At 44.1% G+C, this 144,179-nt stretch overlaps 1 long non-coding RNA gene across 1 annotated transcript; it reads right to left on the reverse strand.

The window, feature by feature from the left end:
- Positions 1–31,034: 31,034 nt before the first annotated feature.
- LOC115099521 lies at positions 31,035–97,517 on the reverse strand. Its single transcript, XR_003858816.1, has 3 exons — positions 97,329–97,517; positions 91,834–91,901; positions 31,035–31,683 (listed from the first exon to the last, which is right to left on the reverse strand). It is a non-coding gene; the product is annotated as an uncharacterized LOC115099521 (long non-coding RNA).
- Between the last annotated feature and the right edge of the window lie 46,662 nt (positions 97,518–144,179).

Here is a 144,179-nt window from a genome sequence, read left to right on the forward strand (position 1 = left end):
ATCAGAACAGCTCCGATGACATCTTTTTTCGTATTTTCTTATTCAACTGACATCATCTGCTAAGGTTGCACCAGAGTTAACTCCAGCGCCTTCATCACAACAGATGACAACGCAATTTATTAGTGCCTGCGTCTCCCACTCATGTTCTTGGACTCCTCGGAAGCAGAGTCCCACCACATTGACATCACCGCAGCAACGCCTCTGGACCACCAAAGCAGAGTCCCACCACATTGACATCACCGCAGCAACGCCTCTGGACCACCAAAGCAGAGTCCCACCACATTGACATCACCGCAGCAACGCCTCTGGACCACCAAAAGAGGGCCTGATGGAAAGGTCCATATTGTCATTTGCACTTCAGCTTCTGAATGCTGTCTATCTACTGCTAATTGCTGCTATAATTCTGCACAACATGCTTTATTAGTTTCTGCTTCTCCTGCTCCTGCTGCTGGACTCCTCGGGAGGCAGAGTCTGGTAACCTCATCCACCACACTGACATCACTGCAGCAACGCAACTGGGCCACCAAAAGAGGAGAGCTACCACTGAAGGGCAATGGCAAAGTGCATTTTCCCTTTGCTTGTCCCTTCCCTTGGCCCTTTGTTTGGACCTTTTATTGGTTGTCTGGATATGTTTTTATTCTTGTTTATTATGGCGCAGTTTGCCCAAAATATTTCTGTGGTCAGTGGAAATGGCCGCTATAGTTGCCGCGGTTCATTTAAATATTCAAAACCATCCTATGATCTGCAGTATTTCAAATTCCACTACATGTCTCGCTACTTAATTCCACTATATGTCTCGCTTCTTAATTTATCTTTGTTGATGACTAATATCAGTACTCTCCAGTTATATCAGTTTGAAATCTGTCCTGTCTTCCTAAGCCCATGTTTTTTTGCTCCCTGTTTAATGTAACTTTTATCTTCTACACAGTTGTTATATGGTTTCCCCTTGTTTCATTGTAAACTGGTACGATAAGACTTGATTTTGAACATCGGTATAGTAAAAGAACTTAAATAAATAAATAAATAAATAAAAGTTCTTTTTTGTTTAAATCAATCTAATGCTTCAACTACTTTTACTTTTGTCAATAGCCTGTACAAATATTTGTTGTAAGTCAGTTTGTAAGCATGGTAGTGTTCCATGGTTTACATCTGAGTTGTGCACGTATGTTATAAAATGTGATATCCGTGTGCACATGCGTGCCGGATTTTAACATCTGTGCACGCATGTGTGGGCAGCCCATGACTCGCGCGAGCAGTGGGGGAGAAATTTTAAAAGTATGTGTGGCGACATGATCGGGCCTTTGCTCAGTTCCTGCCCAGTTTACTCCAATTAATGAGGGGACTGGGAGGGAACTTTCCTAACTCTAACCCTATCCTTTCTCCCTCTTCCCCTCCCTCTTCCCCACCCTATAAGCCTACCATAGCTTTCCCCATGTTTTTTATTTTAATACTTAGCAGTATCTTCTGCGCGTTGGCCGGCTGCCTGTGTGTGCTTCTCTGGGACAGGGCCTAATGGCCACTGTCCTGGCTGGCCCCCTCCCCACCCAGACCCCACCTCCCAGCCCGCTGCTTTTGTTGGCCCGACACTTCTGCACATAACTGGGGTTATGCACATGGCTGGGCCCGTTCTAAAATGCACGCAATGGGTCTGATTTTAAAAAGCATTTACATGCGTAAATCTGGGTTTTACGCATGTAAATGCACTTTACTCGAGTAAGTGGGCTTTTGAAAATTGCTACAATATATACCATTGAATCGTCCATAGGATTTATTCGCATAAGTGCACTTTACGTGAGTAAATGGCTTTTGAAAATTGCTACAATAGTAGTTACATTTATGCACGTAACTCCTTTGAAAATTACCCCCTATGTGAGCAAAGCCCGACTGCGCGAGTAACCCCCGTTTTTTACGTGTGCGGGCCTTTTAAAATTGGGCCTTTAGTGTAGCTGGGTTTAAAAAAGAACTGGACAAATTCTTGGAAGAAATGTCCGTAAACCGTTATTAAGGTGGTCTTGGGAAAATCCACTACTTATCCCTGGAATTTATCAACCTTTTGAGATCCTGCCAGGTACTTGTGACCTGGATTGGCCAGTGGCCACTGTTGGAAACTGGTTAATGGGCTTGATGCACCTTTGATCTGACCCAGTATTGTAAATCTGATGATCATAAGTTCAAAAGAAAAATAAGCTTTGTTGAGAAGTGGATTGGTTAGAAAAAAGAATTTCTTTAGGGCATTTCCAACCCATATTCAATTTGAAGCCTTATCGCTAGTCCTAAACCCTGAAACATTTTAAAAGCTACGGTATCTTATTTAAAAGAGAAACCAGTAAGATAACTTTCAAAGTACTCTTTATCGTCTGAGAATGAGGGTCTATTTTGTGTGCCATTTACGAAAACTAGGAAAATAGTTCAGATGCAACAACAAACTTTTACATGTAAGATTCCCCAATTAGGGAATAATCTCCTGTGAGAGATCGAAAAAGTGAAAGGCCTGATGTCAGCATTGCGCTCTCCTAGAACTCTTTGCGCTCCTTTGACCTCCTCTTGTGGCGTGGAGTGGGTCTCACACTTCTTCCCTCTGCACTGACAAGAAACCCCCATGTACTAAGCTTAGTTGCCTACCCTTGGAAAGTCAGCAGGAGGTACCAATAGGGAAAGAAAGGAGCTTAAACAGTTTAGCGTGATCATATTATTCAGCTTACTCTCAGTATGTAACATGCTCATGCTGTTTAACCAATGCAGTTTCAGGTTTTACTAAACAAGAATAGTGTGAGCATGATATTTCTGACTTTCTTTTTTAGCCCTGAGCATGCTAAATCTTTTTGCATCAGGTGGCCTTTTAAGGAGACCATTAAATATTTTTGAAAGCCTACACTAAAATTGATTTTGCATGAGTTTTCTTTCATAGGACTCTATTATTGAATAATATCCTTAAGAACATAAGAAATTGCCATACTGGGTCAGACCAAGGGTCCATCAAGCCCAGCCTCCTGTCTCCAACAGTGGCCAAACCAGGCCACAAGAACCGGGCTTCAAGTGTGGAGCATTCATGTTACATAGTTTCATTTTTCTGACTCATGGCATGCTCTGAACTGAGCTTCAATGGCAGTAACCACAGCTGATGCAATTTGCCACAACATCTAAATGAAACATCTATGGGCCCATCATCTCCCCCACAACTGGATAGTCAGTTGTCTACATCAGATTACATATCTATATCAATTTGGGGAAATTTGCATTCCTTTGTCAAATTTGCCAACATAGGCCATTCGTGGGGAAAAAAAGGATATAACAACTATCATATATTCATTGATCATGAATCAGATTATTGTAATACAACCTAGCTAACCTAGTTAGCTAGGTTGTAGTCTCCGGAATCGCCAAATTTTGGAAAATACTGTGGATAAAATCCAAAGAGCTCATTTCACCTCGGTATTGCATAAACTGCCTTGGCTTCCACTGTTATCAGTAGAATCAGATTTAAGGTTAAAACTTGGTCTATAAGTGAGTAGTTTTATAACTGTGCATGGTGGGGTAAAATCTGTGTGTATCTTTTACCAACACACAAACTTAACTCCAGATTTTCAAAGATTTCATGCATATATGTTCATGTTCACTTGAAATCTTTCATGTAAATGCCTGGGTATGCACACAGAATACTCTGCATGAAGTTCTATTATTGCCCCAACTCTGTCTCCTGAAGAATCTCTTTACAGTCCACATAAAAGTAAGTTAGGAACATATTTTTATCCTCCCTGAGACTGTGGATTATTTTCCAATAGCCATTCAGGTATACAAAACAGGTTTTATGCTTGTAAATGGCTTTGAAATCAAGCCCTAAATGTCTATATTTGCTGAGGCTGAGATATTTGGCTGTGTGAGGGAGTGTACAGAAAACTCCCTCAGACTACCTTAAAGGACTGGGCACAGATGTCTTGTCCTGTCCTCCTTAAGATTGAGTCCTGCTGGGAACCCTGGTGATGGGAGGAGCTCTTCACCAAAATATAAGACCTCAAGGCCTAGAAGGATTAGATGGGCTCCGGGGAAGAGAGCAAGTCCCACAGTACGAGAAGACCTGTTCTGTTTCAGGTTGAGACTGACATTGTTAAAACCTGCTAACTTTATGTTGGGAACTTGCCTGATGACAAAGTGAGCTGCATCCAAGTGATTTTGTTTTACACTTTCTTTTATTAATTGTGAGATAAGTAAAGCCAAAGTGAGCTTCCTAAGTTGTTTTGTTTTGCTGTACGCTGTACTTTTGTGTGTTTTCACTGTAAATAAATTGCACTTAAGGAACATCCATAGTCCACCTCTGTTTTTCTTCTGGCTGTCCCCAAGACCAATCAAGTTACCACAGACTGATCACGTAACGCGATTTCAGCCAACCAGGATGCTAAGACCTTCACAGCAGGAGCTAAGAACATTAGAAGTTGACATACAGGGTCAGACGGAGGGTCTATCAAGTCCAGCATCCTGTTTCCAACAGTGACCAATCCAGGTTGCAAGTATCTGGCAAGTATCCAATCATTAAATAGTTCCTATGCTGCTAATGCCAATAATAGAAGTGGCTATTCTCTAGCCAGGTATTTTTAAAACCCCTACACGCGACGAAGCCTGGATGTACGCACATGACTTGGCGCAGTGTGCACCACGTGGATTTTAAAGCCTGTGCAGGTACGTGCATATCTCCCACTACACGCACAAATTATAAAAATAAAAAATGAGCAGGGTGGCGACAGGGTCTGGGCAGGGCATGGGTGGGCCAAGCCTGTAAAATGAAGTCAGCGCGTAAGTATCTATGCGCACAAGTGCGCACCGGGATCCCATACCGCGTAACTTTATTTCTGCTAAGGACGGCGGGTAAGTCATACAACAAAAAAATATAAACTAGTCAGTGGCGTTTTAAGGGTGGGGCTAATAGGGTAAAAGGAACACAAGTTAGCTAGGGGGATTAGGAAATCCTCTCCTTTACTGGGGTGAACTAGGAGCGAACTGGGAAAAAAGAGAGTTATTGATGGGCACGTGCAGCTACTAAAATTCCCCCCACTTATGCGCTCGAGGTGGAATTTGCATGCGTACGCGCGTGCCAATATAAAAACATGCGCACATGTGTGCGCGTATAGCTAATTTTATAAACGCACGCATGTTATAAAATTGCCGCATCCTTGTGCGCACCCTGGCAAACGCGCACACATGTGCGCCCACACACGGGCCTTAAGATTCACCTCTAAAATCCTAACATTCTGTTTGCTTTTCTGACTGCCGCAGCACACTGAGCCGATGATTTCAATATATTATCTACTTTTACCTGCTTGGCAAAAGAAATATAGCATGTGGGGTCACAGGACTTTCAAAGTGGGGCTGGGGATTTGATTACTTGACAATTAGAAAACATTTAGGCTTGGCTCTTTGAACAAACATTCACTTAACTTCATCAATGCAGGAGGTATGTTTGTTATATGGAGCGAAACTATGGATTGATCTGCAGGAATTAGACATTTTTTTTCATGGATTATGAGATTATTGAGTAAATTGAAGGTATGGGGTGTGGTATGAAATGGTAGTAGAGATCTTTTTTATTTTTATTTGGACTGATGTATAAGGTGTATATCCAGGTTTTAGACTGGGTTTGTGTGTTTTTAGGAATATAATATATTTGTTATTATTCAGGCGTATGGTAGGAAAGCAAGTTATCAAATATTAATAATAAATAGATAAAATGAAAAATTCTTCCTGGAAACTGGCCAGTGTCGCACAAGACAGTTTGAAAGTGTGGGATCCCTATCCTTCCTTCCTCATCTATGCTTAATCTTTAAAGAATGATCTTGGTCCAGAGGGCACTGCTAAATGTAGATAATTTATGAACTGTGTGCAGCAATTGCAACATGTTCTGGAAATTATTGAAATACCCCCCCCCCCCCCTCTTCCTTCCTCCCCCAATTACCAGAAAAGTGTCCATGAATAACAGAAAACACTAAAATCAAGTAAAATAGCTTTTAGCTCATATGAGCCTTGAACAGAGCTCAGACTCGTTTTATTACTGCATTTCCTTAATAATTTTATAAGCTAGCCATTAAAATGAAATTTTGTAGTACTTAAAAATATTACCTGAGTTGAACTCAGTTTTCTTATTAATATTCAGCACCACTGCTACAGAAGATATATATATATAGAGAGAGAGAGTCAAATAAAGAAGATATAAAAAGAAAGCAGAACTAGAACAAAAACATGTTGTTCCTTCACTGAATACTGCAAATCCACGAACATATTGTAATACCAATAACAAGACTCCTCTGTAGAAATCTCAATATCCAAGACTAAATTGTCACTTTTTTTCCATTGCCCTCTTCCCCTACATACTAAATCACTGCCAGGATTTAGGTTTTATAATATACCCTTTTACATGTCTGGTTGACCTAGCATCATGGTGCAATCTGTTGTAATGCACATCTTGATAAAATGTTCAATCATTGAAGATGGAGGAAGATCAATAATGGGAAGGACCTGAACAATAGGCCTTGACATTCAGGGTTATCATTTTTTTCAAATTAAAATCCAAGGACTTCAGTCATCCAAATTAAGGCCAGACTTTGGCAGGTATGTTATACACATTCTTTTTTTTTTTTTTTTTTAAAGGACTCTCGGTTCCTGAATATTTTGGGAATCTAAATAAACCTCTTTTATTCAGAATTTTAGACCAGCCCCCACTTGGATCTGTATAACAAGTTATCAGACTCAATACAACCAAGAGACTAATATTCAGAAAAATAGTGAATGGATAATAGGGATTTAAATGAATGTGCAAAATGCAATGAATAAGAGCAATTTGTTTTATTCAGGGGCCCTGAAATGAATTGAGGGCCCCACTGAATGAAACAAACATTATTTGTTGCATTAATTTATAAAGAATGGATCAGGCCTATGCCTAGGCCCAAGGCTGGAGCCTTACCTAGGGCATAGGAAGAGACCCAAAGCAGGGGCCACATCCTACATCTAGGACCAATGCAGGGACCTGATGCCTAGGTCTTAGCCTAGGCTGGAGCCCGGGCCCAGTCCCGATGAGGATCCCAAGCCCAACACTGGGGCTCAGTCCAAAGACTGGGTCTCAACTCTTAGACTGTTGCTGAGGCCTGTTCTGGAGGCTGGATCCCCATGCCTGAGCCTTTGCATTGCCATAAAATGCTATACATCAAAATGGTGCCGTCCGCTGGGGTAAATGCACTGGAATTATTTAACTCTGGTGCGACCCTAGTGGATGACGTCAGTTTATGAAGAAAGAAGAGGATGCTGTCATTGAAGTTGTGATGCCTGAGCTCTGGGCCCTGGCCTGAGCCTAGGCCGAGGCTCAAGTGTTCGGACCCATCCTGCAGGCCAGGCCCCGGTGATGTGTGTGTGGGTCTGGGCTGAGGCCAGCATCAGGGTGAAGCCGCAATATTGGGTTGTGCCCAGGCCCTGGTCTAGTCTGAAGCTCAGGTATCAAGACCTGGCCCCCAGGCCATGCCCTGGCATCGGACCTGTATCTGGATTGAGGTCTCAGCATTGGGTCTGGGCCCAGGATCCAGCTAAGGCTGAGGCTGAGGCATTGCCAGTGGATCCTCTCCAGTCTAGTTAAGTGAGGGCTGGGGGAATCCTGGCCCTGGCATTTTTCTGGGTGGGAGAGATCAATGGTTGGGACAGGATGCCTTGGGAGGCCCTATTTTATTTTTTTGGTTCTTTTTTTTTTTTAATGTTTGATTCATTTTTTTCACATGAATGAAAGTAATCGAACATTCCACAAACCAAAAATCTTAGGAATCGAAAAACAAGAAACACATTTTTTAGCCCTGCACACCCCTAAAGCATAACTCATCTGGCTGAAGTTAGCTGGATATAAATTGTCAGGGATAATTAGTGGGATCAAGTTACCTGAGTAACGTTTCCTGCAGAACTTTCAAATCTAACTGGCTATTTTTTAACAATGTGGATAGCTTTCAAATAAATGTGCATGATGGCATATATGCACATATATGGGCATGAACCGATGTATGCTAGTATTTTATAACCCACATGTATGATATATGTGCATTTTATATAATATGAGTATCTCTACCCTGTAACATCTGAGCAAATGTATGCTTATTCGTGAATTAATGCAATGCATTGAAATCTTGTTTATCAATGCATCAAATGCACATACTTTTCCTACCTATTTTTAAAATATACATATGCACATATAATTTACATGCAAAAATAAATGAGAACTTAAATATATTGGGATTTACATGCAAAAATCGTTGTATTATAAAACATGCATGCATCAAAGAACCAACCAGTTTTAGCAAATCACTTTGCCAAGTCCTTCTCTAGGTCATTGAGATCCTCCTGGTTCTTCAGCCTGAACTCCCCCAGTTTACCCACACCTTCCACCCATGCAATAGTGCACAAGAAACACGTTTATTATCGCTTATGCCAGAATATTAGCAGGTATAATATTATTCACGTAAATTAGCTAAACTATATGAGTGTTTTTTGAAATAACAACTAACACGCGTAAATGTTGGTCTTGCCCTGGAACATCCCTAAGCCGGGAGAGAAAAAGGGGTATTGGATTCAGATTACAACCATCACAGGCCCTGGCCTTTACTCTCTGGGGTACTGATATGCAGAATTAAGGGAAAAAGCACAGGATTGCTTCTATGGCCAAGTCCATAAACAAAGCACATCAAGCAGCACTATCTTGGAGTGGATTGGCATATCCCTTCTGTGGAATCTATGAGAAGTAGAGAGATAGTGGATGTCCTTCAAGGGGCTCTGCTCAAACAAATAGTAATGGAAACCACAAGAGAGGGTGTAATACTCCGATCTAGTGCTCTCTAATGGTGGTAATGTCTCTATTGTTTGAGTAGGGGCAAATTGGACCCAGAGAAGTCCCACAAAGACCCGAGTTTTCAATTTCAAAAATACAGACTTTTTCAAAATGGGGACATACCTAGAGGAAGAACTAGAAGACTGGGAGAAAATGGGTGAGGTGGAATAACAGTGCGCCAAGTTAAAAGTTGCTATTACAAAGGCAGCAAATCTACGTTAGAAAAGTAAACGAGTTAGAGGAAAATGAAACCAATCTGGTTCTTTAAAGAGATGGCTGAAAAAATAAAGGCAAAAAGAATAGCATTCAAGAAGTATGTAGGATCCCAAAAAAAGAAACACGGAAGAATTTCTGTTAAAACTGATGGAGACAATAAAGAAATAAGGAAAGCAAAAGGTCAAGTGGAAGAAAAGATGGCCAAAGAGGTAAAATGAGGAGACAAATATTTTTCAGATATATCAGTGAAAGGAGGGAGGTTAGAAATGGTATAGTGAAATTGAAAGGTGACAAGGAGCAATGTATTGAGAGTGACAAAGAAATGGCAGAAATATTAAACAAATATTTCAGTTCAGTATTCACTAAAGAAGACCCTGGAGAAGAACTGTTGCTGGTAAATAAGACCATTGATAAGGGCAGAGTAGACAAAATTCCATTTACAGAAGAGAATGTATGGGAATTACTAGGCAAATTGAAATTGGACAAGGCCATGAGACCGGATGAGTTATACCCCAGGATTCTGAGAGAGTTCAGAGATGTGCTGGTAGGTTCACAGATTCCTGTAAAAGGGAGTGGTGCTGTTGGATTGGAGAAGAGCTATGGTGGTCCCATATCACAAGAGTTGTAGCAGAGAGGAGGCCGGAAAATACAGACCTGTTAGCCTCACCTTGGTGGTGGGAAAATTAATGGAGAAATGGCTGAAGGAAAGGATAGTGAACTATCTACAATCTGGTGGGTTGCTGGACCTGAGGCAGCATGGATTCACCAGGGGAAGGTCCTGTCAGACAAATCTAATTGATTTTTTTGATTGGGTGACTAGAGAATTGGATCAAGGAAGAGGGCTCGATGAGATCTACTTGGATTTCAGCAAAGCTTTTGATACTTTACTGCATAGGAGGCTTGTGAATAAAATGAGAAGCTTGGGAGTGAGTGCCAAAGTGGTGGCGTGGATTACAAACTGGATGACTGATAGGAGACAGAGTGAAATGGTAAATGGAACCTACTCTGAAGAGAAATCCATGTTAAGTGGAGTGCCACAGGAGTTGGCTTTGGGACGAGTTCTGTTCAGTGCTGTTGGATTGGACGGAACTTCACAATTTGGGTAAACAAATAAGCGTGGGGGTAGCTTGCTTATTACGGCGGTTACTACCCTAAACCATTTAAGCCTGGTACATCACTTTGAATGCATATACAGCACTGCTCTTTGCTTCAGTGGTAGGGGGAAATGTGTAAAACAGGATTTACATTCAGACAACATCCAACAAGGCATTGATCTGTGCAGTCTGGGTAACCAAGCATCGGGGTAACTTACTTGATGCGGCGGTTACTACCCTTAACCATTAAGCCTTATGCTCACTTTTGATACAACTCCAACATTACTCTCTGCATCAATGACAGGGGATGGCAGGAAATTTGAATCAAACAGTTACCAACAAGGGCCCTGAACTTGGTGGTTGATGAAACAGATAAGTATGGGAAAATAATGAAACAGATAAGTATGGGAAAATAAGTGTGGGAGCTTGCTGGGCAGACTGGATGGGCCGATTGGTCTTTTTCTGCCGTCATTTCTATGTTTCTATGTTAATATCTTTGTGAGCCTCATTGCGGAAGGGTTAGAAGGTAAAATGTGTCTATTTGCGGATGATTCTAAGATCTGCAATAGAGTGGACATGCCTGAAGGAGTAGAGAAAATGAAAAGGGATTTAAGAAAGCTAGAAGAGTGGTCAAAGATTTGGCAGTTGGGATTCAATGCCAATAAGTGCAGAGTCAAGCATCTGGGGTGCAGTAATCCAAAAGAGCTGTATGTAATGGGGGGGGGGGGGGGGGGGCTGAAAAATTGATATGCATGGACCAAGAGGGTTATCTTGGGGTCTGAAGATTTGAAAATGGCGAAGCAATGTGACAAGGCAATAGCTAAAGCCAGAAGAATGCTGGGCCGCATAGAGAGAGGAATGACCAGTAAGAAAAAGGAGGTGATAATGCCCTTGTACAGGTTTTTGGTGAGACCTCACTTGGAGTACTGTGTTCCATTCTGGAGTCTATTTCTTGAAACAGACAAAGTCAGGATGTAAGTGGTCCAGAGAACAGCGACCAAAATGTTTTGGGGTCTGTAAGAGAAGACTTATGAGGAGAGGCTGAAGGATCTGATTATGTATACCCTTGAATAGAGGAGGTCCAGGGAAGATATGATACAGACCTTCAGATAACCAAAAGGTTTTAATGATGCACATTCAAAAAACCTTTTTTGTTGGAAAGAAATCAGTAGAGCTAGGGGGGTCACAAAATGAAACTCCAGGGAGGACAACTCAGTACCAACGTCAGGAAATATTTCTTCATGGAGAGGGTGGTGAATGCCTGGAATGCCTTTCTGGAGGAGATGGTGAAGACGAAAACAGAGAAAGAATTCAAAGGGGCATGGGATAAACACTGTAGATCCCTAAAGGCTAGAGGATGGAAATGAAGAAAAGAATGCATGGGGGTAACTTGCTGGTGTGGTGTTTACTACCCTTAACCAATAAGCCTTCCTTTTCTTGATGCAACACCATCATGGCTCTCTGTGTCAACAGCAGGGGGAAAAAGGGAACTGGATTTGAACAGCAACCAACGAGGGCCCTGACGTTTATGGTCTGGGGAAACAAATAAGTATGGGGGTAACTTGCTGATATGGTGGTTATTATCCTTAACCAATAAGCTTTCATAGTCTTGATGCAACTCCAATATTGTTCTCTGCTTAAATAGTAAGGCATTACGGGGAACTGGATTCAAAGGGCAACCAACAATGTTGACTTTTATGGTCTGGGAAATTGATAAGCATGGGTGAAACCTACATTGCAGAGAAGATACTACCATGAGTTTGCAGGCAGACTAGATAGACCATTTGGTCATTTTCTGCCAACATTTCTATGTTTCTATATCTGAATTTTCAAGAAGGCTCATCACCCAGTAAAAATGTTGCCAGCAGTAATTTGTTATGGTTATCATAAGGCTTGGGGATAACTGCATGGGGTGATGATTATTACTACCCTTAACACAAACATGGTTGTAACCTGCACAGAGCAGCAGTTATTTATTTTATTTATTTATTTTTAGTTTTTATAAACCGACGCTCCTGTATAATATACACATCGCACCGATGTACAATGAAACAAAACTGTCGCCTCGGGGGCTTACATTTAACAAATAACATTATAAAAATAACATGGTTATTAACATTTAAACCTTTAAACCTTTAACACAATTAAACAGATAAACAGAGAGGAGAATGACAGAAATTAAAGGAACATAAATGAACTTAGGGGAGAGAGTCTTCAGGAACTTATGGACGACATGGGGTCAGAAATGGTCAGAGGCTAATCTAATACGGTACTACCATAGGAAGCTTGGTAAGCAGACTGGAAGACCATTTAGTCATTTTCTGCTGTTATTACTATGTATGTTATTATGTAGGTCGCTTATATATGTGCATGTAAAAATGCAAATATATGTGTATTTTTTATTTTTATAAAATATAGAATACAGGAGTAGATGCTACTTACTTATGTATATGCTCATTTTTAAGCAAGTAAAGCTTTGAAAATTCACTCCATTACCTGTAACCAAATAACTTTAACTGACTACTGAACAAAAGGTTTGCAGACTTACAGGCCCAATCCCACACCTCCCCCCATACCATATAAATGCATAAAAGTAATGTTGGGCAGATGGGCATTGTGCCCTATCTCTTCCTCCCCCTATGCCCCTAAAGTTAGTAAGTTGTGGGCCTATTGGCCAGAGATGCCACCACAAAAAAACCCCTCTGTGATTTCTCAAAATAGATCAGCTTCTGACTCCTCTCCTCAAACTACCCTTTAACCTCTGTCCCCTGTCCTCTCCCCACTACCCCAATCTGTATCATTCTTGCCCCAAAATTCCAAGGACCGCATCAATTGCAGAACAATTATACTACTTCTAGCAGCTACCAGTTTTCCTGTCAGAATAACTCTGACAGCAAGATGAAGAACTTATGCTTCCAATGTTGCTGCCAAAGAAATGTTGGAATCCTCTGGGAGAGTAACAGTCATATTACAATCCTAGCAGCCCTAAGGGATATTGGGGGTGCTAGGTGGGGCAGGATGGTTTCAGTTGGGGTTGCAGGGGGAAGGTGAGAATGAGGAGCTGGCCTGGAGGCTATGTTTGGAGAAACTGCTGAGGAGGGAGAGGGGTTGACCTCTTAGGCCAATAGGCCTGCAACTTTATTATTATCTATTGAGGGACTTGAGGAGAGAAGATTGGATGGAATGGTCAGCATTACTTTCATGCATTTATTTCAGTGGGGAATGAGTGATCAGGCCTGTAGACCGATAATTTCATAAGAACATAAGAATTGCCATACTGGATCAGACCAAGGGTCCTTCAAGCCAGGTATCCTGTTTCCAACAGTGGCCAATCCAAGTCACAAGTACCTGGCAAGTACCCAAACATTAAATAAATCTCAAGCTACTATTGCTTATTAATTAGTAGCAGTTTATTGATTTTTCCTCTAGGAACTTATCAAACCTTTTTTAAACTCAGTTACACTAACTGCCATAACCATATCCTCTGGCAATGAATTCCAGAGCTTAACTATGCATTGAGTGAAAAATAATTTTCTTTGATTCATTTTAAATAAGCTACTTCATGGAGTGCCCCCTAGTCCGTCTAATATCTGAGAGAGTAAATAACCAATTTACATTAACTTTTTCAAGTCCTTTCGTGATTTTATAGACCTCTATCATATGCCCCCCTCAGTCATCATTTCTCCAAACTGAACACCCCTAACTTCCTTAGCCTACCTCATAGGGGAGCCATTCCATGCCCCGTATCATTTTTGTCACCCTTCTCTGCACTTTCTCCAGTGCATCTATATCTTTTTTGAGATGCGGCGACCAGAATTTCACACAGTATTTAAGGTGCGGTCTCACCATGGAGTGATACAGAGGCATTATGACATCCATTGTTTTATTTGTCATTCCCTTCTTAATAATTCCTAAGATTCTTTTTGCTTTTTTGATCACCACAGCACACTGAGCCAACAATTTCAAGGTATTATTCACTGTGATGCCTAGATCTCTTTCCTGGGTGGTAACTCCTAAGATAGAACCTAACATAGTTTAATTACAGTAAGGGTTATTTTTCCCCATATGCATCATTTTGCACTTGTCCATGTTAAATTTCATCTGGCATTTGTAAGCCCAATCTTCCAGTCTCGCAAGGTCCTCCTACAATTTATCCCAATCCACTTGAGATTTAACTACTCTGCATAATTTTGTGTCATCCACAAATTTGATCACCTCACTCATCGTACCCCTTTCCAGATCATTTATAAATTTATTAAAAAACACTGGTCCAAGTACAGATCCTGATGCACTCCTTTGTTTACCTTTTCCCACTGTGAAAACAGACCATTTAATCCTACTCTGTTTCCTGTCTTTTAACCAGTTTGCAATCCACAAAAGGACATCGTCTCCTATCCCATGACTTTTTCGTTTTCTTAGCAGCCTCTCATTCAGGACTTTGTTGAACGCCTTCTGAAAATCCAAATACACCTCATCTACCAGTTCACCTTTGTCCACATTTATTCACCCCTTCAAAAAAATGTAGAAGATTTGTAAGGCAAGATTTCCCATGGGTAAATCCATGCTGGCTGTTTCACATTAAACCATGTCTATCTAAATGGTTTGTGATTTTATTTTTTATAACAGTTTCCATGATTTTTCCTGGCACTTGTTTCATTTACATTGTTTTTGGTATTTAATTGGCCTTATAATTATGAATATAGCCTGTTCTGAGGCATGTTTGGACATAGCTGAATAACTTATTTGGTTAACTCTGAATATCAGAGTCAGCCGCATAAATTGTCCTGAATGCCCCTAGAATGCCTACAATTTATCTAGATACATTTTATCTGATTAATGACTTAGCCAGTTAAAATGTATCCAGTTAAAGGAGCCAGATATTTAAACCTTGCATGGGGAAAACCATACACATGTACATTTGTGATTTTGCAAAAATAATCGCACATACATGCAGACATTTGAGTAAATAGCCAATGTACATGCATATGTTTTCTATAAAAGATGAATGTGCCAGATAATCAATTATGAGCCTATATCTATGTGGCCATATATGCATGTATATGGAGCCACATGCAGTTCTTTGAAAGTTATGAATATACTCTTGTATTGACTGCTTATTTGCTTAAACAGTCGGAATAAAGCATTGCAAATAATACTCATCCTATTAACAACTAGTTCTCATCCTATTACGTATTTTTTATTTTTCATGCTTTTATGTTGTTTTTATATATTATGTATATTCTGATATGCCCTGCCCTGTATGTTGGAAGGGCGGGTAACAAATATTTTAAAATAAATAAAATAAAAATAAACTGCAATATATGAAATAATTGATATTGAGAAGTTAATTGCGACTTAAAACTCCAAAAGGCCATTTGTTTTTCAAATGTTTATATTTAGTATTTTGAACTGTTATACTTTTTTAAAACTGTACATGTACAGTATAATGTGAGTAAACAGCTGGTGAATAGAGACTTAGGTCAATGTAGGCTGCTCAGCTTAGCTAGGACTATTCACAGCTTGCACTTTTCTAAGGTCATCTGTATCACTGTTACACATTTCCTGTATTATGTGTGGCTCAAGTTCTAGAGTTCAACAAGCTATATATTCCTTTATTTTATTTTAAGTAAATAGGATATGAAGTAAACACTTTGCCCTCAAAATTGATCTTGATTCTAGAATCATTTTGCCTGTGTTTGAATGGAGTTTACAAACATTTTGTAATAATGCCATTCATAAAATAAGCTGATTTAATGAGCAGTAAATTTTACACTTCTGTTAATTCAGCCATCTTTCTGCATGTTGCTATGTACTTTACTGTGTAATTGATCTTGTGCAAATCTTGTGTTCTAGCCAACATTCCTTCTTCCAGGGGCAAAGGGTATTAATGAGAAGAAAAGTTGGACACTACGATCTTTTGTAAGGAAGTGAACATTTAGTCTTTGTGACTTGCTCTCATTTTAAAATTAAAAGAGCTCTCTTATTAGAACTGTTGTAATTTAGGGATCAGGATATCATCTACAGATTATCCAGTGTGTACCATGAGAAACCTTGAATTTCATAGATAAAGGGGTAAAAGAGCAAATCAGGAGTCATCAATTTTTAAAAGTTACATTAGCAAAGAACAGCTGTGCCTATGATAGCATACTTTTTCTTCAGGAAGTTAGCCATATGCTCCATTAGATACCCATGCCTTTCCTTGTTGCTGAATAATTTAGATTACAAGCTATATCTGACTATAAAGCCTACTAGCACAAGGAATAAAAATTGCATGGCAGACAATTAAAAAGCTACAAGACATCAGTGAAAACCACAGAAAACTGTTACTTCAGTACTGATCACAAATTTTAGGCTCAGGTATACTATATCAAAATCCTGTTCTGAACAATATTTTGCATTACATGTTCAGCTAGCGATACAAACTTTTTTTTAATGAAGCTGTCAAACATACTATAGAGTCTTACAGTATTAAGAACATAAGATTTGCCAAAAGTCCATTAAGCCCAGTATCCTGTTTCCAACAGTGGCCAATTCAGGTCACAAGTACCTGGCAGGATCCCATAAGGTTTATAGAGTTCATGCTGCTTATTCCAGGGATAAGCAGTGGATTTACCCCAGTCCATCTTAATAATGGTTTATGAACTTTTCTTCCAGTAACTTGTCTAAACTTTTTTAAACCCAGCTATACTAACAGGGGTAGATTTTATAATTTTGCGTGAGTGCGTACTTTTGTTCACCCACCAGGCGCGAACAAAAGTACGCTGGATTTTATAAGATATGCGTGTAGCCGCACGTATCTTATAAAATCTGGGGTCGGTGTGCGCAAGGGGGTGCACGTTTGTGCAACCTGCACAAATGTGCGGCCTCAGAGGGAACTTTCTTTCCACCCCCCGCACCTTCCCCTCCCTTCCCCTACCTAACCCACCCCCTGGCCCTATCTAAACCCCCCCTACCGTTTGTTGGCAGATTTACGCCTGCTGAAAGCAGACGTAAATCTGCGCGCTCCAACGGGCTGCTGGCGCGCCATCACCCGACCCGGGGGCTGGTCCAGAGGCCTTGACCACGCCCCTGGGCCAGCGCCACGCCCCTGGTCCCACCCCGAACCGCCCCCTGACCCCAAACACGCCCCCGGATACGCCCCCTCCCCGCCCCTTTTACGAAGCCCCGGGACTTACGCGCGTCCTGGGGCTGTGCGCGCGCCGGCGGCCTATGCAAAATAGGCGCGCCGGCGCATGAGGGCCCTGCGCGCGTAAATCCGGCCGGATTTAAGTGCGCAGGGCATTTAAAATCTGGCCCACAGCGTTTACCACATTCTCTAGCCACGAATTCCGGAGTTTAATTATGCATTCAGTAAAAAAAATATGTTTTCTTTTTGTCTTATATGTATCTTCATTCAATGTCCTCTAGTCTTTCTACTTTTTGAAAGTGTACCCAACCAATTCGCATTTCCCTGTTCAACTCCACTCATTATTTTGTAGACCTCTATTTATTCTTCCCTCAGCCATCTTCTCCAGAGTGAAGAGCCCTAACCTCTTTAGGCTTAAGGGAATTGTTCCATCCCCTTTATCATTTTGGTCATCCTTCTCTGTACCTTTTCTAATTCTGCTATATCTATTTTGAGATAGATAGAACTGCACAAAATATTCAAGGTGCAGTTGTACCATGGAGTGATACAGAAGCATTATGATATTCTCAGTTTTAGTCTTCATTTCATTCCTAATAATTCCTAGCATTCTCTTTGCTGTCTTGGCAAAGAGAATGCTACAATGTCAACATATCCACGATGACACCTAAATCCTTTTCCTAGGTGGTAACTCCCAAAGTGGAATCTTGCATTGTGTAGTTATAAATTGGGAAGCTTTTCCCTACATGCATCAGTTTGCACTTGTGCATATTAAATGTCATCTGCCATTTAGATGCCCAGTCTCCCAGTTGTACAAGGTCTTCCTGCAATTTCTTACAATCATCTTTTGATTTAAAAACTTTGAATAATTTTGTGTCATCAGCAAATTTGATCACCTCACTTGTTCCCATTGCTAGATCATTTATGAATGTGTTAAATAGCAGCAGTCCTAGTACAGATCCCTGGGGCACTCAACTATTCAGCTTTCGCCATTGAGAAAATTGGCAATTTAGCTCTACTCTCTGTTTTCTATCTTATAACCAGATCTCAGTCCACAAAAGAACATTGCCTCCTATCCCATGACATTTTAATTTCAAGAGTCTTTCAGGAGGTACTTTGTCAAATGCTTTCTGAAAATACAGACACACTATATCCACTGACTCATCTTTATCCATGTTTATTCACACCTTCAAAAAATGTAGCAAATTGGTGAGACAAGATATACTTGACATCTCAGATCTGGTGGGAGGAGGTGAAACAATGGGATACTGTGACACCAGGGTACAAATTATATTGCAATGGCTAAATCCATGTTGACTTAGCCCCATTAATTGCCTATCTACTGTATATGTTCAGTAATTTTGTTCTTTAGAATCATTTCAACCAGTTTTCCTGGAACTGACTTCAGGCTCACCAGTCTGTAGTTTCCCAGATCAACCCTGGAACCCTTTTTAAAATCGGAATTACATTGGCCACCCTCCATTTTTAGGTATCGCAGATGATTTTAATAATAGTTTCAGTTTGCTAACAGAAGGCCTGCAATTTCATTTTTCAGTTCTTTCAGCACTTTGCGATGTATACCATCTGGTCCAGGTGATTTTCTGTTCTTTAGTTTGTCATTTTTTCCTAGTACATATTCCAGGTTCACTGAGATTTGTTTCAGTTGTTCTGACTCATCATCTTTAAATTTCACTTCTAGAATGGGTGTCTGCCTTACATCTTCCTCAGTCAGGACCAAAGCAAATAATTAATTTTATCTCTTCACTATGGCTATGTCCTCCCTTAGATTCCTTTTTACTCTTTGAACATGTAATGATCCAACTGACTCCCTCACAGGCTTTTTGCTTCAAATATATCTGAAAAAGTTTTTATTTTGAAGTTTTGCTTCCACAGCAAACTTCTTTTCAAATTCTGTCCTTGCCTTCTTTATCAGTGCTTTGCATCTAACTTGCCAGTGCTTATGCTGCTTTCCTGTTTTCTTCATTTGGATCCTTTTTCCAATTTTTGAAAGATATTCTTTTGGCTAGAATAGTCTCTCTCCCCTCACCTTTTAATCATGCTGACAGACATTTGACCTTCTTTCCACCTTTTTAAATGTTTGGAATTCATCTAGTCTGGGCTTTCAAAATGGTATTTTTAAACAACGTCCATGCCTGATATAAACTCTTGACCCTTGCAGTTTCTCCATTCATTTTTTTTCTAACCATTTTTCTCATTTTCTCATAATCTTCCTTTGGAAAGTTAAATGCTATCGCAGTAGATTTCCTTTCTGTCCTCCCTCCAGTTATCAAGTTAAATTTGATCATGTTATGATCACTATTGCCAAATAGCCCTAACATCCTTATCTCTTACCAAATCATGTGTTCCACTAAGGATTAGGTCTAAAATAGCCCCCCTCCCCCTTGTTGCTTCTTGTACCAGCTGCTTCATGAATCTGTTATTTATTTCATTTAGAAACTTTACCTCCTTAGCATATCCTAATGTGACATTTGCCCAGTCAATACTCAGTGATTGAAATCACCCATTATTACTGCGTTGCTGTTTTTGTTAGCTTAGCATTTCATCATTTATCTTTTCATTCTGGTGAGGTAGATGGTAGTATATCCCCACTATTATTCTATTCCCCTTTTTACATGGAATTTCTATTCAAAAAAATTTAAAGTACATTTTCTTTCCTGTAGATCCTGTTTGGCGATATGCCTTGTTTAAGATATAGCGCCACCCTTCCACCAATTTAATCATTTCAATTTAATCATTATAATTTGTACTCTGGTGTCACAGTATCCCATTGTTTAACTTCCTTCCACCAGATCTCTGAGATGCCAATTATATCTGTCTCTTCACTCAGTGCTATGCATTCTAACTCTCCCATCTAATCTTTTAGATTTCTAGCATTTGTATACAGACATTTCAAAGTAGGGGTGGGAAGAAGTAAAAATTTTGTTTCATTTTTTGTTTCATTTTGGGGTAGGTTTCTCCATGAATTTCATTTTGTGAAACCTCAATGTTTCCATTGTACAAGTATTTTTTTGTCTTTATAAAAGAAAATCTATAAATAATTAAAAAAAAATCCAAAAATGGAAAAAAAAAAAAAAGAAATGGGGCCTCCTGAGGCCTCCTTACCCATCGTCCATTCTTCCCACTAAAAAAAAAAAAAAAATGCCGGGGCCAGGATCTCTGGGAGGGATCTGATGATTAGGCCTAGGCCAAGGCTGAAGCCTTGGCTTTGCATAGGCCTATGCCATGGTAAGCTGCCATGACTTCAGCCTAGGTCCTACGCAAGGCTCAGCCTAGACCAAGGCCTGTACTCAGGCCTGATGCTGGGGACTGGTACAGTGGTCAGGTCCTGATGTGGGGCCTTGGCCAAGACCAAGGCCCAGGCCTAGGCCTAGACCAACATCTGGGCTGGGGCCCGGTCAGGATATAGGGTCTCAACACCAAAGCCTTTGCCTAGACCCAGGCCCAATCCTGGGGCCCTGCCCAGAGACCAGGTCCCACACCTGGACTTCAGCCTGCCAAGGTCCAGGCCCAGAGGTCAAAGTTCAGGCCTCTTTTTGCTCTGTCTGCTGTTTACTTAAATGTACCTGGGATATTTTAGCATTTATTGTAACTTCTGTATTGGGATGCTTTAGCATTCCTATTTTGTTAGTATCCTTCAAAGATACATCATTCCAAACCATGCACTTCTAAGTGACTGTTGGCTCTCCCCCATTATATAGTTTATAAGCTGCTCTATCTCTTTTGTAAAGGTTAATACCAGCAGCCTTGTTCCACACTGGTTAAACTGAAGCCCATCCCACTGGAATAGGCTCCCCCTTCCTCATAATGTTCCCCTGTTCCTAACAAATCTAACTCCCCCCCCCCCCTCCCTGCACCATTGTCTCATTCATTCATTAAGACTCTGGGGCTCAGCCTGCCTCTAGGGTAGTGATTCCCAACCTTTTTTGTGTCATGGCATACCTGGCATTGAGCTCACTTTATCATGGTACACCATCACCTTTTCTATCCCGCATTTCTCTGGCATCATCATTCTATCTTTTCTTTCTTCTCCTCCAGCCCTGGTATCATCACCTTCCCTTCACTCTTCTCCTTGCATCATCATCTTTTCTCTTCCCCTTCTCCCCCCCCCCCCCCCCGATCTACTACCTCTCACATTATCACCATCTTTTCCCTCTCTCTTCCCTCTCCCTTCATGCCACTGCAACCCTCATCTTCTCTCCATACCCTTGGCATCACCTTCTTTTCCCTTCCCTCTCCCCCCATCATCACTTTCTCCTCCCGTTCCTCTCTCACATCTCCCATAACTCCCAGCATCATCACCTTCTCTTCCATTTTCACTCCCTTCTACCCCCAATACTCTCTTTCTGGCCACTTGCAGCTAACTTCAGGATCATACTCTCCCCCTCTCCTTAGGATTACATTTAACAACTCTCTGCTTACTTACCACTAAACTCAAGACAGCATGGTCTCCCCCTCATCTTAGGGTTATCCTTAACCAAGTTCTAATCACCCTAACCACCTGTTTTTCCCTTTTACCTCTGTCCACCCATAGTCCTTTATCTGAGTCCATATGGAACTCTGGGATCCAATTCTCCTCTGGCAGGACTCTTTGAACTTCACTTGGGTATTTCTGTGGTGGTTTCTCTTCGATTCACTCTATAACTTGTCCTCTTTTAGACTTCAGTTCTCCTACAATTGTTTCCACAGCACCTTCCGACTCCTCTGCACTGTCTTTCCCTCTGGCCATTTGCACCTGAACCCTCTACAGTATTTACCTCTGGGCTCCCAGTAGTGCCTTTATCTGACAACTCTGCAGGTCCTCTCTCTGGCCACTCTGCAACACCTCTCTCTGGCCACTCCACAGCACCTCTCTCTGCATCACTCACTGGCTTCTCCTTGCTGGCTTTCTCCAGCCAGTCTGTGGGGCTCCCAATAGGACCTTATGTACTGCCTTCTTCAGGGCAGTCTATGTAGCTTCCTTCAGGTGATTCTTTAAAACTCCATCCTGAGCTCATTTGCATAATAGTCACAGTCCCTTCATATTCAGTTTCCTGGCTTTCATTTTCTTTTTTTGCACACTGTTGTGTCTGCCTTTGTTAAGGCTTTTCTTCTGCCACCTGTTCCTGCTGTGTATTCTCTGGTTTCCCTCCATGTTTTCTTGTCACCATCCACAGGCTTTTATCTAGCTCCAGCACCATTGCTGCTTTTATCTTTCTCTGCAGCTTTGCCCCTATGAACAACAAAGCACCAGCCATATGATTCAAATGCCTGCTGGGTTTTCGTAGCTTCAGGATGTCCTGAGCCCTTCCTTGCCTTTAATTCTGGGAAACTGGCAGTCTTTTCTTCTTCCTTCCATTTTAACACATTTGTCTCTTCAGTTGGTTGCCATAACTCACTCTCCATGTGGGTCATCCCTGCCAGAATCTCCTGCATTTCATCCAGCAGCTGTAGGCATTTACTTCTCTGGTTGCCCTGGATTTCTGCGAGTGAGTTCTCTGACTCCACTACCTTGGATTGCTTTTCTAGCTGCCATACCTCCAGCTTCAGGTTCTCCCTATCCTCTAGGGATGTGAATCGTGTCCTCGATCGTCTTAACGATCGATTTCGGCTGGGAGGGGGAGGGAATCATATTGTTGCCGTTTGGGGGGTAAAATATCGTGAAAAATCGTTAAAAATCGTTAAAAATCGAAAAATCGAAAAATCGAAAAACCGGCACATTAAAACCCCCTAAAACCCACCCCCGACCCTTTAAATTAAATCCCCCACCCTCCCGAACCCCATCCCTCGCCGGAACATCGTTAAAAATCGAAAAATCGAAAAATCGAAAAACCGGCACACTAAACCCCCCTAAAACCCACCCCCGACCCTTTAAATTAAATCCCCCACCCTCCCGAACCCCCCCCCCCCAAATAACTTAAATAACCTGCGGGTCCAGCGGCGGTCCGGAACGGGCTCCTGCTCCTCAATCTTGTCGTCTTCAGCCGGTGCCATTTTCCAAAATGGCGCCGAAAAATGGCGGCGGCCATAGACGAAAAAGATTGGACGGCAGGAGGTCCTTCCGGACCCCCGCTGGACTTTTGGCAAGTCTCGTGGGGGTCAGGAGGCCCCCCACAAGCTGGCCAAAAGTTCCTGGAGGTCCAGCGGGGGTCAGGGAGCGATTTCCCGCCGCGAATCGTTTTCGTACGGAAAATGGCGCCGGCAGGAGATCGACTGCAGGAGGTCGTTCAGCGAGGCGCCGGAACCCTCGCTGAACGACCTCCTGCAGTCGATCTCCTGCCGGCGCCATTTTCCGTACGAAAACGATTCGCGGCGGGAAATCGCTCCCTGACCCCCGCTGGACCTCCAGGAACTTTTGGCCAGCTTGTGGGGGGCCTCCTGACCCCCACGAGACTTGCCAAAAGTCCAGCGGGGGTCCGGAAGGACCTCCTGCCGTCCAATCTTTTTCGTCTATGGCCGCCGCCATTTTTCGGCGCCATTTTGGAAAATGGCGCCGGCTGAAGACGACAAGATTCAGGAGCAGGAGCCCGTTCCGGACCGCTGCCGTTCCGGACCGCCGCTGGACCCGCAGGTTATTTAAGTTATTTGGGGGGGGGGTTCGGGAGGGTGGGGGATTTAATTTAAAGGGTCGGGGGTGGGTTTTAGGGGGTTTTAGTGTGCCGGCTCACGATTCTAACGATTTATAACGATAAATCGTTAGAATCTGTATTGTATTGTGTTCCATAACGGTTTAAGACGATATTAAAATTATCGGACGATAATTTTAATCGTCCTAAAACGATTCACATCCCTACTATCCTCCAGCTCTCGAGAGGGGGCAACTCCTACCACACAAAAGTACATGGCTGCCTCTTCTTCCAAGCATGCTGCCTTCTCTTCTGCTACCTGTCCTGCAGTGCACTCACTAGCTCCATTCCAAGTTTTTTGTAACCCTATGCAAGGGCTCTCTGACAGCAATTATTCCAAGCACTCTTTCTCTTCTGTCACCTATTCCTGCAGTGCACTCACTAACTCCCCTCCAAATTTTCATGCAACACTTTCTCTGGCAGCTGCACTCCTGGAGCTCTAGTGTAGAGTACCTCGCTTGTGGCTGTAGGGCCACATCCTGTACAAACACAGTCTTTCTGCGCAACTATTTCTCTCTTTTCTTTTTAAAATGTTATAAAAAGGAAAACAAATCCTGTTTCTCCAACCAATAACTTACTTCACTCTCCTGACTTTAGGCAAGTGGAGCTTGTTTCCTTACTTGCAAACATTTTACTTTTTATTTATTTATTTTATTTATTTAGAAACTTTTAATATACCGATGCTCAAGATAAATATCTTATCGTACCGGTTTACAGCATAACAGGGGATAACCAAAACGAGTAGGAGGAAGTTACAAAAAACAGGGTGTTGCAATTGGAGACAGGAGAGCAAGGAAGAATAGGCTAAACTTAGTGTTAATATAGAGAAAACAATAAGTAGATTATAAACTTAACTTGACAAGTAACCAAGTAGGAGATCAAACAGTTAGTTCTTTGGGGTGCGTAAATCTACACAGGATTGATGGTGGTGGTGTTAAGGGTTGGAAGGGAAATGACAGGGTCAGGGCGGGGGGAGGGGGTGGGAGAGGGAGAAAGAACATGCGGTGTGTGAGGGGGGGAGGGGCTGCGAATCTATCGGGGTGGCTTGCCTAATAATAGGTAGGAGCCGGAGGGTAGCCAGAGTTACTGAAGTTATAATGTAGCAGAGTAGAACTGACAGGGGATTATGAATTGGTTAGGGGAAAGCTAGTTTGAAAAGCCATGTTTTCAGTTTCTTTCTGAAGGTGAAAGGGCATTGTTCCTGTCGAAGCTCTGGTGGTAATGAGTTCCATTGGGAGGGACCGGCAGTGGACAGTGCACGTTTCCTAATGGAGGGGTGAAGTGAGGATTTTGTGGGGGGTTCGTGTAGAGATCCTTTATATGCCGCTCTGATCGGTTTTGCAGAGGAGTGAAGGTTGAGCGGAATTTTGAGTTGGAGTGTAGATTGAAGGTAGATGGTTTTGTGGATAATGGTCATGGTCTTAAACAGGATTCTATAGTTGATGGGAAGTTGATAGTTGATAGTTTTTCCTTCAGATTGCAAAACGCAGCTCTCTGTATTGAAGAAAAACTTTTAAACTGTTTGGCTTTGTGGTCCTCCCTGAGCCACATCTTTTATAGTCCTCAGTACTCTTTGTTTAGAGCTACAGGTCCTTTGCTCAATTCTCTGTGTTCCAACAGTAAAAATTTGCAACTGTTTTACTTCTGTGTGTTCCCTGATCCATACCCTTTTAGAGTCTACTGTGCTTTTGTGTACACAGCTAACAGACCTGCTTTGCCTCCAAACTGCTTCTTTGGTAGGCTACATGCACAACAAGCTTTCTTTTCTTCTCTATTTCTTAGAGGTGTGCAGGCAAAAAGTTTTCGTTGCGTACGCGATCCGTATTCGTGGGGGGTCAATTCCGTTTCATGCGGAAGTATGGAGAATTCAATAAGTTGTCGATCTGTAAATACGTTACTACTAAATTAGCTACAACCCCCCACCCTCCTGACCCCCCCCCCAAGACTCACCAGACTCACCAAAACTCCCTGGTGGTCCAGCGGTGGGGTCCGGGAACTCACTCACACCCTTGGTGCTAGTTTCATCATGGCGCCGATAGCCTTTGTCACAGGGGCTACCGGTGCCATTGGTCAGCCCCTGTCACATGGCCATTGGCACCATCTTGTGCTCCTACCATGTGACAGGGGCTGACCAATGGCACCGGTAGCCCCTGTGACATAGTATGGGCAAAGGCTATCAGCGCCATTTTGAGTCCTGGCCTGGCGTCGGATGGCAGGTCACTCCGGGACCCCCGTTGGACCCACAGGGACTGTAGGCCAGCTTGGGGGGGGCCTCCTGACCCCCACAAGACTTGCCAAAAGTCCAGCGGGGGTCCGGGAGCGACCTCCTTTCACGCCGGCCACCCGATCCCAATACTCAAAATGGCGCCGATCGCCATCATAGTGAGGGCAAAGGCGATCGGCGCCATTTTGAGACTCAAAATCGCCGTCCCGCCAATACTCAAAATGGCACCGATCGCCTTTGCCCTTACTATGACGGCGATCGGCGCTATAGCAATATTCTTTATTTATTTTTTTGTATTTATGAATTTTCACAATATAATACAAGAATATCTTGTTGAAATTAAAGAACATATGTACCATATATTTAAATTTATAACAAAATAATGAGGAAAATTATGTAATTAACCACTAAAGTAAGGTACAGAGAAATCCCCAACTGTACTATTTAACCGGATCTATATTCCCAAGAAGATTTTCTAATTGTTCGGATCCAAAAAGAAGTAAATCTTTCCCCCCATATTTGATTACACATCTACAGGGGTTCTTTAAAAGGAAGAACAGCCCCCCCCCCCCCCTCCCTTATCTATTACTTCCTTTTTTAAGGCTAGAAATCTTTTTCTACGTATCTGAGTATTTTTTTCTAGATCAGGGAAGATCCAGACTTTCTGTCCATGTTTTAGTTCTAATTCTAAAGAAAGATTTCATGATGTTATCTTTATCAATTATGAAAGCGAATTCAATTAGAAGAGTGCCTTTATTTTTTATCTCAGTTTCTTCTTGAGATTTCTGTAAGAAATCTGATATATTAATTGAGGTTTCTATGTATTGTTCCTTCTCAGACCCTACCTTTTCTCTATCTGAGGGTATTACTTCTTCTATCCCTTTTTTCTTTAACCCAAGATAAAAGGCTCTAACAATCACTGGATATCCTTGTTCATGTATATTAAGAATTTTGTGACATAGGATTTAAATTATTAATTTGGACCCATATAACTAGATATAGGAAAGTTAGTTATCTTTAAGTTTAATGCTCTAACTGTATTCTCCAAACTTTCTACCTTTCTTTGAAGTACCATTTCATTTTTTATCTGATGTTCTTGAATTTTTTTCTATACCCTTAACTCGATTATCTATGTCACTAATCTTTTTCTGCTGATCTTCAATCTTACCCACATTCTCCTTTAAGGAAGTATTTATTTGCCTTTACCATATAGTTCCTTTACCATATAGTTCCATATTGTTTCCAGGGTTATATTTCCAGGTTTAAGAGCAACAATTCTAACTGGATCTAATTTTTTAGAATCATCAATTTTAGTCTTAAAAATCTTGGGTGTACATGTTTCTCTGGAATCAATTTGGAATCTTCCTTCCATACTAGATTCAAATTCTGTAGATACTTGAGGATCTACTTCTATTTGCATTGTCCCCTTCACTTCTTCTTTCTGTTTTCTTCCTTGCCTTCAACAACCTCTTGGGTTAATCCTGGCTCTCCTGAAGGGACAATCCCTTTATAGCCAGGTGGAGATGGTGTATCCAGTGCCCGCAGACTTGAAGATATTTCAGTGACCAAGTGTAGGGGATTATGCTCTAAATCCTCCTCCACAGCGGTCTGTACTTTGGGGGTTATTAAGAGGGATTCCAACCAATCTTAGACAGATCGCTGTCCAGGGTCCACATTAGCAATATTAGAGATAGGCTTCAATTTTGCCTTTCTCTTGGTGTGAGGCATAATTTCAATGATATTTTATTCAGAACCTGGATACTTTCAATGACTCAGTCAGTTACTCTTGTACCACTATCAAAGCTATAGGGATTCTCTTTGAAGAAGAAGTTGGATCACCGACCTTAAATTTTCCTACCTGAAATGAAATTCATATCAGTTCATTTCCAGATGAATTCCAGGCAAAGCCTGACATAGCCGCTCACCGCTTAGGCACGCGCAGCTTTGGCAGCGCACCAGCGTCGACTGCATGCCGCAAACAGAGGTGATTTTATAGTCCTGCTTCCGGTTCTGGGTTCCTCCCCTCTCGTTATCCACTGTGACACCCCATCGAGGCCAGAGGAATCTCTCTCTTATCCCCGGTTTGGGCCACCAGCTCAGGCAATACAGGCAAAAGGAATTTCAGCATCCAAATTTCTTCTCAGGTAATAGCTGCAGAGGTGATTTTATAGTCCCACTTCTGGTTTCCGGTTCCGGGTTCTGCCCCTCTTGTTATCCGCTGTGACACCCCGTTGAGGCCAGAGGAAACTCTCTCTTACCCCTGGTTTGGGCCACCAGCGCAGGCAATACAGGCAAAAGGAATTTCAGTGTCCAAATTTCTTCTCCGCTATAGCAATATTCAAAGCAAACTTATGCACATAAGTTCACTTTGAAAATCAATTGAAATAAGGTTTTCAAATTTATCAATCTAAAATTACACTTTCTATTTGCGAGGTGTAACTTGTGCATGTTAATTTATATGCATCCATTTCAAGATTAAAAGATGGCACATATATCCTAACTCTTCCCCTGCCCCAGAACACTTTTTTTTGTGCAAATAAAAATATCCACAAAATCAGATTATGCATATACTTTTATGAGCACAATTGCAGACAATTTGAAGCCATTTATGCACATAAATGGTTTTGAAAATGACTTCCAAAACAAATAACTGCAATATTTGGGGAAAAGGGAGGGCTAGTTTAGTTTATTTTTATTTTTATTTTCATTTCTTTTTTTGCTATCAATTCCAAGTTTAGCACTGATGGAGGCGTGAAATTGGAATAATACTCCCATCTTGGGAAAGCTGATCCTCTACATGTGCGAGGCTTATTGATAGAGAAGAGTTATGAAACTTCCGTTGTGTATGCCTGTATCCAGCACTAACTGACCTAGGGATAAAATAGAAGATCTCATCCTATAGCGCTTTAGTTTCCTCATTCTAATTTAAATTATACACTTGGAACCCAGCCAATGTTGCTTTTAATCTTAAATACAAAAGGGGTAGCTTTAAAATAATAAACACTATGGGCCTGATTTTAAAAAGCATTTACTCGAGTAAAAACCAGGTTTACTGGGGTAAATTCACTTTACTTGAGTAAGTGGGTTTTTGAAAATTGCTACAATATATGCCATTGACTTGTCTATAGGATTTACTCACATAAGTGCACTTTACTTGAGTAAATGGTTTTTGAAAATTGCTACAATAGTAGCTACATTTACGCATGTAACTCCTTTTGAAAATTACCCCCTATGAATTGTGAATCTACTGTTTATATCTCACTAGTGTTTGATGATAAAAGGAAACTAGCCCAATAGAGCCTGCTTGTATGCATACTTTATTTTTGATTGATTTTGCCTGTCTTTGCAGCTTCTGGGTTTCTCAGCATTATATGTTATGTTTCTGAAGTATATGATGTATGAGGGAACAGTGCTGCAGAAATATCACAAGGCTTGACTCGCTCGAAGTGCATGCTGTACTGTTTGGCAGAGAATGGAAGTTGATCTAAAACCTAGGTACACTTCTCTCTCTTCCAAGCATGGGTCTTATTTAAAAAGAAATGCTTTGTCCAGTTCTACATCTATGGCAATGATCTTTTGAAATATCAATCCATTGTATTAAGAGAACTTGCAGCTTCTAAGTTTCATTGATCAAATAGATCTCTACCACTGAAGAATATTGCCAGGCTGACTGCAATATGTTCTATATTCAAGTGTTTTACTATAAGTAAAGAGAGGATAAATTCAATAGCATACTTAACTCACAGTGTGCCTAAAATACCATGTATCACCACCCCAAGAGTAGGCACATTTGTTTCAGTACATGCACATTTTAATATAGAGATTCATTTAGAATATATCCCTGTAACCCCCTCTTAGGTTTAAAGCCAGAATATAGGGGCCACACAGTCCCCAGAGCCAATCTCACTGTCCTGAACCTCTCACTTTTCTCTCCATTCACCACATGCTTAGCCATTGGGGTACTGGGGTTCCATTGGCAGGGAGGAGGACAAGCGCCTGGGGCCCTAGGTGCATGATATGAGGGAATCATTGCACAGTCTCTGATTCAATCAGTCCTTCTCCCAGTGGTACTCATTCCAATGGATCTTCAATGCAGAAAGAGCAGGCAAGAAGCTAGACATAGTGTTCAAATAATGGGCTGGATTTTTAAAGGTTACGTGAGTAACCGGTCATACACACACTGGGCCTATTTCCAAAAGGCCCGGCGACGCACATAAAGCCCCGGGACGCGTGCAATTCCCGGGGCTTGCAAAAAGGGGCAGTCCGGGGGCGGGGTGGGGCAGGGCCAGAGACTCCAGGTACAGCGGCAAATGGCCGCTGTGCTGGGGATCACCAGCCGACAGTCAGCCGGCACGCGCAATTTACTTCAGCCCCAGCGGGCGTCGGTTCTCGAGCCCGCTGACAGCCACAGGCTCAGAAACCGGACGCCGGCAAAATTGAGCGTCCAGTTTTCGGCCCGACAGCCGCGGGCCGAATTTAAATTTATTTTTTTTTTAACTTTTTTTACTCTTCGGGACCTCTGACTTAATATCGCCATGATATTAAGTCGGAGGGTGCACAGAAAAGCAGTTTTTACTGCTTTTCTGTGCACTTTCCCGGTGCCGGAAGAAATTAGCGCCTACCTTTGGGTCGGCGCTAATTTCTGAAAGTAAAATGTGTGGCTTGGCTGCACATTTTATTTTCTGTATCCCGCGCGCAAACCTAATAGGGCCATCAACATGCATTTGCATGTTGATGGCCCTATTAGGTGCCGTGGGTTGGACACGCGTTTTCCTCCCCTTACTGAATAAGGGGTAAGGGAAAACGCGCGTCCAAGAGCAGGCCGATACAGTACAGTGCGCTCCGTCGGAGCGCACTGTACTGTATCGGCCTGCCAGTTCTCCCATAACCATGAATCATTTCACATTGTTACTGGTAGAGATCTAACGGGTTCTCTACATAGGAAAATCACAAAATACTAAAATAAAAATATTTGGATACAAACTGAATGAAACTAGAAGTGTCAGTCTCTTTCTCTCCCCATCTGACTGAATCAATATCTCTTCGTAGTGACAGGAAAAATTGGAGATCTCTTCTCCAAAACTTGGGTATGAAGATGGTGGTAAAAAGATTTCCTCCCATTCAAGAATAAAGAAAAACATTTCCAAAACATTCCATATGTCTTGGCAGGCAACTACAGTCCCCACTTTAACTGAACACAGGACAAAGTAGAACCCTCTCCCAATCCCCTCAGGGGGGAAAAGCCCTCCTTAACTGTCAAAAACAAAACCAACTCTTTCAAAAAGCAAACAAAAAAAAAATCTCCTCTTCTTCTCTCACAACTGAACGGTTCCTCTTCCAAGTCTGTGAAGGTAACTGGCAGGCAGGGCAAAGTCCTTCCCTCTGGAACAGGCTGTGGGGCCTGAATTTGGGGAACCACCAACACAACTCCTCTTCATCCTTCAAAGTTCAAGAAAAAACCCCACACATTGCCCATGCTCAAGCCAGTTTATATAGGAAAATCCAGACCAATCTCAGCACGCAGAGTAGGGCAAACCTTTAGGGATGATCAAAAGTGCCTAAAAATAGAAAAAGGGAAAAGGAATGGTAAGGGAAAAAAGCACATCTTATACACCTATTTAGGCTATTTTAGAAAAGTCCGTGCATATATTTTATGTGCTAAAAAACAGTAACATCACAGTCTTTTACAGAAATTCTTAGTTGGTGTGCCTAGTAAAATATAATTATGAACTAAAAAAACAACCTTAACCTTACATTAATCCAAGTAAAGGGCACAAATGTTTGCATTGTATCATCAAGATTTCTCTTTTATTGAACCTTCATCAGGGTGTGTCTTATAGAAACATAAACACCTTAAGGTTCTGTCTGCCATCATATTTCACATTTCTTTGTTTTTATGCCAACAATATTTCTGTTTTATTGAATATTCCTTGTCTTGTATCACACCTTTTGGTAGCATAAGCATCCTTTACTTATATTGGATTTTTGTGGTGTGCTAGATTATTTTTAAACTCAGATAAAAGAACCCCATACCCATCATATATTGTGTAAAATTTTAAGTCAATACATTAAATTATGGGACTGATGTACTAGAGTGCGTTAACATCAGCCATTAATGTGCGCTAACACAGTGTTTATTGTGCATGTTAATGGCCAATGTTAAATTTTATTTAAAACATTTTAAATCACCTTTCAGGATTAATTAATTCACTCGTGTACAGTCAAAATAGAATACATCAATAATTACACAATAAGCAAAATCTCATTAATATTTATCATACAGTATAACCTACACTCAACTTATCATAAAAAAATTAATCAGTAGACACAATCTGTACGAAATGTTATACTACCTCTTCTCTTAAACAAAGAGATAATGGTTATATTCATATTCTCATTAAAAAAAAATTCAAATGGAATATCTTAATAAACACCCAGATGATATAATTAAACCCATTAAATCTTTTGTTTCTTTGTCTCCAATCTAAATTCGCTGGGAGACTATTATGAAGGGTAAGGGCAGCTGCAGAGAAGGTTCTGGCTCTCAAATGAATAAGTCAAAGTTGACAAACTGATGGCACTTTTAAAAGAGCATATTGGGATGATTGTAGTTTCCAGTTTGGCACATAGTTTAATGTTTTTGAGAAATATATGGGGCCCTTTCCCCTCATAATCTGAAATGTTATAGAAAAGACTTGAAACTTAATTCTAGCTGATACTGATAGCCAAAGCAAAACATGATGTGGTGTTACAGATGATTAACCTTTCATGTAAAAGTATACTTGTTAATATGGACGGTAATGCAAAATCTTAACTATTTCTCCTTGAGGTGTCGATACATTTTTTGTGTTAATGTGTGTGCATTATATTATGAGCATTATTTTTGACACTCATAGTTCCTCCTTTCTTCCAGCTCAGTCAGAATGAGCACTAGGATTTGGCACCATGAGCCTTCATTCACAACTACCATGGAAGTTTTCCCCCTATCTTAACAGACCCTCTCTCTCACTGTTTCTAGTCTGATCATTAAGCATTGAGCAATGATCCTGAGACCAGGAGCCATGCATGAAGGCTCCTTCAGATCCCTGTATCATGTGATATAAAGGGATGGACCCAAGAAGCAAAGAGGAAGGCGATCTATGATAGCCGTGGAGAAAACAACAGATGCCAGATGTTTTTGAACATATTTATTGTAGTGGAGATGTGTTTTTATCACCCTTAATGATGTCCATGACTTCCCCTTCAAGAATGGTGAAAGCTGTCTCATCAGCATCCCCAGACCCAGCCAGTCTAAGGTGTGGAAGACCCAGCCTGGGAATCAAACCAAGTACCCTCCACATGGCAGTATGCAGCACTGCCACTAAGCCATTGCGTCAGGCCTTTTTTATGCATTCTAACACATGCTATATTTTACTGATCCATAGAACCATGCAAACAATTATTTTGGCATTTATTGTGCTAAAAATATTTTGTATATGGTGAAATATTTCATTGATATGGTGGTGCTTAGCAATTTCCAAAGCAATTTCTGCAGGTAAAATCATTTTACTCAAGTAAATCGGTTGTGTGACTCAGTGTGCAGTCTTTGGCTGGCCAGAGAACAGACAGGCTGGGCTCTTGCTGTTTTCTCTTAAGCGTTTTATTAATTACAGAAAACCAAAATAGAAACAGCTCTGCTTAACTAAGCAGTTTTCAAAAGCAAAAATACAGCAATGTAAGTCATAGCTAGTCAGGCTTAGCCTTTCCTAGGCTTCCTTCTCTTCCCTGGGCCCTCCATGTTCTCCCTGGGCTTAGTTTTTTTTATCTCCCTCTAAGAAAAATGCCCTCAGAGAGGAACTCCCTTCCTGTCTGTCGCTTATGATGGACCAGGCTAAATGCCTGGTCCCAGGATTTTAAGGAGCGTCTGACATACAGTCCTTTACATGCCTTCCCCTGCAGCTTGACCTTGTCAGGTCAAGCATCTGCCACTCCCTGGATTAACTCCCAGGAAGATAAATCATTCTTCCTTTATTCTTTTTCTAACCTAAACTCGGACTGACCATTTTTCTTCGCTCAGAGGGTAGGTTTGGTATGGGGTCCTCTAGGCCAGAGTACGTTACCCTCCCCTGCCTCTATATGCATCTGACACAATTCAAGGGAACTACTTTCAGGTGGGACTTGCTTAAGATTTCTAACCTCTACCACCCTATTTGGAAAATCAGCTATGGATTCTTGGAATATCCCCAGTTCTCTCTGATACATGACAATGCATAAAGTTAAAACAGTAAAGTCTCTGGCAGTCTTTAGACACTGAGACTTCTCAGATTTTCTTCTTGGGTGCTGCCTTCATGGTCTGGATGTATTTGACTCTGTGCAGTATAATTTTGCAATGTCCTGTGGAGAGGCTTCCAGAGATGTTTCTATACAGTTTGGCTGACCTGGCCAGCTGTGAGCTGGCTCATAGAGTTTCAAACTGTGGATAATCTTATCCCAGAACAACAGGGTATGGAAGCTCAGGAAGTATACCCACTTCTACATAGGCTTGCCCCACCAAGGTAATCAGTAAGACTTGACTGGTTGGGTACTGATGCTGGTCACCATGTTTGCAGGTGAGTGTTCTTCCTGCAATTGATATACCCACTCTGTGCTAGGTCTATACAGATGAGTCTTTCCACATCCTGAATCTACCAGGGCTTGGGTAGGAACTTCATTCAGCTCAACTGAGATCATGAAGTCTGAAAGTCCTCTACATGGACCAGCCACCAAATTACAGCCTTGGAGCTTTGCAAGTGCCCATTCATGCTCCCATTCTTCATCTTCAAGCTAAGGATAGTCTTTGACACCGTGATCTTTTCCTCCACATTGGAAGCATGCCTATGGTGCTTGTTCCATATTTACTTCCACTTTTCCTACAAAGGGTTCTGCATTTTCTTCTTTACCATAAAGCCAACGCTCCTCCTTATGCCCCTAATCAACACAAAATGAGCAAAAGGGGAAACATTGATAATCTTGTTACTTATTAGTACAGGTTCCTCAGGTAATCTACCTCCCCTCTGATCTGCCAGTTATCCCCCTTTTAAAGGTTTTCTTTATTGGTAGGTACTTTAACCTTTAGTGCTAGCTGTGTCACCAGACTGACCTCCATCAGTTTGCTCCTCTCGTAGCAACAGTCTTTGGCCAAATGGCCTATCTTCTCACAGTTAAAAGAAGCTGGTAAGGCTGGGGTCTGTGACTGGAATATGGAACCAGAGCTGATCTGCTTAGTGTCATTGTTGAGGTCTTTCTCTGCACTGCCATGCGAGGGACCCTGTACGGGTTGCTTTTCTAGCTTCTGTATTAGTTCTGGCATCAAATGAGCCTGATGGAAAGCGTCCGTCACTTTTAATACTTTCTCTGGGGTATGACCTGAGTGTTGACCTAATTCTACATGATCCTGTCCAGACCATCTATGAGCTACTCCAGAAGAACCTGGTTGGCTACTTCATGGCTTGACTTAATCTCTGGCTGTAGCCACTTCCATCCGGCATCTTTTATTCAATGAAAAATGCTTCAAGGACCTTTCCCTGGCTGTAAGGTACCATGTCAGAACTGTTGCTGGTAGGCTTCTGAAGTGTAACATGCCCTTTCCAGGATGGTGGTTTTGACTTCTGAATAGTTGGCTTTTCTATCCTGATTGACAGCTTGAAAGACTGCTTGATTTTTCCCGTAAGCAGATTTGCCAGGTACGTGGATTGAGTGGCTTCTTTCAAAATGGAGAAATTACTTACCTGATAATTTTGTTTTCCTTAGTGAAGACAGAATCGAGTCGGTTCCTCATGGTGAACTGGTCCCTGCTGAAGCAGAGCCATGTGCAGCGGAAGATGAATGTGGCCTCCACCACAAATCCGATTACCATAGACACCTGGGCCAGTCTGGTGCCACCAGGAGTACTAGCCCCTGTGGCCTTCGATCTTGCAAATTATCCTGCCTAGCAAGGGCCACAGAGGAAAGGCATAAAGCAATCTATCTTCCAGCCAGACCTGTATGAGAGCGTCTATTCCCAGAGACCACAGATCTCTCCTGTGACTGTAGAAGTGAGGAATCTTCGCATTTCAAGATGTAACCAGCAGGTCTAGGAATGGAAGGTCCCAGTGATCCACAATTAGCTGAAACACCTCGACTGACAACACCGACTCTCCTGGGTCCAGACTCTCCCTGCAGAGAAAGTCCACTCTTACGTCTTCTTTTCCTGCAATGTGAGAGGCCAAGATCATCTGCAGATGACCTTCTGCCCATTCCATCAGTTGGTCTATTTCTTGCATCACTTGCTGGTTCTTAGTTCCTCCCTGGCTATTGATATAGGCCATCATTGATGCATTGTCTGACATCATGCGAACTGCTTGAATCCGCAGCCTGTGGCTTAACTGCAAGTATGCCAGCTATACCGCCCAGGCCTCCAGGCAATTGATGTTCCAGCAGGACTCTTCGGCATTCCAGCACCCCTGGGCCATTAACTCCAGACAGTGAGCTCCCCACCTGTGGAGACTTGTATCTATTGTGAGTACCAACCAGGCCAGAGAGGACAAGGGAACTCCCTTTCTCAGATGATCCTCCTGCAACCATCACTGGAGGCGGGAGCAGATATCCATTGGCAAGTGGAGCCGAACCGCATAATCCTAAGACTGTGGATTCCAATGAGATAGCAGAGAGCGCTGAAGAGGATGCATACGTGCCTTTGCCCATGGCACCACTTCTAGGGTAGCTGCCATCAAACCAAGTACCTGTAGTACTATCGGGCATATGGTGTTCATCAACTGATACACTTGAGACATCAACTTCAGGATCCAAACTTCTCGTAAGAAAACTCTGTCCTGTCCCGTGTCGAACCAGACCCCCAGATACTCTAATGTCTGGGATGTTTGAAGATAGTTCTTGGTCATGTTCACCACCCAACCAGACTTCTGAGACTTGGCTTGAATCAGCCAGTCGTCCAAGTACGGGTTCACCAGGATTCCTTCTTTTCACAAGGCCGCCACTACCACTACATAATCTTGGAAAATGTTCTGGGAGTGGTGGCGAGACCAAAAGGCAGTGCCCGAAACTGATAATGGCAACCCAACACTGCAAAGCGTAGAAAGCATTGGTGTTCCAGTTGGATGGGAATATGAAGGTAAGCCTCTGACAGATCCAAGGAGGTCAGAAATTCCCCTGATTTCATCACCATTATTACAGTGTGTAAGTTTGCATTTGAAAATGAGTCACTTTCAAGTGACGGTTGACCCTCTTGAGGTCCAAAATGGGAAGAAAGGAGCCCTCATTCTTGGACACAACAAAATATTGCCTCATACTTTCTTGAGACGTGGGTACTGGAACCATGGCCCTCAGTCTGAGGAGCCTTTGAAGCATGAACTCCCCTGCCTGCTTCTTCTGTGGGGATTGGCAAGGAGATACCATGAACACATCCCAAGGAATACTACAAAATTCCAGTGCATACCCTTCGCATATCACCTCCAGGAACCACTGGTCTGATGTGATCTTGACCCACCTCCAATAAAAGAGCGAGAGAGACATCCCCCTATTTCCTGTTCTGGAAGGTGGGTCAGCAAACCCTCATTGGGAAGCTCGGGAAGGTCCACCACCCAAGCTCGCTCCTCTCTTGGGCTGCTAGGGATGAAAAGACTGAGACCTTCTGAAAGGTTGAATCTACTGAAAGGTCTTCCCTCTGTAGGGATGAAAATGCTTGGAAAACACTTGGAAATGCCCAAAAGGGCACAGTAACTGTTTCTTATCCTCTGGCAACTGAGATACCGGAGACTTGCCCCACTTACTGGCCAGTTTCCTCAACTCACTTCCAAACAAGAGCGAGCCTTTAAAGGGCATATTGATAAGATGGCTTGGAAGCTGTGTCAGCTGACCAATTTTGCAACCAGAGTTGACGCCTGGCCAGTATCACCGAAGCCACTCCTCTGGCCAAGTCCGGACCAAATCACAGCCTGCATCTGCTAAAAAGGTGGCAGCAGGCTCCATAACTGCTTTAGAATTCCCTCCAGACTCATCAACCTCCTGAGAGAGAAGCAGACAAGATTTCACAACTAGGGCACAACAAGAGGCAATTTGTAATTTCATCGCCACTGCCTCAAAGGCTTGCTTAAGAATAGCCTGAATCCTTCTATCATGTACATCCTTCAAGGCTGCTCCTCTCTCTACGGGCATAGTCATCTGCTTAGACACGGTACATACCATAGCATCCACTTTGGCAAAACGCAAATGTAATCTCACAGCCAATCCAGGGGGTACAGGCCTTCCAGTGTTCAACCCCCCTTTAAAATTTGCCTCTGGGGCATCCCATTCCAGATCAATCAATTCCTGGATGGCATCCATCACTGGGAAAAAACTAAAGGCTTTTCGTAAGGAAACCAAAATGGGATTCTTCCTCGGCTCTGACATAGCATCCGAAACAGGAACACCCAGCTGTTTCAAAGTTTGGGAAATCAGGGCTGGCAGTTCAAATCTATGAAAGAACTGCAACATGGTTCAATATGGTTTCAGCCCTGGAGGAATTTCCCCATCTTGAAGGGAATTCGGATCAATCTCATCATCAGTGCCATCTGGATTCCTGTCGGGAACATCTGCAGGGAGCCAGGGCAAGCCCCAGCGCTTAAGCATAGGACTGGAAGAGGGAAATGTCACCGGCTGAGGGTCCAACTGGACAGAAATAGGGGAAGTAGAGGACTGCGCCTGAAGAAAGGCTTGTAAGCCTTGAAAAAATTCCACCCAAGAAAATGCAGCTGGGTCCAGACCAAGCCCAAAAGGAATTGGATCTGGTTCCTCAGAACTGCCCTTGCCAGTGGAGAAGCTAGTCAATGGAGAACCAAGATCTGGCATCCCCCCATTCAAGGCCAAGATCAACCCATCATCAGAATGGGAAGAGCCAGGCTTAGCAAAATACGAGGAAGACAACTCTCCCTGAGCATCTGAGCAATGCTGACACAGGTTGGGAGCCAGGTCAGGCTGAGAAACCCTAATATGACAAGCAACACAAATAGGAAGACGCATAGGCTTCTTGCTTACCAGAGCCATCACTGTGGTAAACATGCATCGGAATGGCTCGTGCCCAAAAATGAAATGTGCCCCAAAAATAAATGCCTAGAAGAAAGCGCAGCAAGGTGCACACACAACCTGTGTGCCAAGTTAAGTGTGTGATAGAGTTTGTGTGAGTAAAAAGTATGCCCAAAAACTGAGTGCACAATGCATGCACACACCAACTGCCTATAGAGAGCAGCAGAACACACACAAGAGTGCGCAAAAACGGCCGCTATGGCCTACCACATGGTGTGCAGGAAAAAAGTAATTGCAGGGGCCATTCAATCCACCAGGCTGCCCAGTTCTCCAACTCCAACTGGAGCGGGCATGAACGTTGGCACAGCACGTGGACAACAGAGACTGGAGGAAGTCCTGAAACTCCTCTTACTGTCTCTGATTCAGGTAAAACTTTCTTTTCTTTTTTTTAAACCTTACCTGAGCTCAGCGCTTACCAGCTGAGTACAGGGATGGTCTCTGGCTGTGGAGGCAGAGGGCATCTACCATCACCGCCACACTCAGCCTTCTGCATCCACTGTCTTTCAGCTGAATTGGCATCTAAGTCCACACCAGGAAACCCTGCTACCAGACCAAGGCACACCTCTGAGGGACCATGAAAATCACCTCAGGAATTCTTAACTGGGGGAAGGACCTTTAGGTATCACCGCAGAGAGAGGGGCTTTCTTTTCCTGAATTTAAAATTTTAAAATTCTCCTTTCAAAAAGCTCAAAGCAATCCCCATAGGGAGATGTACATCCACCATCTGCTGGAGATGGAGAATACTGGCAGGCTGGGGTCACTGCAGGGTTATGTATACTGTGATGTCAGCTTGCTCCGTCTTCATCTGCTGGCAGGGGAGCATAAACCCACTGGTCCTGAGTCCATCTGTCTACATGCTAGGAAATTCAAATTTTTTGCAAAAAAACATCTGGGTCTTTATCTCCCTTCATTTTATAGAACACCAAAGGCAATGGGGTTGTCCGTGTTATGGTGATTGCATGGCTTGGGCTAGCTGGGTAACCTATTCATATAAGAATAGAACCACTCTATGGTGCTGCCCTTCCACTATATTCTTTGCTGAATTATCATTCAATCAATTTCCGAATATATGCTGATGATATTCAGCTGTTCTTTCAAGTTAGAAACAATCTTTCAATGGTTCTGAGCCATGTTTCTGAAAGTCTTCCTCTTGTCAGCTCACAGTTGTGTACCAATCATCTGATGTTTAATTTAGCAAAGACTGATATGATGTGTTTCTTAAGACATGCTCAAACCTAAGATTTTTGTTTGATACCCCTCTCTCTTTTAAGACTCATCCTACAGATTCTTAGATCTGGGTATTACAAATTACATTTGCTTTACTATTTGAAATATATTCTTGAATATAATTATTTCTAAACTGTGGTCCAGGCCTTTGTGCTAACCACTATTGACTATTGCAATTTCTTGTATATAGGCCTCCCTTACATCCATTTTAGGACCCTGGAGTTTTCGCGAAACTCAGCAGCCTGGCATATTTTGGGTAAGTGGTGATGGGTGTATGTGACTCCATTATTACAGGAGCTACATTGCCTCCCCATAAGACAACTTATTAAATTAAAAGATTTGTTCTTTATTTTTAAGTCTTTGAAACAAGATGGACCTTTTTTTTTGGCAAGTCAGCTTTATTACTATAACACCTTTCATAATTTGCGGTCTTTGGGGAAGTGTTTATTTTAACTACACCTTCTGTAAAAGTTGCCCATCTATGCAAGACTTGATGTCTGGCCTTTTCTGTTATAGGCTTCACATTGCTGAATACTTTGTCTGATTTTCTGTGGGCTGCAGAGGATACTGTTTCCTTTACAAGCAGTTAAAGATCCTTTGGTTTCAGGAGACATTCATGTCTATCTCAGATGCTGGCTGCTGAGTGTTTGCATTTAGAATGGCTCAAAAAATTTTGATTTGTTTGTTATAATTGCCTTGTATTTTCTGTTCATTGTTATTATTGGGTATGTTTTATAATTTAATGTTTGAGCTTCAATTAGCTTAGCATGACTGGGTCACTATAGGAGGAAGATAAATACTTTTAAATAAATAAAGATTCAAAAAGTTCCTTACCTATGCATATGGTATCAGCTTTGGTACACTTGCTTGGTCTGTTACAATTTAGAAAAATTGAATACTTGGCAAATGTCTTATATAATTGATTCCCTAGTGTATGCAACTTAGCAAGCTATGTGAACTTCTCGATAGCTAAGGATGTTCACAAATTGCTGTCTTTATATCATGGATCTGTTTATGTACTCTAGGGAGTGAATTTTCAATAGATCTGTGTGTAAAAATAACATGAATTTAAATAACATATACTCATGAATATGCTATTTTATGAATGCCAAGAGTACATACATAATTTTGATTTCACACATACTTTTTACTTGGGAAAAAAGGGGTGGTCTAAGAGCATTGAAGAGTAGGCTTCAGAAGAACAGATGGTAATTGCTATTTTGAAAGAGATTTATGTGTATACATTACCAAACTTATTTGTACGATTTTGCACCTATTAATTGACTTGTAAAAGTGAATTTGGACTTGCCTGTTGTCTGCAGTTTTTTGCATGGGAAGTCTGGGTAAACTGGTGAGGGTTTGGGGTGAAGTTCTAGAGGGTTTAGGTGAACTGGAGAAAGACTGAGTGAACTGGTAGAGGTATTGGCAAACTGGTGATTCCAAACACGCACGCAGGTATTTTCAAAATGGTATATGTTCATTCTTTATAAAATATGTGCATACATGTTCAGTTTTGGAAGTTTATTCATACAGTGTCATGATTACTTCACATGCAAAATATATGCATGCATATTTATAAAATGGGTGGAAAATGTATGTGGTTTCTTGCATTGGAAATGGACATGTACTGAAACATATGATGGTAGCTTTGATACTGATGCGTGGGTGTACATGTACACACACATGCTAGCTTGCTCCAAAGGATGCAGCCATATTATAACATACACAGGTATTTATTTATTTATTTATTTATTTATTTATTTATTTACTTATTTATTTAAACAGCTTCCTTCTCTGTATAATTGTTACTACTGTATTTGTATAATTGTTACTACTGTTTTTGTACTTAATCGGTACTTAATTTGTATTTAATTTAAATAGTATTTTATATGTCGTTTTAATTTGTTTAAAGCCCTGGGTTTGTCCTAAAACCCAAAGAGAGTTACCACATTATTGTTCTATGGAGTCATTCTGTTTAAACTGTTTTATGTAAGCCTGGGCATTTTCTTAAGCCCTTTGGCATTTCTGTTTCATGTAAACCGGATTGATTTGTATCCCTACAAGAATTTCGGTATATAAAAATTCAAAATAAATAAATAAATAAATAAATAAATAGATTTGGCATATGGTAAAGTGCACTGGGTGTGGACTTGGCCTACAGAAAGTCAGGAATAAACTGCACTGCAATTCCAATATAGTAAGCCTTCCATATCATAACCGCAAGCACTCAACCTATGAAAAAGCCATACTGCAAATATTACATCAGGCTCTAAACACCAATACACCTCCTGTTAGGAAAACAGATTAAAGCCAGGCCTTTGTAAATCCCTACACAGAAACCTCATGCTTGCAGAATACCTAAAGCCTCGGTCACACAAGCAGAACACAAATAAACTTTCAGGAAATACAAAATATATCATAAAATATAAATTGAACCCTGCAGACAAAAACTAAACTGGAAATCACAAGAAGTCAGACTCTGTAAGCAATGCAAGCACAATCAAAAAATATAAAATATTAAGGGGTAGATTTTAAAAGGTTGTGCACGGGCTACCTGGTGCATGTACAAGTACATCCGATTTTATAACTTGCAGGCACACGCAAGTTATAAAATCCGGGGTCGGCACACGCAAAGGGTTGCACAATTGTGCACCTTGTGCGCGTCGAGCCATGCAGCCTTCCCCTGTTTCCTACCCCCCACCCCACCTTCCCTTCCCTTCCCCTACCTCCCCCGCCCCTTCCCCCTACCTTTTTCATCTTCTTTTTTTTGTTTTAAAACTTACTTCAGCCCGACTGCGGGTGCACGATCCCCAGCCCAGCGGCTGTGCGGAGGTCTCTGGCCAAGCCCCCGGACCGCTCCTTTTTTAAAGCCTCGGGACTTACACGCGTCCCGGGACTTTACGTGCACCGCCGGGCCTTTTTAAAATAGGCCCGGCGTGCGTAACCTTTTAAAAATCCGCCCCTAAACATACCAATAAAAAGAATGTCAAATCTGCTGATAAATTCAACCAATTAAAAACATGTATAAAAATGTTTAGAATATTACCAAGCACTATTAAAATATTTCAGAACAGCAGATACACCACATTCAATAATTAAAACTAACAATGGTAAAAAAAAAAAAAAAAATCTCCCACTCTCCATACCTGGGAACTTTAGATTTCCAATCCTCCTGAGATTGTCATAGATTGTAGGAGGGTGCACAAACTGTAATCTCTCTCATACACAACCCACCACCCTCTCATACACAACAAACACACACACACACAAGCAGACTGCATCATACACAACACGCACACACATGCACACTCACAAGCAGGCTGCCTCACACACAACACACACACACAAGTTGTACCTTTTCCCATTCTTCCTCCGCCATTGATCTGGGCTCTGGTGGCAGCTCGTGGCCTCCTTTCCTTTTCTTTGACTGCCACTGGCTTGGGTTCCGCTGGCAGTTTGCCGCCTCTTTTTTTTTCTCAGCCGTCACTCTCCCGGGTTCTGGCATCGACACTTGGGCTTTTCTTCACTTTCTTCAGCCACTGCCAGCTTGGGCTCCAATGGCAGCTCTCGGCCCCTTCTGCTATTTCTTCAGCTACCGCTGGATTGGGCTTTCTTCTAGCCGTGACAGGATGGGCTCTGCCACGACCTTGCAGGCCTCTCTTCCAGCTCTGCATGACTGTCTTCCGGCCATGGCAGGATGGCACTGCCATAGCCCAGCAAGTTTCTCTTCAGGCCGCAGTGCCAACAGCCCCTTGTCTTCGGCCAGAAGTGACCGGCCCACCAGGGGAAGCCCAATCCCCTGATAGTGCAATCCACCCCCCATTTTCAAATTCGAAGAGCAGGCATAATAAAGTCAGGCTGCCTCATTAGAGAACCGCCCCAGACATTCACGCAATTTCCACTTTCCCTGGTTGGTTCTCAGTTTGCTCAGGTAAAGGATAGGCCTTCCTAATCTCCCTAGTTAATTAGCATCCCTTTTACCCTGTTAGGCCCGATCCTTAAAATGCCACTGACTAACCCAGTTTTTTTTAGCTTTAGGACTTAAACACCATCCATAGCAGAAGTAAAGTTATGTGGTAGGGAGCCCAGTCTGTGCTTGTGCGCATACATATTTACTGGCTGGTTTCATTCATAAATCCTGGAACACCCATGCCATACCCAGACCATGCCCAAGCCCTGCCCCTTTTCCATCAAAAATATTTTGTACGCATACTGGAAAATGCATGTGTATGCGGCCGGCTCTTAAAATCCATGCAGCACAGGCCCAGCCTGACTTCTGCGCATATTTTCTGACTTTAGTGTGCACCAGACTTTCTTTAATTCATCCCATGTGCGTAATTTCAGTGCTGAAATATGTGGTATTTTATAAACTATGCAGCTCTTACCACACAGTTTATAAAATGTTAGCATTAATCTCCAAATATCCATTTACAGCTGCAAATGCTGTACCATGGATAAGTTTGAAAGTTGGGCTCCCTCCCTGAGTTCAGGTGAGATGGAAAATGGAGATTGGAAGGAACACATAAACCTGCATCAACATAGAAATAGAAACTCATGGCATCTAGTCTTACCAATTTTATTCTTGCTGCATTGCTTTAGACCCTAATTGAATTTTTATTTCCCTTTAACTCCTTCATAACTAATGGTCCTCTTTCCTTATTCCATGGCTTCTTTATCTCTGTTATTTCACCACCTTAACTGGGAGGCTATTCCATGCATCCACCACCATTTCCATGAAGAAATATTTTCTAATGTTGCACAGACTCTACCCCATGTGTTCCCCATATTATTACCTTTAGTTCAAGACCTTTTCTTATACTATGGGGCGGATTTTAAAACGGGGTTACACACGCCGAGCCTACTTTGTATAGGCCCGGTGATGTGTGCAAAGCCCCGGGATGCGCGAATGTCCCGGGGCTTTGTGAAAGGGGCGGAATGGGGCGTTGGTGGGGCGTGGGGGCGGGGTGGGGTGGGGGCGGGACCAAGGCCTCTAGCAGAGCGGCCATTTGCTGCTGTGCCGGGGGATCGCATGCCAGCCAGCTGGCCGGCGCGCGCAAGTTACACCTGCCAAAGGCTCCCATTTCGGAGCGGCCTTGGAGGGAACAGGGAAAGCCATCAGGGCTCCCCTAGGGCTCGGCGCACGCAAGGTGCACTAGTGTGTACCCCCTTGTGCGCGCCGATCCCGGATTTTATAACATGTACGCGGCTGCGCGTGCATGTTATAAAATCGGGCGTACGTTTGTGCGCGCCGGGTAGCGCGCACAAATGTAGGCAGCGCGCTTACGTTTTTAAATCTGCCCCTATATTCATACCTCATGCACAAAAAAATAAACAACAACAACATGAACTGGCTAAACAACGGAATACAACCTTACCCTACTCAAAGAACTCTCAGATCCACCAACACTGGCCTCCTAGCCGTACCCAATCTCAAATCTGCACACCTCAACGTCACCCGCAAACGAGCCATAACAATTGCGGGCCCCTCCTTATGGAACTCCCTCCCCACCTGTCTCAGAAATGAACCTTCATTGCAAGTCTTCAAAAAACACCTCAAAACATGGCTGTTCCTAAAAGCATTCCCACCTGACACGTAACCTACCCAAATTCAACTGCAACACACCACGCCCCCCTACACAAGCACCTCGCATCACCATCTTCCCTCCCTTGCACCACCTTCCCCCCTCCTATCCCCCCCATTCCCCCCTTCAACCCTCCCTGCCAACCTAACCTTAATATATCCTCATCAACAAGTCATTTATGTACATATGTTATATACTACATCAAATGTTCAACGTAATCCTGTTATTCCTGTTATAATTTGTATAATTTGTTATATTTATTACAATGTTACAATTTATTATTTTTATTACAATGTTATAATGTAAAATAGGGCTGTTACTACCCTATTCTTTGAGTTATCTGGAAACCGATGTGATATCTCGATCGAACGTCGGTATATAAAAGAAAGAAATAAATAAATAAATAAATACCTTAGTATTTTAATGTCTCTACCATATCCCATTTTCTCTCTTCCTTTTACTCTATATTTAGGGTCAATAATGAGGAAACGGGACTGGAGGTGAGGTTTCAGTATATGGAAGAGAGCTGGGGAAGTAGGTTCCAGAATTTGAGGTGAAAGAGTCAAGTAGCAATGGTACTGCCTGGGGAGGGGTAGGTATCCCTCTACTTACTCTGATCCTTCTCCATCTTTACCCCCTCTTTAACCTCCTTCTCTCTCATCCCCTCAATCTTATATGTCCTCTCTTTAATACACACACACACTCACACACACTCACACATACACACACACACTCTCCAATTGTTCCCCTCTCAATCCCTCCAGCTTCTCTCTTATCCAAGAATGAAAATATATTTAGAAAAGTTAGGCAGCAGTCAAATTTTAAGAAATCAAGGAACATTTTTCCCTTACTTGGTGTTTCTCTTTTTTGTTCTTCTTTGTTGTTGCTTTTATGCTTGTAATTTTTTTCATATTTTTCTTTATTTTTATTTTAAATTAAAATAGATAATTTAAATTTAAAACAAAAAGGACAGTCCCTACCAAAATTTATCTAATTTTCAGCCCACTTTCCAAAATTTACTTAAGATGGGATGCAACAATTTAGGTACAAATTGTCCTTTCTCCAAAAAGCTTAAAATCAGGATGCCTAACTTTCAAACCTATTCACATTACTGCATGTGCATACATAAATGGGTGTGTGGAGATTTATCCTAGTATATATCAAACTGAATAGTGGGAGCTGCACAATTTACAAAATACCACATTCTTATGCTACAAAGAACATGCATATGTTTTCAATACTTACTTACTTTTCCTACCTATTGTATTAATATACCCATGTATATTATAGGTGCATAAAAAATATAACATGTACACGTAAAAACAAGTGTTTTATAATGTACGTAGTATACCATTTAAAAATATTTTCTTGAACTCATACTTCAAATCATCAATTTGCCGATATCTCTGCCAATCCATCTCCACTTTATCTAGACCTTTTGTACGTCATCCTGAACCCCCACCAGTTCACCTAGGCCTCCCACTCAAAAATTGCAGGTGAGTCTGATTTGAATTGCATTAGTCAATTTGCAGGTGTAAAACTGTGTAAATAAGTTAGATAATGCATATACAGATATCTTTCATAAAATAGCAACTTCCATGTGTACCTCCTGACCACACCCTTGAATGCCTGCAGACTGCCCCTTTACCATAATAAGTAGGTTGTAGGAAGAAGGCAGGGAAGGGAAAACGAACTCAGGCTGAGCAGATTGGTTGCAGGAAGCAGGTGGTGGTGGAGTGGGATGGAGAGAGAGCTCATTCAGGTTGAACTGAATGGCTGCATGCAACCAAGAAGAGGACCTGGAAGGCAGCCAAGCACAATAGGCTGGTTACTTTGAAGATAATTGAGTTCTGCTGCTTCTGTGCTCTACTGCAGCATATCAGCTTGAGAGCCCTGGGGCCAGATATAACTCTTCCACTGGCTTGAGTGTGGCCCACAGGCCATATGTTGGAATGGATAACTGTGGTCTATATCTTTTCAGAAGTATGGCCTCAAGCAGTTGTAACATTGTGTGTGTTTGTGTATATGCCACAGGAAGGTTCTGTGCACAACTATGAATTTTCAAAGTGGATTTATGGGCATAAATCCGCTTTGAAAATTCTGGATAAAGTATGTGGGTAAAAAGTACCTGCAAAATTTAGCCTCTGTGAGCTGTTTGAAAATTACTCTCTGTGTGACCATTGTTTTCTCCATTGCTTTGGACTTGGTGAGCCTAATTTTCAAACTATCCCCAGTACAGCATTTGCGCGCATAAGGTGATGTGCACGGATTAACACTAGTATTTTTTAAACCGTGCGGCAAAAGCTGCACAGTTTATAAAATACCATGTATTTCTGCTCTGAAAGTATGTGCGCACGTTTCAGCATGCATGAATATTTCCAATGCAAGAAAACGCATACATTCTCTTCCTATTTTGTAAACATATGTGCCTATATTTTTTGCACATAATAATTTGTGACTGTGTGAATAAACATCCTGAATTAAACACAGAGGCAGGTATTTTATAAAGTATGCATGCATACCATTTTGAAAATCATATTTGCAGATACCTTCACCATTTCATCCAGTCTTTCTCCAGTTCATCTAAAGCCACTCCAGTTCACCCCCGCCAGTTCACCTACATATCACTTAAAAAAAACTATAAACAAGAAACAAGTCCGATTTCCCTTTTGCGTGTCAATTAGCAGGTGCAAAATTGTGGGGTAGATTTTATAAATTTACGCGCGCGCGTACTTTTGTTCGTGCACCAGGCGCGAACAAAAGTACGCTGGATTTTATAAGATACGCGCGTATCCACGTGTATCTTATAAAATCCGGGGTCAGCTCGCGCAAGGGGGTGCACATTTGTGCAACCTGCGCGTGCCGAGCCTGGCGCGCGCTGCCTGTTCCCTCCACCTCCCCTCACCTTCCCCTCCCTTCCCCTACCTAACCGACCTCCCCCCCGGTCCTATCTAAACCCCCCCTACCTTTGTTGGCAGATTTACGCCCGCCAAAAGCAGGTGAAAATCTGCGCGTGCCAGCGGGCTGCTGGCGCGCCATCACCCGACCCGGTGGCTGGTCCGGAGGCCTCGACCACGCCCCCGGGACTTACGCGCGTCCCGGGGCTTGCGAGCGCCGCTGAGCCTATGCAAAATAGGCTCGGCGTGCGTAGGGGATTTGGGGGTAGGTTTTCGGGGGGTTCGCTCATATCCCTTTGAAAATCTACCCCCGTATGAATATGTCTGGCCATGTACATATGTATTTCTCTTACAAAATAGCAACTACAGTGTGCACTTCAGAACCCCGACCCAGAATGCTCCTAGATGGTCCCTTTTTTTCCCTGGTAAAATGTACGTGAGAAACTGAAAAAATACTTGTACTCTTGACATTTATAATATAGCATATACTTACGTGCATGCTACTTACATGCATATATGCTATTTTTACATGCAAAACCCCTTTGAAAATTCCTTCCAGTGTGCGATGAGCTTGCTAGCGGCCTGTCCTTTGTAAAGCAGTATTTCCTCATGATTTCTCTTAGACATTGCCCTTCTGATTTCATATTATGATCCATTTTCTCAATATTATGAGTTTCTTTCTGAAGGAAAGGGCTATCCTCTTGTAATTTATTGAAGTCTGCTAGATATTTGCCATTTCTCCCTTTCCCCTTATTTCTTGGAAAGCTTGTATTTTGAGATCCGCAGTCCTTTCTGTGCAGGGCTTATACTATAGGTCCTGTACTGTTTTGGTAGCACTTCTCTGAATTTTTTCCATTCCCACACAAAGGTATAGCCTCCTGAAGTCAATGTACGAAGTGAGGTCTCACCAATGTCCTATGCAAGGGCAATGTTACCTATTTTTTTCCTCACCATATGCACTAGAGCATAGCATTAACTGTCCCTGCTGTTTTATTACACTAATTGGCAACCTTCAGATAATCTGAGATAATTGTTCATAGCCTTTTGCATGTTTGCTATTTGTTAGTTCTTGTTTTATTTTATTTATTTATTTGTTTAAGAATTAAATATTTTATTAGTAGGATCCTCCAAATTGAAAATTGGCTTAAGGCTTTTTGCATTCTAAAAGCATCATTTCCCAATCAAGCACATTGTTCCTCCAATATCATCTTTCTTTTTCTTTCCAGCCCTCCTGATTTCTCTACCTTTTTTTTTTGCACAGAGTTTTGGCATATTTTACAGGTGCATTTTTCTTTCAAACCTTTCTGCATTATCACAGACTACAAATACTGTACTAATTCTAACCACATTTGAGAGGATGGATAATTTTTCACACAAACAGCATAATAATTTTAAAGGAAAGTTTTGTTTTTTTACTAAATATTTCATAGCCAGCTTTGGATTTTCTCTGTTCCTTCCATCATAACCTTGCATTGATATGGCTATGCCAACATGCTACTTGTAAACATAAACATTCCTTTTGATCATCAAAAATGTAAGGGCGGACTTGTAGACTGTCAATAATGACATAATTACTCACAGTTTCCCTTCTGTAATGATTTTTAAATGTCAGCAGTCATTTTTTTTTTGTCTAATTGTAGACTACATGTCAGCACTTCCTCTTTAAACAGTATGTTTGTCTCTGCAGGAATTTCACACCTCTGCACACTTACTTCACCAGTGAAGATAATGATGATAAAATAAAAGTCAGGACGTTTTCCCTCCTGATAAGTTTTAACTTTTAAGGGCCAGCTATATGTAAAACTCTAGCTGTCCTTCTAATTATACATTAGGAGGTCCATACTTTGTAAGCCAGGGAGTGGTAAAGTTATCTGCTTACAGTTATCTGAGTAACTTTACTTGGATATTCAGGAGAGCATAACCGGATACACATCCCACTGAATATACCCAGCGAAGTCAAAGTTGCCAGAATAAGGTTATCAGGATAACTTTAGAACAGCCTTTTTGCATGATCATACTTATGCAGAAAACTTTGAGGTGAATTTTAAAAGAGATGCACTCACCAAAAGCGGGAGATGGGTACTCATTTAGCCCATGTGCATGTTGTTATAAAATTCCCTCACTAGCATGGCTCAAACTGACTTTGCATGGCTGTGCGCACCCACTTGCAAAATTAGGCACTCACATATGCATGCCTAGGCCATTGTATAATGTACACGTGTATGTGTGCATATGTTATAAAACTACCGTGTCTCTGAGCGCACACTGACGCACATGTGTGCTTGCACCTCCATTTGAAAGTTACCGTCACTATATGGATAGTTAGTTTAGTTAATTAATTAGTTATATCATCTTTCAGAAATAATCAAAATGATTTACAGTAGTGAATAATAAATACACAATTACAAAATGTAAGAACATAAGAACATAAGAACATGCCATACTGAGTCAGACCAAGGGTCCATCAAGCCCAGCAACCTGTTTCTAACAGTGGCCAATCCAGGCCATAAGAACCTGGCAAGTACCCAAAAACTAAGACTATTCCATGTTACCGTTGCTAGTAATAGTGGTGGTTATTATCTAAGTCAACTTAATTAATAGCAGATAATGGACTTCTCCTCCAAGAACTTATCCAATCCTTTTTTAAACACAGCTATACTAACTGCACTAACAACATCCTCTGGCAACAAATTCCAGAGTTTAATAGTGCGTTGTCATGGACCCTGCCCGCGGGTTCCCCCCCGCAAGCAGGCACTCACCACGTTGCTGTCTTTACCTGACGCGGCATGGACACCGCCGACGTTGGGCCTTGCCGCGCGGCTGGAGCAGCGGACTCAATTTCTCTTCACGGCCCAGAGGCCGCCCGTTCTGCCTGCCCTTTCGCGGCCTGGAAGCTGCGCTTCATGTTCATCATGCGGCTGGAAACCGCCGCTGACGTCGCTGACATCTTCGCAGCACGGAGGCCGCATCCCCGGACTTGATTAGCGGCTGGAACTGCCCCGGGGCCTCCTGCAGTGGCTGGAGCCGCTGCCTTCATCGTGGCCTGCCTCCAGGCCCAGCCCTGCTGCCTCTGACGCCGACGTCCGTGCAGGCCACTGTCCGCGGTCCTGCACAAGCTCCTGCTGCTTCCCTTAGGCGCCGGCTCGCACCTCTTTTCAATATTTAAAGGGTCAGACACAGGAAGTGTGCTGGCCTCACCTTTGATCGGACTTCCTGCTCAGCCCTATAAAGGACTGCTCCGTCACTTCAGTCTTCACCATGCATCGGAGTTACTTCACTCTGGAGGCTCCTGCCTGTCTCAGAGCTCCATCAGGTCTTCTTCGTGGAGCTCCTCATTGTTTCGCCTTTATGTCATAGTCAAGTCTTCGTGCCTGAGGTCCTCGTCCAGGTGTCCTGGTGTCTCATCTTGATCTTCTGCTTCCTGATGTCCCAAGTTCCTTGGTGTCTTGCTCCTGTGTCTTCAACACTCCTGAGCCTTCTGGTCCTGTCAGGCCATGCTCCCTCGGATGACGTCTTTCCCAAGTGTGGCGTAGCCTACAGGTAGAATTCATTCCTGTGCTCCTGAGTTGTCATGTCCTGCCAGCCATTGTGGTGCTTCAGGCGACATCTGGCTCCGTCGTCAGAGTCCCACCTCAACTGGATTCTTCCCTGTGCTCATCCTGTTCTCAGTGTGGTCCGTGACCAGCCTCCTCGGGCTGTGTAGGGCGCACAGTGGGACAGGGTGGTCCATGACCAGTCCTTCGGGTGGACTGTGTAGGGCGCCCTGAGAGACAGTGCCAATGTCCTTCCGCCCAATCTCTCGTCTTGTTTGGACTTTGTCAAGTTCCTTGTCTCGTCCTGGATGCCGTTGCATCAGTCTTGGTATCATGTCAACGTCTTGTTCCTGATGTCGTCGCATCGACCCTGGTCTGGGATGCCGCCGCATCGACCATTAATCCGTGATGTCTTCGCATCAGCCTTGGTGTCATGTCCTCAACTACCTTGGTGTTATATCTTGTGCCAGCCCTCATCTCTGATGCTGTCTGCATCAGCCTTGGTGTCATGTCTTCATCTGCGATGCCGTTGCATTGACCTTGGTGTTATGTCTTCATGTCAAGGCCCGTCTGCCCTCATCCTCAGGTCAGGCCTGCTGCTCCATGCCGATCCAAGTGGCAGGTCCGAAAGGGCTCGGAATGGTCGGAGGACCATTCACATTCCAACATCATCATGTTGTTGGCCTTGGGAGTTTGCAGGCCTGGCAGAGGGTAAGACCGTCAGTCATGCTGGAACATGCCGTCAACCTTCGGTTCGGTCCTGGATCCGTCTGGGGTCGGGCTGAGGCCCAAGGGCACACTAAAACACACCGCTTACGTAACAGAATGCAAGGCCTTTCGAGGCCGTTTACGTAACATGCGTTGAGTGAAAAAGAACTTTCTCCGATTAGTTTTAAATGTGCCACATGCTAACTTCATGGAGTGCCCCCTAGTCTTTTTATAATCCAAAAGAGTAAATAACTGATTCACATCTACCCGTTCTAGATCTCTCATGATTTTAAACACCTCTATCATATCCCCCCTCTTTTCCAAGCCGTCTCTTTTCCAAGCTGAAAAGTCCTAACCTCTTTAGTCTTTCCTAATAGGGGAGCTGTTCCATTCCCCTTATCATTTTGGTAGCCCTTCTCTGTACCTTCTCCATCGCAATTATATCTTTTCTGAGATGTGGCAACCAGAATTGTACACAGTATTCAAGGTGCGGTCTCACCATGGAGCGATACAGAGGCATTATAACATTTTCCATTTTATTCACCATTCCCTTTCTAATAATTCCCAACATTCTGTTTGCTTTTTTGACTGCCGCAGCATACTGAACCGACGATTTCAATATGTTATCCACTATGATGCCTAGATCTCTTTTTTGGGTAGTAGCACCTATCATGGAACCTAACATTGTGTAACTGTAGCATGGGTTATTTTTCCCTATATGCATCACCTTGCACTTATCCACATTAAATTTCATCTGCCATTTCGATGCCCAGTTTTCCAGTCTCACAAGGTCTTCCTGCAATTTATCACAATCTGCTTGTGATTTAGCTACTCTGAACAATTTTGTATCATCTGCAAATTTGATTACCTCACTCGTCATATTTCTTTCCAGATCATTTATAAATATATTGAAAAGTAAGGGTCCCAATACAGATCCCTGAGGCACTCCACTGTCCACTCCCTTCCACTGAGAAAATTGTCCATTTAATCCTGCTCTCTGTTTCCTGTCTTTTAGCCAGTTTGTAATCCACGAAGGGACATCACCACCTATCCCATGACTTTTTACTTTTCCTAGAAGCCTCTCATGAGGAACTTTGTCAAACGCCTTCTGAAAATCCAAGTATACTACATCTACCGGTTCATCTTTATCCACATGTTTATTAACTCCTTCAAAAAAGTGAAGCAGATTTGTGAGGCAAGACTTGCTTTGGGTAAAGCCATGCTGACTTTGTTCCATTAAACCATGTCTTTCTATATGTTCTGTGATTTAGATGTTTAGAACACTTTCCACTATTTTTACTGGCACTGAAGTCAGGCTAACCGGTCTGTAGTTTCCCGGTTAACTAAAAAAAACATAAAAACACATACAGTAAAAAATAAAAAACAGTAAGAACAATATATAAACCATGGAACATCTAAAAATGCTTGAATAAAAAGCCACTTAACTAGCTAAAGTTTAGCCCTGCCCCCAGAATTCCCCATCACTACTTCTTATTTAGCCAGTTAAATTTTATGCAGGTAACGAGTTACCCAGAAAAAAATTGTAAATGCAGAGTGGGGAGCAATTTGTGAAACCAAAGATTTATCTGGGTAACTCCCAACATTACCAAGACACATTTTTTGAATATAGCCCCCATATGTCTGGGAACACTGAAGGAATAGTAATATATTAAAGAGCGATAACTCCTCCCAGTTGTGTTACTAAAATAAGCTGATGAATGGTGTCAAAACAGCTAAAGATTGTCCCAGAGGCAGGGACAAGAGATTGGAACAGAGAAATTACTAATTCAAATAATGCAAATAAAAACATTGGGCTGGATTTTCAAAAGGTTACTCGCGTAAGTCCTCTGGATTTATGCGCGCCGGGCCTATTTTAAAAAGGCCCAGCAACGCACGTAAAGCCCCAGGACATGTGTAAGTCCCAGGGCTTGCAAAAAGGGGCGGAGCCAGAGGCCTCTGATACAGCGGCCATTTGCCGCTGTGTCAGAGATTGTGTGCTGGCAGTCGGCCGGTGCACGCAACTTACTTCAGCCCCAGGGCTCAAGTAAGTTTTGAAATAAAAAAAAGAAGTCATCAAAGATAGGAGGGAAAGGGCGGGGGAGGGAAGGGAAAGGAAGATGGGGTGGGGTAGGGAACAGGGGAAGACAGTGTGGCTCGGAGCGGGCTCGGCGCATGCAAGGTGCATGTTATAAAATCGGGTGTACATGTGCGCACGCCGGGTAGCACGCGCACATGTAGGCCGCGCGTGCTTCTTTTAAAATCTACCCCATTGTATTTACTTTGTGTCTATTCAGTTTCATATTATACATTTAAAAACTTTTATGCTTTAAAGGAGACAAGAACACTCTTTTCTATAGCAAAATGAGAATGAAATTACATATAAACACTTACTTTCAACAGCTGCAAAGAAGTGTCAGGTAGATATTTATTTTCTCTTGTCACTAGAGCAAAGATTATCAACCCAGTCCTTGGGGAAACTAGACAGCCTTCATTGTGTACACATCCACCTCTTACTTATACATTGTGGATATCCTGAAAACCTGAGTGGCTGGGTTTGTTCTGAGAACTGGGTTGAGAACTACTACACTAAAGAACATATTATAAAAATAACTCTTCTAGAAAAGCTATAGTTCGTTTTTAAATGCAATTCCTCTTCATGCTAGGGATGTGCAGCAGGGACGGATACGTTCGATTCGGTATTCATATTCGTCGGGACCCAAATCCGTTACATCCGTTTTCGGGGGACCCAGATTCGTCCATTAGTTACCTATGGTATTCATTTCCCATTAAAGTAAAAAAAAAACCCCATCCCAACCCTTTAAACTTACTTAACTTCAACCCCCCACCGTCCTGACCCCCGCAAGACTTTCCAAAAGTCCCTGGTGGTCCAGCAGGGGTCCTGGAGCGATCTCCTGCACTCGGGCCATCTGCTGCCGGTATTCAAAATGGCGCCGATAGCATTTGCCCTTACTATGTCACAGGGGCTACCGGTGCCATTGGTCAGCCCCTGTCACATGGTAGGAGCACAAGATGGCGCCGGCCGTCCATTGCTCGTACCATGTGACAGGGGATGACCAATGGCACCAGTAGCCCCTGTGACATAGTAAGGGCAAAGCCTATCGGCGCCATTTTGAATATGGGCAGACGACGGCCCGAGTGCAAGAGATCGTTCCAGGACCCCCGCTGGACCACCACGACTTTTGGAAAGTCTTGGGGGAGACGGAGGGTGGGGGTTTTATTTGTTAATGATACTTTGCATTCGTGGGGGTTCGCCATACGTTTTGGAACCCCACGAATGCAACAAATAGGGATCTATACGTTGTGGATTGCACATTTTGCTCAAAACGAATGCACATCCCTACTTCATGCAGAGACTTCATATAGATGAGTACAACTCTAAAAATAGCAATCAGATATATACAATTACATTAACCATGATGCCTCTGTATAAATTTGTATTACAGAAGGACATGGTTGAAAGGTATTTAATAAGTTCTTCAAACCCACTTGATTGTTTTTAAAATACCAGTTCAAATTAATGAAATATTCATCAATTCAATTTAAAGGGCCTATTTGCTAAGCCACAGTAATTTCCTCAGAAGAGAAAAATACTGTGGGTTTAATAAACTTCATACCTGGTACCGTAGCTTAGGAAACCTCAAAGTATTTTCTCCGGAGGAAAAATACCATGAGGAAAAAAACAAGGCTTAGCTGTCCCACCAAAACCATGTGATAGTGGCTCCAGATTATGAGGCTACTGTGAATTAACAACCCCCCCCCCCCCCCCCGCAAGTGCCTCAAAGACCCCTGTATCACCCCACTGCTGCCCCTTGAGGCAGCCAAAGTTCAGAAAATAAACTTTAACCCTCAGGAGTTAGCAGCATAATCCCAACCCCTAAACCCCTCCCCATTTCTCTAAAACCAATCCCCTGGAAGCCAGCTCCTTCACCCCCCATCCTATCCCATCTTCCTGGACTTAGCAAATTTCCTCGTGCAATCTAGCAGGGGCCTGGAATGATGGGGCAGAGGAAAGATTTTGGACAGCAGGTTCTATTTTGGCAAAAAGGCCACCACCGTGTCCAGAGCCTAGGGGACACTCCAAGCCCCTACTAGGCTACCAGGGCAAATTTGGTAAGTCCAGGGGGATTGTAAGAATGGACTAGGTTGGGGGTTGTGGGTGCCAGGTTCCAAGGCGATTATTTTGAGAAATGGTATGGGTTTTGGGTACGGTCTGCTATTTCTGGGGGGTTAAAGTTTATTTTTTGAACTTTAATCACCTCAAGGGGTGGCGAGGGATTGAAACAGGGTGTTTGCTTTTCAGTTCCTTTAATTAAGTGCCCAGGAGCATTAGGACCCATGTTATTGGCCCGATGCTCCAGGGGAAAGTTAGCTAAAACTTATGACTTGTAGCTAACTTGCATGAAAAGAATGTGGCTTTAGATTTTTCAAGCAAGCGACATTATTTTTTTTAACATGAAATTGCTTAGTAATAGATTGCGTTGCATGCATTTGAAACACATTTGTATTCAAAGCAGTTCACTAATATATTAGCATTATTGGGGGTAAAATATCATGGTGTTTTAAACCCTGCAAGTTGGTATCGCAAGGCATTTACCACATGGCTTTTACCACCTAACACTACTTTATAAATGACCCCCCTAAATTGTAATTCTGGCCAGAACTGAGTCTGTGGTTTTACAGTTCAAGCTCATACGATTAGCACAGGGTGCTGAATGAGTCCCACATAGGATAATAAGTAGGTGGGTGGTGACCCTTGGCTCTTGAATTGCTCTCACAATGGTTTCCTGAACCTTAGTGTAGGTACTGGAAGCCCTCTAAACTTTGAATTCTACAAACTGCTCTAACTAGCAAAAGTAAATAAAATACCGCTCTATGCTTGTCTCACATGTGTTTTTTCCGATTAGTTCCTATAATGCAGTATTGCCTGATATAAAATCTGTGTGCATTATTCTAAACAACAGTTTCCAAAAAGTCTAAATAAAAACAAGCATAATTCAACTAAATAGATTATTTCACTAACATTTCTACCACAAGCTACACGTGAGTTACCTTCACAACAGCCTAATCTCTTTTCTCTCTTGTAGCTAAAAGAACATCTCAGGCAATAAAAGCCTATTTAGAAAACATATTAGCTTTATAAAAATACAAGTACTAAAACAATTTCTAGGCTGGATTCACTGCTACAAACATTTTATTCGTTACAGATATTATTCTCCTGGCAGTGCAGCACAGTTCAGAAAGGTCATATAAACACTAACAAAAAAAAAAATCACTTTACTTTCATTTACCAGCAGTCCAGATGAGACTCACTCCCTAGATTACATGACCAAGTCTTACCCAGAAAGAAAGTATTTATAAAATCAGACAAAGGGAAAACAACCATTGGTTCAATCACATTTTAACATCCCAATGCTATGACTCTAATTGATTAACAGATATGAGTAATGAATATGAGGCCACCTAATGTGATAAAGTAAATAATGAGTCACTGGGCTTCAACTTAAGCTGCAATGAGCAGAGTAGACCTCCTGAAGTATTTCCATAGAGAATGAACATTCAGTCTTATTTACCTGTAATTCAAATTTAGAACTGGTTTCATTTCCTGAAAATGCATTAGTTCCACTGCAGTAAGTTGTAATTCTCATGGTCAAAGTTTCAAACACTTCTGACTTACAGTTTTCCAAAATCAATAATGTCACTTTTATATATCAGAAAATATTGTTCTTGTTTTTTTGCACTGGCAAATATGTCCTTTTGTACTGAAATACTAAGGGCCGGATTTTAATACCTACGCGCGGGCACAAATGTACGCCCAATTTTATAACATGCGCGCGCAGCCGCGCGCATGTTATAAAATCCAGAGTCGGCGCGCGCAAGGGGGTGCACAATAGTGCACCTTGCAGGCGCTGAGCCCTTGGGGAGCCCTGCTGGCTTTCCCCGTTCCCTCCAAGGCCGCTCTGAAATCAGAGCGGCCTTGGAGGGATCTTTCCTTCTGCACCCCCCCCCCCTAACCTTTATTTTATAAGTTGTGCCTGCCTCAGGGCAGGCGTAGGTTGCGTGCGCCGGCCCGTTGCCGGCGTGCGATCACCCTGCACAGCAGCAAAGGCCGCTGTGCCAGAGGCCTCAACTCCGCCCGTGACCCACTCCCCGCCCCCATGCTGCCCCCTGCCCACCCATTCAGTAAAGCCCTGGGACTTACACACGCGCCGCTGGGCCTTTTGAAAATAGGTCTGGCGCGCGTAACCCCCTTACGCGCGTAGGGCTTTTAAAATCTGCCCCTAAGATGGTAACTTTCAAATGGGCACATGAGCACACATATACACATGTGCATTGGCACTTGCACATGCATGTTATAAAATAGCCTAGGCATGTGTACGTATGTGCCCAGTTTTGCAAGTAGGCATGCACAGCCATGTAATAAAGTAGGATTAAAGCCATGCAAGCGAGGGAATTTTATGACAGGCACAAGTCCTCACCAAGACTAGTTTCACCAGTTCATCCACCAGTTCACCCAGTCTAGAGCTAGGTCCTCCAACTCCCCCTGGTTCTTTAGCCTGTACTCCCCCCTCTTATTCCAGACCCCTTAAACCCCCTCGGGATGCCTGCCTTTTTATTTTTAGCTTACACCTCCTCCATACTAGCAGAATTAAACTTATTCGGCACGGGATCTGGGCAGGTGTACAAGTGTGTAGATAGAGACTTGCGTACACATCTCTTGGTGCCACCTTGGAATGCTATGCCCCACCCATACCATTCCCTTTTATCGTTCAAAGTGAGATATTTGCATATCGAGAGATGTGTGCGCATGTAGGTGGCTTTTAAAATCGGGTACACATGCATGCCCTACAATCGCGCACATCTCCTGATTTTGGCACATGCCCAGCTTTTAAAATTCACCGCTAAGGTAATTTTTAGCTCTGTGACAAGTAAACCTTTCAGCTAGCCAAACGTCCCTGTAATATGTACTAGAGTGAAATCCTTAGGCAAACACAATCCTGGTAAACTTTTGTCATGGGCATAAAAATAAACCCTTGCTCACTTCCTTGGAAAATGTTGAAGCCAAATGCAAAGCTAAATACAAAATTCCAAGATTTTTCTCTCATCTCTAGAGAGAAAGCATGGCAGATGGCCATGTGGCCTCATGGGCATGAGGAGTCTGCCTGCCTTTAGTTTCTCAAATTTAAAAATCAGATTAGCCAGTAGTTCCAATGGCAGCCAGTAAAAAAAACAACCTAGGTAATTCTCTTAGGGAAATTAGTCTTGTGTGTTGTGCATATGTGGCAACTATAGTTTCTGTTAATGGAACTAGCCATCAGAACTAAAGAAATAAATTACTGATTTTGAGAACACTAGCTCAGTGCCTGATTTGCTAAGCATTTTTTCCATAGGCACAAAATGGGAGAAAAACCTTAGTAAATCGGGCTCAATTTTGGGACAATTTTGATTAGCTCATGTTGTTTACAATGTAATGGTCACTTTTAGCCCTTGTACATTACATTTCAGTTTCTCTGTAAAAATTAGCAGCCACAAAGAAAGCATGCTAAAATTACCTGCATATATTGTACATGCGGGGGTAGATATTTAAAAGTCATTTAGACAGATAACAGATAACAGATAAAGTCATTTAGATAGATAACTCACAAGTTGTATTTGTTCAACACAAGTATACTCCTCTATACTTTTCATCCATTATAATGACTACAAATCTTTAGTTTTGTCAATTTTACTATGAATACCTCTGAATGTTTCTGTAACATCACCCCCTAAACTCCCCCACCTTCCGAAACCCAACCCTATTCAAAGTGCCTCTCTACAGTGGTACATATTTAGATAGTGTCAGACTGACTCCATATAGAATCTCTCTCTTTCACTCAAATATTTTCACCATACCGCAAGACTATAGCAAGCAGAATGCACCGAAAAACAAGTTTAGTTATTTTGGGTGCCCCCAAACTCCTCCCATCGGAATTTGCATTGTGTTATTTATCACGTGCACTAGGGCATTTACATGTGTGGTAAGGTCCTATTATGAAATGATAAATGACTCTGCTAGTCTTCAAGTCTAATGCACTAGTTCACCTGTGCTGTGAACTGGAAGTATTGAATCTAATGTCCTGGATCTCACAAATTTTGTCTATATTCAAGAGATAGACTTTTTAATGAAATGTCTTATTTAAAAGAATTATAAATATCCTTTGGATTATAAAAATACTTATGTTATTTAATTACTTATTTTAACATATTTATAACCCGCCTTCCTGATTTAATAAAAAATCACCCAAGGTGGGAGGAATTCCAGAGGGTAGATCTGACCAGGGAAAATGCCCTCTCCTGAGTGATTGTTGATGCCCTCACTCCGCCCTCTTTACCTCTATGGCGATTCCCTCCAGATCTGATGGACGGTTAGCAGCCACGGTGTTTTCCTGCCATCTCCTTCCGGCGTCCCCGGACCAGCTCGATGCTACGGATCCTCCATGTTCCTGATGACGTAGGTTGTGTGCGCTCTCCGATTGATGTACCAGCAAGGGCACGAATCTCGGGGGCGTCCCCCTGAGATGACGTCATCCGCTTCCAATATAAAAGGTCTCAGTATTCGCTAACGAATCGAGTTACCAAGGGTTACTATACCTAAGCTACTCTGCCTCCTTGGACTTACCAGGGGTACCCGCTCCTCAGGGGCCTCGCTCTCTTTTCTCTATTTCATATTGCAGATAGGAAGCGGTTCTCGCTCCTCGAGGGCCCATGTTCCTGAACACTCTGAAGATTCTCTACTGCCTGGAAGCTATCGCAGATACAGACATTTGTGAGTTACCACCGCTGTCTCAGAGCTTTCCCTGGAACCAGGTACTCACTCCTCGAGGGCCTAACCCTTTCCAGCTACTGAGCTTCTTAAAGACCTTATGTGAGTTTGTCATCCAGTTCTGGCTATGAACACAGCATACCCTGTCTACTCACTATCTATAGTTTCTCTACAGCTCAACCCTGGGATCGCTGTTCCAGTACCTGAGGGACTTCAGCCCTGCCAGGCATATCAGCTCACTACTGCCACATCTGGTGGTTCTACTAACCTGTCTAATAAAAGAATTATCTGTGTCTGTCTCCGTACTCAAGCTTAGCCGGTGGTCCCTCTCAGGATATCCTCCTGGGGGCGCAGTCATCTGCCATCTGCCCAAGGAACCACCTATCTACATTCCTCTAGAGCTGAGTGCCTCTCCAAGTACTCTACTGGTAACAGATTGCTACTCCCTCTCCACCAGGAGCCTTCAGCAACAGATTCATAACAGATAGATACTCCGCAGTCTAAACCCTAACAGATTGTTTACTACTCCCTCTACAGGAGCTGAGCATAACAGATTGCTAACGCCTCCTTCCACAGGAGCAGATCATATCAGTTTGATAACTCCTCCCTCCAAGGAGTCATAACCTAACAGACTGCTAACTCCTCCTTCCTCAGGAGCCGTTTCATAACAGATTGCTAACTCCTCCTTCTTCAGGAGCCAAAGCATAACAGATTGCTAACTCCTGTGGATCCAGCTTAAATTGGAGAAGCAGTACTCCTGGGAATCCAGCTTAAGGTATGAGATATCAGTAACCCCATGTATCTGGCACACCTTTCCGCCTTGCAGGCTATACCGGGCCTGGCTCAATGCATCTCAGAACAGCAAGAAACCTTGGAGAAACTCATTGCAGCATTCCATCAGCTTCACATACAGAATATACAAGGCACATCTTCTACCCAAGAAGGTCAGTTACAGGAGGTAACTTTAAAAACTGCTGTTCCACTGGCTGCTCCTTTTCGCTTCTCCGGAGAACTCCAGAAGACGCGGGGCTTTTTGAACCAGTGCAGCATGCATTTCACCTTACAGCCTTCATTGTTTCCCACAGACCTCTCTAAGACCACCTACATCCTGTCATACGTGGATGGGAAAGCCTTGTCATGGGCATCTACCTTGTGGAAATGCAAGGACCCTATTTTGCAGGACATAGGAGGATTTATGGACTTGTTTAAATCCGTTTTTTTATGACCCTGCTCGTATGTCTGTTGCCGGGTTTGCTTTAGTGGACTTGAAGCAAGGCAACAGATCATTGGCTGAATTTGCCATAGAATTCAAGACTCTTGCAGCGGAACGTCACTGGGACCCTAGATGTCTCAAGATTCTCTTCTGCAGAGGCCTGGATACCCGCTTGAAAGACGAGCTGGCCGCTCGCCAGACACCTGACTCGCTGGAAAAATTGATAGCCTTAGCTACTCGGATTGATTGTCGGCTCTGAGACAAGGTGAAGAAACTCCGGCCTAAGGTGTTAACTGGGTTGAAACAAGCCAGTACCCCTGCACCTCGGATGGGTCCAGCAATTCCTGCTGTTGATACAGATGAACCAATGCAACTTGGTCATGGTCACTTGACCTCAAAGGAGAGAAGATTTCGGAAGAAACGCAGCCTGTGTATGTACTGTGGTCAGTCCGACCATGATGTCTCTGCATGCCTCATTTTGTCCGGGAAACAGATGGACTCAAGCCCGGCGGGAAGACTGTTCTTGGGCCTTACCGCATCCTCTCCTCCGCTCTCTCTCCCAGTCTCCCTGACCTATGGACCAGTCACAGTTCAGACTCCTGCCCTGAAGAACTCAGGGCAAATAGTGGATTAGACACCAAATGTTGTCCAAAAAATTCTTTTATTTGAATGGAGACACAAGATTCATACTATCGCCCGACTCAGGCCGAGTTTCGCCCCCCACGGGGCTGCCTCAGGGGCTGTATGTAGATTTATGTCCATTCTATATTCAATATATTCTTATGTCATGATTCTAGTGTCTGATAGCTGCCAAAATCGCGATGTTTGCTCGGGGCAAAGTCACTTCACAAAGCGCTACACAATCATAGCTTTGGATTAAATGAACCTGAAAACTCCTGTAAAGGTAAACGATCTCCGCTCATTGCAGAATGCTTGGCTCAATGAGCGGAGATCGTTTACCTTTACAGGAGTTTTCAGGTTCATTTAATCCAAAGCTATGATTGTGTAGCGCTTTGTGAAGTGACTTTGCCCCGAGCAAACATCGCGATTTTGGCAGCTATCAGACACTAGAATCATGACATAAGAATATATTGAATATAGAATTGACATAAATCTACATACAGCTCCTGAGGCAGCCCCGTGGGGGGCGAAACTCGGCCTGAGTCGGGCGATAGTATGAATCTTGTGTCTCCATTCAAATAAAAGAATTTTTTGGACAACATTTGGTGTCTAATCCACTATTTTCCCACACGGCGTTCTTAGACCACCTACCCTCTTGCTTCATCAGTCCTGGAGAACTCAGGGGCAGGAGGCAACTTCATTACTAGACATTTAGTGGAATACTTGAGGATCCCTCTCATCAGATTGAAAGATCCACTATTGTTGTCTTCCTTTCACGGGGAGCCATTGCCGGGCAACGTAACTTACGAGACTGTATCAGTTAGCTTTGCACCGGAACACTCCATACGGAAATAATCTCCTTCTTTGTGCTAGAAAAGGCCATGCACCCTATCGTCCTGAGGTTACCCTGGCTGCAAGTGCACCAACCCCAATTTGACTGGATCTCTCACGATGGAGCCCAGAATGTCATGGGAAATGCCTCAAGGAGGTTTCGTCTATCATTTGCATGCCTACAACTCCAGCGATGCCAGGACTTCCGCCTTAATACGCATCCTTTGGGAATGTATTCTCCAAAGAAGCGGCTGATATTCTTCCTCCACATAGGTCCTATGACTGTGCCATAAGACTGAGGCCCAATTCGGAGCCCCCGAAAGGATGGGTGTACCCTCTCTCAGCTCTGGAGAATAAAGCGATGTCTGAATACATTGAAGAAAATCTCCAGAAAGGGTTTATTCGACCATCAAAGTCGCCAGCCGGCGCAGGCTTTTTCTTTGTAGGGAAGAAGGACGGTACCCTACGTCCGTGTATCGATTATCAAGGTCTAAATGAAATCATGATCAAATACTGTTACCCCTTGCCATTAATCTCGGAGCTGTTTGATAGGCTGCAAGGGGCCAAGATATTTTCTAAGCTTGACCTGAAGGGGGCCTACAACCTCATCCACATTCGAAGTGGCAATGAATGGAAAATGGCCTTCAATACGCGAGACGGCCATTTCGAGTATCTTGTAATGCCGTTCAGGTTGTGCAATGCTCCCGCTACATTCCAAAATATGATGAATGACATCCTCCGGGACCTGCTATACAAGAAAGTGGTGGTCTACCTGGATGACATACTAATCTTCTCTCAGGATGTGGAGACCCACATTGCAGATGTCAAGCAAGTGCTTCACCATCTCCGCGAACACTGGCTGTACACCAAACTCTCGAAGTGTGAATTTCACAAAGACTCAGTGCCTTTTCTAGGCTACACCGAGTCTAAGGAGGGTTTTCAAATGGACCCTCACAAACTTGAAAGTATCCAGAATTGGTCTCAACCCACCAGCCTGAAGACCTTGAGGAGATTCCTGGGGTTCACCAATTATTATCACAGTTTTATTAAGAACTATTCTTCTTTGACTGTACCCTTGACTGCAATGACCCATAAGGGTGCCAACGCTTCAAATGGTCAACGGAGGCCATTTCTGCATTCGAGAAATTGAAGACTGCCTTCTCCACTGAACTGTGCTTGGAGCATCCAGACCCCAGCAGACCCTTTGTTGTCAAAGTTGCTGCTTCTGATGTGGGGGTAGGGGCTGTGTTGAGCCAAGTGGGAGACTCAAAAACCTTATGACCCTGTTCATTCTTCTCACGGAGATTTTCTCCAGCCGAGAAGAACTATGGAATCGGTGACAAGGAGCTCCTAGCTATAAAGCTTGCATTTGAGGAGTGGCGGCCATGGCTCGAAGGCGCTCAACATCAAATAACCATCTTCACGGATCACAAAAACCTCAAATATCTCCGCCATGCACAATGTTTGAATTACAGACAGGCCAGGTGGTCTTTATTCTTCAACTGTTTTGATTTTGTGCTTAAGTACCAACCGGGAGATCGAAACACCAGAGCAGACACGCTGTCACGCTCATTTCATTCATAAGATGTGTCTGATGTACCTCAGCACATAATAGATCTGAAGAAGATATCCTTAGCAACCAGCCAGTCCATTTCTGGTGGTGATGCTACCATCTCTCATCCAGCATCATCTACTGGAGAGTCATCTTTAGAAGTGGATTTTGGACATTCTTCAACATTTATTTATTTATTTAGAAGCTTTTCTATACCGATATTAGTGGGTACATCATATCGGTTTACAGCAAACTGAAGGTAGAAATTACATATAACAGGAAGGGGGGATGGGATTGCAGAGAATAAAAACTAGAGAAATAACTAAAGAAAAGCGAGAAAAGAATTTGCAGAGAAATAACATCACCACTTCCACTGAATTCCTCAGTGAAGTCCACAGCAGCTCTACCCATTGCTGCTGATATCATCAATAACTGAAAGATTCTTCCAAATCTCAAGATCCATCTGTCACCTTTGCAGAAGATGAATTAGAAATCAAGATCAGGGAGACAAAATGGCCGCCGAAGAGTGAGCAGCAAAAACCGAGCTCTGTGGTTGTTTTGTTTTCTCTTCACTTTATAATTTCCTACTACAGATTCTTAATCTTCAGAGTGTGCCACACACAAAACGAAAAGTAAAAATCAAGGAGATTACCTCTACACCGATTCAAGCTACTCGGCAACCACGGATCGAGGAGATTTTTGCTGGCCTGATGCAGCTACAGCCGGAGGGAGGGGCCGCTGGAGAAGTCAACGGAGAGCAGCCGTTGAACCTCCTGGCCACAGAAACATCTCTGAGCCCCAGCGCGCCTAAGACCCCCGAAGTGCCGCTAAAGAATCTGGAACCCGATGTGAATATCTCGGCTCTAATGGAAGGAAAATCAGCTTTCCAGGTGGAGAAATCCCAGAGAGGAGGGGAGGAATTCCCTATCTCCTCGGTGAGCCTAGAGTCATCTAGCTCCGGGGACCCACCCGTCGAAGCGCCGCAGAAAGCCTGTGAAGGTAACAGTTTTCTTAAGCCTGGAATGAGAAAGGAAAAGGGAATACGTGGTGTTTGTGAATCTTCATCCAGTGTTCCTACCATGTGACAGGGGCCGGCCTATGGCATGGATACCCTGTCACATGCTAAGGGCAAAGGGCCATCGGCGCCATTTTGATTAGTGGCAGCTGATGGCCCGAGAGTGGGAGATCGCTCCCGGGACCCCCGCTGGACCACCAGGTACTTTAAAAATTGGGGGGGGGGGGGGATCGGCAGGGTGGGGGATGCAAAAGAATTAAATTTAAAAGGTCGGGGTGTTTTTTGTTTTTTTTTCAGCACGACACGGCCAATTAAAATGGGTAAGAATTGCGGGAACGAAGATTCCCCATGGTTTTTATGCGAACTCAATACCGGAAACGAGTCTGGTACCGATTCACATCCCTATAAGTAACTGGCTGTTTGTGAGAGGTCATATGTGTACACTTGTTTCAAAGAGCTCATAACTCTCAAAGAACTAGTCCAATATTTGGAAGCTAGAATGGCAGATCCAGAGGAACTGAAGCAAACAAGGAGTTTATAGAGATCTTCAGGAACATAGTGGAGCAGTCCCTCCTCCACTCTTTCAGACCAAGTGCTGCAGTGGAGGCTGAAGATCAACTGAAATAAAAGCATCAACTTTGTATGTCAGAATGTGATCCTGTAGGCAGGGCTTGCCCTGAATTATCCTCTTACACCAAGGATGTATTTCCTGCAGCAAGTGCACAGATGGGAATGGATAGGATTGCTGATATTATTGGTTACTAAATTATTAGAAATGCAGATAGGTAGTGGCTGGTAGTGATGTGCAGAAGGAAAAAATTCATTTCGTTTCATTTTTCATTTCACTGGGACCCAAATTCATTTCATTAGGGGAAAATAATTTGTTCATTAGTTTCATTTGTTTTTCGTTTCCCATTAAAGTCAATGTGGGAAGTATTTGCAGCCTATTTTTGGCTGCATAATTGGGGTTTTCTTATCAATTCTGATGAAACTTCTGGGGAGCAATCATCAGAATAAGAAAAGAGCTCCAAGGTACTTAGACTGTGGCAAAGTGGCACCAAAGTGGCATAAACTTGTGGATAAAGGTGAACCAGTAGATGTAGTGTATTTGGATTTTCAGAGGGCATTTGACAAAGTCCCTCATGAGAGGCTTCTATGAAAATTAAAAAGTCATGGGATAGGAGGCGATGTCCTTTCATGGATTACAAACTGGTTAAAAGACAGGAAACAGAGAGTAGGATTAAATGGTCAATTTTCTCAGTGGAAAAGGGTAAACAGTGGAGTGCCTCAGGGATCTGTACTTGGACCGGTGCTTTTCAATATATATATAAATAATTTGGAAAGGAATACGACAAGTGAGGCTTTAAATTTGCGGATGATACAAAATTATTCAGAGTAGTTAAATCACAAGCGGATTGTGATACATTACAGGAGGACCTTGCAAGACTGGAAGATTGGGCATACAAATGGCAAATGAAATTTAATGTGGACAAGTGCAAGGTATTGCATATAGGGAAAAATAACCCTTGCTGTAGTTACACTATGTTAGGTTCCATATTAGGAGCTACTACCGAGGAAAAAGATCTAGACATCATAGTGGATAATACTTTAAAATTGTCAGCTTAGTGTGCTGCAGCAGTCAAAAAAGCAAACAGAATGTTAGGAATTATTAGGAAGGGAATAGTTAATAAAATGGAAAATGTAATAATGCCTCTATATCGCTCCATGGTGAGACCGCACCATGAATACTGTGTACAATTCTGGTCACCGCATCTCAAAAAAGATATAGTTGCGATGGAGAAGGTACAGAGAAGGGCAACCAAAATGATAAAGGGGATGGAACAGCTCTCCTATGAGGAAAGGCTGAAGAGGTTAGGGATGTTCAGCTTGGAGAAGAGACGACTGAAGGGGAATTTGATAGAGGTCTTTAAGATCATGAAAGATCTTGAATGAGTAGATGTGACTCGGTTATTTACACTTTCAAATAATAGAAGGACTAGGGGGCATTTCATGAAGTTAGCAAGTAGCACATGTAAGACTAATCGGAGAAAATTCTTTTTCACTCAACGCACAATAAAGCTCTGGAGTTTCTTGCCAGAGGATGTGGTTAGTGCAGTTAGTGTAGCTGGGTTCAAAAAAGGTTTGGATAAGTTCTTGGAGGAGAAGTCCATTAACGGCTATTAATCAAGTTTACTTACGGAATAGCCACTGCTATTAATTGCATCAGTAGCATAGGATCTTTTTAGTGTTTGGGTAATTGCCAGGTTCTTGTGGCCTGGTTTGGCTTCTGTTGGAAACAGGATGCTGGGCTTGATGGACCCTTGGTCTGACCCAGCATGGCAATTTCTTATGTTCTTATGACTAGCCTAAGGCACTGTAAATGGGCAAAGAGGTACCAAGAGTGGCAAGAGTGCTTTAACAGAGGTGCAAAACAGCAGCGAGAGTGTCAAAAACACACCACAGCTTCAAAAGAGAGCACTGATAACAGTTGCATGAATCCTCGGAGGCAGCACAACAGGCAAAGTGGCAAGACAAGTGGCATCAATATCCTACAGCACAATGAAGGGAGAACAGAAAAAACCACAACACGCCGATAAAGGGACAAAGCAGCAGAAAGACTAGCACCAACACACTGAGGAACCATGATAGTGGCAAGAACACTACAAGGAGTAGAGTGAGTCGTCTGGTGTATGTTAGCAAGGCAGAGTGGCAGAAAGTTGATAGGGGCAAGACAGGCTGGCAGAGCGGAGGAAGTCTGGTCCCCGTGGTTTTGATATGGGCAAGACAGGCTGGCAGAGCTGAGGTAGTCAGGTCACTGTGGTGTTGATAGGGGAAAGACAAGGAGGCAAGACAAGACAAGGCTCAGCCCGCGGATGGTGTTAGGCTAGTAGAAGTGGCCCCCGGCGTGCTGGGACCAGGTCTTCTTGGAGTCGGGTTGTTTGTGAATGCAGCCGAAAATGGGTGGTAAACTCCATCTAAGGCTAAATACCGGCATGAGACTGATAGTCAACAAATAGTTTAATAAAAAAAAGTGCAGTAAAAAAAATCTTGGCTGCCTGGGAGGCACAGCAACAAAAAAGAACAAATATCTTTTTCAGCAATAGAAAATTAATTGTAGCAAACTAGCAATAGCAATTGAATAAAGATTTGAGACAGTCTGGGAGAGCTCAAACAGAAAACAAGCTTCTCATATATAACCCAAGAAGAGGGGAGCGGGGTGAAGGGGGACGGGGCTCCCTGCATGCAGTGCTACTGTCAACCAGGGCATACTGTCCACTTGACCTGTCTTGAAACATGGACCAAGGAGTCTAACACGCGTGCTAGGACCTGAAACATGATGAACTATGCCCGGGTGAGGTGGAGCCACTACGGGTGCAGATATTGGCGGTAGTAGCAAATATTCAAACAAAAGCCCTGGGGAGAGTTCCCTTTCCTTTGCGCAGGAAAAGGCTCCCTGGAATGGGTTCACCCCAGAGTGGGGCACGAGACTCGGTAAGTGTTGCGACGTGGAGGAGGTTTCCATGTGAACAGTGGTTCAACATGTGGCAGCGGGTATTAAGAGATAGGTGACACCAGGGAGAGTTCCCTTTCCTTTGCGCAGGAAAGGGCTCCCTAAAATGGGTTTTCCCCGAGAGTGGGGCACGAGCCTTCAAAGTGTGACAAAGTGGAGGAGGTTTCCATGTGAACAGCGGTTCTGGTTCAACATGTGACAGCGGGTAGTAAGAGATAGGATACACCCGGGGAGAGATCCCTTTCCTTTGTGCAGGTATGTTGTGGTTTGATCTGTCACTTCTTCCTGAACTGGTTCACTGCCAGAAGAAAATGGCATCTTTTTTATTTGTGAAAGATAATTCAACAGAGGATGCTTTTAGATCAATTGAGACTGCCATTTGTGAAGCAAGAACTGAGCTGGAGATTATTTGTGAATACCCAGAAGCTATTAACTGTACTTATGTACTTCAGCTGATGACAAAGGAACTTGAAGAGCTCTCAGAAATAAGAAACTGCTACACAAGTCCAAATCTACGATATCAACCTATGTTGACTTTGTACCCTACACAGTGCCGCTGTAAACTATGGGAACACAGAGAATGAACTAGAGTACAACTACCACCAGTTTTCTGTAGTACTAGAAACATTCATGTTGGCACCTAAGAAAGATTTAGAGAAAATGGCCCATATTATGAAGGTCATGAAAACTATTGAGCATATGAAATATGCAGGCTCCAAACATCTTAAATCAGCTTTTTATGTTCTTACATTCCAAATGTTGAAAAACAGGAAAAAGAATTTTCTGGAAAGAAATGATGCACAAATACATGAAACTGAAATTAGAGATACTAGAACTAAACACAGACAGGCACAGCATTTAGGGTCAGGCCCTTGTAAGTGACGTAAGGGCTGGACAGACAGGCACAGTGTTTGGGGTCAGGCCCTAGTAGTGATGTAAGGGCTGGACACATAGGCACATCAGTTGAGGTCAGGCCCTTGTAGTGACGTAAGAGCTGGACGGTCAGGCACATCAGTTGAGGTCAGGCCCTTGTAGTGACATAAGGGCTGGACAGACAGGCACAGCATTTGGGGTCTAGCCCTTATAGTGATGTAAGGGTTAGACAGAGAGGCACAGCATTTGGAGTCAGGCCCTTGTAGTGATATAAGGGCTGGACAGACAGGCACAATGTTTGGGGCCAGGCCCTTTTAGTGAAGTAAGCACTGGACAGACAGGCACAGCATTTGGGGACAGGCCCTTGTAGTGATGTAAGGGCTGGACCGACAGGCACAGTGTTTGGGGTCAGGCCCTTGTAGTGACATAAGGGCTGGAGCGACAAGCACAGCGTTTGGGGTCAGGCCCTTGTAGTGATGTAAAGGCTGGATGGGCAGGCACAGCGTTTGGTGTCAGGCCCTTGTAGTGACATAAGGGCTGGACGGACAGGCACAGCGGTTGAGGTCAGGTACATGTGCTGATATTATCTGGAGCATATGAGGCAGTTGGAGCTGCTGAAAGGCTTTAAATTGCTTTTATTCATCTTGCCATTTACAGGGAAAATCTGGAAACCCAAGCAAAGGCATGTTTATTTTCAAAAACGCAAGCATTTCCATAAACTCTGCTGCCAGCCTTGAGCGATGAGGGCTCATGATATCCCCTGTCATTGAAAATACATGTTCACTGGTCACACTGGTTGCTGGACATGACAGATATCGCTGAGCCACTTTGGCTAGGTGTGACCAGGCAGTGGACTTGTGTGCCCAATACGCCAGCGGCTCTATCTGCATGTCCTCTATGGGCTCTGTGAGATACCATGTCACTGACATTTGTGCTGGTGTCTCCTTTGCTTGGGTTGGCTGAGAGTCCTTCTTGACAGCTGCTTTTGCTCTAGCCCATTCCAGAACAGATGATTTTTTAGGGGCAACATGACTTTGGCATACTGAAGTGGAGGAGGAAATACTAGCTGTCACTGACAGAGTGCTGCTCCTGCTTGGGCTTGCACTATGCTCTGAAGAACCCACTGTTTTCTCCTCTGCTTCATGCCTAATCTGTCTCTGCCTATGGTGCTCCTGTTCATGGATGTTTACTAACAGCAGGTCCTTCACAAATGTGAGACAATCGGACTGTAGGGCGAGTTTCTCTTTCACACGGGGATCACAGACTGTGGTGAGCATGTGTCTGTGGTCTTTTGGTAAAAGTATTAATCTCTCTTGCACCTGCTTCTGCTAAAAGTCCATACAATGCAGCACCTCTGCTGTCATTCCCTCTTCCTGTTTAAAGCCTTCCAAATTTTCCTCCAGAAAATTAACTATAGGGATGACGTCAGCCAAGGTGGCACTTCTGGAACTCAGCTCCTCTGTGGCATCCTTGAAAGGTTGCAGGATTTTTACCAGCTGACTCACGACTAACCAATCATGATGCCCTAGGGGACTCTGCACACCTATGTTCATTTCCATAGAAAGGTCATGAAGGGGTGTCTGCTTCTCCACTAATCTCTGCAGCATCATATAGGTGAAATTCCACCGGGTGCCCATGTCTTGAATGAGATGCTTGTGAAGCATCCTCAAATCAGTCTGCTTTTCATGGAGAACCTGCCCCGCCTTCACACTTCTGTGGAAATGCGCTGCTATGTTCTTGCACTTGTGTATTAACGTATGCAGGTATTCATTCTCTTGGTGATTGGACTCCAACTCCAGAGTTGACTTCACTACCAGGTGCAGAGTGTGTGCAAAACATTGGATGTTCTGAAAGCGCCCTTCGGATATTGCCTTTACCATGTTTGCACCATTGTCTGTGACAAAGGACCCTGCCTGAAGATTCCTGTCTCACTGGTGTAGGTGCCAGCCTGTCAGCATCTGTCTGATGCATGCTAGAATATTGGCTATGGGCCTCATCCGTCAGGTGGGTGCGCAGTAAAGCCCACCTCCACCCTGATACTTGTTCACTAATAGAGCTGCTGACTGCCCCTACCTCAGCCAGGTCCCACCAGTGTGCTGTCAGGGAGACGTAAGAGTGTGCAGCATTCATGGTGGTCCAGATATCGCAGGTGAAATGCACACTCCCCTCTGCCTTAGCTAGCAGTGCTTGGATGTGACTGCGACACTGGTTGTACAGGCACTGAAGTGGAGGCTAAGGCAGAACTAACTAATCCTCCTAAACCTTCTTCAGCTATTACTTCTTCCATTTCTGATGATGAGAATCCCACACAAGATGATTCTTCATCGGAATCAGAAGCAAAATGCCACTGCTGGCAGCTTGTCTCAGTGAGAGAGACAGAGATACAGTCTGAATTCAATAACAAAAAAGTGCAATAAAAAAGCCTGGCTGGCACAGCAGCAAAAATGGACAATTATCTTTTACAATGGAAAATTTTATCAAAGTAGCAAGTAATAGCAATTGAATGCAGATTTGAGACACTCAGACTAGCTCTGAGTAAAGCCACCTCGCCAGACAACAGCCAAAAAGAAAAGTGCGTAGCGCACCGCGTGCTTAAGGTATAAATAGTACAGGAGGAACAGCATCACAGAGCACTGAGAGCAGTGATTGGCTGCATTAGAAAAATGCTTGGCTCTGATACATTGGCATTCTGGTCTTGCCAACCTATCTGACCCACTCTATGACAGGGCTGTGAAGTCACTTATGACTCACAGGAAAGGGCTGGTTGTTGCTATAGATACTCCCACATGGCCTTCTAAGAAGTTACTGGGAACCAAAAGAATGAAACTAATATGATATGTTTCATTCGTGGGGGATCGCCATGCATTTCTTGAACCCATGAATCAAACGAACAGGAACTTACACATTGCGGATTGCTCATTCGTTGAAAACGAATGCACATCCCTAGTGGCTGGTATGTTTGAGGATTGCATGGTACATGTGGGTTGAAACATTATAGGAAAGTGTAGGAGGGAGGTTCTGGAAGCCAAATTTAAGATTTTTTTTAGTTAGGAGTTGAAATCCAAAACCTTGAGGGAAGCGTTTTTAAAAATGCTCTCACTTCATGTGCAGTTCCTGAGGCAAACTGAGCATTATAGTCTCAATGTGCGAATGAGATAATGGTGCAGGAAAGAAGGTTTCAGATTTGTTCAAAACTGGGGAATATGATGGGAAAGAAGAACCTATTCTTTACCAGGGTGGAACCATGCTTCTGGTGCTAACATTCTAAAAGATGCTAGAGCAGATTTTAACATTGATCCTGGGAGAGAAAGCCAATAGGTGCTCATGAGCACATAGTTTGGAGGAAGATATCTCTTAAAGATACTGTCAAAACAAGAAAGTTAGAATATCCCAAGAGGTTGTAATAAGGATTAATGTAATTCAGGTAGATTTAAATACAGAGCAGACAAATACAAATGATTCCAAATTAGCTGTGACAACTGCTACTAAGGACAGGTTTTAAAAAACCCGGCACACGCCAAAATGGGCAGATACGCATGTGGCTGGGCCGCACACTCACTGCGGGGATTTCCAAATGCCTATGGCCATGCGTGCATCTGCCCCTATGAGCAGAAGAATGGGTTTTGGAAAAAGGGGTAGGCCGGGTCAGGGTATGGGTGGGGCGTGAGAGGGCAACGACAACACCATTAAGCACTGTCCAGCTGAAGCGTGCGCTAGCTGCCGACTGGCCCGCACAACCTGCTACTACTCCAGAGAGCAGGTAAGTAAAGAAAAAATAGGTTAGTTAGCGGGGTTTTAGGGGTCAGGCTTAGTAGGGGGAAAGGGAGGTAGGTTAGGTAGGGGGTTTAAGAAGTTCCATCCCAGTCCACTCCTTTAGTGGAGTGGACTGGGATGGAACTAAGGAAAAGACCTGGTCCATCGCAGCCCACATTTACTAAATTCCCCCCACTTACGTGTGTATGATGGCACTTGCGCACACATGCGCGCTCTTATAAAATCATGTGTACAGGTATGTGCGGGTAGCAGATTTTGTAACATGCATGCATCTACACATGAATGTTATAAAATCGGCACACATATGGACGCCTACGCATGGGTTTAGATTTCTACCTTATAATGAGCAGATCGTCACTAGAAATAAAAAGCATACTTTTAACTGTTTGTTTAAAAATGACAGAAGTCTAAAAAATAAGACTGGAGAGTGAGAATGTATTGCACTAAATGAGGATATAAACATAATAGGCATCTCAGAGACCTGGTGGAAAGAGGATAACCAATGGGACAGTGTAATGCCAAACTGAATCAAAGTGACAGGGCAGACCAGATTGCTGCAGGGGGAAGCAATATATATTAAGGATGGCATAGAGTGAAGCAGGATAAAAGTTCAGCAGCAAACAAACTCCATTGTAGAATCTTTATTGATAGAAATTTCATGTGTGATGGGAAAGTGTAAAGCAGTAGATTTATACTTCTAACACCCATCTGGCAAGAATGAAGAAACAGACTATAAAAAGCTATCAGAGATTAGACAGGCTAATAAAATTGGCAATACAATAACAATGGGAGATTTCAATTACCCCAATATTGATTGGGTAAATAGCTCTTCAGGATATGCTAGGGAGGTAAAGTTCCTAGATAGCATAAATGACTGTTTCATGTTGCAGCTGGTCCTGGAATCGATGAGAGGGAGAACTACTTTAGAGCTCAGTGGAACTCCGTGGAACACAGGACATGGTACAAGGGTAAAGGTAGTGGAGCTGCTTGGCAATAGTGATCATAATGTAATCCAGTTTGACAATCTCTGAAAGGAGGATATCAAGTAAAACTATTGCAGGAGCATTTAACTTTAAAAAGGGAGATATTATGATAAAATGAGGAAATTAGAAAAGAAACTAAAAGGAGTTGTCTGGGCTAAATTTTTACCTGTGGCATGGAGATTACTTAAAATACCATTTTAAAAGCCCAGATAAAATATATTCCATGCATTTAAAAAGTTGGAGGAAGACCAAATGACTGCCAGCAGGATTAACTGGTGAGAAGAATGAGGCTATTAAAGAAAGAAAAAAGGTATCTTTCATAAAATGAAAGGCAGAGCAAATGAGGATAATAGGAAGGAGTATAAGCACTGGCAAGTTAGGTGTAAAATATTAATAAGGCATGTTGTGCAATCTCAGTTTAGTGGACCCTTGGGCCGACCTGCAGGAGACTGGGAAAGGGGTTCAATGTCTCTGGTACACCGCAGGCCAGGAGGCAGATGTTCAGGCAGGACGTAGTGGTGCTCTTCACCCTGGAAGCTGGTGCTCCCCCGGGAGGAGCCCATAGGAGCCCAACCGCTGGGACTTAGGTGAGGCTTCACCCTTGGAAACCGAAGCCCCCCCGGGAGGAGCCCGTAGGAGGTAGGAGCCTGGCCGCTGGGACTTAGGCGAGCTGATGAACTTGAGACTGGAACGAGCAGGCTGATGAACAGGACAGGGAACTGGAACCAGGCTAGAATAGTAGACAGGAACTGTAGCAAGACTCAGATACTGGAACCAGACTAGAACAGTAGACAGGAACTATAGCAAGACTTGGGTACTGGAACCGGGCAGGAACTGTGGCAGGCAAGCAGGAGCCAAGCAGGTACTGTAGCAGGCAAGCAGGAACCAAGCAGGTACCGTAGCAGGCAAGTAGGAACCAAGCAGGTACTGTAGCAGGCAAGCAGGAACGGAGCGAGTTCCAAGGCAGCTCACTCCGGGGCACGGAGCAACAAGGGACCAGTAGGTAAGCCCGTTGCAAGGCAAGGACTGAGTGTCCGCGGCCGGTTTATCAAGGCCGAGGCGTCTGACGTCAGGAACTGGGCAGAGTCACCACTGGTGGGAAACGGCCTAGAAAAATGCCCAAGTGGTGCACGCCTAGAGGCAGGGCATCCATGGGAGGCTTCCCGGCACTGTGGGCCCCCTCGGGGACGCCGCCGAACAGGCCGCGAACTAGACCACCCGAAGCGGGAACAGGTCCAAGAGCATGGAGGTAAGGGTCTGGTCACGGCACTCGCGGCCAGAACCGTAACAGTACCTCCCCTCTTACGCCCCCTCTTAGCCGGTCCAGGTTTACTTGGGTGATCCAGATGGAACTGCCGTAATAAGTCCTTGTCGAGGATGTTACGGGCAGGTTTCCACGAATTATCCTCGGGACCGCAACCATCCCAGGCAAGCAAGTACTCCCAACGTCGTTGATGGAACCGAACATCCAGGATCTCACGTACTTGATACGTAGCATTGTCTGGTACTGAAGGAGCCAATGGTTCAGGAGCCCAGGAGTGGTATCTAGACAAGACAAGAGGCTTCAGCAATGACACATGGAACACGTTATGTATGCGCATGGAGGAGGGTAGGCGTAGTCGGTACGAGACTGCTCCCACTCGTTCGGCGACTTGGAAAGGCCCACAGAATCTCGGGGCTAGTCTTCGAGATGGGATTCGTAGCTGTAGATTTTTAGTACTAAGCCAGACGCGGTCTCCTGGAAGGAAGACGGGTGCTGGCTGACGATGCCTATCCACCCATTTCTTGGCGGACTGGGCGGCCTTACGGAGTTTTCCCTGGATAGAAGTCCATATGGAAAGAAGCTGGCGGGCTGAAAGTTGCACTGCTGGGAGAGCACTAGATTCAGGTGAAGGCAAGGGCGGTCGAAGTTGCTTCCCATAGACAACGAGGAAAGGTGAACTTCCAGCAGCGGCATGCGTATGATTATTATATGAAAACTCCACCCACGGGAGTAACTTGGCCCAATTATCTTGTCGTTCATGCACAAACGAACGGGGAAAGATCTTTAAGGTTCAGTTAGTACGTTCCGTTTGCCCATTACTCTGGGGATGGAATGCAGATGAAAGACTAAGTTGCACAGTGAAGCGTTTGCAAAGTGCTTTCCAATATCGAGCAGTAAACTGTGGTCCTCGATCAGAGACTATATCCTGTGGAAGACCGTGAAGTCTGAAGATATGTTGAGCGAAGAGATTGGCTAAGTCAGGTGCAGAAGGTAACTTTGGCAAGGGGACAAAGTGCGCCATCTTGGAGAATCAGTCTACGGTCACCCAAATGACCAAATTACCTCCTGAGACGGGAAGATCCATGACAAAGTCGGTGGAGATGTGTGTCCAGGGCTCCACCGGGATGGGTAATGGTTGTAACAGGCCCCTGGGCCTCCCAATGAGCGGCTTCTGTATGGCACAGGTAGGGCAAGAGCCCACAAAGGCTCAGACGTCCTGTCTCACTGTCGGCCACCAATAGAATCGATTCAGCAGGTCCAAGGTCCCTTTACAGCCCGAATGGCCCCCAGTGAGGGAGTCATGGGCCCACGTGAGGACCGCTCTTCGAGAGCGATGTGGAACGACGGTCTTTCCTTGGGAGGACACCAAGGTTGCTGCGAGGCTCACTTTCACGGGATCCAAGATGTACTGGGGGGTATCAGAAGTCTCTTCAACCTCAGAGAAGCACGAGAGCGCGTCAGCTCGAACATTCTTAGATCCGGGTCGGTAGCGTAGAGTAAAGTTAAACCGATCCAAAAACAGCGACCACCGGGCTTGCCTCGGATTTAGGCATTGGGCTTGCTTCAAAAATGCTAAGTTTTTGTGGTCGGTGTAGATCGTCACCGGATGTTTGGCCCCCTCCAACCACTGTCTCCATTCCTCCAGGGAAAGTTTCACGGCTAGCAACTCTTTATCACCAACACAGTAGTTGCTTTCTGCCGGCGAGAATTTCTTCGAGAAATATGAACAGGGTAGCAATTGTCCAGAATTGGAGTACTGGCTCAGCACGGCCCCCACGGCCACATTGGAGGCATCGACTTCCACTACAAAGGGCCGGCTGGGGTCAGGATGACAAAGGCAGGTGTCCAACAAGAATGCTTCCTTGAGGGCCTCGAAGACTTCGAGGCCCTCAAGGAAGCATTCTTGGCAAGCGGGAACAGGCCAATCCTCCGCGTTGGCTCCCTTTCGGGTGAGGGCAGTCAACGGGACCACAATACGGGAGTAATTAGGAATACACAGGGTGATCCAGTACCGAGCGGTAGGAAGAGCTGCGTTAGTGCCTACGGCACCCGCGGTTATCGCCCGCACAGTGCAGCTCACCTACCGCTCGATCCTGAAGCCTAATTATATGTAAATGTAAGCCGCGTCCGAAAAGCCTTAGTCCCGCGCAACCCAGGATACTGGATAGAGCGCCTATACAGGATCCTGGGTGCGCGGGCCTAAGGCTTCACGCCACGCTGGTATCTGTCATTTCAAATGTCATTTGAAATGACAGATACCAGGAAGTCTGGTCCGATCGGGTGCAAAAGTAAGTTGCTTCGCCGCTGTCAGTGTCCCCCCCCCCGCCTCTCGGAGCAGGGAGCGAAAAGCAGCCTTGCTCCGGGAGGGGGGGGACACTGACGGCGGCGAAGCAACGCAGAAGCAACGGCGAAACGACTTTTCAGTGTCCCCCCCCCCCCTCGGAGCAGGGCGCGAAAAGCAGCCTTGCTCCGGGAGGGGGGGGACACTGACAGCGGCGAAGCAACGCAGAAGCAACGGCGAAACGACTTTTCAGTGTCCCCCCCCCCCCTCTCGGAGCAGGGCGCGAAAAGCAGCCTTGCTCCGGGAGGGGGGGGGACACTGACAGCGGCGAAGCTTTCCCCCAGCCCGGACACCGGCAAAACTTGCTGTTTTGCAGCCATGAGCCACGAGCAGGAACGCGAAGATCTGGCTCCGATAGCTCCTCCCGACAAGATGGCCGCCTGCACGGGGAAAGAGTACAATTGGCCGCTCAAGAAATGATGTCGTGATGTCACGTCTTCAGCGGCCAATTGTACTCTTTCCCCGTGCAGGCGGCCATCTTGTCGGGAGGAGCTATCGGAGCCAGATCTTCGCGTTCCTGCTCGTGGCTCATGGCTGCAAAACAGCAAGTTTTGCCGGTGTCCGGGCTGGGGGAAAGCTTTGCCGCTGTCAGTGTCCCCCCCCCCTCCCGGAGCAAGGCTGCTTTTCGCGCCCTGCTCCGAGGGGGGGGGCACTGAAAAGTGGTTTCGCCGTTGCTTCTGCGTTGCTTCGCCGCCGTCAGTGTCCCCCCCCCTCCCGGAGCAAGGCTGCTTTTCACGCCCTGCTCCGAGAGGGGGGGGGACACTGAAAAGTCATTTCGCCGTTGCTTCTGCGTTGCTTCGCCGCTGTCAGTGTCCCCCCTCCTCCCGGAGCAAGGCGGCTTTTCGCGCCCTGCTCCGAGAGGAGGGGGGACACTGAAAACTCGCTTTGCCGTTGCAGTCTCCGTGGCAGCCCCAGTCCGGACATCGGAAGGGGGGCTGCAACGTTTTTTTCGCTTTTTTTTTTTTTTGTCTTCTGGAGGAGGGGAGAGGACTGGGGCTGCCACGGAGACCGGCACCCATGATCGCGGCCGGGGCAGGTGAGCGGGGGCTGGGGGAAAGCTTGCCACCTACCCTTACCCATGCCTCTACCGCCTGGGTCAGGGTAGGCGGTAAATTTGCAGGTTAAACGCGCGACAAAACGGCAGGGAAAGGTAGCGTTAGTCGGGGCGCGGGTTACGGGATGCTAGGGGAATAGCTAATTGGCTCGTTTGCATGCAATATCGCGCTAATTCGCTCGTTTGCATGCAATATGCATGCCGCGGGCGGAAGGGGTTACCCGGGGAATTTAGGACGCGGTAGGAGTAGGTTAAAGGGGATTTCGGGATCGCAGGAAGGGCTAACGCGGCCAAAACGTGAGTTAGAAGCGGCTTAGGAGCAGGGTAAACACGGCCGCACTTTACAGGATAGGCCTGAAAGTGACGGTAGAAATTGGAAAAGCCGAGGAAGCGTTGCAATGTTTTGAGACCCCTCGGCCGGGGCCAATTCTTAATTGCCGCCACTTTCTCTGGATCCATTTGGAAGCCTGTTGCAGAGATTATATAGCCCAGGAACAGCAGGGACGTCTTCTCGAAACTACATTTTTCAAGTTTCATGTACAGACTATGTTCCCTGAGTATTTGGAGCATTTGACGGACATGCTGACGGTATGAAGGCAGATCCTGGGAGTAGACTAACACATTGTCGAGGTAGACGATTACGCAGGTGTTCAGAAGGTCCCGTAACACCTCATTCATTAGGAGCTGGAACACTGCCGGAGCATTACATAAGCCAAAAGGTATCACAAGATATTCGTAATGCCCGTCTTTGGTATTAAAAGTGGTTTTCCACTCGTCTCCAGGACGAATTCTGACTAAGTTGTAAGTACCTCATAGGTCCAACTTCGTGAAAATCTTCACTCCCTGGAGCCTATCGAGAAGCTCCGGGATTAGCGGGAGTGGGTAGCAATCCCGCTTGGTAATAGAATTGAGGCCTTGATAGTCTATACATGGTCTCAGCGAGCCTTCCTTCTTGCTGACAAAGAAGAAGCCTGCCCCTGCAGGCAACTTGGACGGGCGAATAAACCCCTTGGCCAGATTCTCTGAGATATACTCAGACATGGCCCGAGTTTGAGGTAATGATAAGGGATATACCCTTACTCGGGGGGGGGGGGGCATAGTTCCAGGTAGCAGGTCAATAGCACAGTCATACGGGCGATGCTGCGGAAGGATTTCCACCTTGGACTTGAAAAAACATCCGTGAAGTCCTTATAGGGTGCTGGAGGACCTAAGGCAGAGTGCATCAACGGAAGTCCGGGAGCCTTAGGCACCTTCATACAATGGGCTAGGCAGAAAGGGCTCCACTTGACAATCTGTAGGGTATCCCACTGAATCATGGGCGAGTGCTTCTGTAACCACAGCAACCCTAGGGTGGACAGCCTTATCCAACACTAGGAAGGCTCTCTCTTCTGAATGGATTGCCCCAGTGTGGACAGTAACGGGTGCCGTGGACATCACAATCGGTCCTGGAAGGAGTGTTCCCTGGATGGAGGTAATTCGTAATGGGACCTCCCGTCTATGCGTGGGAATTCGCAACTGGGAGACCAAGTCCTGCAGGATAAAATTACCCCCGGCTCCAGAATCTAGGAACGCGATCGTCTCGATGGATCCTCCAGGGTATTCCAAGGTAACAGGCATGGTACATTGAGGAACTGTAGCACAGCCTAGGAGGAGCTCCTCCCGCCCTCCTAGGCTTTGGCGTTTTCCGCACGCTCCTGGCAGCATGCCAGGAAATGGCCCTTCTGGCCACAATACAAACACAACTTCAACGTACGGCGACGTTGCCTCTCTTCAGCAGAGAGCGGGGCCCATCCCAGCTACATGGGTTCGCAGGTGGGAGTATCTGGATAAGAAGTCTTAGGAGAAGACATGGATCTCGACGACACAGAAGCAGGACTGTGGCGGGAAGACTGCTGCTCCTTGGCCCGTTGTTGTAGGCGGCGATCAATACGGACAGCCATCTCTATCAAGGCATTGAGGTCTTCCGGTAGATCTCGGGCAGCAATCTCATCTTGTATGCGTCTGGAAAGGCCCTCCAAGAAGATGGCCTTAAGACTACCATCCTGCCAACCTAGTTTTTGGGCTAAAGTCCGGAATTCCATAGCATAGTCTGCCAAGGAACGAGCCCCCTGACGAAGCTGTAGCAGTTCAGATGTAGCAGTAGCTACTCGGGCTGGCTCATCAAAAGCCTGTCGGAAGTTCGAGACAAACTGTTGTGAGTCCCTTAGCGAGGGATCATTGTGTTCCCAAAGGGGAGAGGCCCATAATAAGGCTTTCTCGTCAAGCAGGGACAGGATATAGGCTACTTTCATCTCATCTGATGGGAACTGCCGAGGCAACAGGGAGAACCGTACAAAACATTGGTTCAGAAAGCTGCAGCAGGTCCTTAAATCTCCAGCGTAATGAGAGGGTGCCAGCAGCTGAGTCACCGAAGAGTCTTGACCCTCGGGTGCTGGTTCTGAGGCGAACGGGACCCTAGCATCCAATCGGGCTGATAATTCCCCTACTGAACCAATAAGGACCTCGAGGTACTGTTGTTGATACCGCAGCTGCTGGGCCATCCCTGGCAGGTCCAAGGGAACAGGCACATGTCTTCTACAGTGCACTGAATTTCTCCCTCCCCCACTATAGTTCTTATAGTTGTGTTCTTATAGTGTGTGACATTCGGCTAGGTAAAATAGTAATGTAAGCAGTATTAGGGGGTTCAGGATCATGTCTTCTACAGTGCACTGAATTTCTCCCTCCCCCACAGCTATTGGGGATGGCAGTGCTAAAGACCTACACAATCCAAATAATTCAGAAAAGACCACGTGTTTTTTGAACAATATTTTTATTGATTATTAAGTAGAAGGATTAACAATGTGTTATGGTTTTGAGGTGTTTGGTGGATTCTTAGGTGCTGCAGTGACGGAGCCCTGTGATGGAGCCTCGTGGGGAATTGCAGTGCCAGGCTAGACTCAGATGCACAAACACAGAGATAGTTTTATTATACAGCTTGTAGAGTCTACCAGAGGTGGCAGAAGTGAGTAGATTCTTGCAGCAGCAGTCTTGGGTCCTCGGCTGAGGAGACCGGTTGTTATTGTTTGTAAGATTTTGGGTGGACCCTTGGACTCTGTGGCAGATGACCACGCCCATGGGGAGGAAGTCCTGTGATCGGCCACAGGTCAGGTTCAGCTTTAGGACACACAACACAGAATTATCTTTTATTAAACAGAATTCAGAAGCCACTAGAGGTGGCAGTAGTGAGTAGAGATGAAGCCCGGCTGGGCTTGTAGTCCCTCAGGACACTGGAACAGCAATCCCTCAATAGCTGTGCTGTAGTGGAGAGAAACTGAGATAGTGAGTACAGTGGAGCATACACAGGGTTCTGGTATAGAGCCTCGTTGGTTGATTACTCACACAGCGGTTTCTCCCGGAAGGTAACACAGAAGCTGGAATAGAGGCAGGCCCTTGAGGAGTGAGTACCTGGTTCCAGGGAACAGCTCTGAGAGAATATAGATGGTAACTCACTGATGGTGTAGGCAGCGGTTTCTTCCAAGCAGAAGTGAGCTCAGGCAGCGAGTCCGGGAACATGGGCCTCGAGGATCGAGTACCAGTTCCAGACAGCGACCTGAAAGAAAAAAGAGAGGCCCCCGAGGAGCGGGTACCCCGATAGAGTAAGTCTAATTAAGGACAGGCAGAGTAGCTGGGTACAGAGAGCGAATCCCATCCGTAAGGAGTCCCTTCACCCCCTTGCTAACTTGATTAGCTAGCGAACAGAGTAGGCTTTTGCATCCGGGATGCGAGATGTCATCACAGGGGGACGCCCCTGAGGTTTGCGCCAAAGAAGGAATAAGAAGCAGGGCCACGCGGCGCGTGCGACCTATGGCAGCTGAACAACATGGCGGGATGCAGCGCCCAAGCCGGACCGGGGACGCCGGAGAGGGCGGCAGGCAGACGCCGTGGCAGCCAGATGTCCATCAACCGCGGGAGGAGTCACCAAAGAGGTAAGGAGGGCGGAGTGGAGACGTCGGGCAGCGACAGTCATAACATTCGTCCCACAATGGTGATGTAGGGAGCTCTGATGCAGGTTTCCAATGAGGAGCTGTAGGTGAGACAGACCAGTAGATGTTAGATTACTCACAACTCTTGTAACTGTAATGGTAGAATTCGGAATTCCCAGCAGATAGAAGTAATGGTAGCAGGCACCAAGGTAGACAATTCAGGCCCTCGAGGAGCGAGTACCTGGATATTGGATAGGCACCTGGAAAGAAGCATAGGGCCCCCAAGGAGTGGGTACCCAAGTTAGTAGAACCCCGAAGAGTAGAGAGAGCTTCCAGCAGCAGCAAGAAGCGGCAGAGCAGCCTAGACCGGACGAATCCAATCCTTGCTAACTCAAAGTTAGTCAGCAAATGGGCAGGTTAAATACCCAGATGGTGTAATGTCACTCGAGGGGGATGCCCCCGAGGTTCGTGCCAACTCTGGAATAAAGACATGGGTAGCGCCCGTGCGCATACCCTAGGAGGTCCTCAGGTGAATCTCGGCAGAATGCCTTGCCATCGCCGCTCCGGAGACACCGGGGAATGCGGCAAGCAGACGCGGCGGTCGCCATTTTCCCGAGGCTGGTGGAGACAGTGAATATTGAGGTGAGGCATGTGAGACGAAGCCTTCTGAGTCTGACGGACGCAACACAATGGCAACAATTTAAATCATCAGATCACGGAAAAAGAGCCCAATTTGATTTCCACCTAACAATATACAATTTAAATCATACATAAAACCAGCAGAGGTCAATACAAATACCATAGCTTAACCTTAATTTATTTAAATTTATTTATTTAAAAACTTTTATATACCGACATTAGTGGACCACATCATACCGGTTTACATTTGAACTGACAGGTAGGAAAATACAATGAACAAGGGTGTGGGGGAGGGCAAATTAAATATTAAGACAGAGTGGAAATAAAAGGCGAACAACAGTCAACTTCGTAATATATCAAATAGTAATGATATGTACAGAAAATACAATGTATGTACAGGGGTAAGCAAGAAAGGAAGGAAGGAGGATGGGATGGAAACAGGAGATAGGAGCTACAGGGGTTGAGGCTGAGATATGGAGGGAAAACAGTAGATAGGTGACTGTTTGGTTTTTAATGACTAGTCAGGGAAGCCTTGCCTGAAAAGCCAGGTCTTTAATTTTTTCCTAAATTTTGAGGGGCAGGGTTCAAGGCGAAGTGGTGTAGGAAGGGCGTTCCAGTGTTTAGGACCTGCAATGGAGATGGCTCGATCACGTGTGGATAAGAGATGAGTTTTTTTGAGCGAGGGAACTTGGATAGTTCCTTTGTTGTTGGATCTTGTAGGTCTGTTTGAGCAAGTAGGGAGGAAGGGTTCGTCCAACCAGTTGGAGTTGTAGGAATAGATGGATTTGTGAATTATAGTGAGGGTTTTGAAAATAATGCGGGAGGGGATGGGGAGCCAATGGAGGTCTTTGAGTATGGGGGTGATATGTGCAGATTTATGTGTGTTGATAATGACCCTAGCAACGGCGTTTTGGAAAATTTGCAGTGGTTTTATGGTGGAGTAGCGGAGCCCCAGAAGCAAGGAATTGCAGTAGTCAATCTTGGAAGTGAGAGTGGCTTGAATGACAGTCCGGAAGTCATGAAGATGGAGCAGGGGCCTTAGTTTTTTGAGAATGTTGAGCTTAAAAAAGCCTTCTTTGAGAATGGAGATGATGGATTTTTTTAGATTTAGTTGCTGGTCCAGGAGGACCCCTAGGTCTCCCCCTCCCCATTCCCCATACCCCACTAAGCGGTATATACTGAAAGTCTCAAAATCTGTTGTGCAATTTCATCCAGACTTGACTTGAACCAATTTGGCTTGTAGGTCCACTGGCAATGAAGACAGAAAACCAGCCCAAGTTTGTTGATGAAAAAACTGCTTCTTAATCAAATTATGTCCCACAGATTTACATTCTATTAGATATAACTTCTCCTCAACACAAGAAGGGACAGGGTTGTTGCCTTCACATCATCAGGTTGTTGCGTCCGTCGGTCTCAGATGGCTTCGACCTCTGTGCTTCACCTTTCTTCCTTCTCTCTCCTCAAGCCTTGGGAAGATGGCTGCTGCCACATCTTCATGCCGCTCTCTCTGGCATTCCCGGAACGGCAACAACGATGGTATTTGCCATGTTTCTCCTGAGGGCCTCCTAGGGTGTGTGCGCGCACGCAACCCATGTCTTTATCCATGTCATGGCGGGAAACTCAGGGGCGTCCCCTCCGAGTGACGTCATGCCATCCGTGTATTTAGCCTGCCCTTCATTTGCTAACAAACGGGCCAATATAGTACAGTGCGCTCCGACGGAGCACACTGTTAACCTGCCATTGGACGCGCGTTTTCCCTTACCCCTTATTCAGTAAGGGGCGGAAAACACGTGTCCAACCCACCAAACCTAATAGGGCCCTCAACATGCAAATGCATGTTGAGGGCCCTATTAGGTATTCGCGCGCGATTCAGAAAGCAAAATGTGCAGCCAAGCCGCACATTTTACTTTCAGAAATTAGCGCCTACCCAAAGGTAGGCGCTAATTTCTTCGGGCACCTGGAAAGTGCACAGAAAAGCAGTAAAAACTGCTTTTCTGTGCACCCTCCAACTTAATATCATGGCGATATTAAGTCGGAGGTCCCGAAGGGTAAAAAAAGTAAAAGAAAAAAAGAAAAAAAAATTTTGAAGTTGGCCAGCGGCTGTCGGGTCGAAAACTGGATCCTCAATTTTGCCGGCGACCGGTTTCCGAGCCCGTGGCTGTCAGCGGGCTCGAGAACCGACACCGGCAAAATTGAGCGTCGGCTGTCAAACCCGCTGACAGCCACCGCTCCGGGCCAAAAAGAGGCGCTAGGGATGCGCTGGTGTCCCTAGCGCCTCCTTTTGCCTGTTTCTACCGCAGGACCTAATTTAAATACTGAATCGCGCGCACAGGCGAGTGACCTGTGTGCGCGCCGGGAGAGCGGGCATTCGCCAGCTCTCCCTTGGACTTTATTGAATCGGCCTGAAACTGAGTTAGCAAGGATCATGAATGGATTGGAATGCCTCCGGTCTAAGCTGCTCTGCCGCTTCCTTGCTGCCGCTGGAAGCTCTCTCTGCCTTTCGGGGGCTTTCATCTCTAACCTGGGTACCCGCTCCTTGGGGGCCCTTATGCTTTCTTTCAAGTGCCTATCTGGGATACCGGGTACTCGCTCCTTGAGGAACTCCTCTCCCTGCCTTGGTGCCTGCAAGTCAACTACTTCTGCCTGCCAGGATCTCCATCAATACAGCTATCTATTTTAGTGAGTAATCTAACCTTGTCAGTCTGTCTCACCTACAGCTCAGCGCTGGGAGTCTGCATCCGGGACTCCCTCTTCTACCTCGCACTGCCTACCATCTATTCAAGTATGGAACTGGTCTCCTCTGCTGAGGACCCCTGGACTGCTTCTACTGCCACCCCCTGGCCAGTAGCTCCAAGCTGTATAATAAATACAAATCCTCTGTGTCTGCGTGTTTAGAGTCTAGCCTACTACTGCGGTTCCTCTTGGGGCTCCTCCATGTGGGAGTGGCCATGGCCGCAGTACCCAAGAATCCACTCCAACACCTCAAAACCACAACACAGGTGTTGTCTGTCATTTCTTGTTTGCCCTTTCTTATAAACATCAGATGATGAATATGCAAAAAGTTCAGATACAGTCATGCAGCAGGTGGATGCTGTCGTCTCTGCATTTCAGATAATTGATCTCCCCCCTTTTCCTTGGGGAGGAGCCACTTCTCCTGTTGACCCCCTCTCTCCCATCGGGGGTCACTGCTACTGTCTCATGCTGTCCTTGGATAGGCTTTCTTTTCTGCTCTAGGTAGATTAAGTTGTTTTTCAGAGTTTACCTGTGAGCCCCCTTCTTGGATTAGTTATTTCCCTTTTTTTTTGGGTGGACTTGTTTGTCTCAGCTTACTTCATTATTTGAGGGAAGAAATGTATTATAGCTCCTATATCAAATAAACAGATCTGATAAGCTGGGTAGCATTGTTGTGCTAGTCAAAGTTCATTTATCTTGTTTTTCTCTGCTGAGACTTACATGTCAGCATCCATTTTTTAAGGTCTGTGTCCCCCTGAAGTCAGTAATTATAGAAGGTAAACAAATCATATTTTCTTGCATACAGTGGTAGAACATCTGGTATCTCCCTTACAGTAGAAGCTATTCTTAAGAGCAAAATTGCTAGTCATATGGTTTAATGGAGAAGAACCAACATTGATTCTGCAAAGGGAAGTATTGCCTTACTAATGTATTAGAATAAGGATAAGAGGGTCAATATAGTGTATCTGGATTTTCAAAAGGCATTCAACAAAGTCCCTTATGAGTTACTCCTCAGGAAACTAAAAAGTCATGGAGCTGGAGGCAATGTTCTAGTATAGGCTGATAACTGATTAAAAGATAGAAACACAGAGAGTTGGGTTAAATGGTCAATTTTCCCTATGGAAAGAGATGAATAATGTAATGACTCAGGAATCTGAACTAGGACTGGTGATGTTTAACAGTTAGATAAATGAACTGGAAAAGAGTGTTACAAGCAAGGCAGTTATTTTTGTAGATGATACAAAATTATTCAAAATTGTTAAAACATGAGCAGACTGTGAGGAACTGCAGAAGGATCTTGCCAGTCTGAGGAATTGGGCATCTGAGTGGCCAATGAAATATAATATGGATAAGTGCAAAGCAATTCACATAAACAAAAATAATCCTAACTATAGGTACACAAAGTTAGAGTCACCACCCAGGAAAAGGAACTCGGAGGCTTTCTGGACAACATGTTGAAATTCTCAGTTCAGTGTGCACTGGAAAAGAATGGAGAATGAAACAGAGAATAACATAATAGGGGTGTGAATCGTTTAATCGATCGTCTTAACGATCGATTTTGGCTGGGGGGGGAGGGAAATCTGATCGTCGTGTTTTGTTTTGTTTTTAGATCGTTAAAAATCGTAAATCGGGGGAGGGCGGGAAAACCAGCACGCCAAAACAACCCTAAAACCCACCCCGAACCTTTAAAACAAATCCCCCACCCTCCCGAACCCCCCCAAAATGTTTTAAATTACCTGGGGTCCAGTGGGGGGGGGGGGGGGGTCCCGGCGCGATCTCCCGCTCTCTGGCCACGGCTGCATTAAGAGAAATGGTGCCGGTGGCCCTTTGCCCTTATCATGTGACAGGGCAAAGGTAGCGCCGGCGCCATTTTGGTTCCTGGCTCCCGACGTCACGCGTGCAGGAGATCGCTCCCGGACCCCCGCTGGACCCCCAGGGACTTTTGGCCAACTTGGGGGGCCTCCTGACCCCCACAAGACTTGCCAAAAGTCCAGCGGGGGCCCGGGAGCGACCCTTCCGTATGACATAGTGAGGGCAAAGGTAGCGCCGGCGCCATTTTGAATATTGGCAATACGGCCCGCGTGCAGGAAGTCGCTCCCGGGCCCCCGCTGGACTTTTGGCAAGTCTTGTGGGGGTCAGGAGGCCCCCCCAAGCTGGCCAAAAGTCCCTGGGGGTCCAGCGGGGGTCCGGGAGCGATCTGCACGCGTGACATCGGGAGCCAGGAACCAAAATGGCGCCGGCGCTAAGTTTGCCCTGTCACATGATAAGGGCAAAGGGCCACCGGCGCCATTTCTCTTAACGCAGCCGTGGCCAGAGAGTGGGAGATCACGCCAGGACCCCCCCACTGGAGCCCAGGTAATTTAAAACATTTTGGGGGGGGTTCGGGAGGGTGGGGGATTTGTTTTAAAGGTTTGGGGTGGGTTTTAGGGTTGTTTTGGCGTGCCGGTTTTCCCGCCCTCCCCCAAATAATTCCGGTGCCCTATTTAACGATACAATACAAATGCCTCTGACGATAAATCGGGGGTATTTGTATTGTATTGTGCACTCTAACGATTTTGGACGATTTTAAAATTATCTGACGATAATTTTAATCGTTCAAAAACGATTCACATCCCTATAACATAATGCCTTTATTTTGATCCTTGATGCAACTGCACCCAGACAACTGTGTGCAATTCTGGTCTCCCGATCTCAAAAAAATATAACAGAACTAGAAAAGGTACAGAGAAATGCAACAAAAATAGTAAAGGTGATGGAATGGCTTTTTTTTTTTTTTTTTTTTTTTATAAAGAAAGGCTAAACAGGTTAGTGCTCTTCAGCTTGGAAAACAGATGACTGAAAGGAGATATGATAGAGGTTTATAAAATCATGTGTGGGGTGGAACAGGTAAACAGGGAATGATTATTTATTCTTTCAGATAGTATAAAGACTAGGAGATACTCCATGAAACTTGCAAGTAGCAGATTTTAAACAAATAGGAGAAAGTATTTTTTTTCCTCTTAGTGCAAAATCAAGCTGTGGAATTAGTTGCTGGAGAATATGATCAAAGCATTTAGCATAGATGGGTTTAAAAAGGGATTTTGCACAAATTCCTAGAGGAAAAGTCATGAAACAATTATTAAACACATAGACTTGGAAAAGCCATAATTTATCCTTGGGAGTGAGCAACGAGGACTTGATTGGCCACTGTTGAAGACAGGATGCAGGGCTCAATAGACCATTGGTCTGGTCCAATATGTCACATCTTATGTTCCTAAATACAAAGAGATGCACTCAGAGACCAGGAAAATGTGACAGAAAGAAAATGAAATAGTCCCAATTATCTTAGATGCTTCTGATCTGATTATATAGAATTTTTAAACTTAACTTCAATATGTTACTCCTATATATTGTACCACAGTGTATGAGCTCCAGAAGAAAGCTCTCTTTGGTATAACCCAAGTAGATGTGCACTAGTAGTAAATCTGAGAGATTAATGTCATATCAAACAAACATACCTTAGTTTAAGAGTGAGGTTCATTCTTGTCATGATATCTGCAGAACAAATCCATTTGAAGACACTGTCCTGAAAGGAAGAAAATGATCTGAAGGACATGATCTAAAATGAGATAATATTACTGAAGAATAATTCAAATCATTCACGCCCCCCCCCCCCCGAGAGGTTCTTTTCAGATAAATATATTTTATTTATTTTAGATGTTTTATTTATGCATTTGCAGAGTTAGAGGGACTATTTTATACTTGTAGATTGACTCTGTGTAGACATAAATTTGTAGCTGTTTTTCTAAATTTCTCCTTCTTCCAAATGAGCTCAGAAAATGTGCTGTAACAGTATATCAAATTTATGAATTTAACCCTTAGAACTTGGAGACCTGATGATTTAAATAATAATAAAATAATAATAATAATAATAATAATAATACCCTGAGAAAAATCCAGGGCTGTCAAACTTAATTGTCCTTGAGTATTTCTGGTAGACAAAAATATTTCCTCCAGGAAGTATTCATTCAGTCAAAGTTCTGAAGGGTCAGGAAAACAGAAACGCATAGTTTTGCAGAGCTGTTGTTATGGGTGTTGCCAAGGAAACCATGGCTGGAATGTTTAAACGTGTGGTTTCTCCCCAAACCCGCAGGGGCATGGCTTGAGTGTCTCGGTGTGCTCTAATCCTTCCAATTAGCTGCTATGTGGTGGGGCTTGGGGGGGGGGGGGCGGGAGAGAGAGAGTGAGCTGATCAGACTAGATGCCAGCCTGTAGCCCTGGGTAACATTCCCACCATGCTGGATGGATTTAGCTTTACATCACATTCACCGCATGTGCGGCCCCGCCGGACATTACAAAGAGTACGTTCAGAGATTATTCATGCCCACCCTACTCTACTGATTCAGGTTTCTTTTACAGTCTTTGAAGGGATTTTCTTTAATTTCCAATGCCTTGTGTCTCATGACTGAGTTGCCCTCTTGGGGTTCAGAGTTATTTTATTTAAATAAAAAATGGCAAATTATTCAGCAGTGTGCTGTTCCTGCTACAAATGTAGCACAGATAGGGAGGTCATTCTATATTTATTTATTTTATTTATTTATTTAACTTTTTTATATACCAACATTCAAGACGGTTGTCCCATCATGCTGGTTCACAAGAAACAGGGGTGTAATTATAATAAACTTTACCATTTAAACAATAGTGCAGAAAAGCAGTTACAAATAACAAGGAAAACAATAACTTGGAATGAGAAGGGAAATGAAGATCAGATAGTTATATATAAGTATAAATAACATTGTAAGAGGTGGCTATTAACGCTAATGCTAGCGGATCGTGTTGAAAGAAGGAAGTTAGATGGAATTGGAGTTAGGAAAGGGATATATATTTAATAAATACATTTGTAATGTGTTAAATAAGCATCTTATACTGAATCATATTCCTACAGATTTCTTCATATGGTGAATATGCATGAAAACTGCTTTCTTCAGCTTTTTTCCCCTTTTTTTTAAGTGACATATTTCAGTGAAAGACTCTCACACCACAGCATAATGAATTGCAAAATCAATTGCTTGTTTTTAAACAGAAACTTAAATTATAACTATGCCTTTAGGTCTACTTCACAGTCAATTATAAATGCAAGAGCAATTCATAGTTACATTATAGCAAAGTTACTGCAAAGAGAAGTGAAACAAATACTGCTTCCTGTTCTGTATTTCATGCAGATTGTTGGAAGAACTACTCTCTTTTGATCAATAGTAATGAATTTCCTGATATACCTTCTCTCCGCCTCCTTCTTTTCTTTCTCTCTGCCCCCCTCTTTCTTCGCTCTCCTCCCTTCTCTTCCCCTTCTTACTTCCTAGCCTGATTAAAATTAACCTCATAGTTCTTTTTTCCTTTTGTACATATGTATATAATTGCAAACTTTGTTTATAATTTTATTGCAAAACTTCCCATGTTAATTTTCCCCCCTCTCGTTAATGCCTTGTTATCATGTTTTTACTGTTCAATGTAAAGCGCCATGCCGTGCGTTTGTTTTGCATTACAATGTGAACCGATATGATATCCTGGATGAATGTCGGTATATAAAAATTTTAAATAAATAAATAAATAAATAAATAAATAAATAAATAAATATACAATAATTAGGGATCTTCATTTTCAGTTATTTTTTACATTTTTCCCAGGAATTTATCAGGTTGTTTGTTTTTTTGACAAGAAGAAAGAGAGGAGAAAATCAGTGGAAGAATGATTCATTTTTCTGGGTAAATATTGGAATTTATTTTGCTGGACAGAAGCCAGGCCAATAAAAGATTATTAAGCAGATTCTCCACTCATCCCATCAGAAGCATCGCTATCCCTACTCCCATCCACTGCCTAGCATGTCTCTTTCTCTCTCCACCTCCACAATGAGAATTTCCCTCTTTTCCCCTCATTGCCACAAAATTCATCCTTACTACTGGTGGCTCCAGGTATCTCCTCTCTTCTCTGGTAGCATGCTTGCGGAGGATCTCGTGCCCTGCACTTCCCTTTTTTTTTTTTGCAGGGCCAGGGAGTCTGGTTGACATGGCCCACTTCAAATGCTGCAATGGCAGCATCAAGCAGCAGGTACTTTGGCTGCTTGTTGGGTGTGTATGGCGGGGGGGGGAGGGGGAGGTGGGACTTGAGATACCACATCAGCGGCATTGGAGGGTGAGTGCTTTCACTGGTGAGAGGCGGGGCTTGAAATGCTGCAGGTGCTTTGGCCAGCACTGGCTTCCAGCAGTTGATGGAGGCCTTGACACTGCATCTGCAGCTCTAGAGCTGCTTTTTTAATCAGGTCTAAAATTAGGGTGAAAATAGTTTTAAACCAGTTGCTACTTTTGGAAATCTGGGTATTTATGGGTGAAAATCAATTTAAACTGAAGAAAAAGGATCCTTATAATAATGTAGTTTTCATAGAAACTGGAGCACATTATAAGTTGATTGTTATGTACAGACATTTTTTTTTATCATGATCATTATACATAATGATAGTGTCAGTTATACTTAATACTACTATTGAGGTATGAAAGTAGTAGTACTACCCTAAGTATCACTGTGTAGTACTGTATCGATCTGAGTTTTTGGTTCTCTTTTATCTTTCCCTATGCTTTCTGTTTTTATTTATTCCTTTTTTTATGAAACATGTACATTTTTTCTGCTTAGACTTTTAATTATACCAGCACAAAGACATTTAGTAACATTTATTTCTATGGAGGCAAAATGTGAGAAACAATTAATTTTGCTCCTTATTGCTCTTATTCTACCCTGTCCCCCATTTTAAATGCATACCTACACCTACTGATCCAACTAATATATAAACACAGTTTCCTCACCCTATTTATTATAGAATCATACATATACTTTCTGTATTATTATTTCAGTTGGCATGGAAAGTATAGTTCTAATTTTGATTGGCCCTCAAACATAAAAGTTAGGATAGTGAAAAAAATCTTAATCTGCTGTTTTATTTTTATGGAAATGGTAAGATATTTGTAGAGAGAGGAGGATGGCAGTAGCTACTTTGTAGTCATTATAGATAGATAGATAGATATTTAAAACAAGTACTGTGTATTCAAAGTAAGATCAGTCATCCATAGACCTAGGGACAGAAGTTAGACTGTACTGTCCAAGAAATACTGACAATGAGTGGCCATGACTTAGTATTCTATAATAATACAAAAAAAGATTAATAGAATGTAAACAGTGAAAAGATTCTACTTCATTAAAATGCAATTCTTATCTTCATCCAATAACTTGCATTTATTTGTTTGCTAATGGCATAGGACAAAACAGGATAGGAACAGAACTCCCCAACAAGGGAAACAAAGTTGGAATAAGTGAGCAAATGATCACCTTAAAAAAAAAAAAAAAGAAAGAGTACAGCAACTATGGAAAAAACATTTTTTTAAAATAGTAAGTCATCTGTATTATCTGAGATCAAGCACAGCTTTTTTCTTTCTTTTATATTAAGCTCCTAATTTAATAGATGCCTTGGTCAGTTGTTAGGGAAGTTATTAGTGCAGAGAAGCATCCACAAAAGGACACAAAGGCAAACCTTGTAATGCATTCATTTGCTGGTGTGCATATTAATTGATCACTGGCAGGTTTGCATTGTGAAATAAAAAAAGAAAACTGCTATGGGCCCTTATTTCTTTATAGTGAAAATCTCTTGCATGGGGAGGGGCGACATGGAAGGGAAGTCGAGCCCCCACCGGTATATGATCTGGAACATGACCCCTTTAACTTCTTACCTACAGTTTTAATTGGTTTTGGGAGGGGGAGGGGATGCCAACTTTTACACAGACCACAGAACCTAGAGCCTCCACTGCAGGCCCCCTGTGAAAAGGAAAAGGGACGCAGTGAAGAACAATGCCCACCAGACTTGGAAGGATGTAGTGAACAACTAGTAAAATCATTCTACTTCTTGTGATTGGCCCTTCCTTTCATAGGTTTCAAACTTGTGCTAATTTAACACCCTTTTTTTTCTGTTTTGCATTTCCTTGTGAGAAAGCCTTTAAGTTTGGATATTATACTTTTTTTTTAACTCAGTTTGATAAAATCTAGGTGAGAGAAATGATGTACAGTAAATTTGTATTGCTATTCTAGGAACTTGTCTCCTGACAAAGTATTTGGGATCCTCCTTCTCTGCCGGCACACGTTGAGTCAGGGTGGGGGCTGACACAGAGCCCTGTGGCCTAGCCTGTGGGTCAGTTTGTTGTTTGGGTGCCAGCACGGTAAGATTGTGGTATGCTGTTGGAAACTTTGTTTGCTTAAGCTCGCAGAGTTCAATGAGGTCATTTTCTCATCTTCCCTGCATTTTCTGTATTTTCCACAGACCTGCCAGCATCAAACAACACCCTCTTTCTTCACATTAGAAATGGAAACACGTCCTCTACAGGAATTTTCCACTTAATAGCTGCTGTTTTCCTACCGGGGGCCTCAGCATACCGACCACTGCAATGCTGTATTTCTTTCCACTGCAGTTTGACATTCTACAGCCAGCACAATGAGTTGCATTCACTAATGCCTCATTTAAAATATATATTTTTAAATAATTACACAATATAGCTGCATATCATTCTCAAACAATAGGAATATTACACTACTTTTTTTCTAGCTGCCAGTCCATGGTTCCTTTAGTTGATAAGCATTCACTGCAGAGCTGATGTTATATAGCTGGTTAAAATGTTTGCATTTGAGAACAATTGGATAATATTGGCAAGATATATATATACAGTTCTATCTATTGTTTATAATAGAAGAGGGCTGGGGAACGCAATCTCAGCAGTAAACCAGAGGCTGGTACATCACATCAGCTCTATTTGGAAAAAAGGTGGTGAACGACTTCTCTGGAAGCAGCAAATTTGCAAACTGTTTACTGCCTAAATGCTGTGAAGCGCTCCCAAACACTGCTGGAATCAGACCTGACCAAAAGGGAGGGGGGAGGGGGGAGACAAAAGCTGACAAAAAAACAAAAAGGTATCACACAAACCTCAAATCATGTTTGTTTGGGTTGTTTTTACATGATTCTTAACTAATGAAATTAGCCTCGAGTAATGCAACCGCTGGTGTCTGAACAGGAAAGCTCCAGTAAATCGCTGAGCAACGGGTGGTGTTCTGTGCTGGAGTTCAGGGTTCCCCCGTCTGCCCTGAATGGTAGAGTCTCAGACAGCAAGGTCCCGGTAGGTCAGACTGGCACATTGAAACGTGTATTAAATGGAACTGAGATTCTAGAGAAAAGGGATGATGAGGACAGAAAGGGGGGTGGATGTGCACTGGCAGAGAGGGTGGGCTACTCTCTATAAAAACAACACATGGTTTAAAAAAAGATTGGTGGTTTGCAGGACACCTAGGGTATTTCTTTCAGGGGGCATTACTTCCACTTTCAGCTTGGAACAAGAGGTGAGCGAAGGAAAAAGCGGCAGGGGCTGACAGCTCTGAGCTGATCAAAGGGAAGTGGCATTGAATGCATCGCTTTGCTGGCCCATTTATTAGCATGAGAGTGGGGGTTCCTCTGCCATTCTGGTAGAGAGAGAGAAGGGATTAAAGATTTTAAATAAAGGAATGGCATGACTTCCTTTGTTCAGAATTTTTTAAGGCCACCAGAAGACTCTCTTTTCTTTCCCTCATTTTTTTTTTTTTTTTTTGCTACTGCCTTTGTTTTCCTTAGAGTTGGATTTTTCTTTCTTTCTTTTTCTTTTTTTTTTTTTTTATGAGACCTGCACTGCAGAAGCATCGTTTTTACACAGGGAAATCCCCCTTTGGGAAACTTTGTTAACTGTCTTTTAGCCTGATTAACCTAGGAAATAAAGTTTAAACGGACTGCTGGGACTCTTTTAGGATCATCAGTTCACAAGGAAAAGAGGGAGATATGTTAAAATGTACTTTACTGGTGCAAGTGATCTCATGTTGTAAAAATGATTATTCCCAGTGGTACAGGGGAGAGATTAAGGGGTCATGTCTTCATTGGGGGGCTAGGGGAAGCAAAGTGTTCATAAGTATTTTATTAACATTAACTCAAGTATTGATCACAAAGCAAGTTCATCGGGAAGGCAACAATTGGAATAGTATATAAAATGCATTCCCTCAAGTTGGGAGACGGGACGCCAAGTCACTGTAATGCAGTTTTCTTTAGTTCTAGAACGATAATAAAGTTGTTAAAACAGCTTGAAGCAGATTGGAAGAGGCTTTATCTATGACAACTTTATTTGAGATTTATTTTGAGAAATAGAAAGAATGTTTCTGATTGAAGCCTTCTTGGGAGTCACACCTTTTCTCTGGGAAACGGTTGTATATGCTTACATACATTACTGATGTGCCTGCATGCATGCAGAGTTGCGAACTCCCCAAACATGCTTTTACTGACACTGACAGATTTTGTTTTTTGCACAACTTTTTTTTACTGACTACCAGCACTGGCAATAAAAATGTTATTTTTATATGTTTATTATTATAATTATTTTTTGAATGGGATGGGGGGGTTGGCTATCCTGTTGAGCAGACTGCCAGATACTATGTGTATGTGTGTGTGTGGGGGGGGAGGGTGGTAGGGAAAACAGTTTTTTGCTATAAGAGATTTATGTGGAAAACTTTCTCATTTAGTGGTTGCAAAACATTTTGGGGATAAAGTAACCCCCCCGCTCCTTACCTCTTTTATTTCACAAGATGGAGAACACTGGTGGTTCCTCTAATCACAGTGACTAGGTTAAGAAATTATGTTACCAATTTATCATGAGCAATAATTTCAGCAATCCTTGCACAGGATGGGATTACATAAATAACTCCATCCCTCAGCTGTGTGATTTAGAATAGGCAGGTAGAATGTGTCAGCACAGTTAAAAGTTCACCTGGATGTAGTGAGGAGGGGGCTACATTAGATAAAATTACTATTATGAGTAATTCATTCAAAATCAGTTCATTCATCTTTACATTATACCTAGATAGGCTAATTTTCAAAGGGATTTCTATAGATAAAGTAATACTTTGCTCATAGAAATGGCCTTTTAGAAAACTGAAGGACCAATACACACATAAAATTATGCTCATACATACTGTGAAGCAAATTTTCAAAAGCATATCTGCACATAAAATGCATATAATGACCTTTTGAAAATTATCCTAGAATTGTATATATATAAAACTATACATATAAACTCTAACAATCATGCTGGAAAGAGGCATTCCCAGGGACAGATAGGGCAGGAAAACCATTTACATGTGTACTTTCTAAAATTGAAAGTGTGTGTGTAAATGTACATATGAACATTTATACCTGCTCTTATGCAGATGTAAATATGTTTTCAAAGTAAACTAACACACGCATGTCCACCTTGAAAATTATGACTGAAGTCCACATGCATTTATGTGGACTTCATCCCTAAGCACTATGTTATAAAAGTGGGCTCTCTCTGTATATACTTTTACATGCACAGGTGAGAGGTGTTACAGGATGGAAATCTGGGTGGGGTGGGCTTATGCACTTTCTTTGTTATTTTAATAAAATATAGTTATAAATACTTTTAGCAAAATTATCAAATAGAAGGTGTAATTGTGCATAGTTTTTCCAGGATAATAATCAAAGCAGAATTATGCATATAAGTCTGCTTTAAAAACTGGTGTAACTTAAGCACATATTTGCTGACTAGTTAAGTATGATGCTACAAATGTACCCCTTATACTCTTTAGGTGACAAAAACACATGCTTTCAAAGTTAAAGAAAAATTTATTCTCATGGGAAACAATAGGAAACTTGTCTTTTTGAAAATTATGATAAGAAAACCACTTACTCCCTTTTAGTTCAATCAAATTGAAAATGTTTCCAGAAAGTCCTCAGTGAAATTCTGTCTCAATTCAATCTCATATATTTGCTAAATGCTCTTGCTGCATTTCTCTGCAGTCTTTGACTTGATCATACAGTTGCCGGATGCTTCGAGTTCTCACAGTGACTTATATGTGCTCCACATTGGCCATGAAATCACATTGAGTGACAGAAAAATATACTACTGTCACCTAAAATTAAATAAAAATCCCTATCTATTCTGAATAAAATCACAACAGTTCTTCCTATTATTCCCTATAACTCAGTTTCCCGAATAATAAAATAAGGCATGTGCCTAAATCTAGAATGTACACTAGCTAAAAATTAAAAGAAATTAAATGTTTTCTAAAGGTTATCTTACGCTGGATTCAGTTTACTTTCACTAGAAAAAATAATTGTTCATTAATTAACAACTTAAAATACATTATTAAAACTTCTTTCAGATGAAAAACTGCTGCTGGTAATATCTCACCTCACATCTTGGTTATTTCTCTGCCTCTGTCTGACTGAAACAAAGAAAACCCATCTCGTTTTACTCTTCAAAGAGACAGCTGTGATTGATTGCTAGATCTCATTATTAATTGATCCCTTGCCCGTTACTGATTACAGGGATCAATAAGTAATGTATTGCTTATCAAAGTGATGCAAGCCACACGTCACTGGTTCTTGATTCTGAGACAAAAGTTTACTATTCATCAGTTTGAATTTCAACATTGTTTGATAGGCTTCCAGAGACGTTAATTATAATATCTCACACACTGATGATGTAATGTCATCTGGGTGGCACTGATTGTCAGCCATGAGCACAACACTGGGCTCCAGCCAATAGGATCACTTACTTCTCCATACAGTTATCTGAAATTATTAAAGCTTAAAGCCTCTCTTTCCACTTCCCCCTGGAATTTCATATTGCCAGATGAAGAGCATGATTTGGCCAGCACCGCCATAGCAACACAACCATAAATAAGAAGTGGTTAGGTATATTTTATCAAGACTTAGGGCCTCATTTTCAAAGCACTTTACCGCGTGCGATAAATTCGCGAATCGCGTTAACAGCTGTTAACGCGATTGCAAATTAGTCATTTGGTATTCAGGGGGCGGAGTTGGGGCGGAGCATATGTAAAGCGGGAACCTGTGTATCGTGTGCGGCGAAACAACCGCAGTGTTAGTGCAGCTGCTATCGCGGATTTTAACTACAACTCCAACTTCGCGTTATGGACTGCGCTACGGGCCAGAAAAGGATTATCGCCATGAGAGAGAGAGAGAGAGAGAGAGAGAGAAATGACTAATTTGCAATCGCGTTAACAGCTGTTAACGCGATTCGCGAATTTATCGCACGCGGTAAAGTGCTTTGAAAATGAGGCCCTTAGGCACTTAAAATAAGGAACTATGCATTTAAGTCAGCCCTATGTGTTCAATATAGATTTACAGCCACCTAAAAATATGCTTGTAATTTCAGTACATTTCTAAATTTAACTGCCTAAAAAATGTGCATTTTGGGGGCATGTTAAAGCACATAACCTACATTTTTAAATGGTTTTGAGCATAAATGGCATATTATTTACTTGTGTAGTATTGCTCCCTGTTTTGCAATGGAAAAAGTTGTATGCACATAGGGGCAGATTTGTAAATTATGCGCGGGGGGTACATTTGTGCGCGCTACCCCACGCGCATAAATGTACACCTGATTTTATAACATGCGCACGCTGCCATGTGCATGTTATAAAATCCAGGGTCGGCGCGCGCAAGGGAGTGCACACATGGGCACCTTACGTGCGCCGAGCCCTAGGGGAGGCCCGATGGCTTTCCCCGTTCCCTCCAAGGCCACTCCGAAATCGAAGCGGCCTTGGAGGGAACTTTTTTTTTGTTCGCCCCACCTTTCCCCACCTTTCCCTCCCTTCCCATATCTAACCAACCCCCAGCACTACCTAAATCCCCCCTACCTTATTTTGTTGTTACACCTGCCTCTGGCAGATGTAACTTGCATGCACCGGCTATCTACCGGCTGGCAGGCCCTGATACAGGCCACTGTGATGGGGCACTTGGCCACGCCCCTGTACCGTGGCCCACCCTGACCCCACCCACGCCCCGCCCACTTTTGCAAGCCCCGGGACATATGCACGTCCCGGGGCTTGCACGTGCTGCCGAGCCTATGCAAAATAGGCTCGGCGCACGCAGTGGGGGGTGGTTAAGGGTTACGCACGTAACTCTTTTAAAATCCACCACATAATTAGCAATGTAGAAATCCTAGCTTCAAGGTAAGCTTGTGAATGTATTGAATCTTATGACTGAAAATCAAGTTGTTTTACGGCATCATTATAAATAGGGGTGAATTTTCAAATCCATTTTGTTTGACTCTGTTTGGTTTAGTTGCTTAAATTGAGTTTGTGTGATTATTAAGAGTGTCATGATGTAATTCACTAAGACCTGGGCATTAGCGGAATAGAAGTTATGCTAAATAAACACAAAACATAGTTTTATGCATGTCGTTGGGTATTATAGACTGTGGCTCAATATGGGGCGGATTTTCAGACTCCGCAAATAGGCCTACTTTTGTTTGCGCTCCAGGCGCAAACAAAAGTACGCTGGATTTTAGTAGATACGCGCGGAGCCGCGCGTATCTGCTAAAAATCTGGATCGGGGCGCACAAGGCTATCGGTTTTGTATAGCCGGCGCGCGCCGAGCCGCGCAGCCTACCCCCATTCCCTCCAAGGCCGCTTCGAAATCGGAGCGGCCTTGGAGGGAATCCTCTAACGCCCTCCCCTCACCTTCCCCTCCCTTCCTCTACCTAACCCACCCGCCCGGCCCTGTCTACACCCCCCCCCCTTACCTTTCTCCGGGGATTTACGCCTCCCGGAGGGAGAAGTAAATCCCCGCGCGTGAGCGGGCCTCCTGCACGCCGGGCCGCGACCTGGGGGTGGGTACGGAGGGCGCGGCCACGCCCCCGGACCGCCCCGGGCCGTAGCCACGCCCCCGTACCCGCCTCCAAAACGCTGCCGACACGCCCCCGAAACGTCGCGACGACCAGGCCCGCCCCCCGACACGCCCCCGACATGCCCCCCCTCGGAGAACCCCGGGACTTACGCGAGTCCCGGGGCTCTGCGCGCGCCGGTGAGCCTATGTAAAATAGGCTCACCGGCGCGCAGGGCCCTGCTCGCCTAAATCCGCCCGGTTTTGGGCGGATTTAGGCGAGCAGGGCTCTGAAAATCCGCCCCTATGCGTAAAATTATGAAGGAGAATTTTAAAAGCCCAGTACGTGCATTAATCAGGGGATGTGCGAATAAGTCGGGCTCACGTGTGCCAACAGATTTTAAAACCCGCCCAAATACATATGTGTCTCCCACAGAGTGCACATTTCCAAAGTTGTCAAAAAGGATGGGCCATGGGCATAGAATAGGTGGGGCATTAGTGTTTTGGGGTGTAAACCAGAGATGTGCCCAGATCCCCTGTTCCTTAAGTTTACTTCTGCTATTAAGGAGGTGTAAGTTATAAAGTAAAGAAAAATTGGCAGATCTGCGGGCTTATAAGCATCGAGGCTAACTGGGGGATAGTGAAGGTTATTAAACTAGGGGGCTTTGGAGAACATATTCTGAACTGGGGATGGACTGGTTTAGCTGGCAAAGGTGCAGGTGCACACCACTTTTAAAATCCTCCAACTTATGCGATAGAAGCAGAATTTGCTTAGATATGCACATGCCCACTTAAAATTTGGTGCACATGGCCAGACCGTTTGATAACATGCATGCTTATGCGTGCATATATTATAAAATGGTCGTGTCCTTGGGTGCGGATTGAAGCATGCACACAAATGTGTGCCTGCGCGCCGGTTTGAAAGTTGTCGTCATGGTGTGTAACCTGATTTTGAGCAGACAGAGTGAGAAATGAGTGGAGTTGAGGCATATGCATATACTTGTATATTTTAAAATGCATGCACAAAAATTAACCTGCATATTTTATTCCCTTGAAAGAGCAAGCGTATGTGTGAATTTGTGCATGTTCAGGAAATGTATACAGAATTTTTCAATGTGAAGTAAAGTCTGCATGGAAAAGTCATACAGAGACTTACTCCAATCTGCACAGTTATAAAATTGCCCTCTACATGATTAACTCTGCATTTGGATGCACCACTGAAAATTAGCATTTCCTTTCTTATATTTTCAGAGTTTAATGGCATAACATCTGTATTTTTTTATTATAGTAACACCCATTGTTTTCAAAAACGTCTTCCCTGAGTTTGATCTGTAAAGGGATGATATTTTAACAGCCCACATAAAAAGGTCAGCAAACACATGCATAAGTTACACCAATATTCATAGCAAACAAACACACCTATGTTTGCTTTGAAAATCATTCCACCAAATTCATGCATACATGATACTTATGTATATTTACTATTTTTACACATAGAACCCCCTTGAAAATGTACTCCATATCTTTGAAAATTCAAGTATGTCCCAACCCCTGCCAGCTCTGCTGTCAGGAGCAGCTCCACTCAACCTGGGTAAACTTACATGCATACAGGATATACCCACATAAGTTTATCCACATATCAGGTGGGCAATTTTATAACAAGTTTTTTTCAGCAGGCAAAGCACCATTTTATCAGTGGAAATGCTTTTGAGGGCAATAATCAAAGCCATTTCCAAATGTAAAGCGGTGTTACCTATAGAAATGAGTTTCTTAATTATTGCTTATCCTCAGGCTCTGAAATGATAAAGTGTGCTCAGCAGAGCGCTCAGTTTTACCTGCAGTTGTGCATACTTTATTTGTGTGCAAACTTTACTCCTAATGTTGCAAGCAGCTTTGTTCACAAAAAACTGGGCAGTATTGGTTAGCATCTTCACATGTAAATCCAGTAAACATCATGGCACTAGCTATTAGGGATGTGCAGACAAAAAGTTTATGTTCATAAGTCCATAAGTCGAAAGGGGGGGTCAATTTCGGTCAATATGGACATATGTAGAATTCCATAAGTTGAGTCTATGTCCATACGTGCACCGATTCCCTAAATAAAAATTTAAACCCCTCACCCTCCTTAATCCCCCCCCCCAAGACTTACCAAAAGTCCCTTGTGGTCCAGCGGAGAGACAGGACGCCATTCCTGTATTCCTTTGCGACGAGCACGTGACGTCGGCGTCACATCAGAGTGACGCGGCCGTCACGTGATTCCCCGCGCATTCGCTCCGGGACCCTCGTTGGCCTCCTGACCCCCCCAAGCTGGCCAAAAGTTCCGGTTGGGTCCAACGAGGGTCCCGGAGCGAACGTGCGGGGAATCACGTGATGTCCGCGTCACTCCGACGTGATGCCGACGTCACGTGCTCCTCGCAAAGGAATACAGAAATGGCGACCTGACTCCCCCCTGGACCACCAGGGAGTTTTGGTAAGTCTTTTGGGGGGGGGGGATTAAGGAGGGTGAGGGGTTTAAATTTTTATTTAGGATCAACAATCGCGATTTCCAACTTATTCAACATAGCTATGTTGAATAAGTTGGAAATCCGATCGTTTTCGCCTCATCACTTTTTTAAGTTAAAAAAAAAAAAAAGTTGCGTTTTACATATGCGGTCAAAACGAATGCACACCCCTACTAGCTATTATCCCCCAATGAAAAGAGGTACATAGGCTAAACCCATGATTTCTTAATGCTCAAAATGTAACTCCTGGTCAGAGGTAGAATAAAGTTCCTGAGGCCAGTGTTAGTAGATGCAGCTGAACCTGGATTTCTTGGTGTGAGTTTCCTGTACTCAGGATTTAAGTTCAGAAAATGTAATTTGTGCACAATATGTTTTCCATGCATGAAGTTAAGTTAGATAATTTTTTAATGCATGCATTAAGAAACTGTGTGATGGATTTCAGCTTGCACTTTTAACGCACAGCTCTTTACATTCATCCTTCAATATGGGTTCAACATGCACACTTTAACTGCATTGTTTTGAGGCACATCTGGAGGTGGAGTTTGTTTGGGGCAGGAAACAATGCTCATAGTTTTATATATGGAAAATTACACTTAGGCCCGGATTTTCAAAAGCCTACGCACGCCGGGCCTATTTTAAAAAGGCCCGGCCATGCACGTAAAGCCCCGGGACGCGAGTAAGTCCTGGGGCTTTGGAAAAGGGGCAGGGAGGGGGGTGGGGCAGGGTCAGAGGTTCCCAGTACAGCGGCCATTTACCACTGTGCTGGGGGATCGTGTGCTGGCAGGCTGCCAGCGCGCGTAACCTGCGCTTGCCCCGAGGCAGGCGCAAAAGGTAAGACAAAGTTCAGGGGGGGTCTGGGTTAGGGCTAGGGGGCAGGTAGGTTAGGGAAAGGGGAAGGGAGGTTAGTAAAGGGGGTTGGGAAGTTCCCTCCCAGGCCGCTCTGAAATCAGAGCGGCCTGAGAGGGAACGGGGGAAGCCCGCAGACGTTGGCGCACGCAAGTTGCACTAATGTGCACCCCCTTGCATGCATCAACCCCCGATTTTATACCATGCGCACACCTGCTCGTGCATGTTATAAAATCTGGCGTCTATGTGTACACACCAGGTAGCACGCACACATGGACATGCATGTGCAGTTCTTAAAATCTACCCCTTAATGTTTCCAAATGAAAAAATACCCACAGAGAAAGCAACCGCAAATCTCTGTGGGTAATTTTTTGTTAGATAATAATGAAAGCCAAACTACCTACAATGTTTGGCTTTCATTATTGTGGCACCCTATAGGTTAAAACTCAGAGGGGTAGATTTTCAAAGAAGCGCGCGGAATATTAATACTACACATTGAGGGTCATTTAGTAAGCCGTGATAAGTGATTACCATGCAAAAAGCAGCATTTATTGCATGAAAAATATTGTTTATCATGTGATAATTGCATATCATGGCAATATCACTTGATATTTGGTCTAAGAAAATGCCCCCTATTTAAATGAGTTGCTTTGCATGCAGAAAATATTCAAATGTATGCATGCAGATGGCCAAATCTTTATTTCCTGAAAAGTTAGCTACAACTCAGGAGTTGTAGCTAACTTTTCCCCAGAGGCATAGGGATGCTAACAGAGATTCTAATTCCTCCACACATCAAATTAAAGGGCCACACAGCCCAAATGCACCTACCTCCCAATATGCCAGAATGCCTCTTGAGGGGTCTTGGTGAACCTCTGCCCACCCCCTCCATGTTATGGTAGTGGGCCTTTGGGCCAAGGGGGAGTTGGCGCTACCTATGGGGAGGATCCCCACAGGTCCCCACAATTGGCAGGTGGGGCAGGAAGAAGCAGAGGCCCAACTGGATCTTCACCAACACCAGCCCATGTTCCCCTTAGATTGAGCCCTCAGGTGCCAGGGTCAGCTGGTCTTAGATGGGGGCCTCTACAATGGTGGAAGTCAAGGCCGAAAGGAAATGCTGCAGGCTAGAACGCTGAGGGATCAGCGAAAGTCTGGGGTCAAGTTGAGCTTGAGGTAGATGGAATACAGCAATATTGGTGTCCAGGCTATGGTCAGAAGAAGGCAGCGAGAAGCAAGGTCAATGTCCAAGCAGTGGTTGAGGCAGGTGGCAAACAAGCAATGTTGAGGTCTGGTCCAGAGTCAAAGCCAGAGGATCAATCGACAAGGAATACAAAGAGGAGGAAGATGAGGACCACAGTGACACAAAATCACTGAAGACAAATGAAAGGAATTGACCGCTGAGGAGGAATCCAAGGACAACCAGATGAGGGAACCATGGACGGAAGACACAGACTCAGAAACCATAGCTAGTAGAATCTAGAAATTGAAGACAGGAATGCAGGCAATCTATTACTCCCTAAAGAGTCAACCTATTGCCAAAGTAAAGACTGGAGGCTGGAGCTGGTCCGTAATAGTCCTAGGGTGGTGATGTCATCAATAGGCACCAGGCAGAAATTCCCACCACTGGCCCTTTAACAAGGGCAGGATCGAGCCCGCGCTCGTCTAAGAGAGTGGCACATCGGATCCTGGGAGATCATGGCGGCCAGTCGCATTTGCAGGAGGAAGGCTGCATCAGTGCTCCTGCTCCACATGAGGAGGGGAGTGCACTGGAACCCCAGCGGGTGGACTTCTCTGGTGTTGGGGAATCGCAAGCCACCAAGCGAAACACTCTACCCCTGTAGAGGCAGTTCAGCATAGGAAAATCTTTTTAAAATAGATAGTAATAGTCATGTGGTGATGCCATACTCCTTCCCCAAACCCTCTCTTTTGTAAAATGTCAACCCCCACAACCAAATATCCCCAATCCAAGTACACCCCACCCCCAATATCAGCCCCCAAACCTGCAAACCCCCTCCCTAGATAGCACCTAGTCCCTGGTGATCTAGTCGCCCCCCACAACTCCTAACATAAAAGAGTCACTTTGGTGGTCTTGTGGCCTGCCCTCCTGATCCCACTGTCCCTGGATCTCCCTTATCTAAAGTAAGTGACTCTGGTGGTTCAATATTGGCCCATAGCACATACTAGACTCCAGGCTAGTTGATGCCATATTTCAAAATGGACAAAAGGAGAGAAAGGTGAAATATCATAGAGACATTTAAATTCCTCTAAAATTTAAATGCACAATAGGCAAGTCTTTTCAGTAGAAAGGAGGCTCTGTAATGAGGGATCTTAGGATGATGGTAAAAGGAGATAGAAACAGGAATAATCGAAATACCAGCCTCATGAAAAGGAAAAGAAGAAAATTTTAATATATACTCCAGCTCCAGAATTTGATGGAAGCAGTTGAATGAAATGATAAATCTGAGATACATTTTTTCCACAAAAGAAAACATAATTGCATCAGATGTGTGAGAAAGTACAAAATTGTGCCAGAAGGGAGAAAAATTTCCAAATGAGTGTGTGCAGTGGCATATACATGCGTATATGGCCACATGTAGATTTTTAATAATTTATGTGTATCAGATGCATGCATATTTTAAAATATGTATATGTCTACTGTGAACATATGCATAAATGTAGCATTATATGCATTGAATGTGCTTATATTTCCTACCTATTTTAAAATATATACGTGTATATTTTACATGCGAAAGTAAAATTGAACATATTTGTGATAGTTCCAATTTATGAACATAAATCAGTTAATTTTTAAAACATTTGCACATTAATGACTTCAACCAGTTTGCCAGTTAGTCTACCAGTTTGTCCAGTCCTTCTCCAGGTCATCGAGACCTTCCTGGTTCTTTAGCCAGAACTCCCCCCAGTGCACCCAGATCTCCCACCCAGTCAGTACTACATAATAAATACATTTAAAATCACTTATGTCAGATAATTAGCAGGTGTAAAAATATGCAAGTCAGTTGGCAAATGTTCGCTTGTGTCTTTTAAAATACCAACCTACCCACGTAGTGTTGGGCCCCTCCCCCAGAATACCCCTAGACCTCGTCTTTTTCACATACATATATGTGCATGTAAAAGTGAAAATACACATATAGTTTTGACATTTATAAAATAGGGAATACACGAGTAGAGGCTACTTATGCGTGAAAATGCTAATTTTTACACTTAATATTTTGAAAATTCACCTCCATGAATGGATTAAAAATCTAAAAAATATTATTGTAAAAGAATAACGAGTATACAGTACATATCTTTGTAAAATCCATTATATTGGTGAAACAGATGATATTTGTCAGGGGCTTGATAAAAGTTGTGTATTCCTATCATTAAAAGTAAATGTCTAGCATTGTGTTGCACGTCCCGGCCATGCTAGATCTGCGCCCGGGTCTGCTCACCTCGCACTCACTCCAGCGGATCCTGGTCCGACTTCTCCCGTGGCTGCAGCCAGCTCCCTGCACCCGCGGCGCCTCGTGGCAGCGTCCCCAGGCCCTTCGGGGCCTTCAACCTCCCAGCGCTCCTCTCGGCGTGGCTCGGCATCCTCCTCCATGTCGGGTGTGTCCCTAGGCACGCGCGCGCGGGGACTGCCCAGCTCTTTAAAGGGCCCAGAGCGGGAAACCGCTCCACAGCACGCAGCAATGACGTCACCTGACTTCACAATAAAAGGCGAGGCCCTTTCCCCAGAACCTCGCCTTGGCAATCGGGTCATCACCTCTGTGTGAAGCTAGTTGCCGTCCTTGTTCTTGTGTTTGTTCCAGTGTTACTGCGTTCCTTGTTCCTGTGCTTGTTCCAGTGTTCCTGCGTTCCTGAGCCTGTTCCAGTGTTCCTGAGTTTGCTCCTGTGTTCCCGAGGTCCTTCCTGTGTTCCAGCGTCTGTTCCTTCATTCCTGAGTCCTATTCCATGTTCCACTACCCAGGACTGATACCCGGTACTGACTTCGGCCTGTCTTTGACCTTGCTTGGACTGATACTTGGAACTGACCTCTGCTTGCCTTTTGACTACGCTTGTCTAATACCTGGAACGGACCCTTGCTTTGGCTGAGCATCCTCAAATGGATACCCTGGCTTTGACCCTAGCGCTCCATTTGGACACTCTCTTTGCTCCTCTTGTGACCACCAGGTCCGCCTGCTTTGACACCGCCCGCGGCCTTCTTCGAGTTGGACCACTAGGTGCTGCCTATCCTACCTGGAGGACCTTCAGTTCCTGTCTTGTTCCCATGGTCTCCGGTACTCTCTGTTCCGATCTAGCTCGCTTGTTCACCGACAGCCATGCACCTCTTCTCTTGGTGGGCACACCTCTCTGTCATCTCTCCGGGAGACCTCCAGAGGCCCACCTAAGCCAAGGCAGTCCGGGAATCCAAGGGCTCAACCCGCGGAGCCCCCGGACCGTTATTGGTGAAGTTCTGGGATCCCTCAGAGGGCCATACCAATCCTGTGCCAGGCCAAGGGTCCATCTCCAGCGCAACACATTGTTTGGAGTGTTGTGATCCAAAAGGATAGAATTACAAAGGGCTGTCATTTACAGCTGGATTATGTTTTTGGAACGACTGGGACTTTTTCACTCCCTTTCCTCTGAATGCCCCCAGAACACCTCTTTCTTATCCAGCTAAAATGTAGCCAGATAATGACCTGTCTAGCTACATTTTTGCCAAATAAGTGTCCCAATATTTAAAAAGTTATTGTTTAAAAGGATAACTTTGCATTATCTGGCTACATGAATTTTAATTTGGACCTCTTTTTAACTATTAAGGTTTAGGCACCTCTGATTACTTCATAGCTGGTTAGCCAACTTACTAGCTACTACCAGTATTCATATCTTTATTGCCATTTTAATAATCATAAGGCATCCAACAAATAGTGTCCTAGCATATTTTTTGAAACATTTTTTTTGCATATAAAACTTAGATTTAATATGATATTTCCACTTCAAATGTCACCCGACACGGTCATGTTTTGAAGACTGTTCTGCATCAGGGGGCCATGAATAGATATTTCTGTCATAAAGATTTAATGCACTATAAACAAAATAAATTATTAAAAGCATCACAGTCCTCTACCACCAGTACATAAACTAGAATGGTGTTGCTCACCCATCCTTTTGTGTCTACTGACATTTTGGCACCAAATTTTCAAACCAGAAATCACTTTGAAGAGAGGCATTTAAATGCTGCTGTGAAAAGTGCATCAAAATTCTCTACAAATAACTAAATATTAGATAATCGAGACCCACTCAATTTCTAAATTTAAACCATTTGTTCTAACTTTTAAAAAAATAAATCCAAAATTGTTCACAGACATTAAGTTGCATCTCCCGATTACCTCCTTTTGATGTCTCATAGATGTGCTCCAGAATGCCCCAGTGTAAATCTTCGAAAGTGTGTTTTTGTTCCACAGAGTGTGTTACCAAAGGGGCTTGTACTTTGTTCGTTGTGTTACAACTTTTCTGCTCCATCAACCAGTTCAGAGCGACCCACATATAGTGGTAGATTTACAAAAAATGCGCGTTCGCGTACTTTTGTTGGCGCACCAGTCGCAAACAAAAGTACGCTGGATTTTAGTAGATACGCGCGAAGCCACGCGTATCTGCTAAAATCCAGGATCGGCGCGCGCAAGGCTGCTGATTTTGTGCAGCCGGCGCGCGCCGAGCCGTGCAGCCTGCCTCCGTTCCCTCCCCTCACCTTCCCCTCCCTTCCTCTATCTAACCCACCCCCCGGCCCTATCTAAACCCCCCCCTACCTTTGTCGGGGGATTTACGCCTCCCGGAGGGAGAAGTAAATCCCCGCGCGCCAGCGGGCCGCTAGCGCGCCGAGACGCAACCCGGGGGCGGTTCCAGAGGGCGCAGCCACGCCCCCGGACTGCCCCGGGCCGAAACCACGCCCCCGGGCCCGCCCCTGAAACGCCACGTCCCGCCCCCAAAACGCAGCGCCGATCGGCCCCACCCCCGACACGCCCCCGACACGCCCCCCTCGAAAAACCCCGGGACTTTACGCGAGTCCCGGGGCTCTGCGCGCGCCGGCAGGCCTATGGAAAATAGGTGCGCCGGCGCGCAAGGCCCTGCTCGCATAAATCCGGGCGGATTTACGCGAGCAGGGCTTTTAAAATCCGCCCCATATCTTATTGCAGGAACATATAATTAACACTATTGAAAGGAATGCTCTATTAATGTTTTTTAGTTTCCACCTCTGTAGATTCAAATTTCAGTTGTTGTTGGTCAGTTCCTACAAATATGCCATATTTGTTCTAATAAAAATGATTTTGTAACTCAGGCTGATGTGGCAAATGTTCCTTCTGCATACTCACCAATGCAGACACATAGTGGAAAGATCTCCAGTTGGGATGCTCTGTAAACGTTTGTGACTATACGAATTGTCAGACATCATTTGTAGTATACTCTACTGTATGTTTAAGGTTTTAAGGTTTATTTGTCATTTAAATACCGTTGTCTCAGCATAGCCTTCACAGCGGTTAACATTTTCAATAAATATATAAAAGCGATGAAATTACAATCAGTCATAAAATAATTAACAGCTAAAATAATTAAAAGAATGAAAGTTACAAAAAAACACATTAGCTGTTAAAAAATAAAATATGATAAAAACAAGTATTAAATCAATAAAAATACTAAAAGCATAAATATAACACTTCTAGCATTTATAAAAGATAAAGAAAACAGCTGTGGATATTAAACTTGAGTGTGTGTCTATTTCTCATTTTCAGTGTAAGCAGCGTTAAACAGCCATATCTTAAGTTCAGCTTTAAACTTGTTTTTTTCCTGTTGCAGCCTTAATTGAGTTGGTAGCATATTCCACAGTTTCGATCCTGCAATTGACAGCGCTCTCTCTCTTACTTGACTGAGGTGTGCTGATTTAATTGTGGGAATTGATAAGAGTCCTTTATTGGCTGATCTCAAATTTCTTTGCAGAGTATGCAGCCGTAGCACAGTATTTAACTATTCTGTCTTCTCTCCATAGATTATTTTATGTAGTATGCACGCAGTTTTATATAGTATTCTAGAGTTTATCGGTAGCCAATGTAATGCTATCAATGTTGGTGTGATGTGATCACACTTCTTTTTTCCTGTCAAGATTCGAGCCGCGGCATTCTGGAATACTTGTAGAGGTCTAATGGTAGACTGAGGAAAACCTAACACCAATGCATTACAATAGTCTATATTGGCAAATAATAAGGCTTGGAGAACAGATCTAAAATCGAGTGGTTCCAATAATGATTTCAGTCTTCTGAAAGTTAGCAATTTAAAATATCCATATTTTCGCTTAGTAGCAATGTGCTTTTTCAAATTCAATTCTGTGTCCAAGGTCTCTGGAAAATGGCGAAGGTACTATACTAATATTTTCAAAATTAAATGCTGGAATATTCTGTTGAGAACATTTTCTTTCTAATAATATTATTTCAGTTTTCTCCATATTAAGAAGCAATTTAATTTGTAATAATAGTTTTTTTATAGCATTCAGATAAATAGTTATTAATGTATATGTAAAATCAACATCATTTTCTATATAACTAAAAACTGAACATCATCTGCATACACATAAAACTTCAAACCTAACCCTGTGAGAAGATGACAGATCGGTAACAAATAAATATTAAAAAGGGTCGCTGAAAGCGTTGACCCTTGGGGTACTACTGTTTGAAGTGGGATTTTCCAGGAGAAAGAATTCTTTATTTTAACTTGGAAAGAGCGGTAATTGAGAAATGAAATAAACCATTTTAAAATATTATCTGTAATTCCGATTTCTTTTAAACGAGTAATTAAAATATCATGATGGACGGTATTGAAGGCAGCTGATAAATCTAAAAGAATTAAAAAATAACTTTTACCTGTGTCAAAGCCTCTTAAAACTGTATCGGTCATTGCAAGTAAAAGAGTTTCCGTATTAAAATTCTTTCTAAAACCAAATTGACTAGAAAATAAAATATCAATTGACTCTAAAAAATTATCAAGTTGAATTTGAACTACTTTTTCTAAAATCTTAGCAATAAAAGATGTCCCTGCAATAAAGTATATGTGTGGAATGCTAAATGTAAGATCAGACCCTGGTTGATGGAGCATAAAAGTTGTATCACAAAGAACAAAGTATAAGCCCCTTTGGATCAAAAACATCTTTTGAAGATTTACACTGGGGCATTCTGGATCACATCTATGAGACACTTAGAGGAAGTGATCGGGAGATGCAATTTAGTCTGTGAACAATTTTGGATTTATTTTTTAAAAATAGTTACGCCAAATTGTTTAAATTTAGAAATTGAATGGTACTTGATAATGTAATATTTAGTTATTTGTAGAGAAATTTGATGCACTTCTCTGAGCAGCATTATTTACATGTCTCCTTGTTTCAAAGTGATTTACAGTTTGAAAATTTGTTGCCAAAATGTCAGTAGACGCCAGTAGGATAGGTGAGTACACCATTCTAGTTTATGTACTGGTGGTAGAGGACTTTGATGCTTTTAATAATTTCTTCTTTTATTTTATAGTGCATTAAATCTTTCTGACGGAAATATCTATTCATGGCCCCCTGATGCAGAATAGTCTTTGAAACACAGATCATGTCAGAGTGACATGTAAAGCTGTAACTGCATATTAAAGCTAAGTTTTATTTGCAAAAAAAATAAATTTCTAAAAAATTATTATAGGACATTATTTGTTGGATGCCATATGATTAATAAAAAAGCAATGAATGTATGAATACTGTCAGTGCCTGGGATGATGGCAATTCTCTAACCTTCAACTATGAAGAATTGTTGTATGACTATTTTGGAGTACTTCATTCATATCATTGTGGTACACTTCCTTGTGGATTTTTGGATACACCTAATAATAAGACATTTTCGAGGAAGAATTCTTTTCTGATTTTGAACCAGATTTTTCAGTTGTATCAATGGTATACAAACATGTAAACAGGTTCTTTCAGTGTGTACAGAAGAGAGTCATATTCTGTATTTCATATATTTTGTCTGTCAAGCTGCGGGTTGTGTTAACACCTGTCCCAGTTAGCTGCTTTGCCTATGATGTGTGCCAGCAACAGAAAGGTCAGGATACAGATGACAAAAAATTAAAAGGCCACTACCACTGTATTATAGGTCAGCTCCTTGGCTTAGTTTGACTCTAATTCCTGGGACTGCTGCTGAGGCCAAGCTTTCAGAAGCAGAGAATTCTCAGCATCAGATGTCATCTGTTCAATTTGGTGGGCCTATGTCAACTAAAGAATAAGATATAGATAGGAAGGTGCATTTGTTTAAAATGAATGGGTATTCCAAAATGAATTGGGTCTAATTCATTTTGGGGGTTGCCAAAATGAATTAAGGGACACCCCAGAATTAAACAAATCCTATTTGTTTCTTTTATTTTTTCCTCTGTTCATTTATTTGGCCATTAAACTATATGGAGAATAACAAGTGCAATATAGTTAGTAAGTATTAAGTAATTGTTAAGGTATAACTATTAGCAGCCAGTCCAGTGAGTCATGTGTATTTTGTCAGAACTTTGAAGGGCATATTATCAAGGAGATAACATATTGGAGTGAAGCATTTTTCAAAATCAATTTATCACTGCTCTGCAAATCCAGGGACACTGATCTTGAAGAATAAACATGTCTGAGATGTGCTGTGTAAAGTGTGTATTCATTCTATAGTCATTGTCATGTCTATCTGCTGCTTGATTCCCAGCTGCCATACATCTAGTAGCACCATAGGGGACTTACTGCCTCATGTCTAGCTGCATACCCCTAATACCACCATGAGGTACTTGTTGGCACATGTCTGCCTGCCATACCCTAATTCCACTATAGGTGACATTCTTGCAGTGGCACATGCCTATGTACCATGTCCATTTTTCCACCAAGGGGGACTTACTGGCACATGCCTACCTGCCTCACCCCTAGTATCACCATAGGGTACTTGTTGCCTGATGCCTATCTGGCTTGACCCACCCCTAGTAGCAGCATAGGAAACTTGCTGTTGGACACCTAGCTTCAATACTTTTAGTACCAGCATAGGGGACTTGCTGCTTAATGCACAACTGCCATATCCATAGTACCACCATAGGGACATGCTGCCTGATGCTTACCTGCCATACTCCTAGTACCAAACCAAATTGAACCCTATAGATTCAATAGGTTGAAACTCCTAGTACCAGCATAGAGGACTTGCTGCTAGATGTCTAGCTGCCATGCCCCTAATTCTACCATAAGGGTCTTGCTAGCTCATGCCTACCTGCCTTGCCTCTTATACCAACATAAGGGAATTGCTGGCACATACCTACCTAGCATACTGCTTATGCTACCATAAGGGACTTGTAGGTTGCTACCACATGCCTACTTGCCATACCCCTTATACCACTGCAGTGGCCTGACCATTACTGCCTACCTGCCTACCATGCTCCTTATACTACCACAGAGTTCATGGTGTTACTACTCTGCCTACATACTATGCCTGCCTAATATGTATGAACATGGGAGTTTTGGTAACTCTGTATTGTTTGCTGTTGACTGTTCCTTTTTTGTACTAAGATATATTTGCTTTCCCCAGGAAAAAAGTGAAAAAAATGATCCTCCTCTCCACCTATTTTACAGTTCTTCGTTTTATTCTAACCCTTCTGCAGTGATCCCAGCCTCATTCTTGCACCCTGTTTGTTTGTTGATTATACTGTGGAGGTTTGTCCATAAAAGACCTCAGTCTCGAAGAAATACAACCAGAACAGAAAACAAAGAGGAGAGAAAGCATTTGCATGCTCTGAATGTGTTCAAAGTATCAGTCAGGCAGAGAGAACTCATGCAAAACTACAAAATCTGTAAACAGAACAGCTACACAATACAGGAAACATTTTCTAAAAAAGACAACCCTTATAACTTACTATAATTCCTATCTGCACTCATTTGTGAAACTATTGACATGTTTAAAATGTGATATCAGTTTCATTTGAAAGTAGGGATGTGAATCGTGTCCTCGATCGTCTTAACGATCGATTTCGGCTGGGAGGGGGAGGGAATCGTATTGTTGCCGTTTGGGGGGTAAAATATTGTGAAAAATCGTTAAAAATCGAAAAATCGAAAAATCGAAAAACCGGCACATTAAAACCCCCTAAAACCCACCCCCGACCCTTTAAATTAAATCCCCCACCAAATAACTTAAATAACCTGCGGGTCCAGCGGCGGTCCGGAACGGCAGCGGTCCGGAACGGGCTCCTGCTCTGAATCTTGTCGTCTTCAGCCGGCGCCATTTTCCAAAATGGCGCCGAAAAATGGCGGCGGCCATAGACGAAAAAGATTGGACGGCAGGAGGTCCTTCCGGACCCCCGCTGGACTTTTGGCAAGTCTCGTGGGGGTCAGGAGGCCCCCCACAAGCTGGCCAAAAGTTCCTGGAGGTCTAGCGGGGGTCAGGGAGCGATTTCCCGCCGCGAATCGTTTTTGTACGGAAAATGGCGCCGGCAGGAGATCGACTGCAGGAGGTCGTTCAGCGAGGCGCCGGAACCCTCGCTGAACGACCTCCTGCAGTCGATCTCCTGCCGGCGCCATTTTCCGTACGAAAATGATTCGCGGCGGGAAATCGCTCCCTGACCCCCGCTGGACCTCCAGGAACTTTTGGCCAGCTTGTGGGGGGCCTCCTGACCCCCACGAGACTTGCCAAAAGTCCAGCGGGGGTCCGGAAGGACCTCCTGCCGTCCAATCTTTTTCGTCTATGGCCGCCGCCATTTTCGGCGCCATTTTGGAAAATGGCGCCGGCTGAAGACGACAAGATTCAGAGCAGGAGCCCGTTCCGGACCGCTGCCGTTCCGGACCGCCGCTGGACCCGCAGGTTATTTAAGTTATTTGGGGGGGGGTTCGGGAGGGTGGGGGATTTAATTTAAAGGGTCGGGGGTGGGTTTTAGGGGGTTTTAGTGTGCCGGCTCACGATTCTAACGATTTATAACGATAAATCGTTAGAATCTGTATTGTATTGTGTTCCATAACGGTTTAAGACGATATTAAAATTATCGGACGATAATTTTAATCGTCCTAAAACGATTCACATCCCTATTTGAAAGCCCATTTCACAAGAACATCAAAATTCCACTCAGCACTTTGGGGATCTTTATGTCACTCAGCCTTGCTTCCATGCCCAGATCTTGAAGCTTGGGGTTCTCTTTGCTGCTGTGCCTTGCTGTTTTTAGGGATTTGAATCGGGTCCGGAATCGTAATCGTGGTACCAGGATCAGGATCGGAATCATAGCCATTTTTTTATCGGCTGCGACCGATCCCAATAAACTCACCCCGACCCCTAAAATCAAATTCTATAGAATCCCCCCACCCTCCCAAGCCCCCCAAAACATTCTTTAAGTACCTGGTGGTGCAGCAGCCCTCCTGACCCCCTCAAAACTGCACCATGTTTAAAGATGGTGCCGGCCATCCATAACTCCTACCATGTGACAGGAGCCGACCAATGGCACCGGTAGCCCCTGTCACATGGTAAGGGCAAAGGGCCATCAGCGCCATTTTGTTTACTGGCAGCCTACGGCCTGAGAGTGGGAGATCGCTCCCAGGATCCCCGCTAGACCACCAGGTACTTTAAAAAAGTTTTTGGGGGGTCGTGAGGGTGGGGGATGCTAAACAATTAGATCTAAAGGGTCGGGGTGGGTTTTGGGGGTCTTTTTGGGGATGTATTCCCTTTCTCCCCTCCTCCAAACAGATACAAAAACCACACGAACCATTCGTGGGGTTTCCTATCTATTTCTGGGGGGCTCTGATAACTGACAAATTTTGAAATATCGTACCTATATTTCAAATCGTCAAAAAAACGATTCACATCCCTAGCTGTTATATCCCAGGTTCTTTCGCTTTGAGTTGTTCTTGCCAGTCTGGGGGACAGTTTTGCACCTATCATCTTGTTTTGGTGTCTTGAAGTCACTCTTTGTGCTGCTTGGCCCCCTTATCAGTGCCTGCCTTTGTGTTTTTTCTGCTACTTTTTCTGCTTTGTTCGCCCTTCGTGGCGTCTTAAGATGCTGATGCCACTTTAGGTGTTAATTTACCTCTCAAGATGCAATCAAGGTTTCACATCACTATTTCTAGTATTCTCTTTTGTTCTTCCCATACTTTCTTCCTGGTTTGTTATACTGGGGTGTTTTTTCCCAGAACAAAAATTTGAAAAAGGTCAAACAAGACACAGGTTGTGTTGCGGTCCCGACTGCTTCCCCTCTGATCGGGCTCAGAACTGCCTACCTCTGCGCCGGCAACCGCAGGTTCCCGAATGGCCCAGGTGCCGGAGCTCTCCCAGCTCACCCATCTTCCACGTGGCGGACGCCATTGCTGACTCGTCCTTCACCGGCCTCGCGCGCGCGCAAGGACGCCCGTCTTGAGCGTCCTGCTCCCAGAAGCCCGGCTCCGCCTACTCTGATGACTTCACGCCCAGCTCCCAATATAACCGGCACCCAGCCGTTACTCAAGCGCCTTGCAACGAGGTTCCCAACTGCTTAGTTGTTGCCAGTTGCGCTTCCTGATCGTCTCTCAGCGTTCTGAAGACTCCGGTTTGCCTCTGACTACGCTTCTGCCTGCTGCCCGCCAAGACTCCGGTTTGCCTCTGACTACGCTTCTGCCTGCTGTCCGCCAAGACTCCGGTTTGCCTCTGACAACGCTTCTGCCTGCTGCCCGCCAAGACTCTGGTTTGCCTCTGACTACGCTTCTGCCTGCTGCCTACCAAGACTCCGGTTTGCCTCTGACTACGCCTCTGCCTGCTGCCCGCCCAGACTCTGGTTTGCCTCTGACTACGTCTCTGCCTGCTGCCCGCCTAGACCCCGGCTTGCCTCTTACTACTCTCCAGCCTGCCAGCCCTTTAACCAGGCTACCCGGGTCACAATCCATTTCGGGCCTTTCTTCAGTGACTCTCTGACTTTCCTGGTAGGCTTCCGGGCTGTTACTGGACTTATATATCTCTACTTCTCACTGCAGCTCCTAAGTCCCAAGGGTTCGGGCCCCTACGGGCTCCTCCCGGGGGGGTCCCGGGCTCCGGGTGAAACCTAGCCTGCTACTGTCTCTGCCTCCCGGCCTGCCCAGCCATTGGTAGGCCGGCCCAAGGGTCCACCTTCTACCTTCCGACCTGCCTAAACCAGAACAGGTTGCACTACCATGGCATAGCATTTGTTCTATAGTTTTTCCTTTTCTACAATCCCTCCATAATCTCATTTTGATTCTCCCATCCTGCTTGATGATTGATGATCTTGGGTAGTTTGTACAATAAAAGCCCTTATTCAGATGGCACAAGTCAAAAGATGCTCAAGAGAAACCATTTTCTGAATGTAATAACTGTTCTGGGCCCGACCTGCGGAGGTCCGCAGTCCGGCCCTTCACCTACCCCGGGACATCTGGTGGCAGCTGTGGCGTGCCTGAGGCCTAGTCAGGCCGGCAAGTTTTTTTGCAGCGTTCCCTCTGCGAGGGAGATGCCGTCGACGTCTGGGCTGACCCCGCCCCCTAGGCGCGCACACACGCGGGGACCCGATTCTTAAAGGGGCCAGCGTGGGAATACACAGCACTTCCCAGGAGTGATGTCAGACGCTCCCAGGGTATTTAACTCTGCACCAACTCCACTCCTGGCCTTGCAACAAGGTTCACTCTAGTTAAGAGTTGCTAGTTGCTGTTCCTGACTATGGCTTCCATCCACTGGCTTCTGACCCCGACTTTCGTCCACTGGCTTCTGAATTCGGCTTCCGTCCACAGACTTCTGACTCCAGCTTTCTTCTACTGGTTCCTGACTTCGGCATTCATCCAGGAGGTCTCGCCTAAGTCCAAGCGGCTCGGGTCCTCATGAGCTCCTCTCAGGGGGACCGCGGGCTTCCAGTGGTAAAGTTCCATTTGGCCTCCTGGCTCCAGCTCTACTTCTCCATCCTTAGGAAACCGACTTGCAGGAGACCGCTTGTAAGTCCAAGCTGCCCGGGACCTCACGGGCTCCTCCTGGGGGGACCTCGGGTCTCCAGTGGTGAAGACCCTACTAGTCTCCTGCCTGTGCCACCTTCCGGCTTCGACACTCACTGTGTATCTCCACAGTGTGCCATCATCTGTTCAAGTCGGCTCAAGGGTCCACAAATCCAACAGTTTGCAAGGCCATGGGCCCGGCAGATGTGACAGGCTTAAAGGCCATCCCCGGAATTGCCCATCGTCTGTAGCAACAGCTAGTCTACCTTGATGCTCCGATGGTGACCGTAGAGAGACTGGCCGATCAGATTGATGGAACACCTGCACTTGTATCTCCTGCACCAGTTGCTGCGGCCGATCCCGGACTGGCAACACCCACACAGCTCCCGGCACCTTCACGGTACTCGGGGGAAGCGAAGTACTGCCACAGATTCCTCAATCAGTGCTACATCCGATTCAATCTGCTGCCCTCCCAGTTCTCTATGGATCAGATTAAAACCAGTTATATTATCTCCTTGCTAGACGGGAAACCCCTGGCCTGGGCCTCTCCGCTATGGGCGCATAAAGACCCCCTTCTTGGGAATCTGGAACAGTTTCTCAGCCTTTCAACACATCTTCAAAGAGCCTTCTCGTAGACCCACTGCCACCATTGAGCTACTCCAGCTACGCCAAGGCAATCGGTCTCTTGCCGAGTATGCGGTGGAATTCCGTACCCTGGCAGCCGAGCTAGACTGGAGGGACGACAGCCTCCATGGCATCTTATTGGAAGGTATCTGTTGTGGCACCTGCTAGGGAGTTAGCAATCTGTTATGTATCTGCTCCTGTGGAAGGAGGAGTTAGCAATCTGATAGGAGCAAGCTCCTCTGGAAGGAGGAGCTAGCAAGCTGTTATGGATCTGATGCCGGATGGGCGGAGATATCAGATAGGAGTTAGCATTCTTGTTATGGTTAAAATCCTATGAAGGGGAGAAGTTAGCAATCTTGTAGGAAAGCTCTGTGTTACAGCTAGGAGTAGCAATCTGTTGTGTACTAGCTCCAGAAGGAGGTGGAGTTAACAAGCTGTTATTAATCTGTTGCTGAAGACCCCTGGTAGGAAAGGAGTAGCCATCTGTTACCAGCGGAGTGCTTGGAGAGGACACTCAGCTGTAGAAGAATGTAGATAGGTGAATCCTTGGGCCGATGGCAGATGACTACGCCCCCAGGAGGATATCCTGAGAGGGACCACCCACTAGGCTTGAGTATGGAGACAGACACAGAATTCTTTTATTAGACAGGTAGTAGAACCACCAGAGGTAGCAGTAGTGAGCTGCTACGCCCGGCAAGGCTGAAGTCCCTCAGGTACTGGAACCACTATCCCAGGGTAGCTGAGCTTTAGAGAAAGTATCGATAGTGAGTAGACAGGTATACTGTGTTCATAGCCAGAACTAGATGACATATCTCACATAAGGTCTTTAGAAGGCTCAGTAGCTGGAAAGGGTTAGGCCCTTGAGGAGCGAATACCTGGTTCCAGGGAAAGCTCTGAGAGAGCGATGGTAACTCACAATTGTCTATATCTGTGATAGCTTCCAGGCAGTAGAGAATCTTAAGAGTGTTCAGGAACATGGGCCCTCGAGGAGCAAGTACCGGTTCCTATTGGCAATCTGAAATAGAGAAAAGAGAGCGAGGCCCCCGAGGAGCGGGTACCCCTGGTAAGTCCGAGGAGGCAGAGTAGCATAGGTAGCGAAACCCTTTGCTAACTCAATCCGTTAGCAATTTCTGAGACCTTTTATATTGGAAGCGGATGACGTCAGTTCAGGAGGACGACCCCGAAGACATCCTCGAAGACCTCGTCTGGCAGTTGCAGATTGGGATCCAACCCCAAGTTCCTCCTATCCGGGTATCTTCTATTCACAGTACTCTCCTCCAGGGGAGTATTTCTACCTGCACCAAGCCCTTGATTCTTCGCACTGGCCTTCTACACATGGAAGAAATCTCTTTTCTTATACTGGAGAGGTCCATTCACCCTATCATCTTGGGCTTACCCTGGCTGCCGAAACATTCCCTAGTTATACACTGGGATACACTTCAGATAGCATCTTGGGGCCCATCTTGTTTTGACTCCTGCCTGACAGATATTCCTCGTCCCAGTATGCCTCTCTTGACCACACCCATGGAACTCCCACCACAGTACCAAGATTTTTAAGATGTCTTCTCTAAGGTACTTGCCAGGTTCTTATGGCCTGGATTGGCCACTGTTGGAAACAGGATGCTGGGCTTGATGGACCCTTGGTCTGACCCAGTATGGCATTTTCTTATGTTCTTATGTTCTTATGTTCTTAAAGCTGAACTCTTCCCGGAACACCGGCCCTTTGACTGTACCATAAACCTGATCCCTGGCACTATGCCTCCAAGGGGGGCGGGTTTACCCCTTGTTGCTCCCAGAAACTCAGGCCATGTCTTCATACATTCAGAAGAATTTGGAGAGAGGCTTCATTCGGTCCTCTAATTCCCCTGCCGGAGCCGGGTTCTTCTTTGTGGCCAAGAAGGATGTGTCACTCTGACCCTGCATCAATTACTGCGGCCTCATCACCATCACACGGCGGGACAGGTACCCTTTGCCTCTGATTCCTGAGTTACTAGACCAGCTGCAAGGAACTAAGGTCTTTCCCAAGCTGGACCTCCAGGGTGCGTACAATTTGGTACGGATACGACCTGGTGAAAAATGGAAGACCGCATTCAATACTAGAGACGGGCACTACGAATATTTGGTCATGCCCTTTGGCTTATGCAATGCCCCTGCGGTCTTTCAAAACCTTATAAATGAAGTCTTGAGGGATATGTTACATACCTCTGTCATAGTGTACCTCGACGATGTATTGTTTATTCTAAAGATTTGTCCACTCACCGCATACGTGTGGCAAGTACTACAGAAACCTGGGCAATCGTCTCTTTGCCAAGTTAGAAAAATGCCAGTTCGAGCAGGAATCCTTTCCTTTCCAAGGATACATAGTCTCATCCACGGGCTTCCACATGGACCCTGATAAAGTGGCGGCCATTAGGGATTGGCCACATCCGGTAGGGGTCAAGGCCCTACAATGCTTCCTGAGCTTCACTAATTTCTATCGCCAGTTCATACCCCATTACTCCCGGATGGTGGCACCGCTTACGGCCATTACCAGGAAGGGTGCCGATGCGAAGAACTGGTCCCCAACGGCAATAAGTGCCTTCCAGAGGCTGAAGGAAGCCTTTCTTCTTGATGTCTGTCTCCACCATCCAGATCCGCAGTGTCAGTTTATCGTAGAGGTAGACGCATCAGATTTTGCGGTAGGGGCTGTCCTGAGCCAGTTATCCACTAAAGGCAAACCCCTACCATGTTCCTATTATTCTTGAAAATTCTCTCCGGCAGAGAGAAACTACAGTATTGGTGACAAGGAGCTCCTGGCCATCAAGCTCGCACTGGAGGAGTTGCGTCAGTGGCTGGAGGGGGGCCCAATACCCCGTGATCATCTATACAGACCACAAGAACCTAGAATCCTTGTGCCGAGCCCAACACCTCAATTCTCGACAAGCTTGATGGTTGCTTTTCTTTAGCCGCTTCAATTTCCTCCTCTGGTACAGACCAGCCTCCAAGAATAATAGAGCTGACGCCCTCTCTCGCATGACAGAAATGGAGGATAACCCTAACCCGCCTCGATATATCCTTGATCCAGCCAAAGTCCTTCTCGCAGGTTCAGAGGTGGCTCCTATGGGTAAGACGGTCGTGCCGGCTTGCCTCCGCAAGAGGGTGTTGTCATGGGCTCATGACTTGTTGACTGCAGGTCATTCAAGGGTTGCTCAGACCTTGGATCTGCTGACCGAATATTACTGGTGGCCTCAGGTCAGGAGAGATGTTCATCTCTACGTCAGCTCCTGCCCGACCTGCGCTCAACAAAAGACACTGACTGGTCACCAGTGGGGCCTCCTTCAACCATTACCTATCCCCACCAAACCATGGACCCATTTGTCGACTGACTTCATTGTGGACTTACCACCTTCAGAAGAGAAAACAGTGATATGGGTCACGAATGATAGGTTTTCGAAGATGGCCCACTTCATCCCCCTCACTAAATTACCAATGGCACCCAAGCTCGTTAGTCTTTTCACTCAGCACATCTTTCGCCTACATGGTCTGCCTCTCCATATCGCCTCCGACCGGGGCTCACAGTTCACAGCTAAATTTGGAGAGCACTCTGCAAGAAATTTTGGGTCCAATTGGACTTCACGACCGCCTTTCATCCTCAAGGCAATGGCCAAGCGGAGCGCACAAACCGAACCTTGAAAACTTTCCTTCGAGCCTTCATGGGAGACCTACAAGACAACTGGGTGGCTTTACTCCCCTGGGCAGAATTCTCCTTCAACCACCATAGGCATTCGGTCACCAGCAGGTCTCCCTTCCAGGTAGTCTATGGGAGATGTCTCTGACCTCCTTTGCCTTTGCCATTGGGGGTTCCATCACCTGCCGTGCAACTCACAGCCCAACAGTTACACAATCTCTGGGGCTCTACTCAGGAGAAACTACAATGCTCGGCAGTCACGGCGAACAGGTACGCGGACCGTCTGCGACATCCAGCTCCAACATTCCTTCCCGGGGACAAGGTATGGTTAAGTACCAAACACCTTCGCCTGTGGGTTCCTTCTATGCACTTGGCTCCGAGGTTCATTGGTCCGTTCCCAGTCACAAAACGAGTGGGTGCTGTCTCTTACTGGCTCCGCCTTCCCTCTATGCTCAGGGTTCATAACATTGTTCATGTCTCTCTGCTCAAGCCATTGGTCTTGTCTGTCTTCCACAACAAGATCCCTGAACCTGCCGCTCCCGTGGCTCAGGAGGACACTGTCTACCAAGTAAAAGAGGTATTAGATGTGTGATTCCACCTCAGACGATGGGAATATCTCCTCTCCTGGGAGAGCTATGGCCCGGAGGAGAATTCTTGGGAGCCTGCCTCCAACATTTTGGATAAATCACTTCTTCAACAGTTTCATCTACACCACCCTGCTAAGCCCAAGCCCCCAGGAAGGGGGCGTAGAAGGGGGGGTACTGTTATGGGCCCGATCTGCAGAGGTCCGCGGGCCGGCCCTCCACCTACCCCAGGACGTCTGGTGGCAGCCGCGGAGTTCCTGAGGCCTAGTCGGGCTGGCAAGTTTCTTTGCGGCATTCCCTCTGCGAGGGAGACGCCGCCGACATCTAGGCTGGCCCCGCCCCCTAGGCATGTGCACATGCGGGGACCAGATTCTTAAAGGGGCCAGCGTGGGAATACACAGCACCTCCCAGGAGTGATGTCAGACGCTCCCAGGGTATTTAACTCTGCACCAACTCCACTCCTGGCCTTGCAACAAGGTTCACTCTGGTTAAGAGTTGCTAGTTGCTGTTCCTGACTTCGGCTTCCGTCCACTGGCTTCTGACCCCGGCTTTCATCCACTGGCTTCTGACTTCAGCTTCTGTCCACTGGCTTCTGACTTCGGCTTCCGACCACAGACTTCTGACTCCAGCTTTCATCTACTTGTTCCTGACCGGCATTCATCCAGTAGGTCTCGCCTAAGTCCAAGTGGCTCGGATCCTCACAAGCTCCTCTTGGGGGGACCGCAGGCTTCCAGTGGTGAAGTTCCAGTTGGCCTCCTGGCTCCAGCTCTACTTCTCCATCCTTGGGAAACCGACTCACAGGAGACCGCTCGTAAGTCCAAGCTGCCCAGGTCCGCATGGGCTACTCCTGGGGGGACCTCGGGTCTCCAGTGGTGAAGACCCTTCTAGTCTCCTGCCTGTGCTACCTCCCAGCTTCGACACTCACTGTGTATCTCCACAGTGCGCCATCATCTGTTCAAGTTGGCTCAAGGGTCCACGAATCCAACAATATCAGCTAGAGTAGTCAGAAAGATTTCATGCAAAACCAGAAAATCAGGAAATTGAACAGCTTGATGTCAGCTAGAGAATATGGAAAAACTTTTCTACAAAAATTCAACCCTCACAATTTATTATAAAAACTAACCACACTCATTTATGAAACTATATGCATTCCCTGAATGTGATATCATTTTCATTTGTAAAGCCCTTTTTACAAGAAAATCAAAATTCCCTCTAGCACCGTGGGAGTTTTTGTGTCACTCAGCCTTGCTTCCATATCCAGACTTTAAACCTTGGAGTTCTTTTTGCCACTGTGCCTTGTTATCATACCTTATGCCTTGAGTTGTCAGACCTTATGTATTTAGTTGTTCGTGCCAGTCTGGGGGGGGGAGGCTGCTCTGCACCTCTCATGTTGTTTTGGTCTCTTGAATGAGCTCTTTGTGCTGCTTGGCCTCGTTTTCAGTGCCTGCCTTGGGGATGCCTTGGGGATGACACTTTTGGTGCCAGTTTGCCATGCCACTTGAGATGCCATCAAGGTTCATGTTTTTGTTGCTGATGCCCTCTTTTGGAGCCTTGAGGTGCTCTTTCTACTTTTTATACTTTTTGTTCCTCTCACAGTGATTTGGAGAACTCCTGCCAATGCTGGCAACACTTTATAGCTTTACAAACCCTTAGGCCATTCATACCACTTTTTGTACCACTTTACACAATCTCTCCAGGTACCTTGGGGTTCTTTTCCCCTTCAGATGATTTCTTCCCACAAGTTCTAAGACAATTGATTAGAAAACCCCCAAGTCTGGAACCCAATATATGCTATAACGCGTCCCCCATTGACTTTATTGGCAAACAAAAAATGAATCAAAAGAGAAAATAATGGAGTTTTTTTTGTTTTGAAACTAAAGAAATACATTTAGGTCTCCATAAAATGAATTTTGAAATGAAAAAAAAAAATTCTGCTGCAGAATTCATGATATGAACATGTTACAAGTTAATTTGGGGTTAATGTGATATCTTGAATAATATTATAAGGTTGAATAATTAAAAGTAATTTTTCAGTGAGATCTATGGCATTTGCCATTGTATTAAAAGTCTTACATCAATGATGCTTTTGTATACATAACTCAAATAGTTACATGCACAAAGTCTTTGAATATAAAACTCAGTATCATCATAATACAATATATGTCAGCCAATATAATTGACCATAAATTAATATAATTGTTGCCACTACTTTTAATATATCTAACAGTAAAATCATGGTTATTTTCTACTCTAACAAAATGTATCCCAACAGTATGCTTCATATGTAGTAATATGATAAGCTGCTGGATATGCTATTACTAGAAACTGGCACTAGGTTGGCCAATAAAGTTGTCCTCACTTTCACTGACTGTTTTTCTACAAAGCTACATGATTCACAGTCTGCCAGCTGGACTGACAAATTCAGTCACTGAGAAGCAATCACAAAATATACTGCACAATTATTGAATTAAATCTTACTCATTAGAATTGCATTTGTTCTACTATGTAGGAATGCACTGTTAATTTGTGGTGAGCACTTTTAATTCAAAAGACGTGGAAAGATTACTATAGATGTTGGCCAAGAACCAGCAACATTTATAGACCATCTTACAGGAACAATGGGCCCAGCAGCAGGTCCTTAAGGGAAGAGCTGAACACGAACAGGCCTTCCTCTCATAATTGATGCAGACTATGCAGATGGTGGTCAATTGAATGTCCTCACACCTCTGGAATTATTGAAAATAATGCGTAGTCAGGATTTGAATGTATATCTCATAAATTTAGAATAGACATAGGAACTTGGAAGTAGTGATAGGCTTGATAGAGGTTTGGAGGAAGAGAGTTTAGTTTTTTTCTGGCGGTTATTTTTGGATGGTTGTCAATTTAGGATGGTCTAGGAAATTATGAATCAAGGGATTCCTTTTGATAAGAGGGCATAGCTTTAGGGGTAATTGTAGAAGTGAAGGTTACTGAGACCAACTAGTCTTTAGTGGCTCATTGCAATATTTGCGAGTGGATTAGCCTGTAGGGGTGGGTTGAGGATGATTTAGGAGTTTGGTAGTATGTGTCTAGAGAGTTATGTTATGTGTCTAGAGAGTTATGTTATGTGTCTAGAGAGTTATGTTATGTTATGTTATGTGTATAGTATGTGTTTGGTAGTATGTGTCTAGAGAGTTATGTTATGTGTATTTTAACTTTTTTATGCTTATTTTTTAACCTGTTCTGTAATGCTTTTGTGAAAGGATGGGAAATAATTATTTATAATTTTCTTAATAACCACTTCTCTAAATAAAAAAAAATTATCTGAAGTGGTGTAGAAAAGAAACATGCACAATTAAAACATTAGGACAGTAACTTTGAAATAACCGTGCAGGCACACATGTACACATATGCTGGCTTGTGCCAAAAGACGCAACCATATTATAACATTCACACGTATATGCGTATCCATGTGCACACAATTTTATATGGATGCACACATGTGCTCGCAAATTCCACCTCTACTGCGTAAGTGGGAGGATTTTAGTAGATATGTCCACTGACGCAATTACCATTTTCCCCAGTTTGTTTCCAGTTAGCCCAGATAAAGAATAGGACTTCCTAACCCCCTAGTTAATTCGCCTCCCTTTTTCCTGTTAGCCCCTATTCTTAAAACCCTGCTGACTAGCCAGTTTTATTTTGTTGCTGGACATACACACCATCCATAGGAGAAGTAAAGTTACTTGGTGGGGGATCTCCATGCACACTTGTGCATGTAAATATTTACAAGCACATTTCACGTTTTTTCTAATTCTTATTTCTGCACTTACCAGGAGATATATGCATACTTGGGTGCCTTTTAAAATGTATGTAGCGTGCCGGCCCGATTTCTGCACATATTGCCCGGTTTTGGCATGTGCTGGGCTTTTAAAATTCACAAATATGCATATCATAGAAACACAGAAACATAGAAATGATGATAGAAAAGGACCAGATGATCCATCCAGTCTGCCTAGCAAGCTTATGTTAGTATCTGCTGTGCTGTGCAGGTTACCTCCATGCTTATCAGTTTCCCAGACCGTAAACATCAGGACTCTCATTGGTTAGTGTTGGAATCCAATTCTCCATACCCCTTGCTGCTGAAGCAGAGAGCCATGATGGAGTTACATCAACAGTATGAAGGTTTATTGATTAACGGGTAGTAACTGCTGAACCAGCAAGCTAACCCCATGCATTCTTTTCTTCATTTCCATCCTCTAGCCTTTAGAGATCCACAGTGTTGATCCCATGCCCTTTGAATTCATTCACTGTTTTCATCTTCACCACCTCCTCTGGATGGGCATTCCAGGCATCCACCATCCTCTCCATGAAGAAATATTTCCTGATGTTGCTTCTGTGCAGTCCTCCTTGGAGTTTCATTTCATGACCCCTAGTTCTACTGATTTATTTCCAGTTGAAAAGGTTTGCGAAATGTGCATCATTAAAACCTGTCAGGTGTCTGAAAGTCTGTATCAGTTCACCAATGTACCTACTTTCTTCCAGGGTATATATATTCAAATCCTTCAGCCTCTCTTCATAGATCTTCTCATACAGACACCCAACACCATTTTGGTCACTCTTCTCTGGACCGCCTCCATTCTGTCTTTGTCCGTTTTGAGATATGTACTCCAGAACTGAACATAGTACTCCAAGTGAGGTCTCACCAAGGATCTGTACAAGGGCATTATCACCTCTTTTTTCAAAATTGGTCTTACTACTGCAATTTTTAATATCTCATGTAGTGTTCCTTCGTTAAGTGATTGATTTATTAGTGAAACTAAAACTGGACTGATTATTTCTCTATATTGTTTTAACGCTTATTTATCACATCCATGGGATGATTAGCTAGATTTAGCTTATTTAGAAGGTTTTCAATTTCTAATATTGTTGTAATCTTGAAGTGAGACCATACTGGTATGTCTTTCTTGATCATGTTTATCATTTGTTTTGTAATATGATCTAAAGTTCCTATTAACTTGTCTACTTTACTCTTGAAAAAGACTGCCATTTTGTTGCAACTGGCTTCTGAAAGAATTTCTGTATTGTACGTAGCAGAGTCTCCATTAATTTTTTCATCACTGATGTGAGGCAAACTGGCCTATAGTTTCCAGCCTCCTCTTTGCTACCACTCTTGTGAAGCGGGACCACCACCACTCTTCTCCAATCCCACGGTATCACTCCTGTTTCCAGGGATCTATTGAACAGGTCTTTCAGCAGACCCGCCAGCACATCTCACAGTATATAACCTGTGGTGTATCTCATCCTGCTCCATGACCTTGTCCATTTTCAGTTTGTCTAGCTCCTCCTATACATTCTCTTCTGTAAATGGAGTTTCATCTATTTCATCCCCATCTATGGTCTTGTTAACCAGTGATGGTCCTTCTCCTGGGTCTTCTTTAGTGAATACGGAACTGAAGTATTTGTTTAATATTTCTGCCATTTATTTGTTACTCTCTACACATTGCTCCTTGTCACCTTTCAATTTCACTATACCACTTCTGACCTTCCTTCTTTCACTGATATATCTGAAAAAATGTTTTACCTCATCGCTTTACCTCTTTGGCCATCCTTTCTTCCACTTGACCTTTGCTTTCCTGATTTCTTTCTTCGTCTCTCTCAGTTTTTAACAGATATTCTTCCCTGTGTTCCTTTTTCTGGGATCCTTTATACTTCTTGAATGCTATTCATTTTTCCTTTATTTTTTCAGCCACCTTTTTAAATGTCATCTCAGATTGGGAGAACCAGGCTGAGATTGTGAAGCAGTTGGAGAAAAGGAAGAAGTATTGAACAGTTCCTATGCCATGGTATTGAAACCTGACTCTTTTCTTTTCACTTTTTTCAAATTTTTGTTCTGGGTATGTAGTACCCCAGTATAACAAAGCAAGAAGAAAGCAAATGTGGATGTGAAGAATACCCCAAGGCTTCAAAAGAGGACATTAGCAATAGTGACATAAACACTTGATAGTATTTCAAGTGGAAAACTGGCACCAAAAGTGGCATTAGCATCCTAAGGCACCATGAAGGTGGAATAAATCAGAACCAGTGACAAAAAAAAACCCCAAGGCAGACACTGCTAAAGGGGCCAAGCAGCAGAAAGTCCTTTTTTTGGAAGAGGTCAATGTATAAATGCAAGAACAGAATACTATTTAAGGTTTCTTACTGTTAGTCTGCACAGGAATTTATAAATTACCGTGGATCTTTTGTGAGTTTTTCATTACCAGTTTGAATATTTTATTAGCTACATACTGATGAATATATTGGTAGGGATTTGTGAACAAACTGGGAATTTTTCATTGATAAATCAGGAACAATTTTTGTATTGGCATAAATCTAGGGTATGTACTTCCATAGCATTTTATCTTCAAAATACTTAGTACAATTATGTGCCTATGCCAAAACTCTTAAAAACAGGATCTGACATTTTGACTTGACTGGCTTATATTTTGATCTCATAAAGAGAAAGCATTCATAAGAAAAAACACATAGTTTTACAGAGCTAAAAAATATATAAAACGGGACCCTTCATGTCATATGAAATGTAGTTATTAAAAATAACAATGTTCCATTAGCAGATTAATAGTCAACAGAAAATATAAAATGACTAAAAAGTAAAATCCTTTTTTCTAGAAGTTTCTAGGTCATCCATCTCAATGAGAAGAAATCAGAAATCTTAGACATTAACAGTTTTTATATAAAGTGTTGATTTTAACAGATGAGTAATGAATGTGTTGGCACACATAAGATGGTGTTAATTGATCCTAGTTTCAGAGAGATAGAGAAAGAAAGAATTCTAATACTCTTCTACATCTCATTCTCTGTCCTGCAAATATTCCTAACTCAGCAAGAGGACTCACTTTTTTACCACCTACCAGCTCAGTATCCGGAATTGCTCTGGCAATGCCTAAACCATCATGCTTTGGGTTTGCTTTATTTTTACTAGAAGACTCTTTTGTCCCTTTCCTGGGATTCATATATTCTTCTATTAGCAGCCCCATGTGTCAGGCTTACTTTTATTCATTTTGCAGCAAGGGGACTAATCATGAAGAAAAGAGGACTGCATATACCATTTTGGAAGCCCAGAAAAAAAGTATTCCATGCAAGGAAGACCAAATGACTGTCAGAATGGTTTAACGGTGAAATAAAGGAGGCTTTTAAACCTAAAAGCGCATTGTTCAATAAATGAAAGCAAACAAATGATGAAAATAGGCAAGAGCATAAGCACTGGCAAGTTAGATGTAAAACAGCTGTTAGACAGGCCAAGAAAGACTTTGAGAAAAAACTTGCCAGTGAGGCAAAAATGAATACATTTTATTTATGAATTTATTTATTCGGATGTTTTAAGAACATAACAACATAAGAAATTGCCATGCTTGGTCAGACCAAGGGTCCATCAAGCCCAGCATCCTGTTTCCAACAGAGGCCAAACAAGGCCACAAGAACCTGGCAATTACCCAAACACTAAGAAGATCTTATGCTACTGATGCAATTAATAGCAGTGGCTATTCCCTAAGTAAACTTGATTAATAGCCGTTAATGGACTTCTCCTCCAAGAACTTATCCAAACCTTTTTTGAACCCAGCTACACTAACTGCACTAACCACATCCTCTGGCAACAAATTCCAGAGCTTTATTGGGCAAATAAATTATATGCAAAGCTGGAAAAGTGCCTCTTCGAGAGGGAAAGCCTACCCTTCCTGGGATACATCGTCTCCAGTAGCAGCTTCCATATGGATCCGGAAAAGGTCAAGTGCATTCTGGACTTGTCACAACCTTCTGGCCTCTGTGCCTTACAGAGGTATTTGGGTTTTGCTAACTACTACTGGAAATTCATCCCCAATTATTCCCGGATTGAGGCCCCCTCTCAGAGCGCTCACCCAAAAGGGAGCCAATACCAAGGCTTGGCCTCCTGAAGCGGTCGCTGCCTTCCTAGAATTGAAGGAGCCATGCCTCCATCATCCGGAACCCACACATCCATTCATCTTTGAAGTCAACACCTCCTGCTTAGGCATGGGGGCCATGGAATGAGCCAGTATTCCAGTACGGAAGTTCTCCGCCCCTGCTCCTTCTTCTCGTGAAAGTTCTCTTCTGCCAAACAGAACTATGGAATTGGAGACAAGGAGTTGCTGGCCATCAAACTGGCGCTCATGGAGTGGCGACAGTTGGAGAGTGCGCAACACCAGATTATAATATACACAGACCACAAGAACTTGGAACACCTTCATCATGCACAACATCTGAATGCACACCAAACCAAATGGTCCCTGTTCTTTGCATGTTTTGACTTGCATCCTGCATCCAAGAACTCCCAGGCAGACGCCCTCTCCCAATATTTTGAGGCAGAAGACATGCCTGATCCTCCCAGGCACATTATCAATCCAGCCTGGATCCTCTTGGCCTCTTCTGAGACCATCCCTCCAGGGAAAACAATCGTGCCTCACCAGCTCTGAGAGAAAGGTTTGGAATGGTCCCTCAACTCCCATGTCACAGATCACCCTGGGCGGGCTCAGACTCTCATGCTGCTACAGCAGTATTACTGGTGGCCCCCAAATGCAGAGAGACATCACGGCCTATGTGGATACTTGCCCTAATACCAGGGGTATTGTGATCTTCCTGCACACAGTGCCCTAACCCTGATACCGGGAGTGTTGTGATCTTCCTGCATGTAGTGCCGTATCCCTGCTAAGTGCAGGAAGATCACAACACCCCCGGTATCAGGGTTAGGACACTGTGTGCAGGAAGATCACAGCACTCCCGGTATCAGGGATAGGGCACTGTGTGCAGGAAGATCACAACACTCCCGGTATCAGGGATAGGGCACTGTGTGCAGGAAGATCACAACACTCCTGGTATCAGGGATAGGGCACTGCGTGCAGGAAGATCACAACACCCCTGGTATTAGGGATAGGGCACTGCGTGCAGGAAGATCACAACACCCCTGGTATCAGGGATATGGCACTGCATGCAGGAAGATCACAACACTCCCAGTATCAGGGATATGGCACTGAGTGCAGGAAGATCACAACACTCCCGGTATCAGGGACAGGGCACTGTGTACAGGAAGATCACAACACTCCCGGTATCAGGGATAGGGCACTGCGTGAAGGAAGATCACAACACTCCCGGTATTAGGGATAGGGCACTGCGTGCAGGAAGATCACAACACTCCTGGTATCAGGGATAGGGCACTGCGTGCAGGAAGATCACAACACCCCTGGTATCAGGGATAGGGCACTGAGTGCAGGAAGATCACAACACTCCCGGTGTCAGGGATATGGCACTGAGTGCAGGAAGATCACAACACCCCTGGTATCAGGGATAGGGCACTGCGTGCAGGAAGATCACAACACTCCCAGTATCAGGGATACGGCACTGCATGCAGGAAGATCACAACACTCCCGGTATCAGGGATAGGGCACAAGTTCTAGTCACATTGACTGATCACATTACTTTTTTTGTCAAGCTACCAACCGTTTCCATTTCCCATCCCCCCAACCATCACCTCAGTGGGAACCTTGGTAACATCAATAAATAAGAGGGCAGCCAGCCAATAGGAATACATATTCATTCCTAAACTGACCTTAACTGACCTGAAAAGTGTCAATTTGTATCATTTTCTGTTAGTGCACACTAACTCCCGTTAGTGCGCACTAACCCGATTAACGATTGTTTAATGAAAATCGTTAGAATTCCTATTGTATCGTGTTCTTTAACGATTTTAAAATTATCGGACGATAATTTTAATCGTTGAAAAATGATTCACATCCCTAGTTCTTATGCATATGTTCAGTTTTTCATGTATATGCTATTTTTGTAGTAACCTCATGCTATTTAACACAGAGATGCTATTATTAGTGTACTAATGCCTGAAAACTTTAGTGATAAGGGATATTTTATTGTGCACATTAAATTATTTAGCCCATGCATAATAAGATTGTAGTACAAGTTTTAGTGCATATATTACTTTTCTTTCCAAATCTAGATAGCAGAAAATTAGTGGTCAAAGGAAGCAGCTCTTGCATTTGTGCTTCAGAAAGAGATGTGCATTTGTTTGAAAAGATGGATAGTCCAAACAAATCTGAGCATTTTCATTTCATTGCATTGCAAAAGAAATGAATGAACACATTGCGATAGGGCTGCAGGGGGGCTGATTTTTTAAATTTTAAATTGGGGTGGGTGGGAAAGGAATTTTGCGGCTGTAGGGAGAGGGGCTCTTTTTTTACCTCTGGCTAGTAAAAAAGAAGATCATGGGTAAGGGATTCTTACCGTTTGTTTTTTTCTCATCAAGTAGGAGGGAGTGGAGATTGCCACAGGGATAGTGCCTAGATTTAGGATAGCTATCCCTACACATCTGGGTCATGCCAGGTAGGCAGAGCAGTAGCAGCAAGACCCCTGAGGTAGTACAAGGGAGGACTGGCAGGTAAGCAGAGCACTAGCAGTAAGATCCCTAAGGTGGTATATCTGGGGCATGGATGGTAGCAGAGCAGTAGTAGCAAGATGTCTAAGATGTCTAAGATGTCTTATCAGTAGTGATCCTCCCACTGTCAGCAGCTGAGGGTATTCAATGGGGTTTCTGATGTTACATGTGCTAAGTCACTGGATGTTTTGTTCAAGAGTGGAAGTCATAAAATGCCTTCCTTCCAACCAAGTCTAATTCACAGGAAAGGGGTCCAGAACTCACTTGGCTAGTCTACCTGGGGTAAAGAAGGCAGGTAGGTGTTTAATTAAATCAGATAGAATAAAAGCTAATTTTGGAAACTTCAGTTTATTAATTATACCAATGATGCTAAGCTGTCAACAATTAAGGGTAGGTTTTCAAAAATTTGTGCGCGTTAAAAACGGGGGTTATGCGTGTGGCCAGGCCTTTGGCGCACTGTGCACATTTTCAAAGGGGCCCGGCCATACACGTAACCCCTGTTACATGCAGAACTGCCGGGCCTCTTTAAAGGGGTAGGGCCTGGGGGCGAGGCAGGACAATGCCATTCATCACTGTCCAGGCATGCGTAATTTACTTCAGGGTTAGGGAGGAGTGGGGAAGAGGAAGAGAGGATAGAATAGGGGGTAGGGAAGTTCCCCCCCCAGTCTACTCCTGGAATTGACTGGGAGGGAACTCGGGAAGGCCGGTATGCATCACCATGCGGAGACTGCATAATTCATCCCCCCTTGCGCGTGCAGATTATAAAATCCGGCGTTCATGTGCGTGTGGTCCCCGTGCATGTTATAAAATCAGCATGTCCATGTGTGTGCGCCAGGATGTGCGCACACATGGATGCACATGCACTTCTTTAAAAATCTGCCCCTTAGAATTTATAAGAACTGTTATGCAAATATATCTAATTAAACAATAACAACATTTCTTTTATTTCTATATAGGTTTTATAAAATTTACTCAGAACTGGTTCTACGAGAATGAACTATCAGATATGTATATGTCCTATTAGTATAGTTTGATAAATTTACTGGAAGATAAATCTACTGGAAGAGTTGAAATGACTTCTAGGAAACTAGATAGGTCGTTATGTAAATATTTCGGAGGACAGTAGATCAGACATATATTTAAAGCGGTGGTCGTAATTAGCAATAATTCTAGAGCTTGGGGAAGAGATATATGTATTTTAACAGGATTTAATGAGGTCTTTATAATAGCTAATAAGCCACCTCCTTTGCGGTTAAGTCTGGGTTCTGATATTGATATATTTATATTCTGTTGAATTAAAGTTGTTCAAGATGTATAAGTATAAGGGTGGATTTTAAAAGTCCTATGCATGTAAATTCCGTCATTTACGTGCGTGGCCGGGCTCTGTGTGTGCCGGGCAAATTTTTGAAGAGACCCAGCCATGCATCTAAATGCCGGTACATGTACAACTGCCGGGGCTCTTCAAAGGGGTAGGCTGGGACTGTGCCATTGATCGCTGTCCTGAAGACTCGCGGGCCAGCAGTCAGCTGGCGTGTGCAGCTTAGGGTTTAGGGAGTGGGGAGGAGAGGGGAAGAGGGAGGCATCTTATATGGTTCCTCCCAAAAGAAAGTGCATCAATTCAGAATTGCAGTATTATAAATATATGTGTCACCACAACTTTCATCCACAGTTTTTCCTTTCACTCAATGGTTCTGCTAAGCTGAATATAAAATTCCACATTTTCATCTTTTATTAATATTAGCTACTACTATTCTGATTTTACCTTGAAGTTTCTCTCTTCAAGTAAAATAATTAGCTTTAAACCATTTTCACACACACACACACACACACACTCACTCATACTCATTGACTCCTTAGTGGGCCTCCTAATTCCTTCTGAGTTTCACTGTAATTAATGACACTAGAGTAGCATCGTATGTGAAGCCGTCTCCCCTTTTCTCAAGCTGAGAATGCTGCCATCTTCTCTTCCACTGGCAGTGATTTCTGAGAAAAGGGGAGACGGCTTCACATACAACACCAGAAGCAGATGGTGCTATCAATCTTTTGGAAAAAAATACCGAGTAGTACCCAGACACTGGCAACATAGTGTAGAAATGCAGATGTATAGAGAATTATGAACAATTTCTGTATCAGTGAACATCTCAAAGGTAAATAGTACTTATTCCCACTATTCAGTTGACTAGGAAACTGTCTGATCCTGCAATATATTTTTGTCCTTCAAAAATAACTGCAGTTGTTGATTAAAATAGTGGGATATATACATAGATTTCGTAACTGTGGGTACTTTGTTGGGAACAATATAATTTTCAAAAAGATAAAAAAGGAGACTATGATTATAACATAAGCGATGGTAGAATTTATAAGAGCTTTGCAGCTCTAGTGATTAGGGATGTGAATCGTTTTTCGACGATTAAAATTATCGTCCGATAATTTTAATATCGTCTTAAACCGTTAGGGAACACAATACAATAGAGATTCTAACGATTTATCGTTATAAATCGTTAGAATCGTGAGCCGGCACACTAAAACCCCCTAAAACCCACCCCCGACCCTTTAAATTAAATCCCCCACCCTCCCGAACCCCCCCAAATGACTTAAATAACCTGGGTGTCCAGCGGCGGTCCGGAACGGCAGCGGTCCGGAACGGGCTCCTGCTATTGAATCTTGTTGTCTTCAGCCGGCGCCATTTTCCAAAATGGCACCGAAAAATGGCGGCGGCCATAGACCAACACGATTCCACGGCAGGAGGTCCTTCCGGACCCCCGCTGGACTTTTGGCAAGTCTTGTGGGGGTCAGGAGGCCCCCCCCAAGCTGGCCAAAAGTTCCTGGAGGTCCAGCGGGGGTCAGGGAGCGATTTCCCGCCGCGAATCATTTTCCATATGGAAAATGGCGCCGGCATGAGATCGACTGCAGGAGGTCGTTTAGCGAGGGTTCCGGCGCCTCGCTGAACGACCTCCTGCAGTCGATCTCCTGCCGGCGCCATTTTCCGTACGGAAAACGATTCGCGGCGGGAAATCGCTCCCTGACCCCCGCTGGACCTCCAGGAACTTTTGGCCAGCTTGGGGGGGGCCTCCTGACCCCCACAAGACTTGCCAAAAGTCCAGCGGGGGTCCGGAAGGACCTCCTGCCATGGAATCGTGTTGGTCTATGGCCGCCGCCATTTTTCGGCGCCATTTTGGAAAATGGCGCCGGCTGAAGACAACAAGATTCAATAGCAGGAGCCCGTTCCGGACCGCTGCCGTTCCGGACCGCCGCTGGACACCCAGGTTATTTAAGTCATTTGGGGGGGGTTTGGGAGGGTGGGAGATTTAATTTAAAGGGTCGGGGGTGGGTTTTAGGGGGTTTTAATGTGCCGGCTCACGATTTTATGATTTTTCACGATATTTTACCCCCCCAAACGGCAACAATACGATTCCCTCCCCCTCCCAGCTGAAATCGATCGTTAAGACGATCGAGGACACGATTCACATCTCTACTAGTGATTTATCTCCACACACATATGAAGGCCTCTCATTAATTAATGTTTGTTATATTATGAAATCTTTTATATTCTACATATAGAAATTGAAACTTGTACATGGTATTGGTTGATAATTTTTCAGTTTAAGAGGATTATTCAGGTGAGTCACAGTGGCAATTCATAGTGCATTAAAAATTTTTTGTTGCGGCGCCTGGCCACGGCAGCCCTCGACCAGTCCTCCCTACCTCCTCTGGCCGCCTGGCGCAGCGGTCCCCTCTCCACAGCAGGCCGTGGGTGGTCGGCTGCACAGTTCTTTCGGTGTCTTCCTCCCAGCCAGCATCGGGGCCTCCCTTGATGTGCGCGGGAGGCCCCGCCTCTTAAAGGGTTCGCGGCGGGAGAACCAGTCCGGCCCTGGAAGATGATGTCTGCAAGCAGGGGTATTTCACAGCTGATCCCCGAAATTGCCTTTGCAACAAGTCTTCCTTGATTGTGGCTTCAGGCGTCCTCCTGCCTTGTTCCAGCTCCTGCCTTTTTCCAGCTTCTGCCTTCGTTCCAGTATCCAGCCCTCGGCTTGATCTCCAGGTTTGACCTTAGCTTGTCTTCTTGTCTCTGATCGTCTGCTGCCCGTCCTGACCCTTGGCCTGGGACTCCATTCTGCTTCTTCACTGCCTGCCCCAGATCGTCTGCCTGCAACTCCGTTCCGCTTCTTCGCTGCCTGCCCCAGATCTTCTGCCTGGACTCCATTCCGCTTCTCCATGGAGTTTTGGTTCCTGTTTCCTGTCTCACTGGGTGAGCGCTCTGAGTATTCGCTCCTCGGGGGCTCTTCTGCGTTCATAGGCTATCCGCTCTTTGGAGGGCCGTCCTGCTTGATCTCTTGGAACCATTCCTTGTGAGTACTTCTTCTTCACCTGCTTCTCTGAGGCACCCACATCTAAGTCCTGCCAGCCCTGGCACCCAAGGGCTCTACCTGCAGGGTACAAGGGCCGGTATAGGTGAAGTTTCTATCTGGTTCTTCTCACCAGCACCACCTCCCGGGGTCAAGTTCCACTGGGGGCAATCCCTCGGTAGTCATCACCGCTCACTCCGGCTCAAGGGTCCACATCCATAACAGTTTGCGAAGGCCATGGACCCACTGGACTTATCTGGCCTCCAGGCTATTCCGGGCTTGGCTCAATGACTACAGCAGCAGCAGCAGCAATGTCTGGAAGTTCTGTCTGCCAGAGTAGAGCACCTGGCTAGTTGCCTAGAGTCTGCTTCTGGGCCTGGGGCTGCTGCCCCCCCCCCCCGACGGTTCCAGTTGCTCCGACCTCCGTGACCCATATGCCCACTCCACCTCTATTTGCCGGAATCCCAAGCAATGCCGAGGATTCCTGAATCACTGCTTCATAAGGTTCTCCCTGCAGGAACAGCCGTTTCCGATGGACCGAGTTAAGACATCTTTCATTATCTCCTTACTGGATGGTAAAGCCCTGTCCTGGGCATCTCCACTTTGGGAGCATGGAGATTCGATTCTGAGAAACCTGCCTCGGTTCGTCCAGACATTCCGCCAAGTATTTGATGAGCTGGGTCGCCAGTCTACTGCCACCTCTGAACTGCTTAACCTCTGCCAGGGTTCACGCATGCTGACCGACTTCACAGTAGAATTCCGCACTTTGGCATCCAAACTGGGATGGCATGAGGACAGCCTACGTGGTATCTTCCTTGAAGGGTTGTCCTCCTGCATTAAAGATGAGATAGCCGCTCGGGAGCTTCCGGATGATCTCGAGGTGCTCATTGAACTGGTAGGCCAGATCAATCAGCAGTTACAGCAGCGCACTAGGGAATTAAAGCCAGGCCGTTGCTCGGTTCCCCTGGCCCCCTCCTTCTCTCACCCATTGGTCACTCCAACAGCTCCCAGCCAGTCCTCCCTACCTCCCCTGGCCGCCCGGCGCAGTGGTCCCCTCTCCACAGCAGAAAGACCCCGAAGGTGGTACATTTGGAGCCTGGCAATTAGGCAGAGCAATAGCAGTAAGACTACTAAAGTGGTATATCAGGGACATGGTAGGTAGGCAGAATAGTAGCAGGAGGTGGTACAACTGCGGTATGGCAAATAGGCAGAGTGGTAACAGTAAGACCCTAAAGCTGATACATCTGGGGCATGGCAACTAGGCAGAGCAATAGGAAAAAGGATGTTAAGGTGGTACATTTGTGGCATGGCAGGTAGGATGAGTGGTAGCAGCAAGACTCCTAAGGCATGGCAGGTAGGCAGAACGGTAGCAGCAAGACTCCTAAGGTGGTACATCTGGGGAATGGCAGATAGGCAGAATGGAAACAGTAGATCCTGAAGTTGGACATATGGGGTATGGCACATAGGCCAAGCAGTAACAGAAAGAACCTAAGGTGGTACATCAGATCATGGCAAGTAAGCAGAGTAATAGCAGAAAGACTCTTATGGTGGTATAAAGGGAAATGGCAGGTAGGTATTTGGCAGCAAGAACCCTATGGTGGTATATCCTAGGCATGGCAGGTAGAGTGCTGGCAGGAGGACCCATAAGGTGTTACATCTGGCGCATGGCAGCTAAGCAGTGTCTCAGAAAGGCCTTCGAGGTGCTCTCACTTATCTTGCAACTTGCATGGAAATTTTGGAAACCCAAGACAAGGCAGATTGATTTTCAAAAAGACCATCTTTTCTATTAGTTAAAATTTGTAATCTATCATTAAAATCATCCATTCCACCTGAAGACTGGAGGGTGGCTAATGTAACTCCAGTATTTAAAAAGGGCTCCAGGGGTGATCCGGGAAACTACAGACTGGTTAGCCTGACTTCAGTGCCAGGAAAAATAGTGGAAAGTGTTCTAAATATCAAAATCACAGAACATATAGAAAGGCATGGTTTAATGGAACAAAGTCAGCATGTGACAGGGGCTATCCGATGGCACCAGTAGCTCCTATTACATGATGGGGCAAAGGGCAACCCATGCCATTTTGAATAATGGCTACTGCCAAGCCCAGGAGTGGAAGGTCATTAGACCACCAACAACATTTTGGTGAGTCACGGGGGGCTCAGAAAGGTGGGCTTGGGTGGACCAGCTGGTCGGTGTTGAATATTTTAATAAAGGGGAAAGGGTTGGGACAGATTCGATGAGCATTTTTTTTATCATAACATAATAAACCCTACGATCCCGGGGGGAATGGGGAGACCAGAAATGGCCAACCCCCTAAACAATGAATTAAATGTGACAAGTTTATTTTTTGCTACAACCCCTACTAGGATCCAATGATAATAGGAATGTGGTCTTGAAGGATCTGATAGAGAGGTGCAAGAAAATATCAGGGCAGTTCTATAGAAACGTGAAGGTGAGGCAGCATCTTCAGGAGAAGCAGGAAAAATTTGGGATGCTTCACAAACATATGATTCAGGATGTTGTCACCTGCTGGAATTCCATCTATATGTTGCTGCAGAGGTTAGTGGAGCAGCACACACCCCTTCATGTTCTGTGTCTAGAAATAGAGATGAGTATGCATTGCCCCCCCCTGGGGTATCATGATTGGGTAATGATAAGGCAGCTGGTACAAATTCTGAAGCCCTTCAGAGATGCCACCGATTATCTGAGTTACAGAAGTGTCACCCTGGGTGGCATCATCCCTATAGTAAATATTCTGGAGAAAATAGTTAGAGGGCTTCTGTGAGGAAAAATGAATGGAAGCAGAAGTGTTAAAATGTCTGGACTCTTTGAGGCAGGAGGTGTCAGAAAGACTGAAACTTCTCACACAAAGCAATACATACATGTTTGCAGCACTGTGTGCTATACAGAGTGAATGGAGTCTTACCCACGAATATCAACATCTCACTTTCATGATGTGTTTAGTTTTTTTTGTTTGTTTTACAGCTTTCATGACATCCATAGCAGAAGTAAAGTTACGTGTCAGGGGCTGGCACGTGCCTGTGCTTGTATTTATGGGCAAATTTCAAGCTGAAATCTAGGAACATCTGTGCCCCACCTTTGCCCCGCCCCTTTTCCAAACTCTTCATTTGTGTGCAAACTGGGAAATACGAGTGTATATAGATGAC

The sequence above is a fragment of the Rhinatrema bivittatum genome, chromosome 9, assembly GCF_901001135.1.
Source record: "Rhinatrema bivittatum chromosome 9, aRhiBiv1.1, whole genome shotgun sequence".
In the NCBI taxonomy this organism is placed as follows: domain Eukaryota; kingdom Metazoa; phylum Chordata; class Amphibia; order Gymnophiona; family Rhinatrematidae; genus Rhinatrema; species Rhinatrema bivittatum.